Source organism: Drosophila miranda (assembly GCF_003369915.1).
Source record: "Drosophila miranda strain MSH22 chromosome Y unlocalized genomic scaffold, D.miranda_PacBio2.1 Contig_Y2_pilon, whole genome shotgun sequence".
In the NCBI taxonomy this organism is placed as follows: Eukaryota; Metazoa; Arthropoda; class Insecta; order Diptera; family Drosophilidae; genus Drosophila; species Drosophila miranda.
Window position 1 is genome coordinate 113,819 of NW_022881614.1, and position 121,896 is coordinate 235,714.

A 121,896-nucleotide genomic window follows, 5' to 3' on the forward strand; every position below is an offset into this window, starting at 1 on the left:
TTTTCAAATGCCGCATCGCCTCGCCTTGGCCCGGCCTCCTTTCAGCCACACTTGAATACACAGCTTTGCTTTCAGCTTAATTGTTTTGCAACTAAACATCAGTCGGAGGAATGCCTTTCATCCTGCTCCCCATTGTTGACTCTGCTGCTGTCCTGCTGCCTTTGCTGTCCTACTGTCCTGCTGCTGCCAAAGTCGTGTCTAAGTAGCTTTTCTATAAATGAAGGCAGGAAGCAAAGGACGAACGAGAGGTCTCATTTGAGAGGTACATAGAAGTATCTTTCTGCTGCACTCCTGCAGAAATTGTTTGCATTTGTGTCAATTGTTGTTCTTGGAGGTGGGAAGATGGTTAGATGTTTGGAGGGTCTGTTGCTATGGAACGTCAAGAATTTGGGATAAGGTCTGGTCCAGGGGTTGATGCTTCTGGGGTAATCGCTAGGACACATGTGGCAGGAGGCATCGCATCGGATTGCATGCCCCGGCAGGGGTTTGCCCCCGCAATGGGAATGGATGGGAAACAAACTGTAGACAATGCGCGCACGTCGAAAATTAGCATAGTTTTAGGCAGTCGAAGTTTTCCGATGTTTTTGCCAATTTCCGTCAACAATTTACGGGCTCCGGAAAAGCCTTAAAAACACATCGTGGTTGAAAAAGATTTTGGTGGAAACTTTAAAGGCAGTCGGGGGAGGAGGCGTATCGAGAGCGTTTAATTTATTGATATATTTCTGAATGGCAGTCGAAGAAGGGCTGGAACAAAACACATAGAAATCTGCCCACAAATGTGCGAAAAATTTATCTTTGAACTGAGTCCGAATTGAAGATAGAATCAAATCAAAATCAAATCGATTGGGGATGGCCTCTGAGTGAAATTTAAATGGCTAAACCAGCACAGCCATCCACAAAATAAACGCTCCAAGAAGCCGAAGTTGGCCTGTTCTCTTATTCGCTAAGTTGTGTTCTCCTTTGTTATACCCGATACTCAAAATGAGTATTGGGGTATATTAGATTTGTGGTAAAAGTGGATGTGTGTAATGTCCAGAAGAAATCGTTTCCGACCCCATAAAGTATATATATTCTTGATCAGCATCAATAGCCGAGTCTATTGAGCCATGTCTGTCTGTCCGTCTGTCCGTCCGTCCGTCTGTCCGTCCCTATTAGCGCCTAGTGCTCAAAGACTATAAGAGCTTGAGCAACGATGCTTTGGATCCAGTTTTCTGTCATATGTCACTGCTACAAAAATATTTCAAAACTTCGCCCCGCCCACTTCCGCCCCCACAAAGGACGAAAATCTGTGGCATCCACAATTTTAAAGATACGAGAAAACCAAAAACGCAGAATCGTAGAGAATGGCCATATCTTTTAGACTGCAGAATTTGAATAAGATCGTATTATTATTATAGCCAGCATCAAGAAAACAATTTCATTTTTTATCGCCCTGTCTCTCTCTAACACACACGTAGCATAGCCGGCTTTGCTTAGAGTAAAACATTAGCGCCTAGATCTCAGAGACTATAAAAGCTAGAGCAACCAAATTTGGTATTCACACTCCTAATATATCGGACCGAGACGAGTTTGTTTCAAAATTTTGCCACAACCCCTTCCGCCCCCGCAAAGGACGAAAATCTGGGGATATTCACAAATCTCAGAGACTATTAGCGCTAGAGTAACCAAATTTTGTATCCGCACTCCTGTTAGATCTCACTTTAAAACGTATATCTCAAAATTTCGCCCCACCCCCTTCCGCCCACACAAAGGACGAAAATCTGTTGCATCCACAATATTGCAGATTCGAGAAAACTAAAAACGCAGAATCATAGATAACGACCATATCTATCAGATTGCTGAATGTGGATCAGATCAGATAATCTTTATAGCCAAAAGGAACACATTCAATTTGCAGTTCTTTCCATACATTCGTCGAAGACGGACGTGTCGCGCATTGAAGTTTCTAAATAATCGCAAAGAGCATTCTGTGTGCTTATCTCGCACGAGAATCTATTTTTAGACACTGCGTAGCGGTGTCGGTAACACGAGAACAACAAAGAACAGTAAGCGAAGTAAGCTGTCGTACAGCGGGCAAGCTTTTGCCCTCGCCCTGCGCGCAGCCGCAAACGAAGGGCAACAAAAGCTCAACTTTTCTTAGTAGCAAGAATTCTTGATGCTAGGCAATCACAAATTTGTAACAAGCAAATTTCGTGAAGTGCCAAAAAATGGACGTAGACTCACCTGATCATTCCCAGCTTAGTGATAAGCTTTCAGCGACTGATAAGATGAGGAAAATAGCTGGTGCACCTGCAGAATTCCGTGCCAGCTTGGCTAAAGACCTATATAAGGCAATTGGAACGCCTAACTACAATAGTAGCTTGATCGCAACGACTACAAGCACTATTACCACGAGCACACTATCTTTTTCAACAGGGAAATGTCCAGCGAATTACTCAATGGCAAATACCGTAACTGGCAGCATATGTTCAGTACCGAGCACCTCGAGAGCTGAGGCGTCTACTTCAAGCTTAGCCAAAAAAGTATCCCAAGGAAAAGATTGTAGCTTTCAGATGCCGATGGTCTCTATTAGTAAAAAGCAAAAAAGAGCTGATAAAGTCTCAAAAACAATTAAAAAAACTACACACCCAGCTATTCCAAAAAATCACCCATTCAAGGGCCGCCAAAATTTTACACCTGTTACTACCCCTTCAGTAGCACTTCTAAATAATCGCTATGCAGCGCTATCTGAAGAAGCTGAATCTGTCATGGAACTGGACGAAGAAGAGCAACATGGGCTAGTAGCAAACGAAGCTAGCAATGAGCAGCAGCCGAGCATAGTGCCTAAGCCTCCAGCTATTTGCGTGCCGCAAGTGAATAAAATGGACAAACTCGAAGACGCCCTCAATTCTGTAATTCCAGCTGATGAGTATGACATTCGCACATCCAGATTTGGAGTTTCGCGTATATATGCAAAAAATTCCCAAGCTTTTCGAACAGTTATTGATATGCTGACGAAGCAAAACTGTGAATTCTGGCACCCTCAGTTGAGAGAGGATAAGCCGTACAGATTGATTATTCGAGATATCCATCCAAATGTACCAAAACAAGACAGAGTATGTTCTACGTGAACCTAAAGAAAACACCAAAAATTGCAGAGGCACTTAAGATTACTCAAATTGGAAGGCACAGAGTAACAGTAATTAAGGCAAAGCACAGTAAAGAATTGGTGCAGTGCTTTAGATGCCAAGATTTTGGCCATACGCGAAACTACTGCCTTAAAAAGCCAGTCTGTGGAAAATGCTCTGGCGACCACTATACTGGATCAAAATCGTGCGAACTAAGTCTTAGTAACAAATCCATTTGTGCAAAATGCGGCGAAGATCACCTATCTAGCTATAAAAGTTGTTCAGTCCGAATTGAACTCAGCAAGAAGCTTAAGCCGACAGCCAGACTACCAGAAGATGGAATGCCTGCCAGTAGCAAAAATAAAAATCACCCAGTCGGATCGCAAGTCATCTCAAATGCCAATGTGAGGAGTGGGTTCTCCTATGCAGACATAACAAGACCGCGTGCAGAGAAAAATATTAACGTGAACACATTACATGACAGCTCCCGGTTGTTTAATGGTGCTGAAGATCAACATTTTAGTAGCAAGTTCAAAATATTAGAAAAAGCTATAAACGACCTTAATAGTAGAATGGATCAAATGTTCAAACTAATACAGGATACGATGGAGGCAAACAAAGCCTTCCGCGACCTGGTACAGAAGCTTATTTCAAAATGAACAAGCTTCAATTAAAAATCGGAGTATGGAATGCACGAGGGCTAGTCAAGAACATTGAAGAACTTAGACTTTTCCTTAATGCTAATAAAATCGATGTAATGTTGATAACAGAGACACATATGCGCCCTGGTCGGAGAGCATTCGTACCAGGATACGAGCAATATTACGCTGATCATCCCAGCGGAACATCAAAAAGTGGCTCTGCTCTGTTCATACGATCGTCCATTGCCCATACTCAGAACGAACCTATGTCCAGGATAAACATACAAGTTGCCAGCGTGAGTGTGCCGACTAATGTTGGATGCATCAAGATCTCCTCAATATACCTGCCACCCAACCAACCTTGGAGTACAACTGATTTTGAGCAACTTTTTCTTAGCCTGGGGAACAGATTCATCGCAGGCGGTGACTTTAACGCAAAGCACCCATGGTGGGGTAACGTCAGATCATGCTGTCGAGGGAAGCGATTGCAAGAGGCCATCGTCAGTAGCACATGCGAAATCCTTGCCACTGGCGAGGCAACTTTCTTCTCATACAACACTCGCCTTACACCTTCTGCTCTCGACTTTTTCATTGTCAACGGGATTGCGCAAAACAAGCTGTCAGTCGAAACTAAATATGAACTCTCCTCGGATCACCTGCCAATTGTAGCATCAGTGCATCATTATCCTCAAATCAAAACTATGAAGCAACAAATTCTCCCTCGAGGCTCTTGCGTTGAAGTATTTCAAGCCGAACTAGATAGTAGAATCAACCTCAACACGGAAATAAAAAGTCCCGATGATATAGAAGATGCAATCTCGATATTTATGAGAAACGTAATATTGGCTGCATCTTCTGCTGCGCCTGTAAACCAATGTTCACCAAGCCAACGACGACAAGATACTCTTCCCCCAAGTGCCGTAGCTCTCCTGCGCCTGAAAAGAAGAGTAAGAAGAGAGTATGCGAGAACGGGTGATACTCGAGTTCATCAAATCTACTTGAGACTATCAAACCGTTTGCAAAAGGTACTTGCAAAAGTCAAGCAGACGAGCATTGATAACATTTTAGAAAAAGCTGGCCCCGATGCATCTTTCAACTATACCTCTGGAAGCTTACAAGCAGATTTAAAAAAGAAGTCATGCCTAAATCGCCAATTAAAAATCCAGCAGGCGGTTGGTGCTACTCCAGTCAGCAAAAGGCTGATATCTTCGCAGACAGTTTAGAGCAAAGATTTAAGCCATTTAATCTTACGTCTGCTGTTACACGAAGGGCCGTCGAGCTACAATTGGAAATGCCATTTCAAATGTCCTTGCCAGCAAGCCCAGTCACATTTCAAGAGGTGGTGCAGCAAATTAAGAAGCTGAAGGTCAAAAAATCCCCTGGTGAGGACCTGCTGGACAACAGGACTTTAAAACTTCTGCCTAAAAAAGCGCTGCTATTTATAGTGCTGCTCCTCAACAGCATTCTTAGGATAGGACACTTTCCTACCTGCTGGAAGATGGCGCTAATCTCCATGGTACCTAAGCCAGAAAAACAACACACAGAAGTCGATGGCTACAGACCAATTAGCCTGCTCTCAGCGCTAGGGAAGATGGCGGAAAGAATGATACTGAACCGCATCATGCAGCTTGAACCTGTAAAGAAAAGAATTGCAAAGTGGCAGTTTGGATTTAGACAAGGTCACGGCACGCCAGAACAACTTCATCGAGTGGTCAACTTCGCGCTTGATGCAATGGAGCAAAAAATGTATTCGGTAGCTGTGTTTATGGACATTCAACAAGCGTTTGACAGGGTGTGGCATGATGGCCTCCTCTTTAAGCTGAGAAACATATTGCCGCCGCAGCTATTCCAGCTGGTGAGTAGCTTTCTAATGGACAGAAGTTTTAGAGTTGTTGTAAATGGAGCAAAATCATCGAAGCGCCCAATCTGTGCAGGCGTCCCACAAGGCAGCGTTCTTGGACCAACGTTATATACCCTATATACAGCCGATATGCCTTCCTCAAGGGTAATAACTGGGTTGGACGAGGACGATGTGTTGATAGCAACCTACGCGGATGACACTGCAGTGCTGACCAGAAGTCCAAGCATAAATCTAGCTACGGAAGCTCTGCAACAATATGTGAGCAGCTTTGAGGTCTGGGCTCAGAAATGGAACATAGGCATCAACAGCAGCAAATGTGCTGTTACTTAATGTTAATGTTACTTTTGCTACGAGAACACTTTCTTGCGGAGGCATTAATATGCTGGGCTCCACACTTACGCACAAGAGCTCGTACAAATACCTGGGTGTTGTACTCGACAGGTCACTAAATTTCAAAACCCATACTACCATGGTTCGACAGTCTGTGATGGCGAAAGCGGGAAAGATGGCGTGGCTACTTGCACCAAGAAATAAGCTATCGCTGTACAGCAAAGTCACGATATACAAGTCCATCCTCAGCCCCATATGGAAATACGCACTTCAAGTTTACGGCATCGCGTCAAAAACCAACTTAAATAAAATTAGAGTTGCTCAGTCAAAAATTCTACGACGAATATGCAATGCTCCATGGTACATACGAAACAGCGACATCGAGAGGGACCTAAAGGTTCCCAAAGTGGGCGATGTTATACAATTACATGCAGCAAGGTACTTGCAACGACTTGGTGGTCACCCTAATGCGCTAGCCAGACGTCTAATTAACCCGCCAAGGAAAAGAAGACTCAAAAGGAGTCATCCACTGGATCTCCCTACTAGATCCCTCCTATAACATCTCATTAACTTTTTGTAAATATTCTAAATAATGTATGTACCTGCTCCATATATGTAACATTAAGTTTAAGTATGTATCTCCTGTGATCAATTGTTTTTCCCCTTAAATGTAAAACTAGATTAAGTTGCCACGAAAGGTAGCAATAAACTTGTTTACAATAAAATACAAATTTTCCACATGAAAAAAAAAAAAAAAAAAAAAATTCAATTTGCAGTGGCTACGCAGCGCCCGACGTCACGCTCAGACTGATTTTCTGTCTCTCTCGCACGCACTCTTTGTCGTGTCGTTTAATATTAGCTGCGTCTGCCGGAGGAGAGCCATACTGACTTAGTATCGGGTATAACTGTAGAGTTGCGGTCTCCGCAGCAACTCACAACGTTCCCCCTCGTTTTTTATACCCGATACTCAAAATGAGTATTGGGGTATATTAGATTTGTGGTAAAAGTGGATGTGTGTAACGTCCAAAAGGAATCGTTTCCGACCCCATAAAGTATATATATTCTTGATCAGCATCAATAGCCGAGTCGATTGAGCCCTGTCTGTCAGTCTGTCCGTCTGTCCGTCCGTCCGTCTGTCCGTCCCCTTCAGCGCCTAGTGCTCAAAGACTATAAGAGCTAGAGAAACGATGCTTTGGATCCAGACTTCTGGGATATGTCACTGCTACAAAAATATTTCAAAACTTCGCCCCGCCCACTTCCGCCCCACAAAGGACGAAAATCTGTGGCATCCACATTTTTAAAGATACGATAAAACCAAAAACGCAGAATCGTAGAAGATGACTATATGTTCTAGAATGTTAGATCTCAACCAGATCGTATAATTATTATAGCCAGAATCAAGAAAACAATTTCATTCTTTCTCGCTCTGTCTCTCTCTAACACCATGAAACCATGGTCGGTTTTGCCGATTGCAAAATATGAGTTCAAGGATCTCAGAACCTATAAGAGCCAGAGCAACCAAATTTGGTATCCACACTCCTGTGATATCGGACCTTGACCGTTTCGTGTCCAAATTTCGCCACACCCCCTTCCGCCCCCGCAAAGGACGAAAATCTGGGGCATCCACAAATCTCAGATACTATTAAGGCTAGAGTAACCAAATTTGGTATCCGCACTTCTGTTAGATCTTGCTATAAAACGTATATCTCAGAATTTCGCCCCACCCCCTTCCGCCCCCGCCAAAGGACAAAAATTTGTTGCATCCACAATATTGCACATTCGAGAAAACTAAAAACGCAGAATCATAGATAATGACCATATCTATCAGATTGCTGAATCTGGAAGAGATCAGATCATTTTTGTAGCCAAAAGCAAGAAATCAATTTGCAGTGGACAGGCAGCGGCGACGTCACGCTCAGACTGATTTTCTGTCTCTCTCGCACGCACTTTTTTTCGTGTCGTTTAATATTAGCGGCGTCTGCCGGAGGAGAGCCATACTGACTAAGTATCGGGTATAAATGTAGAGTTGCGGTCTCCGCAGCAACTCACAACGTTCCCCTCGTTTTTTATGAATTTGATAAATGTCCAGCAGGCAGCCAAAAACAAGCTCATAAATCACCGGCATGTGTGGATAAGGCAGAGACAGAGACAGTGGCAAGGAAATGGGCTGCAGAGCATCTGAAGGCTGAAGAATATGGGATATATGGGACTTGATTTGTCCCAGTATATGCTCATCTATGGCGAAGGGGACACACTAGCTAAAGTTTGCCCACTGGCCGGCCGCATGCAAAAATATGCGAGTGACAAGCCAATGTTGATGCCGATGTCTGCCTCTTTTCCCGGCTGCTTCCGGTGTTCCCATGTAAATGTTATTAAATTTGTTGGTCAGGCCCAGATATGTATGTATTTAAGGCCAGCCACAAAGTGCCACACATAGAGATGGGGCAAGTACAAAAGCCAATTGATTTCCACTGAACCGAACTGAACCTCAAACCAGAAAGCCAGCCCCCAGTCCCAAACCCACAAGCGGAGCTCTGAAGCCACAATTTTGTGAGAAGACAAAACAGTCCAAACTTAAATCCATATCCAAAATCCAAGACAATACTGTCCGTCAGGGCAAACAATTCAGGAGTCAGTCACATGAGTCCCTCTCTCCACTTAGCTTGGGGCATGTCGCACCATCCTTCCTCATCCGCTTCCTCGTCTGGCTTCCGGTTCTGCTGCCAATATTTGCATTTAATGCCCAAAAATAAACCGTAAAATGGTAGCAGAGCACAGAGGAAGAGAGGTGGAGAGAGACTGGCTGAATGGTGTTGCATACCTTTTTTTTATATTGGACGTTGACATGCAATGACTGCATCTTTCAAGAGGCGATGCAGTTACTGCACCGTCAAGTGGCCCGTGTGACACCAGCAGAAGGCTGTTACGCGCGGATCCCAGGCAAAACGCAGCCCTCCTCCCGCCCAACCGACCGAGGGGCGCTGCCGCATGACGCGCGGTGCGTAGCCGAACCAAACGCGAACATGCAAGAAAGATAGTTATTAGACTAACATTCGAGGAAAATTAGCACTAAACTTACTAAGAAACTAAGCATGCAATCAAAATACAAATACCACTACAGTTACTAATTAATAGAAAGGTGTGTAAGGATTAATAATTTAATAAGAGGAAGAGAATTAGTGTTGGATATAATATGGTAGAGGGAATTATAATCCGAGCATAAGACCCCAAACGGTTCATGCAAGGAATAATTCGATCTACAAAGTGGAAGGAACAACGGTATAAAATTTCTAGTCAGTCTAATAGGAATCGTGAAGTTTATGCGGCTCAACAGATCAGGGCTGTCTATGTCACCCCTGATCAAGTTGTGCATAAATATCACACCAAGCATTTTTCTACGGTTAACTAAGGATGGGAGGTTTACTAATAGTAGTCTACTAGAGTAAGATGGGAGTCTTACACCCGCATCCCAGTTAAGGCCCCGCAGAGCAAAGAGTAAAAAGATTTTCTGTACTGATTCTATACGGTCCTGGTGTACTTTGTACTGAGGGCACCATACACAGGAGCCGTATTCTAAGATCGGACGAACAAGCGAGGTATAGAGAGTCTTTGTTATATAGGGGTCGTCAAATTCCTTTGACCAACTCTTTATAAACCCAAGCACGGCCATGGCCCTATTTACCATGGTAGAAATGTGTTCGGAAAACTTTAACTTGGGGTCCAACATAACACCCAGTCCTTGCAATTGTTGCAGGATGCGTTCCGTTACGTTCATTCTGATGAAAATTTCATATTTATGACCAGCCAAGAGTCTCAGTGTGTATCTGTGCATGTTGCATGCTGCATGCTGCGTGGTGGGGCTGGTATTTGTGCATCGAGTGCAATAATTCAATTGTACATCTACGCAATTTACCGGCTAGAAAGAGGAAGAGGAGCAAGAAGGCCTGCTTCTGGTCAGCCGCTAATGCCCTGGAATGCAAAGCGTTTAAGCGCTCCACTGAGCAGTGAGGAGAGAAAGCGACAGAGAGCCATTTCTCCGTCTCCATCGCCATTTAGAATATTTCGCAAGCAATTTCGCTCCTCGAGGGAGCTGCGAAAGGAGTTGGGGGCGAGTCGGGGAGTCGGGCATAATTGGATTTGTTTAGCTGTCAACATTATGTGAGAAATCAAAATGAGACGGGGGCAGATGGGAGGCAGACAGTAAGGAAGGAAGTAGGGCGCGACAGACATGGAGGAATGGATGGAAGGAAGCAAGGATAGATGAATAGATGAATGGATAGATAGATATATAGATATATAGATAGATAGATAGATGGACGGACAGACAGTCCCTTCCTGCCGTCTGCTGCTGTGTTCTTTCCTGTGATATTAATTATAATTTGCCCGTTCCTTCTGCAAAGAGTCTGCTCCATGGTCTGCTCGGGGGGAGGGGGTGTGTTCAAGTTTCGGTTTATGAGTGCGGCAAAGAACACTCGAGAGCCGTAAGCCAAAATGAAAACAAAATGCAAACACAAGAGCTGCTCTGCTCATTAGTTCTGCTCTGCTCGCATCCCCATCCACCTCCCCCCAGTAGTCCCTGCAACGTTTCCCCAAAAACTGTGTTAATAAAGTATTTGCTCGCTCGAGTGCAACCAGCAAACACACTCGACGCAGGGGGGCGGAGGCAGATGCAGAGAGTTGACTTTTGCAATCAGCAGGCAAGACTGCAGCTGCTCCTGCTGCTCCTCTTCATGGATGTTGTGGATGATGCGAGGATGGAGCGCAAATATCCGAGCAGAGTGACTGGGCGCACACACTCGTGCAGGTTGAGGCACAGACAGGTTCAAGTTAAGTGCCTGACTTGGCACTGTCATAATTTACATATGCCAAACAGCAGCAGGAGCAGCTGAAGCTGAAGCGAGGGTTAACCCAGAGATGCACCGAATCCCCGGGTATCCCTGCTCATCTGTTTGTGGCTTTGCTGCCTGCCTCATGTCAAGGGTATTCGAGTGCAGAGAACACTGCAGCAGCTGCAGTAGCAGCAGATACAGGTTGGAGCTGGCGGGTGGCTCACAAAAGGTGCTTTGAGGCTTTGTTGGGTGGCTTTATTTATATGAGTGATTAGCCGGTGTCCTCTCTCCCTCTCATCTCTCTCTGTGTTCTGTTTATTTATTAGTGCAAGGTGTTGTTTGCCACTCAGTCTCTCTCTCTGTCTGTTTGTGGCAAGCAAACAACTGAATTGTGGGTAGCTGCTCCTGCTCGGGATCAGCACGTGCGCCAGCTTAGATCTGCAGATGCTGCTGCTGCTGCCAGATATTTTCCTTTATATTTGCACGGAGCCTTTAAGCCTTGAAGGCGGATCCGGCCCCACCTAAATAACCGACCGAATGCCACACACGTCGCGGCAGCCGGGTAATTGAGTTGAAAAAATGTTGACATCGTGCCCATGCCGCACGGAGAAGTAACGGTTACAATGGCAGTAGCAGTGGCAGTGGCGACATGTTGCGACAATTGCATCTGCATCCACATTCGCATCCGCATCGTCGCCTCTGTTTCCATTTTGCATATTATTACGTGGAATCCTTTCGGGCCGTGGCAATTTCAGCAGTTTTTCTGCTCCGAACATGCGCGAAAACATTTCAATCAATTGTGTTCCAATCTCCCCCGCGGAAAGGCACTTCCACCACGATGCAGTTAAAATTGTTGTGTAAAATACGGGAGGCCACGCGCTCGAAATGCAGACGAAGGCTGACAAGGAGCCGCCCCATCGCTGGCGCAGGAGGAATAGTAGGAGCTGGAGCAGGGGGAGGAGCACTTGGAGGAGATGTCTATGATGCGGTTCGGGTTGATTCGATTCCCGTATGTAAATAATTCTATATCGAGGTCTCTTTTTTCAATTTTAATGTAAGGCCCCTCTCCCTCCCACCCTCTCTCTCTCTCTCACTCTCTCTCTCTCTCTCTCTCTCTCTCTCTCTCTCTCTCTCGATGCATTTTCCTTGGTAGCAACGGGAAAACTGCATAAACCTCTTTTTTCCTTGTGTCTATTTTTTTCGGCCCCCTTTCAACCCTTCGTGCCACTCGTGAAACTTGGCAAGGTGCACGCTTTCTCACACTGTACTCTGAAGGTCGCCCGTTATACACAGCTCTGTGCCACAGCCATAGGTCTTCGAGGATGGGTTGAAAGGCGGGTGAGAGAGTGTGCAGTCATATAGCCGGTGGCGGCATGGAACAATTTTTCAGCTTAGAGCAGCGAACGAAAACCGAAGTCGTCTTTTACAAGCCAATAAAGCGAAAAAATTATATATTTTCCCATTAACGCCCCCTCCCCCGGCGTTAAAAACATATTTATGCAAATGGCTGTCTAGTTTATTCACTGCCCCCCATCCCTTTCCTCCTCCTGTTCCTTGGTTCCGGTTTCATTATTACAATTATTATTTCAACCTCATTTGCAGATTCGTCGACGGACCATGCGGACAGTGCTTTGCGGATGTTATGGACATCATCAGGTAAGTTTAAATATGGGTTAAATATTTTACTGCTTCTCATATCCCGTTCCCCCCCCCCCCCTGCCACACCTCCTTTTCCACAGAAATGGTGCGAAATTCAGTATTCAGCTTTCAGCTTTATTTTACAATTAATTTTAATTAGTTGCCGTTAAATGGCAAACAATTCGCACTAAAACTGTTATCAGACAGTTTTCAGCTTCCGGTCCGTTCCTCTTCGGCCCTCTCCACTTCATTCCTCTCCACTCCCTTCCCCTCCCCTCCCCTGCCCACCGCTCCTCTCCACTCCGGTTCGCTCTTCTGTTTTCTCTGCTTTTATGTTTTTATACCAAAGCTAATTACACGATGCGTGTCTGCTCCGCCCTTCCTCAGCACTGTCGTCCGATTTATATACATATATATGTACTTTAGTTTATTATACCCGATACTCAAAATGAGTATTGGGGTATTGTTTGAGATGCCAAGCTTTTTTGGCACCTATGTGTTTCAAAAATGAAAAGAGATTTCGGGTTAAACTTTATAATTCGTATTTAATCTTGGTGGCTTAGCGGAAGACGATTGCTTGCTATTGCCAGATAAACCTTATGCGAGATCGATATGCAACCAATGCGCAGAGGGGTTAGCATAGAACTAAACTATAGACGACGGCGTTAGATCAAAGTGATTGCCGAAGTGGCGGCAGCAGATCAAAGTAGTTGCCGAGGTGGCGGCGGCAGAGAGCCCTTTAGCGGGAGAGCGCAGCAGCTCTGCAGAACGTCAACGTTTTACAACATAGGCGGCTCTCTCTGCTCATACAATAATAATGTTAAAGTTACGGTTATTCTTCAGCGGCTGGCCAGAACATACTCCCCCCGTTGGGAGCTAGTCTCTCAACAGATTCCTTAAGGGGCAGCAAACATAGCCGAGTGACGGTCCTCCTGATGTTTCCTGAGGATGTCTTCAGGTCAGCGACGCGACACACTCCGTCCTTGCCCAAAACGACATCGACCACTCTAGCCAGTGGCCAACGCATTGGAGGAAGATTTTCGTCCTTCACCAGAACGAGGTCGTTCTTGCAGATGTTTTGCGCGGGGGTACGCCACTTCGCGCGCTCTTGCAAAAGAGTGAGATACTCTTCGCGCCAACGGCTCCAAAATATTTGCTGTAGTTGGGTGACCCGCTGCCAGCCATCCAGACGATTGTAATTCAGCTTCGTTAGGTCAGGCTCGAGGATTTGCTCATGGGGGCCGCCTAAAAGCAGATGAGCAGGAGTCAAAACGTCTAAATCATCAGGATTTTCTGAAAGCGAGAGCAAAGGGCGAGAGTTAACAATTGCAGTGATCTGACAGATCAGAGTGCGCAGCTCGTCGAAGCTAAGCACAGATGGTCCAACTGAGCGGTACAGGTGATATTTTGCGGTCTTCACGGCCGCTTCCCACAACCCGCCAAAATGCGGAGAGCGAGGTGGGATGAAACGCCAGTCGATCGAGTCAGCCAAGCAGGATTCGTGGACCTCCTTCATATGCGGTTCGCTCAGACAAAGCTTCTTTAGCTCCAGAAGCTCGTTCTTGGCCCCAACGAAGTTTGTCGCATTGTCCGACCAAATTTGACTTGGCCTTCCTCGAGTGGAAGTAAAACGCTTTAGTGCGCCTAGAAACGATGCGGTGGTCAAATCCTTTACGAGCTCCATGTGTATAGCCTTAGAAGTGAAACAGATGAATACGCTAATGTAGCACTTGATCGGAGGCCTCGTGCGGATTTCTGATCGGTAGAAAAAAGGTCCACAGTAATCTACTTCAGTGACTTCAAAAGCTCGAGATCCTTCCAAACGTTCCTTAGGTAGGTCTCCCATGATGTGTTCGACCATGCGCAGCCTAGTCCTGAAGCATCTCACATATCTGCTGACGATCCTTGACACTGCCTTAACACCCCCAATGGGCCAATATTCCAGCCGAATTTTGGATAGCAAGGCGCGAGGTCCGGCATGGAGGTTTCTTTCATGATAATATCTTATCAGCGCAAAGGTAATGGAATGTCCCTTTGGCAGAATGAGCGGGTGCTGAGCGTCAAATCCTAGCGATGAGTTGCCAAGACGACCTCCAACTCTAAGTAGTCCAGAATGATCGATGAACGGGTTGAGCGAACTAATAGAACTGGATTTCATGACTTGACCATTGCGCCGAATCTCCTTTATGTCCATCCACAAATTTGCCAGCTGAATGTGTCGAATTAGAAGATGCGTTCCTTGCCGAATATCAGAAACGGTGAGTCCTGGATGCCTAAGACGATGTATAAATTTATGCATGTAGGCGAATGTGCGCTGCATGCGAAAGAATGAATTCGCAAATTTGCATCCGGACGTGAGATCGGCATGCGGAGACGTGATTAGCAATCCTCTCTTGCGAAGCTCCAAAGTTGCTATGTTGTTAGATGGAGATACAGGCCACTTATCCTTGAAGCCTAGCAAAAAGGATGGGCCGTGAAACCATAGCTCTGACTGGATAAGATGGTTGGGAAGCGAGCCTCTCGAGAGAATATCAGCAGGATTTAAAGATGTGGGAACATAGCGCCATTCCATGGCTGCCGTCAACTCCTGAATTGATGCCACTCGATTTGCCACGAAAACTTGAAATTTAGCTGGCTCGTCCCTAATCCAAGATAATGCTGTTGACGAATCCGACCAGCAATAGAACCGACCTGTAAAGATTCCCATGTCCTTTACATTCTGCATGATTTTCGCAAGCAAATGGGCTCCACTTAATTCCAGCTTAGGAATCGATATAGTCTTTAGCGGCGCCACTCGCGACTTTGAGCACAAAACGTGGCTCGAAGACTGGGCTTCCCTGGACACGACATACACGCAAGCGCCATATGCTTCTAAGCTGGCATCACAGAATCCGTGAACTTCTGTAGCCACACTAGAACGAAGAACCAAGCGAGGAAATGAGATCCGAGAAATGCTTGCCAAGCTATTTCTCAAGTCCATCCAAGTTGAATGCAACGCTGAGGGTAGGCTCTCATCCCAATCCAAATTTTCTCTCCAAAGCTGCTGAAGGAAGATTTTGCACCGGACAATGACTGGATTTATCAATCCAAGAGGGTCGTAGAACCGCGCAATCGTAGATAAAACCGACCGCTTTGATGGCTTTGAGTTTGTGTCCAGTGCGGACAAGGCAAAAAGCAGCTGATCCGAAGCAGGATCCCACGCTTAGCCGAGAGTTTTGCCAATGTCGCTTCCATCATTAAAGTTTAGGAACTTCTCTATGTCATCTTCAGGGGTTCCCTCAAGTACTACCTGGTGACTGGAGCACCATTTCCTAAGTCTAAAATTACCACGGGACAGTAAAGCTGATGTTTGGTGCATCTTGTCCATGACCTGTGCGACCGAATTACCGCCCGAAATAAGGTCATCCACGTAAAACTCCTGCCGCAGAGCAGCTGAGCCAAGAGGGTAGGACTCACCCTCGTCGATGGCCAGCTGGTGCATTGCGCGGACCGCTAAAAATGATGCAGCCCTCGTCCCGTATGTGACGGTGTCTAATGTGTAGACTTGAACCTCGGACTCGATGGAATCTCGCCATAGGATGCACTGATACAAATTGTCGGGTGGAGACTCTCGTACGCAGCGGTACATTTTACAAATGTCCCCAGTGAGAGCGACTGGATATGTTCGAAAGCGATTCAATATGTTAAACAATGCAGGCTGAATAACAGGGCCTGTCATCATCACATCATTTAGAGAATATCCAGTTGATGTAGCTGCGGATCCGTCGAAAACGACATGGAGTTTTGTCGTCGTACTGTCCTTCTTTAGGACACAGTGATGAGGCAAGAAATATTTGCAGAGACTACGGGAATCAGGGTTGACGTGGTGCATATGATGCAAATCAATGTACTCCCTCATAAAGGCGGAATACCGCTCCTTGAGTGTAGGATTACGCTCCAGTTTTCGCTCCAAACTGATGAACCGTCGATAAGCCTGAGCATAAGATTCTCCTAAACGATCAGTATTGTTATTTAGCGGCAGACGAACTGCATACTCCCCGGATGGCAACCGTGACAGGTGGCTTACGAAATGTGCTTCACAATCGTCTTCTTCTTTGGTATTCAACCCAGCCTCCACACAATTCTCGACTTCCCAAAACATACGAAGAGTTTTATCCAACCTTGCTTCCATCTCAGCTATCGAATGTGGACAATTGTGCGTAGCCAAAAGCGCCGAGCTTGATACCTTCTGTCCACCGCCAGATACGATCCACCCAAGCCGGGTCTTCTGCAGAAGAGGCAGTCCATCGGTGAGTTTGATTTGCCCTACGCAGAGGAGATCATAAAAAACGCTCGCACCAATGAGAAGATCAACCCGTTGAGGATTGAAAAATGCAGGATCAGCGAGCTGAATGTTAGATGGAATACGCCAATCGGATACATTTACTGTCATACTTGGTTGAGAATCGGTAATCGTGGGGGCGATGAGAGCAGTAAGTGTAGTTGTGTAAGCAGAGGTGCGAGAATGCATACAAATGCTTATGGTGGATCCCTCAGTAGAAACTCTGGTATCGCCCAGCCCAGACACAAGTGCAGACGATTGAGTTCTCCTAAGCTGAAGCTGCTGGGCGAACCTGGATGTGACGAGATGCTGCTACGATCCTGAATTTAAGATGGCACGACAAGGAACTAAAACGCCAGACCGATTCTTTACGACAACCACGGCTGTAGCCAGAAGCACGACATCAGAGTGAAGACCTTGGGCAGCAAGAGAGGTAGACGAAGGTAGAGACGAGCTGCTAGCAGAATTTTGAGCAACGGAAAGAGTGTCCGGTTGAACGGCCAGATCGGGAGGAGTAATACCTGGGCAGCCTTGTGTTGTGGGCTGTATACTATCGAAGTGCAACAAACTATGATGCCTACCGCCGCATACTCGACATTTTCCACTATTGCATGCGCGGGTCCGGTGCCCCGGCTTTAGGCAATTGAAGCATAGGGACACAGCTTCTTCACTTCTTTGTGGCGCAGCAACGGTGAGAGATTTCCGAATATCTTGCACGAGTATATTCCATGGCCCGCTGAGTGGCAAAAGACGCATACAGACGGGTCGGCGGAAGAGTTGGAAGCTACAAACGTTTTCTTAACCTGCGTATAGGAATGGTTTTTTCCCACCTGATCGCTACTAGCGTGTGTCGCTGTAGCATATTCCAACCGCTCCATTTTCTGGCAGCGTTGCTGCAAGAATTCGAAGAATTCCTCTGCGGTAGGTATAGCATCCGACGATGTGTGTTCCTCCCATTTGGTTTGCGTCTTCGAATCCAACTTCTGCAGCAGCATGTTGATGACCATGAATCCTGAAATCTCCTCAGCAGTTCCCAATGTCTGCAACGCTCGCATGTGTAAATTGACTGCATCCGAAAACTCCCGAAGCCTTTTAGCAGAAGGCGAGTCTACCCTCTTTAGCCCAAGAGTCTTCTTGATGTGTGCCTGGAAAACAAGTCTTTTGTTATTAAAGCGTTTATTAAGTATATCCAGAGCCGCACGATAATTGGCACTGGAGAGCTCTAACGATCGAACCGAATCCAAAGCCGCATCAGCGAGGCAAGAGCGAAGGTGCTGGAATTTCTCGATGTCACTGAGATCCGCATCCGCTTCAATCACCGATTTGAACATTGCCATAAAATCCGAGAACTCGACGTATCCACCAGAAAATTTAGGCACCTTCAGCTCAGGAAGTCGCTGCTTGTGAGCCATGATGATGGCACTAGTCCGGAATGGCTTGGCACAGTCGTAGAATGGGCAGCGGCGTGTGACTGGCTTACTTCAACAGCAGCCAGCAACTCAGCTTTCAACGATATGAAAAGAGTATCGAAGATTTCGCGCAGCTCACTCCCAATCTCGTTTTGATCGAGAGCCTCCAACTCATTATGGGCCTTATTAAATTCCTCTCGAATTTCTGCCAACATATCAAGGCGCACCTCGACTTCCGCGGCGGTCAGCTTATCGATTTTATTCCCCGCGAAGGATTCGCCAAGCCTGTGCAATCGATCATATAATGACTGACTTTTACGCTTATACAGACTCAGTCTGGAATCAGCCACCACAATATTTCCGCCCGCTCCTGTATTCGGATCGTTGTCCATGTTAACCGTTGTGCAATTAGACACAACAACGGAGAATGAAATACCGCTTAAGCGACGATGTATAGACGCGAGAGCGAGAATGCAAGACACGAAAAGTCAAGAACCGCGGCTGCAGCTGCGCAGAGAATGAGAGATTCGACGCTTAAAGTACCGGAATTTGTCTATAAATATTCCAGCCGCACTCTCACTGAATTTGCACTTTAAGCTGTTTTTCAACGTGCACCCAAATGTATTTGTTGGTAGTTAAACTACCCAACAACAAAATATTGTATAAATAATAAGTGTTTTAACGGAACGCGATTAAGCAATGGTTTTATATCACGTCGGGGGGTCACCAATGTTTGAGATGCCAAGCTTTTTTGGCACCTATGTGTTTCAAAAATGAAAAGAGATTTCGGGTTAAACTTTATAATTCGTATTTAATCTTGGTGGCTTAGCGGAAGACGATTGCTTGCTATTGCCAGATAAACCTTATGCGAGATCGATATGCAACCAATGCGCAGAGGGGTTAGCATAGAACTAAACTATAGACGACGGCGTTAGATCAAAGTGATTGCCGAAGTGGCGGCAGCAGATCAAAGTAGTTGCCGAAGTGGCGGCGGCAGAGAGCCCCTTTAGCGGGAGAGCGCAGCAGCTCTGCAGAACGTCAACGTTTTACAACATAGGCGGCTCTCTCTGCTCATACAATAATAATGTTAAAGTTACGGTTATTCTTCAGCGGCTGGCCCGAACAGGTATTTTAGACTTGTGGTAAAAGTGGATGTGTGTAACGTCCAAAAGGAATCGTTTCCGACCCCATAAAGTATATATATTGTTGATCAGCATCAATAGCCGAGTCGATTGAGCCATGTCTGTCTGTCCGTCTGTCCGTCCGTCCGTCTGTCCGTCTGTCCGTCCCCTTCAGCGCCTAGTGCTATAAGACTATAAGAGCGAGAGCAACGATGTTTTGGATCCAGACTTCTGTGATATGTCACTGCTACAAGAATATTTTAAAACTTTGCCCCGCCCACTTCCGCCCCCACAAAGGGCGAAAATCTGTGGCATCCACAATTTCGACGATACGATAAAGCCAAAAACGCAGAATCGTAGAGGATGACTATATGTTCTAGAGTGCAAAATCTGAACAAAATGGTATAATTTTTATAGCCAGAATCAAGAAAACAATTTCATTTTCTCGCCCTGTCTCTCTCTAACAAACACGTAGCATAGCCGGCTTTGCTTAGAGTAAAACATTAGCGCCTAGATCTCAGAGACTATAAAAGCTAGAGCAACCAAATTTGGTATCCACACTCCTAATATATCGGACCGAGACGAGTTTGTTTCAAAATTTCGCCACACCCCCTTCCGCCCCCGCAAAGGATGAAAATCTGGGGATATTCACAGATCTCAGAGACTATTAAGGCTAGAGTAACCAAATTTGGTATCCGCACTCCTGTTAGATCTCACTAAAAAAGGTTTATCTCAAAATTTCGCCACACCCCCTTCCGCCCCCACAAAGGACGAAAATCTGTTGCATGCACAATATTGAGGATACGAGAAAACTAAAAACGCAGAATCATAGATAATGATCATATATATCAGATTGCTGAATATGGATCAGATCAGATCATTTTTATAGCCAAAAGGAACAAATCAATTTGCACCGGCTATGCAGCACCCGACGTCACGCTCAGACTGATTTTCTGTCTCTCTCGCACGCACTCTTTGTCGTGACGTTTAATATTAGCGGCGTCTGCCGGAGGAGAGCCATACTGACTTAGTATCAGGTATATTTGGTATCCGCACTCCTGTTAGATCTCACTAAAAAAGGTATATCTCAAAATTTCGCCACACCCCCTTCCGCCCCCACAAAGGACGAAAATCTGTTGCATGCACAATATTGAGGATACGAGAAAACTAAAAACGCAGAATCATAGATAATGATCATATATATCAGATTGCTGAATCTGGATCAGATCAGATCATTTTTATAGCCAAAAGGAACAAATCAATTTGCACCGGCTATGCAGCACCCGACGTCACGCTCAGACTGATTTTCTGTCTCTCTCGCACGCACTCTTTGTCGTGACGTTTAATATTAGCGGTGTCTGCCGGAGGAGAGCCATACTGACTTAGTATCAGGTATAACTGTAGAGGTGCGGTGTCCGCAGCAACTCACAACGTTCCCCCTCGTTTTTTTATGTTTTGCTGGTTAAACAATATTATGAGCTTGCGACAGGAGGAGGCATCACGGCAGCCCAACTAATCCCAACACGCCCAGCCATCGAAACGAGTCGAGTTGAGTCGAGTTTAGGGGCATGTTCGACGGCAGTCCCTCGCTCCGGCTTTAATGACTTTGGTTGCCACATGAAACCGGGAATTGATCTCACCTGGTGGCAGCCTCATGGATTTGGCTGTGTGTCCTTTTGTGGTCCGAAGGGTGCTGCTTCTCGACTGCCTCGCGTCTACTTGCAACTCTTAAGTGAGTCATATTTCAGAGCTTAATCAGCTGCAAGTTCTCTGTTCGCTACTTGAAATGGCTTAAGTTTTGTAGGCTTCGCTCTTTGCCGTGCCCCCGCCACATGCCACATGCCTTGCAACAACGCAGAGGAGACATGCAATGAAGAGAATTAAAAGCATACTTTTCGGCGACTTGCAACCGCATGACAATGCAATAAAAGTAAACTTGCTCCTGCCACAAGTTGCTCTGCAGCTCCGTTGTTCCGGAGTTGTCAGTGCCGGGGGGCAAGTTCCAAGTTGTGCTAGTTGCAACAAGGCAAACAATTGAGCAACTCATTGAGGAGGTAAATCAAAATGCAGTGATAAAAACCAATTGAAAACGAGTCACAAATAGGATGGAGAGAGAGAGTGAGAGTTAGGGATGGAGAAACGAAGGAGACACACGGAAAACTTGTGCCAGGGACATGTTTGTCTCTCTTGTCCCTTGTATATTGAAAAGGGGGAGGGGAGAGACATACTGACCAAGTATCGGGTATAATAGTAGAGTTGCGGTCGCAGCAGCAACTCACAACGTTCCCCCTCGTTATACCCGATACTCAAAATGAGTATTGGGGTATATTAGATTTGTGGTAAAAGTGGATGTGTGTAACGTCCAGAAGAAATCGTTTCCGACCCCATAAAGTATATATATTCTTGATCAGCATTAATAGCCGAGTCGATTGAGCCATGTCTGTCTGTCCGTCTGTCCGTCCGTCCGTCTGTCCGTCCCCTTCAGCGCCTAGTGCTCAAAGACTATAAGAGCTAGAGCAACGATGTTTTGAATCCAGACTTCTGTGATATGTCACTGCTACAAGAACACTTCAAAACTTTGCCCCGCCCACTTCAGGCCCCACAAAGGGCGAAAATCTATGGCATCCACAATTTCGAAGATAAGAAAAAACTAAAAACGCAGAATCGTGGAAGATGACTATATCTTCTAGAGTGCAAAATCTGAACCAGATCGTATAATTATTATAGCCAGAATCAAGAAAACAATTTCATTCTTTCTCGCTCTGTCTCTCTCTAACACACAGGTTTCATGGTCGGTTTTGTCAATTGCAAAATATGAGTTCAAGGATCTCAGAACCTATAAGAGCCAGAGCAACCAAATTTGGTATCCACACTCCTGTGATATCGGACCTTGACCGTTTCGTGTCCAAATTTCGCCACACCCCCTTCCGCCCCCGCAAAGGACGAAAATCTGGGGCATCCACAAATCTCAGAGACTATTAAAGCTAGAGTAACCAAATTTGGTATCCGCACTTCTGTTAGATCTCACTATAAAACGTTTATCTCAGAATTTCGCCCCACCTCCTTCCGCCCCCACAAAGAACGAAAATCTGTTGCATCCACAATATTGCACATTCGAGAAAACTTAAAACGCAGAATCATAGATAACGATCATATCTATCAGATTGCTGAATCTGGACCAGATCAGATAATTTTTATAGCCAAAAGGAACAAATCAATTTGCACTGGCTACGCAGCGCCCGACGTCACGCTCAGACTGATTTTCTGTCTCTCTCGCACGCACTCTTTGTCGTGTCGTTTAATATTAGCGGCGTCTGCCGGAGGGGAGACATACTAACTTAGTATCGGGTATAACTGTAGAGGTGCGGTGTCCGCAGCAACTCACAACGGTCCCCCTCGTTTTTTTATGTTTTGCTGGTTAAACAATATTATGAGCTTGCGACAGGAGGAGGCATCACGGCAGCCCAACTAATCCCAACACGCCCAGCCATCGAAACGAGTCGAGTTGAGTCGAGTTTAGGGGCATGTTCGACGGCAGTCCCTCGCTCCGGCTTTAATGACTTTGGTTGCCACATGAAACCGGGAATTGATCTCACCTGGTGGCAGCCTCATGGATTTGGCTGTGGGTCCTTTTGTGGTCCGAAGGGTGCTGCTTCTCGACTGCCTCGCGTCTACTTGCAACTCTTAAGTGAGTCATATTTCAGAGCTTAATCAGCTGCAAGTTCTCTGTTCGCTACTTGAAATGGCTTAAGTTTTGTCGGCTTGGCTCTTTGCCGTGCCCCCACCACATGCCACATGCCTTGCAACAACGCAGAGGAGACATGCAATGAAGAGAATTAAAAGCATACTTTTCGGCGACTTGCAACCGCATGACAATGCAATAAAAGTAAACTTGCTCCTGCCACAAGTTGCTCTGCAGCTCCGTTGTTCCGGAGTTGTCACTGCTGGGGGGCAAGTTCGAAGTTGCTTGCTAGTTGCAACAAGGCAAACAATTGAGCAACTCATTGAGGAGGTAAATCAAAATGCAGTGATAAAAACCAATTGAAAACGAGTCACAAAAAGGATGGAGAGAGAGAGAGTGAGAGTTAGGGATGGAGAAACGAAGGAGACACACGGAAAACTTGTGCCAGGGACATGTTTGTCTCTCTTGTCCCTTGTATATTGAAGAGGGGGAGGGGAGAGACATACTGACTAAGTATCGGGTATAATAGTAGAGTTGCGGTCGCAGCAGCAACTCACAACGTTCCCCCTCGTTATACCCGATACTCAAAATGAGTATTGGGGTATATTAGATTTGTGGTAAAAGTGGATGTGTGGAACGTCCAGAAGGAATCGTTTCCTACCCCATAAAGTATATATATTCTTGATCAGCATCAATAGCCGAGTCGATTGAGCCATGTCTGTCTGTCCGTCTGTCCGTCCGTCCGTCTGTCCGTCCTCTTCAGCGCCTAGTGCTCAAAGACTATAAGAGCTAGAGCAACGATGTTTTGAATCCAGACTTCTGTGATATGTCACTGCTACAAGAACACTTCAAAACTTTGCCCCGCCCACTTCAGGCCCCACAAAAAGCGAAAATCTATGGCATCCACAATTTCGAAGATAAGAAAAAACTAAAAACGCAGAATCGTGGAAGATGACTATATCTTCTAGAGTGCAAAATCTGAACCAGATCGTATAATTATTATAGCCAGAATCAAGAAAACAATTTCATTCTTTCTCGCTCTGTCTCTCTCTAACACACAGGTTTCATGGTCGGTTTTGCCAATTGCAAAATATGAGTTCAAGGATCTCAAAACCCATAAGAGCTAGAGCAACCAAATTTGGTATCCACACTCCTGTGATATCGGACCTTGACCGTTTTGTGTCAAAATTACGCCACACCCCCTTCCGCCCCCGCAAAGAACGAAAATCTGTGGTATCCACAAATCTCAGAGACTATTAAGGCTAGAGTAACCAAATTTAGTATCCGCACTTCTGTTAGATCTCACTATAAAACGTATATCTCAGAATTTCGCCCCACCCCCTTCCGCCCCCACAAAGGACGAAAATCTGCTGCATCCACAATATTGCACATTCGAGAAAACTAAAAACGCAGAATCAGATCAGATCGGATCATTTTTGTAGCCAAAAGCAAGAAATCAATTTGCACTGGCTACGCAGCGCCCGACGTCACGCTCAGACTGATTTTCTGTCTGCGGCGTCTGCCGGAGGAGAGCCCTACTGACTTAGTATCGGGTATAACTGTAGAGTTGCGGTGTCCGCAGCAACTCACAACGTTACCCCTCGTTATACCCGATACTCAAAATGAGTATTGGTGTATATTAGATTTGTGGTAAAAGTGGATGTGTGTAACGTCCAGAAGGAATCGTTTCCGACCCCATAAAGTATATATATTCTTGATCAGCATCAATAGCCGAGTCGATTGGGCCCTGTCTGTCTGTCTGTCCGTCCGTCTGTCCGTCTGTCCGTCTGTCCGTCCGTCCGTCTGTCCGTCCCCTTCAGCGCCTAGTGCTCAAAGACTATAAGAGCTAGAGCAACGATGTTTTGGATCCAGACTTCTGTGATATGTCACTGCTACAAAAATATTTCAAAACTTCGCCCCGCCCACTTCCGCCCCCACAAAGAACGAAAATCTGTGGCATCCACATTTTTAAAGATACGATAAAACCAAAATCGCAGAATCGTAGAGGATGGCTATATGTTCTAGAGTGTAAGATCTCAACCAGATCGTATAATTATTATAGCCAGAATCAAGCAAACAATTTCATTCTTTCTCGCTCCGTCTCTCTCTAACACACAGGTTTCATGGTCGGCTTTGCCAATTGCAAAATATGAGTTCAAGGATCTCAGAACCTATAAGAGCCAGAGCAACCAAATTGGTATCCACACTCCTGTGATATCGGACCTTGACCGTTTCGTGTCCAAATTTCGCCACACCCCCTTCCGCCCCCGCAAAAGACGAAAATCTGGGGCATCCACAAATCTCAGAGACTATTAAGGCTAGAGTAACCAAATTTGGTATCCGCACTTCTGTTAGATCTCACTATAAAACGTTTATCTTAGAATTTCGCCCCACCCCCTTCCGCCCCCACAAAGGACGAAAATCTGTTGCATCCACAATATTGCACATTCGAGAAAACTAAAAACGCAGAATCATAGATAATGACCATATCTATCAGACTGCTGAATCTGGATCAGATCGGATCATTTTTATACCCAAAAGGAACAAATCAATTTGCACTGGCTACGCAGCGCCCGACGTCACGCTCAGACTAATTTTCTGTCTCTCTCGCACGCACTCTTTGTCGTGTCGTTTAATATTAGCGGCGTCTGCCGGAGGAGAGCCATACTGACTAAGTATCGGGTATAACTGTAGAGTTGCGGTGTCCGCAGCAACTCACAACGTTCCCCCTCGTCTTAAATTAAGATTTGTTTTCGTTTTTCATATTAGAGTGAAGCAACGTTAGGTCTTGTCGCCTCAGAGCCTGCCCACGCCCCCCGCCCACCCTCAGCAATGCGCTGCCACATAAAGCGGGCGACACACACGGACACGGGCACTGACACACGGACTCAAACGGACACATAGAGCGAAAGATCCTTTTGCTGGTGCGGCAAGGAGTTAATTTGAATTTTATAGCAGTCAAGTTTGTGTAATTTCAGCACCCAGCACCGCTCTTCTCTATGGAGAGGCGTTGTGCAACACATGTTGCCATTGCAGCAGGAGGCGTGGCTTGATGTGGGTGGGTGTGAGCTTTATGTGCATATGTGGTTTTTTTTTGTTCCTTCCCCTTTTCAACAGTTTTCTTTTGCCCGCAGACAAGAATGAAGCACTGACTGACTGCTGCATGAACAGCACATTATACATCCTCGAAAGAGCGAAAGAACAGAGCGGACAGACAGAAAGAGAGAGAGAGGGAAAAGTTTTTCAATTTCTTGAACTGCATTCGGGCAGAGTCAAGGGTGGTGCAGAGTCGGGGCTAGGGATGGCCTCCCCAATGGCTACAAATTAATCTGGCCCAGAGACTACTCCACTTTCGTATCCGTCTCAGCCGGGTGCGAAGTGAGAAGGATGAAAATGATACGTCGGAGGATGTCGATTATCCTTTTCCTCCTCCTCCTTCATTCAGTTTATTTCCTTAGCCAGAAGGAAGGACATACCTCCCGCTCTCCTCACCTCCAGCTCCGACTCGGACTTTTCCCGCACGCATCATCAAACGAGTAGCCCCGAACGAGGCCATTCACAAATTAAAGTACCATAGAACTTCCCGACCACGACCACGCCCTGGGTGAGCAAAGCCAAACAAACAGCCAAGAGAATGTAATGGGTAACGAGTACTTGGGCGAGATGGTATTACTCGGCTATGACCGGCACGTATTGTTTCCGGCTGCTGGCTCGTCGGCAAGGGGGTGGAGTTGTTTTATTGTCATAGTCCGACGCCCTTTACTTTCTTTATTTTAAATTTAACGTGCAAGAAAAACAAGCCATACACCTCACCGGACAGAGTTCACTACAAATGACCACATAACACGGACGATTACCTAAAAGACTTGGTGTGCCGACACGCGCTACAGGGGCTTGGAAGGGGAGATCATAAGAAGGGTTTAGTTAAACATTATAATGATATTTATTGGAACTAAATTATACATACAAATACGGGGTATTTGTTCCCTCCCATAGGCTACCTGGGCCTGGTTCCCTTGAACTAGGATCAGGTAAACTTATAAACTAGTATTTGAATAAATGTGCAATCGTAAAGATTAAAATTTAAAGAGAGAATATAAATGTTGATTCTTTCGGGCTACGAAACGGTAAGGCAATTTGGTCGGAACACCCATAGACAATTTTTTCCATGCCCAAATGATTGTGATCAAACACCTAGTAAATAAACTCACTTTTACTGCGGATCCACCGTCGAAAGCGCTTTCTGATGATTGCTGCAAAACTGTGGTTAATATGATATTTTGGGTTCGGGTGTATTATTATTGTGTTTCGGTTATAAACATATGGGTTTTTGTTATTTTTTATACCCGATACTCAAAATGAGTATTGGGGTATATTAGATTTGTGGTAAAAGTGGATGTGTGTAACGTCCAAAAGGAATCGTTTCCGACCCCATAAAGTATATATATTCTTGATCAGCATCAATAGCCGAGTCGATTGAGCCATGTCTGTCTGTCCGTCTGTCCGTCCCCTTCAGCGCCTAGTGCTCAAAGACTATAAGAGCTAGAGCAACGTTGTTTTGGATCCAGACTTCTGTGATATGTCACTGCTACAAGAATATTTCAAAACTTTGCCCCGCCCACTTCCGCCCCCACAAAGGGCGAAAATCTGTGGCATCCACAATTTCGACGATACGAGAAAACTAACGAGGGGGAACGTTGTGAGTTGCTGCGGACACCGCAACTCTACAGTTATACCCGATACTAAGTCAGTATGGCTCTCCTCCGGCAGACGCCGCTAATATTAAACGACACGACAAAGAGTGCGTGCGAGAGAGACAGAAAATCAGTCTGAGCGTGACGTCGGGTGCTGCGTAGCCAGTGCAAATTGATTTGTTCCTTTTGGCTATAAAAATTATCTGATCTGATCCAGATTCAGCAATCTGATAGATATGGTCATTATCTATGATTCTGCGTTTTTAGTTTTCTCGAATGTGCAATATTGTGGATGCAACAGATTTTCGTCCTTTGTGTGGGCGGAAGGGGGTGGGGCGAAATTTTGAGATATACTTTTTATAGTGAGATCTAACAGGAGTGCGGATACCAAATTTGGTTACTCTAGCCTTAATAGTCTCTGAGATTTGTGAATATCCCCAGATTTTCATCCTTTGCGGGGGCGGAACGGGGTGTGGCGAAATTTTGAAACAAACTTGTCTCGGTCCGATATATTTGGAGCAACTCACAACGTTCCCCCTCGTCTATTTATGGATTTGTTTTAGTTTCATATTCACTCTTCCTCTTGCCCTTCTTTTCCTACTCTATGCTCCCTCACTGCTGTTCTTCAATTCTGCATTTCTTTTTATACCCGATACTCAAAATGAGTATTGGGGTATATTAGATTTGTGGTAAAAGTTGATGTGTGTAACGTCCAGAAGGAATCGTTTCCGACCACATTAAGTATATATATTCTTGATCAGCATCAATAGCCGAGTCGATTGAGCCATGTCTGTCTGTCCGTCTGTCCGTCTGTCCGTCCGTCCGTCCGTCCGTCTGTCCGTCCCCTTCAGCGCCTAGTGCTCAAAGACTATAAGATCTAGAGCAACGATGTTTTGTATCCAGACTTCTGTAATATGTCACTGCTACAAAAAGTTGATGTGTGTAACGTCCAGAAGGAATCGTTTCCGACCACATTAAGTATATATATTCTTGATCAGCATCAATAGCCGAGTCGATTGAGCCATGTCTGTCTGTCCGTCTGTCCGTCTGTCCGTCCGTCCGTCCGTCCGTCTGTCCGTCCCCTTCAGCGCCTAGTGCTCAAAGACTATAAGATCTAGAGCAACGATGTTTTGTATCCAGACTTCTGTAATATGTCACTGCTACAAAAATATTTCAAAACTTCGCCCCGACCTTTTCCGCCCCCACAAAGGACGAAAATCTGTGGCATCCACATTTTTAAAGATACGATAAAACCAAAAACGCAGAATCGTAGAGGATGACTATATGTTTTAGAATGTAAGATCTCAACCAGATCGTATAATTATTATAGCCAGAATCAAGAAAACAATTCCATTCTTTCTCGCTCTGTCTCTCTCTAACACACAGGTTTCATGGTCGGCTTTGCCAATTGCAAAATATGAGTTCAAGGATCTCAGAACCTATAAGAGCCAGAGCAACCAAATTTGGTATCCACACTCCTGTGATATCGGACCTAAAAATTTTCGTGTCCAAATTTCGCCACACCCCCTTTCGCCCCCGCAAAGGACGAAAATCTGGGGCATCCACAAATCTCAGAGACTATTAAGGCTAGAGTAACCAAATTTGGTATCCGCACTTCTGTTAGATCTCACTATAAAACGTATATCTCAGAATTTCGACCCACCTCCTTCCGCCCCCACAAAGAACGAAAATCTGTTGCATCCACAATATTGCACAGTCGAGAAAACTAAAAACGCAGAATCATAGATAACGATCATATCTATCAGATTGCTGAATCTGGACCAGATCAGATAATTTTTATAGCCAAAAGGAACAAATCACTTTGCACTGGCTACGCAGCGCCCGACGTCACGCTCAGACTGATTTTCTGTCTCTCTCGCACGCACTCTTTGTCGTGTCGTTTAATATTAGCGGCGTCTGCCGGAGGAGAGCCATACTGACTAAGTATCGGGTATAACTGTAGAGTTGCGGTGTCCGCAGCAACTCACAACGTTCCCCCTCGTTTATGTATATATATGTAAACTTAAATAGCTGTTCTGCTGCTCGGTACTATTCTGCTTACTCTTATGTTAACTTATGTTACTTCTCTCGGCTTATCGCCAGCCCCCTTCGGCTCCGTTGCTGGCGAGCGTTTTTATAGCTCGCTCGCTCTCCTATTGGGCTCTGCCTTTGCTTCTTGCGTGTTCTCTCTCTCCCCCGCTTTCACTCTCTGCCTATGCGCGCATCACCTTTGGCTCCGTTCGCCCTCTTTATTTTTTTGGGGCATTACCCTTGCAGCTCTGAGTATTGAATTCCAACAACACACTAACACCTTCCTTCACTATGTAAACTGCGGATCTTAATTGGGCCTTGTTAACTTAATTTGGCATACGGCACGTTTAGGTAGGATTTGAGCGATTTTCCTCCTTTTTCTCCGTTCGTATTTCGCCGGTTGCTGAAGTTTTCGCTATCGCGGATTATCGACCGTCCCGCTTTGTGGCCGCCGCCTCACCGACTTCGATCCGGCTGCCCGCGAAGGTCGAGCCTCTCAGAATTTTTTTCTGCGTCTCTGCTCCCTCGCTCTGTGCTGCGACGGATCACGACGAATGTGAGTATCATTGATTATGTAGCGCCATTTGGCTAATAATAATTGTTATTAGGATAGTATTTTATGAAGTCTAGTGTAAGTTAGGCTAGGGCAAAGCGGGAGCGCAATAAAAGCTCGCTCTCTCGCTCTTGGCGAATTCGCCCCGCTTTGCCACCGTAGGTAAGGTAGGCACAGAAGAAATGGTTTTAATATATAAAAAAAAGTCGAGAAAAATCCATGAAATCGAACGCACGCACTCCTGTTTTTTCGTCGTATTAAAATTGCAGTCACCCAAGTTGTTTCGGTATCGTTATTTAGAAAAACTATTCTAAAATTTCATGGCGCCCCGGGTGGACTTGCAATTTAAACGTATTAATTCAAGTGGAAGGCAAAAACGACAGTGACACAGTGGAGAAAAGATATGTACATAAATAGCCAAAATCTATTATACCTACATGTACATGCATATGTGCTGCAGCTAAATTGCCAAATTGACCGCGACGTGTGTGCAAAAAAATCAACAAACAAAACTAAAAATCACCGCGTCGGTCGTGCAATACCCTGTCTGCAGCTACATATATACAAAAGGAGATATGTATATACATATACCATCTACCAAAGAAGATCCAAGTGGAGCATCCAGTATAAGAAGAGGAGAGTACAGCACCTGGAATTTCCAATCTTCTCAAGAGGTATTTGTGCAAAAAATTGAAAGCTCGAGTGAAGACGAAAAGATTAAAAAACTCGCAATTATTGTCTTGTGCTGAAACAATTGCACCTCGCTTTCAATTCTTGGCACATACGTATGACATAGTAGAGCTCGATTGCACGCTGTAGTTAGAGTTGAGCATATATATAATTACATACATATATACATATGTACATCTAACCCTCTTGGACGCAATAACTACACATATAACTCATTTTAACTGCAATCGCTGTCACCCCTTTCCCCTTTCTCGTTTTCGTTGTGTCAAATATATGTATGTATAGTTGGGTCGTTGGCCAAGCACGCATACCAATACGCAGCTGCAGCGGTGAATTTTTTCGTCTCGCTTTCGCTCTTCACCGTTGCTTATCGTTGTTCTTTTGTTTGGCGCGCTTGATCCAAACCAAACACCAAGTGACGCGCTACCCTGTTTTCGTCGGGTATATTCGTTTGGTGTCAGTAGGATCCAACTATCAATTAAGACAAAGTCGTGCCTCGCAAATCAATTTAGCGTCGATCGTTGTCGGTGCATACGTATACACAACATCCATTCTTCAGAACTGCAGCGGTGAAATTTTTCGTTTTCGCTTGTCACCAGTGCAGTTCGTTGCTATTCTTGTGTGGTTTTCGTGTACGCGCCAGCCAAGCGACGCTCTACCCTAAATCTTTCGGGTATATTGGTTTTTCACCTCGTGTGGGTACAATTACCCATTATTTCATTGAGTGCCTCGGCATTAAATACGATTATTAGAAACGATCTTTCGCCTTCAGTTGCTTGAATTGAGAATCAATATGACCTCAAAAGCCAACAATATTGCCCTTGAAGAGCTGATGAAAAAGCGCAGTTGCCGTGTCAAAGGCATTCGTTTATTAGCGGACCGTTTAGAAGCGGGGGATATTCCGCTGGTATTGACGGAGCTCGAGTGCAGACTCTGCTGCAGACTGCTGATGCGTAGCATTGACACGGCACGCGAACTTCAAGAGAAGATTGAAGATATAGACATTGACGATGAATTTGGAGTCGAGTTGGAAGAACTCTCAATTGTCACAAAGGCAAAATTAATGTCTCTCATTTGCGCATTAAAGACAGCTGATGAGACAATACCGGCAGTACCAGCTTATGGTGGCCCAACTCGTGCTCGCCTTCCGAAGTTAGCTCTGCCGCAGTTCAGCGGCAACTTTTCGGACTTTAAAAACTTCATAGGTTTATTTGAGACTCTAGTTCACAATGACCAAAGCATTCCAATTATCGAAAAGTTCAACCATTTGCTTTCGTGTCTCTCCGGTGAAGCGTTAAGAACAGTTAGGGCTTTCCAAGTAACCGAGACCAACTACGAGAAAGCAATGGCTAGCTTAAAACGGGTCTACGATAATGATTGTCTGATCTTTAAAAATCATTGATGCCCTATTTAGTCTTCCCAAAATGACCCAGCAATCAGCATCGTCCTTAAGAAACCTTATCGATACCGCCTCATCCATATATGGGTCGTTGTTGTCGATAGGCGATGATAAAAAGATGTCGAATGCGATGATTATTCATCTCGTCTTGAGCAGAGTCGATCCGGTGACCAAAGAGAAATGGGAAGAACAGCTCGATTATGACAAACTGCCACTTTGGACGGACTGTGAAAAGTAGCTTAATCGCAGACATCAGCATCTTTCGGCCGAAAATTCGGACAAACCAAAGCAGGAGCAGAAAGCTGTGCCAAGCAAGCCCCATAATCGGAGCTCATTCGCGTGTTCCACCGCGAATACCAAAAACCAACAATGCAGCTACTGCAATGCGAAAGGCCATTTGTTGACAGATTGCAGTCCATTTGGTCGGCTGGCAGTAATGCAAAGGTTCGAATTCGCAAAAACTGCATCCTTGTGCATCAATTGTCTGCAGCCAGGCCATTCTGTAGTACGATGCAAAGCTAAGAAGTGTCGAGTGTGCTCACACCATACCTTATTGCATAGATACACAGTGGCGAATAAAAGTCTAGCGTTACCATCACCCCCAGAGAATTCTTCTCCTCCTCCCAATCAGAATCACCCTTCCACTTCGCATGCTCTCCATGCGACAGCTATGGATAGAGTTATTCTGGCTACGTCGATCGTAAGCGTCCGAACAAATAATGGTGAACATGTTTTGGCCCGAGCTCTGCTTGACTCGGGGTCTCAAACCAATTTTATAACTGAGGACTAAGCACAGCGCTTACAGATCCGTAGGGAGGAGTCGTGTATCAACTTGCTTGGTATTGGTGAATCCAATTCACAAGTCAAGAAAAAGATACACACGGTGGTGAAGTCGCGAATTACTGGTAGTGAGTTTTCGGTTGATTTCTGGATTCTAAAGTCCATTTCGGGGTATCACCCTGATCAGACACTTAACGTGAGTGACTGGAAAATCCCGAAGAACTTACCACTTGCAGACCCATATTTCTTCAAGCCACAGAAGATAGATATGTTGATAGGTGCAGAAACATTTTTCGAACTTTTATCTGTTGGTCAGATTCGACAAGATCCTGACTATCCAACTCTGCAGAAAACGCTTCTCGGCTGGATTGTGTCGGGCAGATACACTCCAAAGGTGACTGCCACCCAAGAAGCTAGGAATTGTTTGAGTTGTCGAGAAGAGTCAGTGATCCACATCGACAATACATTACAAAAGTTTTGGTCACTGGAAGAATTGCCGTCTTCTAAAAAGTCTTTATCTCCTGAACACAAGTTATGTGAAAAGCATTATAGAAGGACTACTCAGGTCGTGCCTTCAGGTCGGTTTGAAGTAAGACTGCCGTTCAAATCAGATCCCAGTATCTTAGGCAACTCCTTTGAAGTGGCTAAACGGCGGTTTTTATCGCTTGAAAAAAGATTGTCTCGTGACCCCGAGTTGAAGAAAATGTACTTGGAGTTCATGGAAGAGTACCTCTCCTTGGGTCACATGTCTACAACAGACAACACAATCCCCAAAACTCCACATTATTTCATTCCACATCAGTGTGTGTTGAGGCCCCAAAGCACGTCGACCAAGCTCCGCGTCATTTTCGATGCGTCTGGTAAAACGTCCTCTCAGGTGGCCTTGAACGACATATTGATGGTCGGTCCTACGATACAGGATGAGCTGTATTCGACATTGCTCCGATTCAGACTACACAGGTACGCCTTGACAGCCGATGTCAAGAAGATGTATCGCCAAGTCTGGGTCGCTGATGCGGATAGACAATTTCAGCTCATAGTGTGGAGAAGAGACTCGTCTGAGTCCTTGAGAATATACCAGCTCAACACCGTAACATATGTGACTGGACCAGCCCCATTTTTGGCTATTCGGTGTTTGAAGAGGTTGAGTGAGTCTGCAAAACTCTCATTCCCTAAAGCTGCTGAAGTTATTGACTCCGACTTATATGTCGATGACATGTTGAGATTGCGTAGAGGAGTTAAAGACAATTAAGTCTGATGTGGCTCAGGTTCTTCAAACCGCTGGGTTGACTAAATGGTTTTCGAACTCCCCTGAGGTCACCGCATCCGAGAGCACAATTAAACCGATAACGATCTCGGACTCAGAGTCAACTAAGGCGTTAGGAATATCGTGGCTGCCACACGAAGACGTCTTTAAGTTCCAAATTGACACGTCAGTTATGGGTCTCCGAGCGACAAAACGGAACATATTATCGGTGACATCAAAGCTGTTTGACCCCCTTGGCTTGTTAAGTCCTTTAGTAATTAAGGGAAAGATCCTACTGCAGGAGCTTTGGCTCAACAAGCTAGATTGGGATGAGTCAATTCCAATGAACTTGGAAACAGCATGGAACTTATTAAAAGAATCCTTGGGTCAGTTGGAGTAGATTACCATACCTCGATTTGTGCATACTGATCCCATGTCACCGATTCAAGTACATGCCTTTGCCGAAGCATCCATGAGAGCTTATGGAGCCTGCGTCTATATCCGTAGAAAGACTGCAGAAGGTTTCAAGGTCTCCTTGTTGACTGCAAAGTCGAAAGTAGCGCCACTCAAGACGAAAACGCTTCCAAGGCTTGAGTTATGTGCCGCTCACCTTCTGCAGACCTTTGTCACCGAATCAAATCACTGCTCAAGGTTCCAATTGATAAAAAGACATTCTGGTCAGATTCAGAAGTTACTCTTCATTGCATCAGATCCCACCCTTCGTCGTTGTCAACATTCGTTGCGAACCGAGTAGCGGAGATTCAAGAGTGGTCAAGTGAAGCTACGTGGCGGCATGTGCCAACAAAACAGAACCCAGCAGGTTTCGAGAGGTTGTGACGTAGAGGAAATCGTGCAGTCGATCTGGTTTGGTGGACCAGAGTTCTTAAAGTTTGAAGAAGAGAGCTGGCCCAGAAATCCACACTTCGAGCTTTCCGAAGAAGAGATACAGATGGAAAGTCGGAAGAAATCGGTCGGACTGACCGTCGCGGCCAAGCCAAATTACTTAGTGGATGTAATCGAGGGATACTCGTCACACCTCAAACTGCTAAGAGTGTTCGTTTTCGTGTTCCGCTTCATCCGAAAATGCAAAGACAAAAGTCTCAACTTTGGAAAAATTCCGTCATCCGTAGAATAGGACGAGGCGTTTCTAAAAATAGTCGAAATAACACAGAAAAATGAGTCTCAAGAAGATATTGAAAGGGTTCGTAAAGGCACCAAGTTAGGCCCCAGTCTTCAGCGCTTGAATCCCTTCATCCATTAAGAGGCTGGGACATGGTGCCCTTTTTCGTTGTTGCGAGTTGGAGGGCGACTAGTTAACGCTCCTATGTCATATAATGCCAAGTTTCCCTTGTTATTGACAAAACGCTCGCAGTTTGTGCAGACATACGTTCGCTATCTGCATCAAACGAATTTTCATGCCGGCCCACGAGCACTCGTGAGTATCCTTAGACAGCGCATTTGGATAGTGAATGCTCAGGCGGTCTGCAGGGCGACAGTTAGGTCGTGTATTCGTTGCTTTAAGTGCAAGCCGCTATTCCAGACCCAAATGATGGGCAACTTACCCGCAGACCGGCTCCGTGCTCTCCGCCCATTTTCAGTATGTGGCGTTGATTTTTGTGGCCCAGTCTATACGACTCTGAAAATTCGTGGAAGGCCCCCTTATAAGTCCTACATAGCGTTATTTGTCTGTTTTGCGTCCAAGGCGGTTCATTTAGAAATTGTCTCCGATTTGACGACTAATTCCTTCTTGTTGGCATTCCAAAGGTTCGTCGGTCGTCGAGGATGTCCGCAACGCGTGAACTGCGACAACGCGACAAATTTCGTCGGAGCAAGTCGCCACTTCAGCGAACTGCGGAGGAAGATAGAGGCGGAAGCGGACGCAATACGCGAATTTGCGTCAAGAAGCGGGTGCGAGTTTGCCTTCATACCGCCTCGAGCACCGCACATGGGCGGACTTTGGGAGGCCGGTGTGAAGTCTGCCAAGGGCCTACTCCTACGGGCAGTCGGAAGCGCTCTCCTCACCGCAGAGGAGCTGGAGACCGTGCTGGTCGGGATCGAAGCGGTACTCAACTCGCGCCCGCTAGGACCCCTAAGCCCAGACCCAAGCGACGGAGACGCGCTGACTCCCGGGCACCTGCTGACAGGCGGGCCGCTCATCGCACCCCCAGCACCCAGGACCCCGGACCAGGAGGGCAGGCAAATGTTCTGGCAGCGATGGTCCCGGGAGTATGTGCTGGGAATGAAAATAAGATGCAAGTGGCACCAGGAGGAGCCAAACATAAAGGAAGCCGACCTCGTAATCGTCGCCGAGGACAACCTGCCCCCTCAACAGTGGCTCCTCGGAAGGGTGGTCGGAACAACCGCCGGGCAGGACGGAAGGGTCAGAGTGGTCGACCTAAGGACGAGCAGCGGAGCCACGTTCAGGAGGCCATTCCACAAGTTGGCGCTTCTGCCTCTGGTCTGAAGCCTTCCAGGCCTTCAACGGGGCCGGTGTAGCGCCATTTGGCTAATAATAATTGTTATTAGGATAGTATTTCATGAAGTCTAGTGTAAGTTAGGCTAGGGCAAAGCGGGAGCGCAATAGAAGCTCGCTCTCTCGCTCTTGGCGAATTCGCCCCGCTTTGCCACCGTAGGTAAGGTGGGCACAGAAGAAATTGTTTTAATATATGAAAAAAGTCGAGAAAAATCCATGAAATCGAACGCACGCACTCCTGTTTTTTCGTCGTATTAACATACAAAATTGCAGTCACCCAAGTTGTTTCGGTATCGTTATTTAGAAAAACTATTCTAAAATTTCAGATTATATTGCAAATTGCTTGCTAAATGTTGACTCTGAGCGCTCATTTTCCCTCCCCTTTGTTTCAGGGCAGAAGGCGGAAACTGAAATGTCCATGAGGAATCCTGGATTTATAGACAGCCAAAACGTGAGCGTGGGCCAGGGCGTGGACAGGAGCTGGGAGCAACTGCACTCAAGCGTTCGAGCCCATCTTTCTGCCTACGGCTCGAGGCGTCTGCCTGTCATACTTACACGGTTGGCTGCATGCAACACGCCATGAATTTCGTGACGCAATCAGACACCCACCCCACACCCCTCGCTATTGCCCAGCCGCTGGCGGAAGTGCGTGGCATGACGCAGCTCAAAACTTGGCTCCAGGAACGGGAGCTAGAAATGCGAACTCTGTTGAGGCCACTGGGTGGCCATGCGTGCCTGGGTGCATGGGTGCATGGGTGGACATGGGTGGTGCAACGGCAAACTGCATTTTAAATTAAAATTAAAGGTCACTTGCTCCCATTATCGCCACCAGCAGTGTGGACAGCCACGAAGCAGCGAGGACAACGAGGACAAAACCCCAGATCGGGGGCTGTCCTTCTCAACCATGTCCTGTACGAGGCGATAAAGAATATATATTGTGCACGACTCTGGCCAGGTGCAAATATCTAAAAACAATGCCATGATTTATGCATGCATGCCGGTCGCGTATTAAGCCATCATTTCCTTGAATATTGCTCAATGAAACATGACTAATCGAATATCAGCCAGCGATTTTCAGCGATTAAATCGTATGCGACAGACGCTGCGTGTGCGTGATATTCGCTCGACTAACACTCATCACTAACAAATTTGATATGACTTGACTACTTTTTCCCCATTGGAGGAGGCTCCATCTATGTTCCTGTATGTGTCTATGTCTGTATTTTCCTGTGTCCCTATCCCTGTCATACTTTGAATGCTTAAATGACTAAATGAATGAATGCATTATGTATGCCTCCGACACATGCCTCTTTCTCTGCGAAATTAATTTTTAAGCTACGAGCATACGCATTTATTTGGAAATTGAAGGGAATGTCGTTTGTCCTCTGTCGTCTGTCGATGTCAAGGAATTGCAAATCGATCTCTCTCTGGAAGGGTCTGACTGGCTGGCTACACCCAGTGCCCGGCCCTGCTGCCGGCAAAGATTTATGAGCCAAAGCACAAAAACGTTCATTGAAAACAGATTTTCCATCTTTGGCTATCGCTCTGGCATCTCTGCTTTTCCACTTCCACCTCCACATCCACTGTGGCGTGTGGCGCCTTGCACAGCTCTGGAGCCTGGAATTGCAAATTCAATAAAGCATTATATAATATTGCCAAGTCCCACACACTCTCACACATACATGGTCCCTCAATGCGAGTGCAATAATTTACAACATTTTAATCGAATTAGACGCTGACTCGGAAGGGGCCAAGGGAGAGACGGACCTTGGCCAAGGGGCAAAATGCATTTTAAGTGCTGCAGTCGACGGCTGTGAAGAACACTTTGGCACTTGGCAGCATCGAAAGCAGAAAGACAAAAAAGAAATTATACACACCACAATGGCGGTAGAAAGGAGAGGAGGGGATCCGCGGGAACCGTTCTTGAACATGTGCCAGCGAATCTCTCTGTCCAGGGCCAAATCTCAGTGGTTGAGGGAATGGAAATGGGACATGGGATGGGAAAAGCACGTAAGTCCAGCGATTGGTTGATAATTATGGGGCAGGCATCTCTCTCTCTGACTAGAGGTGTCCTGCGGGAAATGTGTAGTCAATATTCGTGGCACTTTCCTTGCACGTGGCCGCCATAAAGTCTGCTCTTTCGCAAAATTCGTTCTGCTAAAAATTTCAAAACATTTTATTTACCATTCCAAGAGCTTACTGCGCCTTATGCAACCAGACCCAAGTGCAACGGGGCAAGGGCACAACCAGCGCCAGAGCATTGTCATAAATTCCAGGCAATAAATTTATATTTGTTTTATTTTGCCATTCTAGTTTTTATGTTTTTTTGTTTGCCCAGCCCCTAACCCTGCTGCTGTCCCTGCCCCATGCCTAGGGGCCAAACTGCAGAATGTCAGCTATTGTGGAGCCCCAGTTCTCCAGCTGCACCCAGCTCCAATCCCATTGTTCGGAGCAGAACCCAGCCGATTAGCTGCTTGCCAAACAGCACCAAATTCTTGGCCCTCAGCCGCTTATTTTGTTTGTTACTTATGTCTATGTCACTCATTTGTTTGTTAAAGCTTTGCGCGTGCTTGACCTGCTAAACGCTCTCTGCCAGCTCGCTCTTCGCTATCTCCGCTTTGCGTCTGCCTACCGACGTCGGCCGAGCGAAGCTGCGCTCAGCGATCGGAGCGGCAATGTAAAGGGCAGGCAAGCCACATTTGCAATTTGGATGTCACGCATTAAAGAACATATCGTAATTTTATTTCTGCGCCGAGTTTTATTTAATTCGAAATAATTAGTCGGCCGATTGGGGATAAAAAACATTATCTCCACACCCATCTTCATGAATCTTCCCTTCTGCATACAGCAGAATACTCCGAGCACATCCTGCGAAGCGTGCTGGAATCAAAATGTTCGTGCTTTTCTTCGGATCTGCGCTCCTCTTCCTGTGGCTAGCTGAAGCAGCTGAAGCAGGGGAAGGGGCTCTAAGGAAGTGTACATTAAGTAGAATGAGCGGGAGGTGGGGAAGAGAAGCGCAAGAGAAGCAAAGACGGACAGGCGACAGCAGTGGCTGCTGCTGCTGCCAGTCGCCTTATCACAAAATCCGCTAAGCGCCCTAGACACACACACATCGTCGTGACATGTCATGAGCCCGTAAGCAGAAGGAGGAAGCGGAAAGTGTCCCTCCCTCTCTGCCTCTCCTTCTTTTCCTGATTTTGCATAGTTTATTAAATCCCAAGGATTTGGCTGATTCCATTAGCTCTGTCGTGCTTGCTTTTATTGCATGATTATGAGAGCGAGTGCCCCGGAAAGTGTGCTGTGTGCTGTGCTGGAACGACATTTGCGTGTCTTTACTCCGGTGTGTGTGTGTCAGTGTTTTTTTTTTTTTTTTTTTTTTTTTTTTCATGGATACGCCACGGCGGGTGAGAATCTCTAAGAGACGCGACCGGCCCGTACCAGTCAACGAACTGGACTACCCCTTCGGGGCTTCCCAGCTAAACTCACCACCACGCACAGCTGCACACCTCATTCCCCGCGGGATCACCGCAAAGTATTACTTCGCGGGGATGGGTTGCCTACGTTAGGCACTCTCCTCTACGCGTCGCTCCCTTTCGCATCTTCTCAGATCGCTCTGGATGGCTATTAGGGTGTTGCTAACGCGCTGCCAGTTCTCGTCGGACTCCGTCATGAACGCCATTAGCTCCTCTGGTCGTGGGAAATACTCTGCACTTGAGCGGTACCTCGTGCAGTGGTAGATCACATGCTCCGGATCCTCGCTCTCATTCGAACACTCAGGACACTCGGGAGTATCCTCGTGTTTGAACCTATGTAGATACTTCCTGTATCCTCCGTGACCCGTCAGAAATTGGGTGAGGTGGTAGTTCATCTCTCCGCTTCTCCGCCCTATCCATGACTCAATGTCCGGGATTAGTCTATGGGTCCACCGTCCATTTGTGGCCGTGTCCTGCCATTTTTCTATCGACGCCCGCCTTTCCGACGCACGGATGGTCTCTAGCGATGCATTAGTTCGCATCCCTGCGCGCGCTTCATATACATGCGTCATCTCGAGCGCTAGTATATCCACCGGTATCATGGCCGCGAGGACCAGGGCTGCGTTTTCCGACACCGTCCTATATCCAGACACTACTCGAAGAGCGCAGAGCCGATATGGCACTGACATCTTTCTTCTTAGACTCATGTTGCCGGATAGGGTTGAAGACCACACCGGCGCAGCGTACAGTAGGATCGAGGCCACTACTCTCGCCAGGAGTATGCGACGACCTGACTTGGGTCCACCAATATTGGGGAGCATCCTTGCGAGTGCTGCCTGCATCCGGGAGGCTTTTTGACTCGCGTACTCGATGTGGGCCCGGTAGTTCAATCGGTTATCCAGCATCACGCCTAGGTACCGGATTGACTCCTGCGACTTAATAGTCGCATTACCCACGCGAAACGTCGCGTACTCCACCTTCTTCCGACTCGTGATGAGTACAGCCTCCGTTTTGTGGCCAGCCAGGTCCAATCCCGCGTTTTCCATCCAGTTGGATACGATCCGGATTGCCTCGTTGGCCGTCGCCTCGACATCTCGGAGCTCTTTGGCTACCACGACCAGGGCGAGATCGTCAGCGAAACCGACAAGCGTGCATCCCTGCGGGAGCTGGAGTCTCAGGATGTCGTCGTACATTATGTTCCACAGTAGAGGTCCTAAGACTGATCCCTGTGGAACTCCGGCTGTCACCCTGTAGAGCTTTGGTCCCTCCTCCGTCTCGTACCTCAGTACCCTACCCGACAGGTAGCTGGCTATTATCCGAAGCAGGTAGGTGGGAACTCCAATTCTCCCGAGCGCCTCGTTTATCCGAGACCAGTTCGCTGAGTTAAACGCGTTACGGATATCCAGGGTCACCACCGCGCAGTACTCCTTTGTGCCAAATCTCCATCTTATTCCCTCGATCGCTCTGGATGCAATGTCGGTGACTGCCTTGATGGCGTCGACCGTTGATTTGGCCTTCCGGAATCCGTACTGGGACTCCGATAAGGCCTCCTTCTCCTGGATCACAACTTGCAGTCGGTTGTAGACGATTCTCTCCAGGGTTTTGCTGACCGTATCCAGCAAACATATTGGGCGGTATCCTGATGGTTCCTCCGGGGACTTATTTCCTTTGGGTAGAAGTATTAGCCGCTGCACTTTCCACTGCTCTTGAAACACTCCTTCCCGTAGGCATTTGTTGAACGTGTCAACAAATACTTCTGGTCTGGTGGTTGCTCCAAGCTTCAATGCCTTGTTTGGGATACCGTCCGGTCCTGGTGCCTTTTTATCCCCAATTCTCCTGGTAGCCGCTATCACCTCCTCAACAGAAATCTGTTGCCACAGCTCGGAGTCTTGGCTCGAGACGCTCTCCTCCCTATACGGGTGCTGTGGGAATAGGGCCTCCACGATGCTACGAAGCAGGATCGGGCAGGTCACTTCCGGTGTTGACTGGCTCCTTATCCTCTTGGTGACGACCTTATATGCCGTCCCACAAGGGTTGACGTCCGCCTCCTCGCATATCTGCCTGAAGCAGGCTGACTTGCTCTCCTTTATGGCACGTTTAAGGGCTCTTTTCGCTGATCGGAGTTCCTCTCCCCTGGTTTCGAACTCAGGCCGACCTCGTGCACTCTGGTAGCACCGTCTTGCTCGTAGGCAGGCTTTACTTAGCTGGTTAACCTCCGCATTCCACCAGTAGCAGGGCGCTCCTCTTTTGCAAGGCTTCCTTCTTGGCATTGCCACATCACATACCTCCTCCATGAGCTTCGCCAGTTTCTGAGCCAGGCCCTCTGCCGTTTCTCGCGCAGGGCTCCAGCTGGCGTTGCGCAGATATTCCGTGAAGGTTTCCACATCCAGGTGGTCGCCCTTCCATTTAGGTCCGGTAATTTTGGCTAGCTGTCTTTTCGTTGCTGCTCCGCATTCGAAGTGGATCGCCTGGTGGTCGCTGAACGTAAACTCCTCGCTTACTCTCCACGTAGAACCCCTATGGAGGGAGACGCTCATGAAGGTTAGGTCGATAATGGACCCTCGACCCGCCTTGAAGTAGGTTAGCTTCCTGCCATCGTTTGCGAGTATTACGTCCAAGGACGCAAATTCCTCGAGCAGACACGTGCCTCTGGCGTTGGTTTCCTTACTGCCCCACTCTACGGACCACGCATTAAAGTCTCCCGCTATTATTACGGGGGCTCTTCCGCGCGCGTCTTCCGCTATATGCGCTAGCATACTTTGGAAGCGCGCTAGGTCCCAGCTCGGCGGGGCATAGCAGCTATAGAAGGTTACCTCTCTAAGCCTCGCTCTAACAAATCCTTCGTTGGCTGCGCATATCTCCTGGGGGTGGATTTGTACGGCCCAGATGGCCGCCTTGCCGCAACTGCTGCTGGTCCAACCGCTTCCTGGTATCGCCCTGAATGGCTCGCAGATGAGCACGACTTCGGTCTTCCTCTCCCTGACTGCTTTTCTCAGGAGAGACTGAGCAGCTTCGCAATGGTTTAAGTTCAGCTGAGTACACCTCATGCTGATCTTTTAGTCAGGGCGTTCCTAAACTGGGGGCATCTACCGCTGCCGGCCACGTGCTTCCAGTCTGCGCTCGTTCCCTTGCAATCGCTGCTGCTGCCCACCTTATTTGGTTCGCTGAAGAGTGCCACCTCAGAGCCAAGCTCGGGCACCGTCTGCATCAGGAGATCCTGTGCGGCCCTGCAGTGATTCAGGTTGAGTTGAATCAACTGCATGTCGTCCTGGTTTTTGCCGACCCCGCTTCGTGTGGCTTGGCAGTTTTTAGTGCCTGCCTGGTGCGTGACCTCCTTCTTTCCAGCTGCTGAGCAGATGAAGCACGCCGGATCTTTTTTGCATTCGGCAACTTTGTGCCCTTTCTCACCGCATTTGATGCAGCAGCCACTCCTGTCCATCGGTAGCACCTTGGGAGTCCATCTCTTTCCCGGATCCTACATATGGTCCAGCCGATCCTCACCTTGCCGCCTTTCAGGACCGCTTGGCCCAGGGAGAAGGGCAAGCTGACCACCGCCAGCTGGGACTCCGCGTATCCACGGCGCAGACTGCGGACTCTTACTCGACCCTCGTCAATGTTAAATTGGCGAGTTAGAGCGGCACAGATCTCCTGCTCCGTCGCGAGGGAGTCGATGTATCTCCAATATGACCACCTTCGAGTCTTCCGTCATTGCGCGCACAGACGCTCCATCGCCGAGGACACGTGCGATGCTGGCTTTCATGCCCTCAGCACTCTCCACGCTGTCTTTTGCCACCTCCAGCAGAAGGTTGCCGTTTATGGTGCGGCGTAAATTGGAGACGCAGCTTCCCAGGTCGGAAAGCTGGTTGTCGTGTCGTCTGGTGACCATTGCCAGAACCTCGCTGTACGACTTCCCGGAGGCCTGAACTATGGCCGCGTCTGGGCGAGCGCGGCGTGCTGCTCTCGGCCTCTTGGCCACCACGCTCCTTTCGCTGTCCGGGATTCCGGGGCTCTTGTGCTGCCTCCTGGCGCTGGTCGTCGCCACGTCTCCGTGTGGCCGCAACGGGGCCCTTTTAAGGGTCCTCTTGGTTGCGATAGCTCCTTTTCGCTGCCTTGGGCGCGTAGGTGGGGTTCCCGGCTCCACCATTGGACCTTCGGCCACGGATGGCTGGCTAAGTCTACGCCACGGTTCGGTTTGCGCTGCGGCATCTTTCCTCCAGACGGTCGTTGTCTGCTGCTCCTTGTTTGCGTTCCGCGTGCTCTGTGAGCATTTCGGGCACAGGCCTTGGGCGTCGGAGCCTTCCTGCAGCGCGCTTCTACCCGCTGCAGCCTCTTGGCTCGATTCGATGATGTTCGAGTGCAGCTCCTTCATGCGCACGAACAGTGCTCTGGTGGCCATGTTGATGTGGCGCGTATTTTTGTCCAACATCCTGGTCTGAACCCCTATTTGCATGTGCCTGTGTGTGTGTGTGCACTTTACAGCTATTTAAAATTTAAATAATAGCAGAATATAGCGAGAAAAAAGAACAACCGCACGAAATAATAATAGATCATGTGAAATATATATTTTCAAAGCAAAAGAACGCACATACTGTATGTGGAAGAGGTATTGTGTTGGGTTGCCATTTGCGCCAATGCTTTAGTCCTGGCGCCGCGTGTTGATTTAATAGTCGTGGTCACAAGCATTATGGCATGCTCATGATTGCCCCCAAAAAATACTTGACGCATACTGCTCCCCAGCGATATGTGTGTGTGTGTGTGCATGGTGTATCGCACATTGTTCCGGCTTGGCTTTTTATGTAAATTTTCCTATATGCAATTTTTCCATTATTTATTGTGCATTTAAACAGATTACGCATACGCAACGTGGCTGTGGCAGTTCCAGTGGCAGCAAAAGGATGGGGAGGGGCATTGGGTTCGGAGCAAAGATTAACAAATCTAATGGGAAAAGGAGCAGCAGCAGCGACAGAAGTAACAGCTTGTACGGACTGCAAATTGAAAAAGCGACAAGCAATGACAATGATGGTTACGACAACGACCATGACCAGGAGTAGAAGAGGGGCATTGGGTTCGGAGCAAAGATTAACAAATCTAATGGGAAAAGGAGCAGCAGCAGCGACAGAAGTAACAGCTTGTACGGACTGCAAATTGAAAAAGCGACAAGCAATGACAATGATGGTTACGACAACGACCATGACCAGGAGTAGAAGAAGGTGCAGGACCCCCAACTGGAGGCCATCCAAGGGACAAGTAATCCTTGTTGGCAAGAAGCTAGGATCTAGTATTAAAATGGAAATTCAGCTCCCTCATATGCTCCAAAAATCTCGCTTAATTGCTGTTGTTGCTGTTATTGTTGTTGTTAGTGCCGAGTACAGGCACGGCACGGGCACTGGTGGGTTCTGCAAAGAAATTTCATGCATTCTAATTTATGCAAAGTGGGAGAAATAGCAGAAGCCGCACGGCAAAGCACAGCAGGCGAAGAGGAAAGGCTGCCTGGCCACATAGCGCCTTCAGTTTTGTTTCGTTCTGCACTTGTGCACTGCACATAAGCGCACAATGCCAAAAGCGAACAACACAAAACACAATACAACAAATACAAAAAAGAGTGGCAAAGAAAACGGTCAAAAACTTGAATAAAATTCAATACGAGAAGCCCTCCGAAATGGCTATCCCCGAAGTCAGCTGCACTGAGCTGAACTGAAACGAACCGAACCGAGCTGTTCAGGACCGCTGTTCCAAGCCAAACGGAGATGGTAGATGGGAGAAGGAACAGTCGGACGGAAGCGACAGGGCGCAGTCAGGCAAGCAGCCAGCGAGCCACTTGGCGTAAACGTAATACGTATATGGACAGCAGAAACGGCAACACGAACAACAATCGCAATGCCTTTGGCAGGGGCAAGAAGCTTGGGCAACGTGCCAGGGATCCAGAGCCGAGATGGCCCGATGCGGCACAGGGAGAAGGGTAAACGGTATTAATGGGCAGCACAAGCACAAGCACACAGGATCAACCTTCTTTTTGGCAGCAGTTGGCAAGCGTAACAGAAATTGCTGCAATGCGACTTTTTGGCTTGTGATGTCCTTTATGTATTGTATTGTATGTTGCACGTGCACCGCACCGCACCATACCACACCATTTCTGTGTCAGTCGGTGTGTGTTCGAGTGTGTGTGGCAGACAGTCCAGCAACATACAAATCACTCGAATGTTTAGGGATATTCGATTTTCGACTCGCAACTGACAGTAATCGAATACTAATGGAAAACTGTTGCTCATAAATATGCCAGACCAGCAAATCGTTGAGGGGAAAACCATCGGCAGGAGGCAGCAGATCGAGCGGAAGGAGCAGCAGAACCGATGCCAAGAACAGCTGAAGCGGTAAAAACTACAAGAGCCATTTGACTTATGAGTGCCAGCCGCCCCAGAACCCCCTCTTGGGTCAGGGGTCAACCTTCTTCCTTGGAAGGTGGCCCGTGCCAATTGCCAGAAGCATCAGCGTCGACGGCTCTTCAGCGTCATCAACACATCGTGTACGTGACTTTGCCGACAAAAATTAATAATTTCATTAGTGGCCCAGTCCCCCGTTGCAGGAGAGTGTGAAGGATGGTTGTAGGAGAAGATGACGTAGTGTCAGCGAGCGGAGGCGAAAGCCAGGGAAAAAAGGAAAGCGACAGCCCCATCAGAAGTGGGAGATAGAAAATAGAAAACAGCTGAGGGGGCAACAAAAAAAATTCTGCCACTTATCAAACAGACGCCCTCATGCACAGCCCGCCCACACACTTCCTGTCTGCCCCGATGCTATATCTGTATATCTGTCGGTCGTACGGGTCTGTCTGTCTGCCTGTCCATCCGTCCGTGCGGTTTTGTATCTCTGTGTGCGTGGGTGTGAGTGTCAAACTAACGAACCGCGCTGTCCTCTCACGCCCGGTCCCCGCCCACTGCAGTCATTTACAATACGTCTAAAAAGGCGCTGCGTGCTGTACGTGCATCAAGTGTGCTTCAAATGCACTTCATTGCCTCAGAGACACATATACACACACATACTGCTTGGAGTTCTCACACTCATACACATGCACGCCCGTATAGAGTGCTTAGGCTTTGTGTTATACAAAGTAAATGAAATCGTGTAAGAGCCAAGAGGAAAGTGGAAAAGAAAAACACAGAACACAGGGAGCCCAAGGAGTACGAGGAACACGGAGACCACGGAGGACACGGGGCACACTGGGGCAGATATCAAAAGACGTTGGCTCAGTTTGCCGCCACCTTTTAGCACTCGCAGATACTCAGAAAACACAACCCCATACAAACTTTTTTACTGACTCATGTGCTCTCTTACACAGAGATACACTCGCGCACAATCAATTACCTTAAATAGTTTATAAAATAAGCTAAAGTTGCAGGATCTCGAGGCAAAGGATTCTGAGACAGACAATCTCTAATGAAAACTTTTAATCTTGACGCACTACCCTCCGTCTCTCGCCCGGTCTCTCCTGATTCCGGTCCCGCCCCGAGACCGACCTTCTCCTAGGTTTATTTGTCCAAGATTTGTGAGCAAACATACACATAGATATCATGGACTTTTTCCTCCCAGCTTGTTCTTTCTTATTATTTCGATTTATCTCCTCTGAATGCCTTCGCCCTTCGCTTTGCAAACGGTGCACTGCAGTCATTTTACTTGTGTGCCCCCCTTGGGCAATTTTAAAGCCCCTCCACACTCCCAGGTTCAGTCCCAGTCGCAATCTTAGCCCAAGTAGTCCCTATCTCTAGCCCAACTCTGGAGCGAATGTGAGTAAGTACGCTTGAAATTTTGAGGGCAGCCAAGCGAATCTGTCAAACAGAAAATACGAGTAAATAATAAAATCAAGTTGGCAGGCTGGTAATGTGCTTGAAATTGATTTTTTGTAGCAGCAGAGGACAACAAGCGAAGACAGACTCAGGACCAGGGACAGAGACAGGACCAACAATTGGCTACGAAGAGCAAGTCTACGGCAGGATGTCTCTCGGTAAATATTTGGTCAAAAAATTGCCGTGCTGGTGTTGAGTTCGGTGTTGTTTGTAGATGGAGTCGGGCAAGGATTTAAGGCAGTTGCAGAGGACACTAAGAATAAGGGCTTAAATTTTCGCTCACAGTGAGCCAGGCGGTAGCAATGGAAAGTGGATTTTATTTCGGCTCTGACGCTGGCGCTGGAACTGGCGCTGTCAACAGAAATGCTCGCTGGAACGCAATGAAATTCCTAAATCAATAAAAGTTTCGATGGCATAATACCAAAGCGGAAGAGGTCCTTCGCCCAACTTCCTGTATGTGGCGGCGACAGCAGTCGTTGCTAACTCGGCTGCCGAATATATGCCGACGCCAATTATCCGCCCTGTTATTGCATTCCCGTTGCACTGGCTGTGCATTGGATGCAATGGGGATGGGAGCAAGGACATTTTTTATTGACTTAGTTTCGAGTGGCAGCGCCGAAAAGTTTTACAACTCTTGCAGGCAGCCATTTCTCTGCGCCACGTCTCTATTATGGGGCTGCCTACTTGGGGCGTTGTCTAGCGATAGTTTTTTCGGCTCTACGATTACAAATGAGATTTATACGGCCATTTCCGTGCCATTAGAGGAAGTGCAGTGCGCTGTGCCTAGTCAAGTGTGCGGTCGTAAAAATGCTTGCCAGACTGCGACTGCAACTCGTTCTCTCATATTTTCATCTGCCCCTCAGCGCATTAACCAACAGTTTTTCATTTACTTCTCTTGTTCGCAGGCTGACTTGTCAGCAGAAGCACGCCTAATGCACTTTTGAATGGATCCGGATCCTCCCCGGCCAGGAGGAGGTCTATTGGATGTCCAATGCAGCGGCGCCAGCCGTTGATAAATTATCATGTGAGCAAGAAAAGGATGTAGATGGCACCTGCAGCAAATGATTCTGCATAGCCCTCTTGCTCCCTTCCTGCCGGCAGTCCAGCAGTCCCACCAGCGGCGACTTTTAATCTATTTTAAATGTGCAACGGTAATGGTACGGTGCGACCGGACGATGGTTCACAACGACCGTGTCTCTTAAACTGGTCGGTGGGACTTTCGTCCGTTTGTAACGCCATTTGTCAGCGATTTATCATCATCGTCGCGCCCCAGTGCTCGTATTGGATTATTTATGATACCACCATATCGGATGTGGTCGCCGCATCTGCTATTTATAATGTCGCCTACCGATAGTGGAACTAATTGATTCACAATTTCACAATTGCACTTATTCACAATTAACAAAATAAATGATTATACCCGATACTCAAAATGAGTATTGGGGTATATTAGATTTGTGGTAAAAGTGGATGTGTGTAACGTCCAGAAGGAATCGTTTCCGACCCCATAAAGTATATATATTCTTGATCATCATCAATAGCCGAGTCGATTGAGCCCTGTCTGTCTGTCCGTCTGTCCGTTTGGCTTTCGGGAGGGACACGGCACAGTGAAGCAAGTCCACAGATTGGCAGGACACATCCTACAGGTGATGATCTAGAATACTGCAATGCAGTCTTCATTGATATGCAGCAAGCCTTCGATAGAGTTTGGCATATCGGCCTACTGAGCAAAATTAAAAAACTGTTCCCAGCACCATACTACGGTGTCCTACGATCATACTTTGGCAGCTCGGTGCAAAAGATGGAATTTAAAAGTCAACCCACTGAAGACCACCAATCCATGCTTCACCCTGAAAGCGCTCATAGACCACACCCCACCCATAAAGTTTGAAGGCGTAACTTTGGACCAACCAGAGCAAGCAAAGTATCTCGGTATCAACCTTGATAAGCGTCTTACTTTTGGTCCACACTTGAAAGCTACGGCTCGTAAATGTGGGCAAAGAATGCAGCAATTGCGGTGGCTGATTAACAGAAGAAGCACCATGTCACTGAGAGCCAAAAGAGCAGTTTATGTTCACTGTGTAGCCCCGATCTGGCTCTACGGTGTGCAGATTTGGGGTATAGCTGCCAATTCGAACTATAAACGGATACAGGTCTTGCAGAATCGCGCCATGAGGCAAATAACGAACTGCCCTTGGTACGTGCGCGGCTCCACCCTACATCGGGATTTGAATCTGCATACAGTAGAGGAGCAGATTGGAAGGCACACCAGCAGATACAGTGACAGGCTAATTAGACACCATAGTATGCTCGCCAGACGATTACTACCTGCCAGGCCTTTGAGGCGGTTGAAGAGATTGGGTTTTGCCAAAACTATTGGCCAACTCTAAGTTTCCCTCCCAATATTATAATATTATATTTTTTGTAAGTCCTCTCGCATTTAGCATTAGGTTTGGCTACCCCAATATTATTTTCCAGTGATGTTAAGATACGTTTTATGCCAAGTACGGATTCAACGCTTAATAAAAAAAAAAAAAAAAAAGGTATAAAAACAGAATTTTTATGATTTTGACTATTTAAAGTCGTGCAATTGGGAGATGTGTTACATATATTTATAGTTATTTATCTGTATATTTTTATAAATAATTGATAATATCTTTTCATTGAGAATGGTGTAACAAACAAATCAGATCTGAAACGGTCGCTTCGGCTACGTTCTGGATTCGGTTTTCCGTCTAGAATAACAGAAGAATAACAATATGGTCTAGCGTAAGGACTCAACATGGAAAATCACTCGTGTCATAAATTTCAATAACATTAACATGCAGCTAAAAATAGATAATTGTATAAATAATTTGACTATTGACTAGGCATAAATTTGTCGTATTTGCTTTTCGATCTGCTTTTTGCTATCTGCTTCTGCTCTTCTGGTTTCGTCTTTTTCTAATTGGCTAATAATTGTATATTTGGATATAGTGCAGCAGCTTGAATAAATAAAATCTTGAATTGCACGAATTGCACTGGGCGTTCTACCTACTTAGCACTAGCGGATAAGGTAATATTTAGAAATTCATGAGACGGCGGCGAGATTCCTTCCATCGTTGGTGAGGCCGTAGGAGAGGACATCGCTCCGGTTCCGTTCAAGGTAGTCGCTGGCGAAGCTCCGAGCTGGCTGGTACTAGCATATCCTAGCATCGGAATGGACAGCTTGCTGCCACTGGCCGTGGTCGTTGGAGAGAACTGTTTTGGTGGCACAAAGGACACGGCGGCCTTGGTTGTCGTGAATATCAGGCCGGCGCTGGTATGCGGAATGGCCACGCTAGGCGGTGAGAGCGGTGATGGGGGGAAGAAGTCGAGCGGATACTGAAGAGGAATTCAAATTTGTATTCTTCGGTGTATATATGTATGTAGATATGGGACCGTATCTGTACTGTAGATTTCACTCACCAGAGGCTGCGACGGCGAGTGCGCTGCCGGTTGGCTGTAGTAGGTGGTGGGCGAGACGGGCGGGCTCGGGTAGGGCCAGTAGACGAGCGGTGGCGGATAGAAGGTGGACGCTTGATGGTGATGGTGGTGGGCGTGGTGGTTTCGGGGCGTGGCCAGGAGCGGCGTGTGAGACGGCGGCGGTGCTGCCCCGTAGGCCTGGAAGGGTGGTCCGAAGTGGGCACCCAGTACAGTGGCACCTGTATGGAGACGGGAGACTCGGGGATTACTCTGAGAAACTTAAGTTCGGTTGGAAGGGAAATCTCTCTTAGGCATAATGGGGCATACTATTTTGAGGAGGGGGAGGGGGCGTAAGTGCTGTGAGTATGGCTTGGTTGAAAGGAAGAAGGACTAGACATATACAATATATATGCGTGGATTCAGATTCGTCTACATTTATAGATAATACGATAGTATTCATCAGAATTATTTGTTGCAGTTATTTTTGTTTTTATTGTTGTTCTTGTCTCACTGTTGCACTTGTTGCAGTAGCAGTAGCTGTTGTTGTTTCTGCTTTTGGGTTAGTGTGTGATCTTATCTTAGTACAAGTAATTAAATTTTGTGATTAGTAGAGGTAAAATTGTATTCAAAACACTCACCGTTTAGACGTTGCAAATGGTAGGAGACATACAAATATAGTATTGTTATTGGTATTGTATTCTTACCACCTCTTATCACCCCAGAGCCCATGAAACATTTGCGCACATACGAATAAGTTTGGACATTTGCCGATTTTTTTTTTGATTTGAATTTTGAGTTTTTTGTTTTGATTTGTTTTGTTTAATCCACCAACCTTTAGAGATACAATTTGATTATGCACCCGAAGAGCTGAAGAAGGCCAGCCTGCCAGCGGACAGAGTTACATACAAGATGCGTCTATGACTAGTACGATCGTGATGGAGATTCCATTTAGGAATACGTAAACGAGAATATTACCAAAACAGAAACAGAAACGGAAACAGAGCCCCAAACAGCAGCATCTATTGCAGCTTCCATCTCCGCTCCATCCAACTCCAACCGCTCCGAGGCGAGGCGGAGCAGCCCCGCTGAAAACGCGATCGAGTGTAAAGCTAAGCCCAGTTACATGTACATATATGAAGGAGGAGTGAGGTCGGGTGGCGTTGGATATAGTGGGAGAGAGTACGGGTACAGGGTACAGGGAATGAGGGTTACACTTAAACAAAATTATCGCGCAGAAATCGATTGATAAATGGGTTAGTAGGTTTTTCTGTTTGTGTGGATTAGTAGGTGGGGTCGATCCTCTACACTTAATCGGAGAACGAGAGAGAGGGGGCGGGTGAGAGAAAGTGTATATTACAGAGAGAGAGAGAAAGAAAGAGAAAAAGACAGGGAGAGAGAGAGCGTTGATAGTTTTTAGGCGGTATGTTGTATTTTATTGATGTAAAATAAAAATTTAAAAAATTAATCAAAGATAGATCACTAACAGCTAATGATAAAAAGATGGAATATCAAAATCGTAAAATGTGTTTCACAATAAAAACGTTGGTTGTTGGTTGCATACGAACTAGTTAAGTAAATAATTGGTTTTTTTTAAGATGTTTAAGATCTTTAAAGTGGCCGCTGGAGGAGGGTCTGTTAGCCTCATACCCATTCGGAAGCCACTCGATTGCCACAAACTCGCACTCGCAAAGAATCTACTCGTACTAAAGGCTAAAGGTTAAATTAGGCTAAGGATTAAAATCTATGCGAATCTTTCCCGTGGCTTTCATTCGTTATGCCCCTCTTAGCATTACGAAACTGAATGTTAGACGCAGCAGGAGAAGGATCAGAATCAGAAGCAGATAGATAGGAGGGAGTGAAAAGGAGTGATAGGGTTCAGGTTCAGGTGGAAGCAGACTTCCATCGTTCTATCTTCTGCGCTCTGCGTTCTTCGATCGACGTATTCGCATGTTTTTGTATGTAAGTATGTGGATGTAAGCCCGAGACACCAATTACCGTTATCACGTACATAGAGAGTAGGACACACTAGACACTAAAGCGCCCGAACGTACGATAAGCAGGTTTTATGCCTAGGACTACATACGAGTCTGTAGATGTAGATGTATATATAGACGTACATCCCTCCAAGGACTAACAACTAAATTAGTGAGGACGAGGGAAAACACACAGAAAAGGAGAGTGACAGTAATAGGAAGAGTGATAGATAGAATTATTAGAGTTCCCGTTTGCGACTAACACCAGTTACGCCCACTTAAGAGCTACACCATACTCTCAGATCTACATCTAGATTATGCTAAATATATATATATATTGTACAATGTGTGCACACACACACGATATCAAATTCAAACAACGAGATTATTCAAGTATTGAACGCATATCAGTGGATGGATTGGATTGGATTAGGGTTTGATTTGATCTAGGGTTAGCTTTTCGCATCGCATCCGCTTCAGATCACTTCAGTTCAGAACAGAGCTCAGGAAAGACACAGGAAATGATTTCAGACTGATTAAAATTAATGCCAACCAATTTTACAAGTGGTACGATCATATATCTAGGCGTTTATCGATTATGGATATTCCACATATTGTCTTACAGAATTTCGTTAAAATTTGAGCGCATGAGCCAACACCTGACGCCATTCGTAGGGGAAGTGCGAGTGTGGAGTGGTGTTTGAACCGGAAGAGACATTAAAAGTAGATTGCACTGTATGGGCGTGGGCGAGTCCCAGGCCATGCCGTACTTCCTCCACGAATGACGTTAGCCTCTGTTGATTGCCTTCGAATCGTGGGGGGGGGGGGGGAGGGGGGTTTGACAGGACTGGGAACAATGTGCTATACAGCTATGCGTCCCAGATCCCTCCCTGTCACACACGCACACGCGCACACACACACACACTCCAAGCATCCGAATGTGGAAGAAAGGTGAGCAAATCATTCTGGGATCCTCCGTTAACGTGTGTTCATATGCGTTTGAGTGAGAGGCAGTGCGACTGTATGTGCGTGTGCGCGTGTGTACGATATTATATATATGTATATGCTTAGACCATAGACAGGAATGCTTATACTCCATACAAGAAGAGTACTCATTTACTTAAGGCTACTCTCATTCCATTATCTTCCGGTAACGAAATCGATTCACTATAAAATAAAGCTCTAAAATATGTCTGGTATACATGTGTGTGTCCCTGTGGGTTGCCATGATGGAACATGATATACGTGGATCGTGGATAGATGTGTGGTTTATATGTCTATGTATATGTTTATATAGCACTCCGACGCCACTCACAATGGATTGCAAACGGAATGGAGTGAAGCGGAATGTGCACGAAGTGCTGGAGATGTCGCGAAATCGACTTGTATGCGGAGGCTTTCCTCAAATTCCCGGATTATAGTACGAGTAGCAGCTACTAGGCGTGCGAGTGAGCGCCCGCTTGGCCGCACTGGCTGCAGCCGCTGCTCCAGCCGCCTCCTGCTGAAAGGCGTTCTCGTACGACCGCTTCATCGACTGTGGCTGCACCTGAGCCTGTGCCTGGGCTTGAACCTGTGCGAGGGCCGAGGTAGACGCACTGCCAGCCGCTCCAGCTTGCATGTAGCCAAGGGGAAAGTGCGGCATGTAAGGCCGCTGCATGAACACGAACTGGGGCTGGCCTGACTGCAGCATTGCATTGGCATAGAGCTGCTGCTGCTGCTGCTGGTGCTGCTTCAGGTAGAGGGGGTGCGACTGGAGCATGGCGTTGGCGTAAAGCTGCTGCTGCTGCTCGGCGGCCAGGGCTGCGGCGGCCTGCTGGCGCACCAAAAGGCTCTGCTGGGCTATGAACTGCGCCTGCTGCTGTGCGAGCAGGGCGGGACTGGCGGCCGCCTGGGAGGAGGGCGGCGGCAGCGAGAAGTTGAGGGGGTATCCGGGTGGGGCCTGGCCCGACAGGGAGCTTAGGGCCACAGCTGCGTTCTGCAGCGAAGAGTGTGCGGCGGCGGCCGATGGCTGGGAGGCCATGAAGGAGGCCAGTCCGCCAGCGGACGCAGCAGCGGCTGAGGAGGAGCTAAGGGGCGCCAGGAGGGCTGGGGACGTGGGCAAGCCATGGTGAGCGGAGACGTAGCCCTGGGCGTGCGAATGCGAGTGTGCGTGCGGGTGTGTGTGTGAGCCGGAGATGGCCGACTGGGCGCCGGTTGAAATCGGCGGCGACTGAGCTAACATACCCGTGGATAACAGCGAGGGCTGCTTGTGGGCGTGGCCGTGGTGGGCCGGTGCCTGGGCGACGGGCGAGGCCAGTCCGCCGTTGAGGACCGTGTTCATGTCGTCGCCGGAGCACTGGAACACCTCGATGTAGCGGAACTTCTTTCCGAAGACCATGAACTGGTTGTGCTTGCGCTGGGCGCAGAGTCGCGCGGAGTCCTCCGAGTCCATCTGAATGAAGGCCTCGCCGCTGGGCTGGCCCTAGAATGACAGATGCTTGAGCAAAAGTCTCCAAAGTATAGCTGAAGGTAGATCCTCGACTCACCTGCGTATTAATCACCATATGCACGCCCTGGTAAATGATGTGCTTGGCAAAGTCATCCAGGAAGTGGAGAATGTGCTCCACCATGGCCTCGTAGGGCAGTCCGCGCAGTCTGATGCAGTTCTTTGTCGTTCCCGAAGTGATAAGGTGCTGTGGGGGATGGGGATGTGGGCACAGGTTAGCTGGGACTGGAACTGGTACGCGGCCATTGCCATGGGTGACGACACCCACCTGGGGCAGCAGGGGCAGCTGCATAGTGGGCAGCTGGGCGATTAGCGGCGGCTGGCTGTGGCTGCTTGTCTCAAAGGTCTTGGGGTCCATGGAGCGGTTTAGGACCTGCTGCACCTCGGCGGTGGTCGAGCGAAAGAGCTCGATGTATCGCTGCCCAATGGACTCACGGTGTCGCCCCAGGGCTTTCGGGGCATCCCCCTCGTTGGCGAACAGCACGAAGGCGTCTCCAGTGGCCCTCCCATCCGGCTTCTTCACGAAAAGAACGCCCTCGTTCGCATCCAGCACGTGGCAGGGCGCCTCGCCCGTGGTAAAGAAGTCGAGCTGTGGATCAAACGAGACGAAAAGATTAATTTCGTCCCTCTGGAAGGAAACTCTGATAGGACTTACCACTTGCTTGGCCGTGCAGTCGTAGGGCAGTCCCCGCATTCGAATGATCACCTGGGCCCCCTTGGATAGAAAGGCCTGCGCCTCATTGGAGGTGCCTCCGGCAATGGCGAGAAAGTCCTCGCCCGAGGCGCGGTACACCTCGATGTACCTGGCCCCGATGTGATGCTTATGCCGCTTCAGCGCCATGTCTCGGTGCTCCTGGGAGACGAAGCGTATTAGAGCCTCGCCGTTACGCCTGCCCAGTGGGGACAAACAAAGAGCGACACCGCCCCTATAGAATGGAGGGAGAAGAGAGGAGGGAAAGAAAGCCAGATTAGAGACGATCGCTTGTAATCTACAGTGACCCGCTGAACCCGCGTCTATCGGGGGCAGGCTTATCAATGGGTTGGCTTGGCCGTTCCGCTACTCACTTGGCTACGTTGAGACCACGGAAGAACTTGGCAATGTCCTGGTCGCTGCTCTGCCAGGGCAGTCCGCGGGCGCGCACTATGCAGTTGCCGTCGACCTCGTCGTCGATTGAGCTGCAATTGGATGACATTCGAATTATAACTGGAATTGGTATTGCAGTGGAAAGAGAGGACTACGTTATGCAACATGGGGAGGGGGGTGGCGTTGTCGTCTCTTTTTGTCGCTTCTTTTTGATCGCGAAACGTGACTTGGTCGACGTTTTAAAGTGCAACGAGAGTTCTCGACGATTACCAAGCCAAGGCGTACTACATACGAGTATACAAATTTTTTGCTGACTCCTAATACACACACACACCAAGAACACACACAGAGAATGTCATCCAGAAAAGGGGCCAAGCAAACAGAAACGAGGGGGAACGTTGTGAGTTGCTGCGGAGACCGCAACTCTACAGTTATACCCGATACTAAGTCAGTATGGCTCTCCTCCGGCAGACGCAGCTAATATTAAACGACACGACAAAGAGTGCGTGTGAGAGAGACAGAAAATCAGTCTGAGCGTGACGTCGGGCGCTGCGTAGCCACTGAAAATTGATTTGTTCCTTTTGGCTATAAAGATTATCTGATCTGATCCACATTCAGCAATCTGATAGATATGGTCGTTATCTATGATTCTGCGTTTTTAGTTTTCTCGAATCTGCAATATTGTGGATGCAACAGATTTTCGTCCTTTGTGTGGGCGGCAGGGGGTTGGGCGAAATTTTGAGATATACGTTTTATAGTGAGATCTAACAGGAGTGCGGATACAAAATTTGGTTACTCTAGCGCTAATAGTCTCTGAGATTTGTGAATATCCCCAGATTTTCGTCCTTTGCGGGGGCGGAAGGGGTTGTGACAAACTCGTCTCGGTCCGATATGTTAGGAGTGTGGATACCAAATTTGGTTGCTCTAGCTTTTATAGTCTCTGAGATCTAGGCGCTAATGTTTTACTCTAAGCAAAGCCACCTATGCTACGTGTGTGTTGAGAGAGACAGAGCGAGAAAAAATGAAATTGTTTTCTTGATTCTGGCTATAATAATTATACGATCTGGTTCAGATTTTGCACTCTAAAAGATATAGTTATCCTCTACGATTCTGCGCTTTCAGTTTTCTCGTATCTCTGAATTTGTGGATGCCACAGATTTTCGCCCTTTGTGGGGGCGGAAGTGGGCGGGGCAAAGTTTTGAAATATTTTTGTAGCAGTGACATATCACAGAAATCTGGATCCAAAACATCGTTGCTCTAGATCTTATAGTCTTTGAGCACTAGGCGCTGAAGGGGACGGACAGACGGACGGACGGACAGACGGACAGACGGACAGACGGACAGACAGACAGACAGACAGGGCTCAATCGACTCGGCTATTGATGCTGATCAAGAATATATATACTTTATGGGGTCGGAAACGACCGTCTCGTCTCGGTCCGATATATTAGGAGTGTGGATACCAAATTTGGTTGCTCTAGCTTTTATAGTCTCTGAGATCTAGGCGCTAATGTTTTACTCTAAGCAAAGCCGGCTATGCTACGTGTGTGTTAGAGAGAGACAGGGCGATAAAAAATGAAATTGTTTTCTTGATGCTGGCTATAATAATAATACGATCTTATTCAAATTCTGCAGTCTAAAAGATATGGTCATTCTCTACGATTCTGCGTTTTTGGTTTTCTCGTATTTTTAAAATTGTGGATGCCACAGATTTTCGTCCTTAGTGGGGGCGGAAGTGGGCGAGGCGAAGTTTTGAAATATTTTTGTAGCAGTGACATATGACAGAAAACTGGATCCAAAGCATCGTTGCTCTAGCTCTTATAGTCTTTGAGCACTAGGCGCTAATAGGGACGGACATACGGACAGACGGACGGACGGACAGACGGACAGACAGACAGACAGACATGGCTCAATAGACTCGGCTATTGATGCTGATCAAGAATATATATACTTTATGGGGTCGGAAACGATTTCTTCTGGACATCACACACATCCACTTTTACCACAAATCTAATATACCCCAATACTCATTTTGAGTATCGGGTATAAAAAAAATATGTGAAATGAAACGCAATCCGAAAGCGAAACAGAAAACAAATAAAATATGAATAATGGTGGCAGACAGACGACGAATAACCAAATCAGTTGGCTGACAGGAGTTCCAACTAATTGCCACTCCAAAGGAGTTGGAGTTGAAGGGGGAGTGGTGGTGGATTCTAGTGCAGAGTACCTTTCCACGAATTGAATATTTTTATGAGTGTATAGTTCAAAACAGACCCGGGTCCGGCAGAGGGCAAGGCGTTTCCTTCTACGCTGTTAGAATTTTCCAAGGCAATAGCGATAACAAGAGCCGTGCATTCATTCCATGCGAAACACACACAAAAGCCGACACTGGTTCACAGTTACGGCGCGATCCGATCCGTTCTGACCCGATGATCGCCTTACAGCTGGCTGGCAGTATGTACTCCACCGATTTTCTCCAAGACGCCCGAGCTCTTATCGCTCTCCAATCCAAACGGTAACTGACGAGGCAGCAACCAAAAAGACGAAGGCGACAACGACAACCACAACGACGACCACGTTCCAGCGCAGCTTCGTGCCGCCTTCCAGTGTTTGGGGTCTCTTTGAGTCGATTTTTATAGGTTCTGTTCTCGGCTTTTTGCTTTGAGTGAGTATTTTTTGGGCACTCGATGAGCTCGACAAGAATTGAATCAGCTACTCGCTTTTTGCAGTTGTTTAGTAACTAGAGGGGAGCTACTCACCAAATTCCAGGTTCCAGGTTCAGGGTGACCAGCTCGTTTGAGGCAAATTTGTGACCTGAAAAGCAAAGGAGCGTATACTTAGAGCACTCAAAACCGATAAACCGATGTGAATCGAGTACACACCTGCCAGGAGGAGGGTCTGGATCACAGTGACCATGTCGCGAGATTCGCGTATGTGGAAGCCGTTGTCCTCCACCGACGTCGTGTTGAGCTCTGTTCCAGGGGGGAAATGGATCGTGTAATTAGTAAGAGGAAGATGAAATCGACTGCCACTCACCATTCAGCATCTCTCCGATGGACTGAGGCACGGGCAGTGTGGGCGATTGCAGCATCTTCTTTATGTCCTTGACGGGGACCAGGGCCCGCGACAGATCTCCGGACTTGAAGCGCAGGAACTCTTTGCGCAGGTCGCTGAACCGATTGTAGTAGTCAGGCAGCTCCACATCCTTGGCGCAGGCCTCGCGGTGCAGGCACTGCCTCAGGGGCAGCTGACCATCCGTGATCATCTGGATGTCTGTGTCGTGCAGCGACAGAGACCGAAGGTAGTTATCGAACTGCAAGCGGGAGGGAGAGTCAACGAGTCAGTAAAATTTCCAATCAGGCGAGGGAGAGAGATCGAGGTGCAAAGGTTCAGTGGCCCCTTCATTCCAACCGCTTCTCGCCGAAAGGTGTCTCGGGTCACAGTTGGTGCCACATTTCTAGGCTGCGACTACACTCCAATGCCATTTGCCTAAACCCGTTTAGTCGACTCTGCCACCGCCATAGTTGCTGGCAATTATTGGCAATTAAACGAGCAGCAGCCAGCAACCAGCAGCAGACACCAGCGGCATTCAGCCATGTCATCGTGAGTAAAAATAACACGGCTTAATGTCGCATTACAATCCGGGGCAGGCCCCAAGAAATCGCCAGCCAGATCACAGCAATCCAATCACAAAATCCACTGATAGCATCCACCTTGGATTAGAGGGATTCGCATCTGCATCCGCAGCTGACTGCTGACTTTCGCATCCCCTCCATCTTGGCCCTTGGCTTTTTCTTGGCCCCATCGATTCAGCCAATTAGTATTTCAAGCTCGCGTTTCCTGCTCTTTTCTCTGCCATTCTCTCAGACACTTGCGTCACAAGACGCTCACGGATGCACTCCCAAGTGAGAAATGCGATGGCCAATGGGATTGATTCTAGTCTCCACCTATGCAAGCCTTTGCATAAAGTGGATTAATGGATGAAAAGGAATCCCATGAATCTACATAGATCAGAGTTCATTTAAAACCCCTTCAAGAGGCATAGAAGATGTAATCGGAGGAAATGCAAATAGTAGAATCCGCAATGAATCAGCTCTGGCCAACATTTCGCAATACTGCGCCTCTCGCTGTCATTGTCGCCTTCGCTGTCGCTGTCCGTATCGAGATCTTTTATCTGTGTCGTCGAATAATTACATATGTAAATATGTATGTGGCGTCTACAGAACGATATTTCCCGGCTCTGCCAGCTGGCAGATTTCTCTGGATGGAGGCTTACCCCAGTAGGTGTTCCTCCGACTTATTAGTGGGTCAGATAAACAGACTCGCGGGGGTGGGGTGACTGTGACCTATCCGAATCCCCAAAGGTTAGGTGGAATCAAAGAATAAATGCAATCCCCCATGACGCAGCAATAAATGCGTTCCGTACACTTATCGTGTCTCTCTCTGAAATCGTATTCTGAATCCGAATTCTAGTCCGAATCGGTTCTTATCAGATACAGTGGTACCTCAGGTACCACGCAACACCATTAATGTCATTCATCTTTGCCTGTTGGCAGACCGTAACTCGATGCCTGCCCCATTAATACTTTGGAGTGGGTTCAGAGTTCTGGCAGCGACTCACTTTGAGGGTGGGTTCCATAAATAGCTCTCATCTCTCCACCCCTTCCTTCACTTTCTCTTTCCCCCGCACTCCTCTAGATCTGCAGCGGCTCGGTGTGTGGTGTAGGCCTAATCTTATCGGATTTGGGAGCCGGTTCCACCTGATAACAACAAATCCAAACAGAACCCAAACAACGTGCTCTACCTTTCCACTCTCTCCACCTAGAGAATACGTACCTCCTCGATGGCTTCGTTGAGCGGTTTTCCCGCTGCCTGGGCCTCGGCTATCGGCAGAATCAGCTCGCTGCTGTTCTCGAGAACGCCATTCGCTGAGCTGCTTCCATTCCCCGTTCCGCTGCCGATGCTGCTCGAGGCGCTGCTATTCGCATTGACATTGCCATTGATGGCTCCGATGTCAATGCCCGCCAGGGGCGGGGAGCAGGCCGTGTTGCTGCTGGTGACGTTCGAGGTGTCCGAGGAGGTCGAGGTGGTGCGGTCTTTGATGAAGTAGCCATCGGGCCGGACGAGTATTTGTTTGGTGCCGATGATCTGTAGAGGGGAGATTTGGATGGCAGCATTAGTGGGAATTACTTTGAGTTGCTACCTAATCAAAGTAATGTCTGTGTAAGCATGACTGCTGTTCCCCCTACGCTTATCAAGTGGGGCACGGGCACGGGCACGGGTACGGACCCGGCAACGGCACTCTGCTCTTGGCCACAACAACGGTTCCTATCTCTAACATCCGATAGTGGAGTACACCTGCGAATCACTAGCAAAGCTTCTGGATTTTTCTTAGCCTCCAAATGAGTACCTTCGTGTCTCCCCTACCCCTGGGGGCAACAAGATTGGAACTTGCGTCAGCGGATATGCAAAGGAGACGATACGAATCGGAATCGGAGCCAGCTGTATCCCCTGCAGGTAGTTTGGCCCTATGCTAATGGATCGCTGGGCCCTGGTCAGACTGGGTGGTGGGGGTTGCTGAGGCAAAAGGAGACCTAAAATTTTACTTTTCTTTGTTTTCCGATTTGAGTGCCAGCGATTTGCATAGCCATTGAATGCCTGAACAATACGGAGGATCGGCACAGAGATAATTAAATATTTATGAGTGTCGGTCATGTTAAATTCATCGAAGAGCCCTGGCACTACACCACACATTGGGTTTTGAGTTTGAGGTTAAGCCCGCCGCTAATTATGCCGATTCGAATTTTCGAATGGATGTCCCCGATTGCGATGGATGGGAAGTCGTTGCATTTAGCCACACTTGATAATTAGTTCGACGTAATCTGTGGCCATGAATGAAATTTCAGTTAAATTTAAGCTGAATTCTCGCCCGAGCCAAGAGCTCCAATTTTTAGAGAAGTGGAGCCAGAGAGCAGAGATTCTCAGAGAATCCCCGCACTTTCCCCACTCTGGCGACTGTTTGCAGTTTGTTATCGAATGTTAATTAACTTTAATTGTTGCCATACCAGTCACAACTAGCCTGCAATTAACATGCCAATTACTGCGCCTGTGTGCTGTACATGTTCCACGTATCAAATCAAGTAAATTGCTACTCAACAAGAAATCTATAACTGAGAAATCCAATAGACATGGAAACGGTTCACCATCGCCTGAGATCGCTCTCAGAGCGAGTCTCCATTTTGAAAAGCGAGACACTCTAATCTTCGTCGTTCTACTTCGGACTGTTCAGATACGTATATTAATATCATCCGAGTATACCCTTCCATACCAGTCCAAGCCTGCTTCATTAGGCATTACAATTGATGTCGGAATCGGAAAGCATATTGCCCATTATCATTATTATATAATCCAATAATAATTTGCCTGTGATTTCTATGTCTGGCCAAGTCCAACCGCCCTCACGATTCCCGTCACGATGACGATGACGAAGGCGTTGCGGATGGCTGACCTGTCCCGCCCGCGAAGCACTGGCCAAATGAAGCACTTTATTACGTTATCAGTCCGAAATTGCTTCCCATATATGTAGATAGGACGGGACATCGCTTCGGGTCCAGGCGGATTCCACCAGACGCGCATTGCCGTTCATCCATTATGTGGCTTACCAAATTACCATAAATTTGGCGCTGACTTTATTTGGTATTCAAATTTTCGTAGAATATATTCCAGAAAATTATATTTTATTCAGATGTCTCCTCTGGTCTGGTCTGGTCTGGTCTAGGGGCCCCTCAATAAAGCGTAAAGGGGGTATCTACGGGGAGGAATAGGATTTCGGAGAAATTCAAGCGAAGCTTGACCCCCATGAAATACTAATAATTCCACTAATAACATCTTTTCGAATGGCTTCCGCGGCGGGGACTCACCGAACAGATTAGCAGGCAATGCCACTGCCGCAGATGCTGTCTCTGACTCTGCCCCTGCCGCCATTAAATGCCACTTAAGCGGTATAGAAGTTGGAGGAGAGGCTGCATTTGCTGAAAGGTTGCGTGCTCCGTTTGGCCACTCATAGAATCGAGACAATGTCAACTTCGTGTGCAGGCAAACAATAGGTAAATGCCCGTAAATATCTTCAAGAGCTATCCCTCTTCCAACTACCACTCCCACTCCTCCCCTAACCCAAATGGCGGAAAATGGCAACGATTTCCATCATGGGCTAGAGACAACAACCTTATATCGGCTGGTACTTATATCTAGTGCCCAAACACGCAGCCTCCTCTGGCAATTGACTGGCCGCCACGTAACTCTGTCCAGCTCCATCCAACCTTCGAGACAACGACATCCAGCGACATCCAAGTTTGTGTGCAGTCAAGACTGTCGTCGAGTATTGGGCAAATAGAATTGCGATTTGAAAACATCATTGAAACCAGGGGCAGGGGAGGAGACTCCCGCAGGGGAAAGCAGATGATACTAATAGGGTGATTATATTGGATTGGTTTGGATCAGATTGGATTGGAACGGATGGGAGATACACTGACGACACTGGGACTCTCGAGACATCTCCATCTCAATCTCAGTCCAAAATCAAACCATTACATCATTTTCATTTTTTAGATTGTGTACTTTCTTGGAAAACTTAGCTTTGGAGCCAAAGCAAACAGTTTTTAATGGCTGTTTCTCTCGAGTTGAGTCAAGTCGGACTGTCTCGGGCGATAGTTTGTTGAGGGACTTCGTAATGCCGTGCGAGGGTCTACGAGAAGGTTGCATCGCCATCGCCCTCCCTCGGATTTTTAGAGCTTTTTTCCAAACAATTAGTGTCAAACGCTTGGAAAACTTAAAATATGCAAATATCCATCTATGTCTACAATATAATGTTTCCCTCCGTTTGGGATGGACTTACAAAAACATAATCAAACACTTCTACTTTAGGAGATCCTTTTTGGAGGATCCCAAATTGATAGAGATTGCTCGATTCTTTACTCTCTTTGAATATAGTTGCACTTATTTGAATTTAAATCTCTGGTGATTAATGTTCTAAGGGGTATTCCCGGCTTCGGATTTCTCTGTTGCGTTTTCTTCGCCTTGGTTTTTGGTGGCGAATCAAAGGCAAGAGAGTTTTGTTTTCGTTGCTTTTGTAACATAATCAACGAGGGACACACCATACCAAACCACTCCATACCACGCCACACAGTTGAAACTGCAGTATGCTCATGAGTGGGTGTGTGTGAGTGCGTCGTTGTGTAAGTGGGGGACCGTTATCGCACAGCATTCATTAATTAAGGCCTCGACGAAAGCCCGAGCTAGCGATCGAGCAAGAGACCGAGTCGAGCGAATGATGAGCCGTCAAACAAAATGGTGAACAGTGGGCGGCGCCAGATAGATCAGAGAGGGGCGGTGCCGGTATCCCCTTACGAATGCTCAATAACTCACCTGACCCGTGGCGACCTCCAGCAGAACGAAGACGAGCAGTATGATCTCCTTCTCGTCAGATCCAAGTCCGGGTCCATTCTGGCCACAGGTGGCGATGTACAGGGAGACAACGTGCTCGGGCACCTGCATCTTATGTTTCTCTCTCGCTGGAGCTGAAGTTGGTGCTGGAGCTGTTGATGCTTAATGATGGTTTAATTATCTTTGAGGAGATCGATCTGGCTATTGATGCTGCTGCTGCTGCGGCTGCTGATGATAATAATGATTTGGCCACATTCCAGCGTTCAGTGCTTTGGTGTTTGGGGTTCCGGGCGGTTCCGTGCTTCTAGCGGACTTCAAGCACTATCTTACTGTGCTGGCTTAGCGGGACTGCATCTCACGGCTGCCTCTCGGCCATTAGCTGTGCCTGCGAATGGAACAGAAGAACGAGAGTTGGCATGGTTGCACAAGGCACTTGGACTTTAAGCGTATACCCGCCCGGCCGCTGGCCATATAAAAACACTAATTACGAGTGCGTTCAAGAAATGTCAAACAAAGCGAATTGGCTCGTACTTAAAAATTTCCAAACCAACAAATCGAAAATAAACGAAACAAAAAACGGGAAAAAAACAAATAAAAAAACAAAGTACGGAAAACAAAAAAAAAAATCAAAAAACGAAAGTCAAAGTCCGACGACTATTCGTGAAACTTGCCAAGGCTTGACACTTTGACACCTTGAATATGCAATTCAATCAGCTGTCCAGGTTTTCAGTTTGTTTTGCCAGTAGTTTTCTGGTTTCCTTGTTCCCCTGAATGGAGCTTCCAGCATGGAATGGAGCAAGTTCAGCGTGCAGCTTTGCCGCCGTTCACTTGCATTTGTAGTACCTTCTAAGACTGGTGCTACTGCTACCATTGCATTGACGTCAAAAGGGTCAAATTGAAATTAAAGTATTAACCCGCATGGCGATTTGCAATTTAATTTCGCTCCACGACAAAGGGGAAATACGGCGAAAACGACAACGCCAACGACGAAAAATTACAGTGCAATGTTATGAGAATTTTTAATGTGAAAATTTTTACTTTTAATGAGAACAGAAAAACACTCCAGAGCCCAAGCAACAGACCAGCTGACTGTCTTTCCGACTCTCTGTCCTACTCACAGGCTGACTGGCTCGCTGACTTACTGGCAAAGTTAATCAAGATGGCGCTCATGGGTTAATCGTGGTGCGCAAGCGCTGTCGCTGCTCACTGCTATCTGCTCTGTCCTCAGTTTCTGTGTGGAGCGGAGCGCACTTTATGAGATTACTCTTTGTTGCAATTAAATTTTAAAATAATGCATATGTACGTGCAAAAGGCCAAGCATTCGTAATTAAGCCAGAAGCTAAAGCACTTCCCGCGGGTCGAGTTGGGTCCGATCCGATTCGAGTCGAGTGGGATCTGCGAGTACTACGAGTACTATATGAACATACATATATGGCATATCGCTCGGCTCGGCTTGCTTTAATGTCCCACACTTGCCTAATATCTCAAACTGCTTAAGCAGATTTATTATCTCTCCCTCTCTCTCCCTTTTTGCCCTGTTTCCACCTGGTCGATAGCTCACTGGAGGGGTAGGATGGGGAGGCAGCTTAGTTGACTCTTTTCACTCTCGGCTTCCTTCATCCCAGCCTTGGTGGCTTTAGAGTGACCATCTTTTAATGAGCGATTGCGGTTGTGTGCTTGTGCAATCTTGTGCAATTTATGACGTGTGCTTTTTACTGTTTTACTGTATGCTTTTTGCATCGCCGCCCTCCCCGTATACGCCCTGTGCCCATTTTTGCCGCTACTATCACACGATGAGTGGATTCCCACGTTTGGCGAGCCCCAGATACGCCCTAAAGAACTCTTTGGGGGGTGCCCACCATGGGATAGAGTCACTAGCTATAACTTTAAACTTTAAGCTTCAGACAGCCAAAAGCCCCCGTGTGCGATCCCTAGGGTCAGGTTCACGGCAACCGTCTGCCTGTTGACCCCCGAATCAATGTCGCAATGGAAAATTTGTTCTAAAGTAGTTTATTTCCTGTTCTGGACTGTTTCTTTCGAGTACTTAAGCCGAAAACCCTAGAAAACTTCTTGATCTACTAATCGGACCACCACTTTTATCATAAGTCGAGGAATGGCAAGGGGAACAGTACTGTTATATATGAAAGTTCTTACTTTCGTTGTGCACTTGAGAAACCGGGAATACCCTCCCTCCCTGAACGTACGCTTTTCATAAATGAATAACGGTTCACGCGTTTGGGCCCAATTAAGATGGACCGCACGAATGGGTCAGATGACAATGGAACAGGGCTGGAGCATAAAAAGAAGAAACTTAAAATAACCGACTATAACGCAAAATCAAACTAAACGGAGACGAAGCCCAAGTGGAAGCCAAAGCCGAAGCCGAAGACCGGACCACGACTGGTGGCCGTTACGCTTTTAAAAGACAATACAATAAAGCTGGTGATTAAATATAAATTAGTGACAGGCGCAGCAGCAAAAGCAACAAGAGCAACAAAAAGCCAATGCAATTAATGAATTGTTGCCTGCAGATTGGTAAACCAGAAAGCAAGTAGCGAGTTTTTTTTTTTGCTTGTCTCTTTTCAACACGTTGTATACATATTGGACTTGTGGCTTTTTTACAATTTTTGGTGTTTATTGCACTTTCTTTTCTCGCCTACACGCTCACACCAGTGTGTGTAGTTGTGTTGATGTTTGTATGGTATCTTGTATTGTTAGCACCCAATGCCTGCACTGCCTTGGCGTCTAGTTGCTTTGATTAGAAACTAGTACACTTGCTTAGACCGCGATCTTAATACCAACATACGGACGAAGGGGAGTCAGAGCGGGTATGGATCGGAGCGTTAGCGCCGACGTCGGCGTATACAAGCAAACGAAAAACAAGTCACTTTTTGCCTCCACTGCTGCTGCTGCTGCTTCTTCTTCTCCTGTTACTACTACTTTTAGCTGTTGTCTTTTTTCTAGTTTTTGGCCGGAGCGAGAGAGGTGTGTGAGTAAGTGTGTATCTGCGTGTATGTGTGTCCAGCTCTTCGACTCAAGCGACCGTCGCGTCCGTTTTGATCCAAGCTGGGAGACAGCACAGAATATTCAGATATATTTTGGTATAATTCGTTTTAAAACCATAGGATAGCTAAGAATCTTAATTTTCCTGCGATGTGAAATAAACGAGCGACGATGGAGCGCGCGCAACGAACCGAACCTGCCTCGACGAACATTCGAACGGTAATTCGCGCTCTTTTCCTAACAAGAATATATATATGGTACATATATATACAGCTGCGGCGAAAAAAATAGCGCCATGAAGTAAATCATGCCCATCCGATTATGTTTGTTTCTCTATTTCTAATGATTTAACATATGAGTCAGGGGTATTATTCTACATTAGGTAGTGGTCTCACATAAGATCAAGACCCTTTTCCACCAAAAAATAGATGTTGGCATTCATCGGACCACAGGATGTTTCTCCATTTATACTTGGGCCAACTTTAGTGCTATTTTGCATACTCAATTTTTTCCCCCATTCCTTCCCGTCAAAAGTGGACTTTTCCTCGGACACCCATTTTACGTTCTTGTAAGCAAGATCTAGCTTTCTTAGTATTTGGCGATTTCTTACGATTCCTTTTTAGCTCTGTGGCCAAATTAAATGGGTCCTCTTTGCTATCACGAACCAGTAGTTTTACCGGAAATGGGAATATCGCGGCCTTTGTCCGCGTGTCTCTTGTTGGAAGCATATTTTAAAGAATTGCGAATTTAATTCACAAAAGCGTTTTCAGTGCTATTTTTGTTGGTGTTCCATAAAGACTGTTGTGACTAGCAGTGCTATTTTTTCGCCGCTACTGTATATACGTGGCCACCACTACATCCGAGAGAGAAAAACCCACCGAGAGAGGACAAAAACTGATCCCCCCACAGGTAGGTGCGAAGGTAAATGAGCTGCGCTCAACGTGTGTGATTCGAGTGTTTGTGCGCAAGAGCGCAACCTACTGGAGAGAGCGCGCTCCGCGGGAGCTTGCGCCTTTGGCTCAGGTGTATGGAGGTGGTGGTGGAATGCCAAGCCAGATTCCAGCACGCACACGCAGTCCATGTAAAACCCGAATGCTCTCTTGAGTCTGTTTGCCAATAGGCATATGTACATATGAATGTACATACATATGTACCTTCAAGTTGGTTGGTGGCCCGTAAACAAACTCCGCAGAGACGAGAGAGTTGACAAAGCTCGAATGGAACTGCATTTCGAATAGAGCTTTGCCAAAGCACACCGTTATTTTGGCTTGGCCCAAGCTTTGCGCTGTGATTGCAACGACGCCTCTGCCCGACCCCCCTCCTCGCTTGTAGTTTTCCCACGCTACGCAAGACAGTTACGCTCAATGAGCGTGACACGCTCGCTCTCTTTCTCTGTCATTCTCTCTCAAAAAGTTACCTGTTCCGCCTGCTCCGCTCCACCAATACCAACACAACAAGCGCACCCGCACGCATACACCTGTACTTTTTACGTTGTGTTTGTGCACCGCCGCTCTTCCTCTTCGCTTGCTCAACTACCAACAAAACTGCCTACGTACATACCTGTTTGTTTTTCGGGGGCAGTGCTAGAGGCTCGAACATTATATAGATTCACTTTTGGCCATCGGTTGGCTATTTTATATATTCGAATATTAATCCACTACTTAATTATAAGACTCTTTAGATCGTTGGCGGAGCTGCTGTAGCGCCACAAGCAACAAGCGACGACGGCGACCTAATGGCTAACACTTGAGGAATCCAAACGCGTTTTGGTCTAAACGGTAGGCAGAGAGCGACTGTAGATATATAGAGAGACAGAGAGAGGGAGTGCATTTCTGTGTGCGTGGGTCGCTTACCTGTGCGTTAGAGCTAGCCGCGTGACACGGTTGAAAGCTACGATAAGTATCGGCTTATTCCTGAAAGAACGGACATTCCGTATGTCAGGCTGAAAAGTTGTAGCATATTGGGTATTAGAAACCTTCAAGGAAGGCTGAGCAGGTGATGGTTCGTCTCCCGTCCGGGCACGTGCTTGTTCCGGCTTCCGTCTCATCGGCAAGATATGGGGGGTTTTTATTTCCCAGGACGGACGGGACACAGCTCTACTCCAACAATAATACAGATACAGTAACGTTCATTAAAATTTCACGTGCAGCGAAGTATCGGACACAAATACGAACATGAGCAAATACACCTAACCACGAACACGGACACATACACACATACGCATCGTGACACGGTGTTGTTGTGACCACTTATGCCCACCCTACCATGATCACCGCTCCCGTTTCATCCGGTGATCCCATAAAGAAGGCTTTTACAGCCTTCTATACAACCACATTACCCTCCTTTGCCCAGCATGGCCCCCGCATATAGAACTCTAGCACCAATTCATGTTAAATACTATATTTCATATTGAACAATCGAGCGCGCATCGCAACTAGTAACTAATTAAATGATTAACTCTTAATCATACCATTTCGATAGAAATATAACTTACAAATTAAAAGAAGGCAGTGTAACTTTTTATATTGGGTAAATAGATAAATAATTAAATATGCAAACGAAAGGCTATTCAGGGAATGTAAAACTGTGCGCAGCGATCGGTAGGGCAGGTCAGTTATTTAATTGCATTAATTGCAAACAAACGCAAGCAGAAAGCAGAAAAGAGAGTCAGAGCGACCAGCCTCGCCTCTTCGCTTTTGCGCCTGGTTCGTAAGAGAACTTCTTATGCGCGGCGTATGGTTGCGCTTGTGGTAGCCAGCGCGGCATAAGGGAGAGCGCACAGCCTCTCTTAGGCGAAGAAGCTCTTGACTACGTGAGGTTTTTTTCCTGGTTATGCAATAACTCGTTCTTACGTCGTTCCTTTGATTGGTTTCAATAAACCCGTTGAAACAGCGATGAAAGCGCTTCCATGGACTGCGGCAACGTTCCTAAAACGAAAACTGGAGAAATAATTTTACAAAAAAAAACTCACGTTCTCCTCTGCGGTTCAACTGTTGTTCACTTTCGCCCTGTCACACATTACACTTGCGCTTTCGTCCGAAAGAATTTACAACAAAAAAAATGAAAGAAATTTACTAAGCTAATTAAACTAATGACACTATAAAATAAACTAGGAATCAGCGGTTACACTGTTAAACAGTTGAGCGACAGTCGTTGCCGCCGGCTTTACATCTGGCACTCCTCGGCCCTTCGTAACTTCGGAACATAAATCAGGTCTAGGTCCAGATCTATAGTTCGGGTCGAAAGTGGTTGACCGTTTACAACACTTTCATAACTTCTGCAGAATTGGACGGCCTACAATATATTCCGGCTCCGCGAAACATAAACAGCCCGCGCCCGCAAGCGACTGATGAGAAGATCTTTTACCCCTCGCGCGAGCGGGCGGAGACCTTAATATCGGGGAAATTGTTGTTGCGAGCTTTCGTATTGGGGTTCAGACAGGAACCAAAAGATTGCCCGAATTTTAAGCTGGTACTAGCCGCCAATCTGGAAAATGAAATTCCTATAATAAACGAGGGGGAACGTTGTGAGTTGCTGCGGACACCGCAACTCTACAGTTATACCCGATACTTAGTCAGTATGGCTCTCCTCCGGCAGACGCCGCTAATATTAAACGACACGACAAAGAGTGCGTGCGAGAGAGACAGAAAATCAGTCTGAGCGTGACGTCGGGCGCTGCGTAGCTAGTGCAAATTGATTTGTTCCTTTTGGGTATAAAAATGATCCGATCTGATCCAGATTCAGCAGTCTGATAGATATGGTCATTATCTATGATTCTGCGTTTTTAGTTTTCTCGAATCTGCAATATTGTGGATGCAACAGATTTTCGTCCTTTGTGGGGCGGAAGAGGGTGGGGCGAAATTCTGAGATATATGTTTTATAGTGAGACCTAACAGAAGTGCGGATACCAAATTTGGTTACTCTAGCCTTAATAGTCTCTGAGATTTGTGGATGCCCCAGATTTTCGTCCTTTGCGGTGGCGGAAGGGGGTGTGGCGAAATTTGGACACGAAACGGTCAAGGTCCGATATCACAGGAGTGTGGATTCCAAATTTGGTTGCTCTGGCTCTTATAGGTTCTGAGATCCTTGAACTCATATTTTGCAATTGGCAAAGCCGACCATGAAACCTGTGTGTTAGAGAGAGACAGAGCGAGAAAGAATGAAATTGTTTTCTTGATTCTGGCTATAATAATTATACGATCTGGTTGAGATTTTACACTCTAGAACATATAGTCATCCTCTACGATTCTGCGTTTTTGGTTTTATCGTATCTTTAAAAATGTGGATGCCACAGATTTTCGTTCTTTGTGGGGGCGGAAGTGGGCAGGGCGAAGTTTTGAAATATTTTTGTAGCAGTGACATATCACAGAAGTCTGGATCCAAAACATCGTTGCTCTAGCTCTTATAGTCTTTGAGCACTAGGCGCTGAAGGGGACGGACAGACGGACCGACGGACAGACGGACAGACAGACAGACAGACATGGCTCAATCGACTCGGCTATTGATGCTGATCAAGAATATATATACTTTATGGCGCGGAAGTGGGCAGGGCGAAGTTTTGAAATATTTTTGTAGCAGTGACATATCACAGAAGTCTGGATCCAAAACATCGTTGCTCTAGCTCTTATAGTCTTTGAGCACTAGGCGGTGAAGGGGACGGACAGAAGGACCGACGGACAGACGGACGGACAGACGGACGGACAGACGGACGGACAGACGGACAGACGGACAGACAGACATGGCTCAATCGACTCGGCTATTGATGCTGATCAAGAATATATATACTTTATGGCGCGGAAGTGGGCAGGGCGAAGTTTTGAAATATTTTTGTAGCAGTGACATATCACAGAAGTCTGGATCCAAAACATCGTTGCTCTAGCTCTTATAGTCTTTGAGCACTAGGCGGTGAAGGGGACGGACAGACGGACCGACGGACAGACGGACAGACGGACGGACGGACAGACGGACAGACAGACATGGCTCAATCGACTCGGCTATTGATGCTGATCAAGAATATATATACTTTATGGGGTCGGAAACGATTCCTTCTGGACATTACACACATCCACTTTTACCACAAATCTAATATACCCCAATACTCATTTTGAGTATCGGGTATAAAAAGGCACTACCCTACGCCACGAGTGTAGGTGGTGTATATTAGCGAGGCTGAGAAACATACCAGTTGAAATTGGCATTTAACACACTTTTAATTTATTTTTCTTGGTAGGATTATATTCCAATAACCGCACAATATTTTTTCTTAGCTGCATTCAGCTGTCAAGATTTTTCATCGGTTTTTTTTTCCTCTTCGTTTTTTCTTGATACGTGGACTGGCCAAACATAGCACGTCTGCTTCGCCAACAGTTTTTCTTTCAAGAGACTGAGGCTAGATCTGAACAGTCTGAGACCCCCAGTACAGCGTTAAAATCGACAGTCCTCCATTTTCGAGTGTACGCCGTAATTATTTTACAAGGTTCAACCCAAAAACAAAAAAAAAACCTCTCCTTCGTTTACCTTTTGACTTTAATTGCGGCGGCATTTGAGTAACATACAACGGAGAACAATATCCCTTTTTGGTACTTCTCTAACTGTTCCCTTTTGTGCATCCCAGTATTTATACCTATTTATATACGTTACTATTTCGAAACCACTTCAAATCCCCCCTACCAAAATCAAACTCAAATCAAGGACAAAAGGGTGATTCCCGCTTAGAGCGATTTATTTGTTCCTTTTTATGGTGCTACTGTTTGATATCTTTGGCATGGAATTTGCCGATCAGACGTCCTTGCAGATCCTCTAGCTCGTAATAGGCTTGACCCAACCGTCGCCTTACCCGGGACTTCACAAAAACAGGAGCCAACTTGGCATTAAATCCTTTCACGAAATTACTTTGCTGGAAATTTCGACGGTAAACCTCCTGCCCCACTCTGAATGATACCTCCTTACTTCGAAAGTTATACGTCTTTTCATTTCGTTCATGCTGCGCTTTCATTGCCTCCTTTGCCGTGCCACGCATCAGATCAAATGAGTCGTCCCTAAGAAAATTTTGTATGCCTCCGTGTGCAGATAGTGCGTGCTCGTGGGCCATTTTTAGGATGGAATCGATGAGCCGTCCTTGCAGATCCTCTAGCTCGTAATAGGCTTGACCCAACCGTCGCCTTACCCGGGACTTCACAAAAACAGGAGCCAACTTGGCATTAAATCCTTTCACGAAATTACTTTGCTGGAAATTTCGACGGTAAACCTCCTGCCCCACTCTGAATGATACCTCCTTACTTCGAAAGTTATACGTCTTTTCATTTCGTTCATGCTGCGCTTTCATTGCCTCCTTTGCCGTGCCACGCATCAGATCAAATGAGTCGTCCCTAAGAAAATTTTGTATGCCTCCGTGTGCAGATAGTGCGTGCTCGTGGGCCATTTTTAGGATGGAATCGATGAGCCCCCTGGGAATCCAAATTTTCCAACAGAGTTTATCTGCTACCCTTTCACCTGTTGCGTGCTCGGTGCGACGATATATATGCCTGCCTACCACCCTTACATCTGGCATCTGAGCTTGATTACTCGCTACTTTATCCCCAAGGGCAACGTAATCCCCAGAGCTTGTTTCTCTAACCTTAGATTTTTGACAAATTCTTCCCGACGTACTTTCGCTCGTGCCTTCCGTTTAGACACCCTATCCTTTTGATCTTCCTGTATTATTTTCTTATTAACTATGGTTAAATTATTATTTACTATTGGAATTGGGAATTGCGTTGCAGCTTCTATCGGCGCTACTCGGTGTTCGTCGCTTTGGACGCTGATGGTCTGCGTGCACTTTTCAAGGGTGCTCGCACTTGGGTGTTTTTTGTTGCTTGGCATTTTTGGCACGACGGCTTGTAAGTGTCAGGCTGGCCACACCCATAGCAAAAAACTACTCGCTCTGCTATGCAATCCTGGTAGCTATGACCATTACCACGGCAGTTCCAACAGACTAAGTTGAACGCGGCTATCTCCTCACCACTTTCGTCTGACTCCTCTTGCACTGGGCTTTCTACCGCGTGAACTAACCGTCTTGGTGCTGGACGTGGTCTTGCCGCCGGATTTTTACCAACAGTTTGCATGAACAGTTCCCGAGTCTTCACCAAGTGTCTTAACTGTGCAATGCTAAAGATCTTTTCATATAGGAGTTCATGCTGTATCTCCGGCAGTAAATTGGATCGGAGTGACTCCATCAGGGAACATTCTGACAAGGGCGTTGCCAGGGTATCTGCCAATCGGACAATCGCTTCGTAGAACTCATCAAATGATTCGTTCATCAAATGCATGAACAGTTCCCGAGTCTTCACCAAGTGTCTTAACTGTGCAATGCTAAAGATCTTTTCATATAGGAGTTCATGCTGTATCTCCGGCAATAAATTGGATCGGAGTGACTCCATCAGGGAACATTCTGACAAGGGCGTTGCCAGTGTATCTGCCAATCGGACAATCGCTTCGTAGAACTCATCAAATGATTCGTTCTCCTTCTGCTTCCTTCGGTCTATTGCAGCTCGAATGTTGACGTCTGTCCTCTCATCCTTGAATCGTACTAACAGTGAAGATTTGAGGTCGGCCCAAACGACCGTCTATTATCGGAAAAGTGTAGAAAAGATACGATTATTTCCAGATGAGGATAATTCCGAACGGTTGGAGTAACCTTCGTGCTTCACGGTTAAGCTCTGTTAATACATCCATTAGCCTGTTAATTAGAAAATTCGGTATATCGTGTAGACGTGTAGTCAGCTTTTGGAATGGAGATTTCAATTCGACTGAGTAGGGATTGGTCTACCAAGAAATGACGGCGTGAACTGTATAGATTTCTGAAGAAAATATTTTAGTAGAATAAAGATTTTAGTGCCGTGTATCTGAGCTGTGGAATTTGCGATTGCAATTCAGGATTTTGTATTGATCGACCCAACCAGACGCACGACCACTTTCAACTTTATAGGAACATGACTTGTTCGGTACTTGGAATGGCGGGTCTTAGAGAAACTTTGAGTTCCCGACGAGTATCAAGCATAGTCTAATAGGAACCTTTAATATCCATTTAATTCAATAATCATAGAGGCAGAAGAGAGGAGTTACACATCGATGTAGAATTGGCATTTGTGGAAAAGACAGAAAATATTTTGCTGATTGGAAAAAAAAAATTAAGAAGAAATATGGCCAGTAAAGATAATAGCTTTGAAACTGCATTAAATCAGCATGGCTATTGTCGCATTTGCCACGATAAACTTGAGAAAGATCAATTGTTTGCCACGACACCGTGTCAACATCAATTTCACCATTCCTGTTTGACCGATTGGCTTAAGAGTTCACCGAGTTGTCCAACCTGTCGCGGACTCTGCACTAAAGAAATGTTAGTTCGGGGAAATGTTGATTTGGCGACGGAATTAAATAACGCGGACCTTGCAGAGGTAGGAGATTCGAATACTGAAGGAATTCCCCTCGATGCGCCAGGGCCAAGTGGAAGTAGATTTCGAGGTAGAGGCAGAGGCGCTATTCCCAAGCCAAATATAGTAACGAGATCTAAGCAAAGGGAGGGAAATCCTACCCCTACAGACCCAACTAGCCAATCGCTGAATTCATCTAACGCCATGGATAAAAGTGAAATTGTTAATTTGGTAAGGTCAATGATGGGCACCCAACAAAAGACGTTTTTGGAGAAGCTAACCGCCCATATAGAGACAGCATTGAGCCATCAGCTGAGTTCGTTTCAATTGAGATCGGGACTTGCGGAGCAGGCTTCGAATTATCAGCATGTACCAGCAGACGTTAGGGCCATGCCAACATCGTTCCACGCATTGCCGAAGGTAGGGAGGGTATAGAGGAACTAGTGATCTCCTACACCTAGGATCACTAAATTAAATACGCGACTACCGGATTCCTTCTTGCCATCTATGCCGACCGGGGATTGATTACATTTGTTTTTTTTTGTTTTGATCAAAGTAGATTCTGTGTAAGTGCACTTAAATTTTTATAATATGGCGAGAACAAGGAAGTATAGGGATAGGAAAGACCCCGACCCCATCCGGCGAGCTGAGCCCAGAGCGCAGTATAGTGCACTAACCCCGATTCCCTTTCCTGCTGAGGCTGCATTGCCAACAAGATTTAGCCAGCCCGTAGCCGTAACATTATACGTCCTAACACTTTTATGGTAGCGCCAATACCAGTCACTGGCACTACCCTCAAAGAGATTGCTCACGTATCTCGAAAGCAACTCGAAATTCCCGTCCAATGTTTGGATTGTGAGCGCTTCTACCCGATAAATGAAATCGTCGACGGAAATTCCAGCCCGCCCAGAAAACCTAAGCTTCCAATTGACTAAAATTTGACTAACCCGCTCTGGTCGAATATCCACACTCATGGGGGAGCTCCTGCTGGCTGTTTCGAAAACCTGATCGGGAAAGTGTGTCGGCCGTTGTGCCGATCCTTCTCCAGCTTGGTTATTACTCGAAGGAACATCCGCTGTATTTGCCAGTTGGCCCATGAGAGAGCTAACAATACTTTGAAAACCATTAGCGATCGCATTGCTCAGCATCTCGGTTTGTGTCAACGAGGCTTCAGCCATGGCTTCGGCTATCATTCGCTGAAGCTCGTTACTAGGCGAAGGGGCTACCACCACTTCCGGACCAGCTTCCCTAGTTTGCGGCTGATTGGCCGAAGCAGACGTCGGAGCTCCCTGTGGAGCCCCCACATGGGCTTTACTCCTCGTATCAGGCATTATTGGTACCAATGAAGTTCCAACGGCGTCCCCAGCTGTTCCGTCTAATACATTCAACGTCGATGACTGAAAAGATGTTTTGCAGACAGGACAAAACCTTCTTATATCCCACTCGTGTGCCAAAACAGGCCCTATGGAAAGTGTGACCACAAGACGTGGTAAGGAGCTGAGCCAAATATTCCACCTGAGCCTGGCAGATCAAACAAACTCTTTCTTGTCTGCTCTTCGTCTGCTAAATTCTCGCAACTGCCAAATACGGGCATTGTTTCATACGAGTTCCGACGATCCCCGTTTCAGCCTTACTGTTTCCTAACGAACGCCTAATAACCCTAGGTGAACAACCAAAACAGTAAATACCAAAACTAACTATAGTTATTTTAAAATAATAAATCTATAGATATAATACTAAAATAATTAAATAGATAAATAAATTTTTAGAAATTAATAAAAAAAATAAAGTTTGAAACAAAAAAACTGCTAGGACCATGCTGAAGTCTATCCCCTTTGACTATATAACTATAACTTTGACTATAAGGTACATATATCTATTTGTGTCTATGTGTATGATGTTTCCCATGTACTACATTTACTCAACTACATGCATAAACAAATTGATAATAACCCACAACTCGTAGCTATAGGCGGTCCGGGTATTGCGCGGTGGGTAAAACTATTGTTTTTATACCACGTATCCATCCAACGATACCAGATTCCCAGCCCAATGAGTATGAGTCCTATTCGCAACTCCTTCCTGGCAAATTGAGGCCTTTCACCCACCGTTCCTGATCGGATAATCCAGACCGGAAAAAAAAACGAGGAGCATTCCTCCAACATTGGCCAGAAAGAACAGGAAGGAAGGAAAGACACACAAACAAAAGAAAGAAAGACGAAAAAGAATAGTAATGAGCTCGATGCATCGGGATGCATCATAGGAGCCCGCTTGATCACTTACAACGGTGGCAATAGTTTAATAACCCACTGCGCTGCTCCATCCTAAAGTGACAAAGCCAAAACAAACTAGAAACACATATGTCCCGATACTGGTTGGGAATGTAAGGTCACAACTACATTCCACAATTTTTCACAATCATTTGGGCCTTGCCGGTGTGTTGTCAGTTGCGACAACTCGGGCCCCACGTTGGGCGCCATATAATAAACTAACTGTAGCATATTGGGTATTAGAAACCTTCAAGGAAGGCTGAGCAGGTTCGTCTCCCGTCCGGGCACGTGCTTGTTCCGGCTTCCGTCTCATCGGCAAGAAATGGGGGGGTTTTTATTTCCCAGGACGGACGGGACACAGCTCTACTCAAACAATAATACAGATACAGTAACGTTCATTAAAATTTCACGTGTAGCGAAGTATCGGACACAAATACGAACATGAGCAAATACACCTAACCACGAACACGGACACATACACACATACGCATCGTGACACGGTGTTGTTGTGACACCTTATGCCCACCCTACCATGATCACCGCTCCCGTTTCATCCGGTGATCCCATAAATAAGGCTTTTACAGGCTTTTATACAACCACATTACCCTCCTTTGCCCAGCATGGCCCCCGCATATAGAACTCTAGCACCAATTCATGTTAAATACTATATTTCATATTGAACAATCGAGCGCGCATCGCAACTAGTAACTAATTAAATGATTAACTCTTAATCATACCATTTCGATAGAAATATAACTTACAAATTTAAAGAAGGCAGTGTAACTTTTTATTTAAGGTAAATAGATAAATAATTAAATATGCAAACGAAAGGCTATTCAGGGAATGTAAAACTGTGCGCTGCGACCGGTAGGGCAGGTCAGTTATTTAATTGCATTAATTGCAAACAAACGCAAGCAGAAAGCAGAAAAGAGAGTCAGAGCGACCAGCCTCGCCTCTTCCCTTTTGCGCCTGGTTCGTAAGAGAACTGTTTCTTATGGTTGCGCTTGTGGTAGCCAGCGCGGCATAAGGGAGAGCGCACAGCCTCTCTTAGGCGAAGAAGCTCTTGACTACGTGAGGTTTTTTTCCTGGTTATGCAATAACTCGTTCTTTTTTTTTCGGATCACTTACGTCGTTCCTTTGATTGGTTTCAATAAACCCGTTGAAACAGCGATGAAAGCGCTTCCATGGACTGCGGCAACGTTCCTAAAACGAAAACTGGAGAAATAATTTTACAAAAAAAAACTCACGTTCTCCTCTGCGGTTCAACTGTTGTTCACTTTCGCCCTGTCACACATTACACTTGCGCTTTCATCCAAAAGAATTTACAACAAAAAAAATTAAAGAAATTTACTAAGCTAATTAAACTAATGACACTATAAAATAAACTAGGAATCAGCGGTTACACTGTTAAACGGTTGAGCGACAGTCGTTGCCGCCGGCTTCACATCTGGCACTCCTCGGCCCTTCGTAAGAGGAACATAAATCAGGTCTAGGTCCAGATCTATAGTTCGGGTCGAAAGTGCTTGACCGTTTACATCACTTTCATAACTTCTGCAGAATTGGACGGCCTACAATATATTCCGGCTCCGCGAAACATAAACAGCCCGCGCCCGCAAGCGACTGATGAGAAGATCTTTTACCCCTCCCGCTTTGTGCTGTTCGGCCTAAGCGTTGGGAATTTTGGGTACGGAGCGGTAGTTGGGCGAGGAGCATAAGTCCCTCGTCGCGAGCGGAGACCCTAATATCGGGGAAATTGTTGTTGCGAGCTTTCGTATTGGGGTTCAGACAGGAACCAAAAGATTGCCCGAATTTTAAGCTGGTACTAGCCGCCAATCTGGAAAATGAAATTCGTATAATAAACGAGGGGGAACGATGTGAGTTGCTGCGGACACCTCAACTCTACAGTTATACCTGATACTAAGTCAGTATGGCTCTCTCCGGCAGACGCCGCTAATATTGAACGACACGACAAAGAGTGCGTGCGAGAGAGACAGAAAATCAGTCTGAGCGTGACGTCGGGGGCTGCGTAGCCACTGCAAATTGATTTGTTCCTTTTGGCTATAAAAATTATCTGATCTGATCCAGATTCAGCAATCTAATAGATATGGTCATTATCTATGATTCTGCGTTTTTAGTTTTCTCGAATGTGCAATATTGTGGATGCAACAGATTTTCGTCCTTTGTGGGGGCGGAAGGGGGTAGGGCGAAATTCTGAGATATACGTTTTATAGTGAGACCTAACAGAAGTGCGGATACCAAATTTGGTTACTCTAGCCTTAATAGTCCCTGAGATTTGTGGATGCCCCAGATTTTCGTCCTTTGCGGGGGCGGAAGGGGGTGTGGCGAAATTTGGACACGAAACGGTCAAGGTCCGATATCACAGGAGTGTGGATTCCAAATTTGGTTGCTCTGGCTCTTATAGGTTCTGAGATCCTTGAACTCATATTTTGCAATTGACAAAACCGACCATGAAACCTGTGTGTTAGTGAGAGACAGAGCGAGAAAGAATGAAATTGTTTTCTTGATTCTGGCTATAATAATTATACGATCTGGTTGAGATTTTACACTCTAGAACATATAATCATCCTCTACAACTCTGCGTTTTTGGTTTTATCGTATCTTTAAAAATGTGGATGCCACAGATTATCGTCCTTTGTGGGGGCGGAAGTGGGCGGGGCGAAGTTTTGAAATATTTTTGTAGCAGTGACATATCACAGAAGTCTGGATCCGAAACATCGTTGCTCTAGCTCTTATAGTCTTTGGGCACTAGGCGCTGAAGGGGACGGACAGACGGACGGACGGACGGACGGACGGACAGACAGACAGGGCTCAATCGACTCGGCTATTGATGCTGATCAAGAATATATATACTTTATGGGGTCGGCAACGATTCCTTCTGGACGTTACACACATCCACTTTTACCACAAATCTAATATACCCCAATACTCATTTTGAGTATCGGGTATAAAAAGGCACTACCCTACGCCACGAGTGTAGGTGGTGTATATTAGCGAGGCTGAGCAAAATACCAGTTGAAATTGGCATTTAACTCACTTTTAATTTATTTTTCTTGGTAGGATTATATACCAATAACCGCACAATATTTGAGGCTAGATCTGAACAGTCTGAGACCCCCAGTACAGCGTTAAAATCGACAGTCCTCCATTTTCGAATGGACGCCGTAATTATTTTACAAGGTTCAACACAAAAACAAAAAAAACCTGTCCTTCTTTTACCTTTTGACTTTAATTGCGGCGGCATTTGAGTAACATACAACGGAGAACAATATCCCTTTTTGGTACTTTTCTAACTATTCCCTTTTGTGCATCCCAGTATTTATACCTATTTATATACGTTACTATTTCGAAAACACTTCAAAGTTGTGCCGCTGCGTGACAAGCTTTTATTGCATAAGCTTTAAGAATATTGCACAAAATAAATATTTTTATAAAATGGCATACTGATAGGGGTACGGGTAGGAACGGATTCCCCTGGATGATTGGTTCTCTTCACAGAATTATCTCGTTTTTGAAACTGCGACTCAGCTCCTTGTGCGGCAGTACAATACTGTTGAGCAGTATCTTCTCGGCGGGCACCTGTACAAAGCAGCCTGCAATGAGCAATTAGATGGGGTCAGAAGGTCTCAGGCTACATTTCGATGCACTCGCCCACTTACCCAGTATCGTTATGGAGGGATTCAGTTTCAGAACAGCGGCGGATTCTCCATCTTTGCGAAGGGCTTGTTGGGGTCCGGGCCGCCTGGCGTCCCCTCACCGCGGGCCCAGGCGCCGATGGTGGATCCCCGCCCCACAGTCGAGTGAAGGATGAGCGTGTGTTCCTGGATCTGGGCCTGCTCCAGCACGATGGACTCCTTGATGCGCACCCCAGGGCCGATGGTGACACCAGGCCCAATGGCCACGTTTGGGCCCAGCTGAATGCAATAAAGAGAGATGGATGAAGCCGGAGATTCAAAAATTGAGATTAACTGCTACCCACCACTGCGCTGTGGTGGACCGTGGCACTGGGATGCACGTATACATCCGGCAGGACAGTGCAGATCAGGTTGCCGTCGCCCTCGCCGCGCTTCGAGCCCACGTTCGCCAGCCGTTCCGGATGTGTGCGCTTATAGAGGCCCAGGTAGTGACGATTGGCGTAGATGGCCGAGCCGGCGGTCTTCAGCTGGGACCACCAGTTGGGCACGGTCATGGCAAAGAGCTGGTTAGTACCCGCCAGAGGAGTGAGCACCTCCTGCTCCCACTTGATGTGGCCCTGATCACGGCCATTTCCGTTGCCGTTCCCATTGCTGAAGCCCGCGCAGCCGTACTCCTGTCCGTGGGCATGGAAGATCTGCGCCAGCTGGGTGAAAATGTCCATAGAGCAGACGTAAACGCCGCAGTTGATGAAGGTGGACACATACGAGCTGGGCTTCTCCACATAGTGCGAGACGGCTCCACTGGCGCGATCGAAAACGAGGCAGCCATAGTGCAGGGACTGCTGGCGAGTCGCCTCCGTGCTCATGATGGTGACCAGGGCGCTAGAGGGACGCCGGGTGTGAAAGTCGTACAGTTCCTGCAGCGGAAAGTCGGCGCACACGTCGCCATTCAGCACGAAGAAGGCCCGCGGATCTCCGGCCCGTATCTGATCGCGAAAGTGGTACATGCCGCCCGCCGTGCCCAGCGATGTGAGCTCCTGCAGGTACCTGCGAAATGGACAAGGCACTCCATCAATCCTCGATCTGCACTAGCCACGCCACGACTATCGCTCACCTGATGTTGATGTTGCTGCTGCTATACAGGGCCTGCATATCGCCCACAAAGGCCTCCATCTGCGTCTGGGGGTAGTATCCGATGATGAGGATCTCCTTGAGTTCCGGCAGCTGGACGCAAGCCTCAATGTGATGGGCTATGAGGGGTCGACCGGCCAGCGGGAACAGCGGCTTAGGCGTGTCGAGGGAGAGTGGCCGGAAACGAGTACCCTTCTGGGGTCCGCCGATTAGGATAACCGCCTTGAGCATGGTGTTCGTGGAATGCGCAGCTTGTGACTAATACTATGTCTACTTGTGTTTACGTTGCAGCAGAAAACAATTCTCTTCTCGGTCAGCTGATTGTACGTAGTACGCTGAAAACCCGCTAGGTGGTGTGGAGACAGTGGAGTGTACTATTTTGTGATATATGTATGTACATATATGTATATATATATTATTTATTTGAAAACAAAAAACACTTTAACACTTGTCTTTAATACAAAACAAAGCTGAAATGTAGGGGATTAGATTGAATTGGATTGGTGGCTTTAATTGCAATACTCCTATGGCTGCAAACAATGCCAAAGTGCTGTTTAACGCACTAGATCCTCGGGGTTGAACATGCCACGGGCACGCCTCAAAATCGAATCCTTGCTGGCGTCGTAAGGGTGGTCCTTCGATGGAATCTCCAGGACGGCTGGCACTGGCGAAGTGTGGGCATCGATGACATGGCGAATGAGCTCGGCGCAGTTCTGGTTAATAAAGATGATGTCGATGTCGTCGCGCTTCAGGAACCTCTTGCAGCAGTCCTCCAACTCGCTTACGGGAGTGTTCTTGTCCACGACCATGAAATTGGGGTGGCGATTTTTGTTTATCTCGCCCACGCCACCCAGTAGGAATCCCACGCAAGTGTCCTCATCGCCGATGACAGAGATCAGCTTTCCTTTGATTGCAGAGTGTAGAGCCATGTTGATTGTTAGCTAACTTTAGTTCGGAGGAGTTGCAAGTTGAAGAAAAACTTTTATTTTCTGTTCGGTCAGCTGGTTGGTCTCTATCACATGACCCTTCTTCTTCTTTTCCTTCGAGTTTCTACATCACAACTACACAGAGATGAAATTATCACGGAGCCACCTGACGAGGTAATATCACGAAACGATATATTTGATCCGTCTATCGATACTAACTAATAGCATCGACTACGATTGTGCTATCGAGGAACTGCCACCACCAGCGATCAGCTTTCACGACTTAACTTATATTTTTGTCACTTCCTTTTCATCAGCGAGCGAGACCGGTCGTGTTTTTTCTTAACAGTCTGAAAAGTGACTTTTTCCAAGCAACAAAGGCTTAATTAAAAGAGATTGTAAAAATTTGATCATTGTTTATTTCATACAAATCTTCATCAATATATAAATTTTTCCTCTTTTCATTTCCCAAAGGAGAGGTACATAAGTCTTTGGCAATCTGGTTAAACCAGCAAGTATGGCGGAAGCCGGTCACTCGGTGTCTGCCAAATTGAAACCCCCTGATCAGGTGGCAAAAAGCAGCAAAATTCAAACCCAAAAAACAATAGCAAAAAACTTCAGTGCTTTGTGTTCAAGTGTGAAAGAGGACATATTCGACAGCTTGACTAACGAAAAGTACCCAGCAAAAAAGATGCGCAAGGAACAAAAAAGCGACAACACCAATACAGACATAAATAACAAAATGCTGATAGACGCTGACAGTAACAAAATGGTGGAGGCTTCTGACGGTGTGACCGTTCACAATTCTCACACAAATGCCATAAATGGTTTTACTAGAAATACTGAAATGACTAAAACACTGAATAAAAATACTAATCCGATTATAAACCCATCAAATGTAGGTATCGAAAGAGAAACAGTGCTGTATAGTGAGTGTCACATCGGTGATGCGGCTGTACTAGTATCGACTAAGAACAGTACCATCTTCGAAAACAAAAACACCAAAAATGGCTTATTCTTTTTTGAAAAAATAAGACACCTTAAAATCAAAGGAATTAAAGAAATTGTAGCTCTTGCGCCTACACTATACAAGATTTATTTTAAGGTTTTTTGCGAAGCAAATGATTTAGTTTTAAATGAGGAGTTAAAAAAAATGAATTAAGTGGTATTTATACCAAAAGACTATGTGGAATCCTATGGAGTAATTAAAGGGGTGCCCCTCGGTTTTTCTGAGAATGAAATTATGGATAATATTACTTCTAACATAAAAATTAAGTCAATTGAAAGATTAGCAAGAAGGCAGAAAATTACAACCGATGACAACAACGAAACATTCAAGCTCATACCATTAGAAACAGTCAAAATTGGTTTTGAGGGTTCAGACATCCCAGAAAAGGTATCTCTTTTTGGGATATGTGGGATGAAAGTAAGCATATATGTTCCCAGAGTAAGGCAATGTTATAATTGTGGCAGACTTGGTCACACTTCGACCAGATGCAAATCAGCTAGGAGGTGCTATAAATGCGGAGTCGAGGAGTGCAATGGGTCGTGCACTGGTTTCAAGTGTATCCTTTGCAATGGGAAAAATCACTCAGCTAGGGACAGACTGATGTGCCCAGTATGGGAAAAGGAGATGGACATTAACAAAATAATGACAATCAAAAAATCGCGCGTAAGGAAGTGCTTAGCACTTACTCATCAAAACTTTTCGCAGTTAGATAATTATGAAAAAAAATATCCAAAACTAGACATAAATGAGGAAAATTTTCAAAACAAAAACGTTAAAGCAAATGAAGTTTTAAAAAAACACAGTTATGCGAGCAGGTTAGTGCAGAGACCTTTGGTTCCTGCACAAAAACCCCACTATCACTTAGAATCATAGCTCGCAAACGACGGTCAACACTTTTTCCCTTTGCTGTCTCGTCACTGACAAAACCGAAAAAGACCACGAAGACACGGTCTCTCACTGAGCAGAACACTTTTTGTCTCTTCGCTTGTGTTATGTGTTTCGGGTTTTCGGGTGAGCCCGACACACGATCGTGTCTCACAATAACAACTTAGAAAGACACTTTGGTCAAGCGCTCACAGCAAAAGTGTCTTTAGATGACCGAGACGAGTTTGTTTCAAAATTTCGCCACACCCCCTTCCGCCCCCACCAAGGACGAAAATCTGGGGATGTTCAAAAATCTCAGAGACTATTAAGGCTAGAGTAACCAAATTTGGTATCCGCACTTCTGTTAGATCTCACTATAAAACGTATATCTCAGAATTTCGCCCCACCCCCTTCCGCCCCCACAAAAGACGAAAATCTGTTGCATCCACAATATTGCACATTCGAGAAAACTAAAAACGCAGAATCATAGATAATGACCATATCTATCAGATTGCTGAATCTGGATCAGATCGGATCATTTTTGTAGCCAAAAGCAAGAAATCAATTTTCAGTGGCTACGCAGCGCCTGACGTCACGCTCAGACTGATTTTCTGTCTCTCTCGCACGCACTCTTTGTCGTGTGGTTCAATATTAGCGGCGTCTGCCGCAGGAGAGCCATACTGACTTAGTATCGGGTATAGCTGTAGAGTTGCGGTGTCCGCAGCAACTCACAACGTTCCACCTCGTTTTGTCTTATTCTTGCTATTTTTATACCCGATACTCAAAATGAGTATTGGGGTATATTAGATTTAAGGTAAAAGTGGATGTGTGTAACGTCCAGAAGGAATCGTTTCCCCATAAAGTATATATATTCTTGATCAGCATCAATAGCCGAGTCGATTGAGCCCTGTCTGTCTGTCCGTCCGTCCGTCTGTCCGTCCCCTTCAGCGCCTAGTGCTCAAAGACTATAAGAGCTAGAGCAACGATGTCTTGGATCCAGACTTCTGTGATATGTCACTGCTACAAAAATATTTCAAAACTTCGCCCCGCCCACTTCCGCCCCCACAAAGGACGAAAGTCTGTGGCATCCACAATTTTAAAGATATGAGAAAACCAAAAACGTGGAATTGTAGAGAATGACCATATCTTTAAGACTGCGGAATCTGAATTGGATCGTATTATTATTATAGCCAGCATCAAGAAAACAATTTCATTTTTTCACGCCCTGTCTCTCTCTAACACACACGTATCATAGCCGGCTTTGCTTAGAGTAAAACATTAGCGCCTAGATCTCAGAGACTACAAAAGCTAGAGCAACCAAATTTGGTATCCAAAACTCCTAATATAACGGACCGAGACGAGTTTGTTTCAAAATTTCGCCACACCCCCTTCCGCCAAGGACGAAAATCTGGGGATATTCAAAAATCTCAGAGACTATTAAGGCTAGAGTAACCAAATTTGGTATCCGCACTCCTGTTAGATCTTACTATAAAACGTGTATCTCAAAATTTCGCCCCACCCCCTTCCGCCCACACAAAGGACGAAAATCTGTTGCATCTACAATATTGCACATTCGAGAAAACTAAAAACGCAGAATCCTAGATAATGACCATATCTATCAGATTGCTGAATCTGGATCAGATCAGATCATTTTTATAGCCAATAGGAGCAAATCAATTTGCAGTGGCTACGCAGCGCCCGACGTCACGCTCAGACTGATTTTCTGTCTCTCTCGCACGCACTCTTTGTCGTGTCGTTTAATATTAGCGGCGTCTGCCGGAGGAGAGCCATACTGACTTAGTATCGGGTATAACCGTAGAGTTGCGGTGTCCGCAGCAACTCACAACGTTCCCCCTCGTTTTTTTTTTTTAATATTTACAAACCCCGCTGCCACTTTAGAAAATGAATACCATCCAATGCTGTCGACCAGGCTTGGAATGCTACAATGGCGTCCAATGACATCTATTTGTAGCCTCTCTTCTCGTCGAACTTCGACTTCGAACCCGCTCTCCTTTCGACGAGGAAGTCTGACCTGGCTCTGACCCACTCTCTGATCCCAGGCCCTCTTTGCCGACTGTTAAAGAGAATTTCTCTTGCCTCTCGTCAGATGGTGACTAATTTTCGGCGGACCCCCAAAAACCCTAGGCCTCCTCACAGCAGCTACAAGCCTCACCGTACAACTCCCCCCTGCCAAGATCAGACTTGGGGTGCAGAAGGCTCACAAGGATGAACCGCTTGTCGCTGTTATTGGCGGATATCTTTCCCGTGGTATTTCCCAATGATTCGGCCCTGCAGATCTTCCAACTCATAAAGCGAATTTCCGAGCTTTCTCCGAACTCTAGCCTTCACGAAAGCGTGGTCAAGCTTAGCGTTGTATCCAGCTTGGAAGTTGATTTGCTTAAAATTCCTTCTATAAACTTCCTGCCCAACCTGGTATACTACCTCTCTTGATCTTAGATTATACTGCTTTTCATTACGAGCATTTTGCTTATCCATTACTTCACGTGCTATCTTCCTGACCAACTCCAAGGAATCCTCTTTTGTGAAAGCTACCGCCCTGTCTTACAACATCTCCAGCGATCTCAGCAAAGAGTAAGTGCCACCAGAAGTGATCATCTGCTGACCAAACACCATGTAATATGGCGTAGCGCCTACTCCCGAGTGGATGGACGATCTCAGCGCGCAACAAATGCTGCTTAAATTCTCGTCCCAATCTTTTTGATCCGGACGCACATACGCTCTGATGGCGGCAATCACTGAGCGATTGACTCTCTCGGAGGCATTTGCCTGTGGCGCGTGTACCGCTGTCAAGGTATGTGAGATACGGTGGCTTTTTAAAAGGCTTTGGAATTTTTCAGCCCTGAATTGGGATCCATTGTCGGACACTATGGTTTCGGGCACCCCGAAGGTATGAAAGAGATCCTCCCGCAAGTATTTGATAACTACATCAGCTGTCAGCTTCTTAACGGCTTTGAGGAAAACAAATTTAGAATAATGGTCTAACACGATAAAAATAGCGACGTGACCACTTCGAGACCTAGGATATGGACCAAGAAAATCAATGTAAAGTCGCTGAAAGAATCTTTGTGATTCGGCCGGCTTTCCCATGGGTGGCCGCAAAGTAAAGTTCGGCGCTTTTGTGGTCTTACATTCACTGCAATTGTTCACATAAGCTTTGACGTCGTTAACCAATCCTGGCCAAAAGTAGTACCTACGGACGCGCTCCAAGGTCTTATGAATACCCCCATGCGAGGCTAACGGATCATCATGTGACTGTTTTAAGATCTCGCTTATCAAATCCAATAATTTCCAGGCAAACGAGTCATGAAGTAAGTCGCCATTCGCATGCTCAGCTCTTCGGTAAACTAAGTTGTCGACCACTTTTACGTCTGGCAATCGTTCCTGGCTGCTCTCTACACGCTCCACCAATTCACGATACCCTGCCGCTCTGAAGTGAGGAGATTCTAGATCCACCAGAAGCCCATTACTCTTGTCTATCGCTGCGATCTCATCCTGGTGAACCCTTGACAATGCATCTGGGACTATGTTCTGGGTTCCCTTTCGGTGCTCGATGCTAAATCGGAAACCTTGCAATTTTAGTTCCCAGCGAGCTACCCTCGAGTGCAGATCATTTTGCGACATCAACCACTTCAGTGATGCATGATCCGTTATCACGGTGAATTGATGACCTTCGACATAAGCTCTGAACTTTTTATGCACACTAAGGCCGCCAGGCACTCTAGCTCGGTCACTGTATAATTGCGCTGGGCTTTATTCAGCTTTTTAGACACGAAAGCTATCGGCATTTCATCCCCTTCCTCCGTCTTCTGGACTAGTACACCCCCTACTCCCGTATTGCTCGCATCGCAATGTATATAGAAGGGCTTTCCAAAGTCAGGAGTTCTTAAAACTGGAGCCTTGCACAGCGTTTCTTTCAATTTCTCAAAGGCCTCTATTCCACCCTGGGACATGACGAATTTTTTTTTTTTGTTTTAGCAAGTCTGTTAAAGGGGCGGATAGCGAAGCAAAATCATGTATAAATTTCCTATACCACCCGGCCATTCCAAGGAAGCTCCTCAGGGCTCGGAGAGTTCTTGGGAGCGGAAACTTAGTAATAGCGGAAATCTTTTCCGGGTCTGTTTTAATACCGCCTTCGCCAATTACGTGACCTAGATATTTTACGGATTTCCTACAGAATCTGCTCTTCTCTATATTTATGGTCAGCCCTGCGTGACGGATGTGTTCTGCCACCGAACGCAGTACCTCAAGATGCGAGGGAAATGTGTCTGAAATGACAAGCAGGTCATCTAAGTAGACAAACACTTGATTTCGAAGAGCTGCGGGTATTACCTTATCCATGAGTCTGGACATGGTTTGTGAGGCGTTGCATAAACCAAAAGGCATGACCTTGTATTGGTACAACGGCCTCCCTGGTATGGTGAATGCAGTCTTGTCTCTCGACGCCACCTCCAACGGTATTTGCCAAAATGCATCTTTCAAGTCCAGGCTAGTTACATATTCTGCCTTGGGCAATCTACTCAAGATGCCATCAATTTGGGGCAACGGGTACGCATCTTTTTCTGTCACCGCGTTTACTTTTCGACTGTCTAGACAAAGACGAGCTTTCCCAGGCTTTTGGACCAGAACCACCGGAGAAGACCAAGCGCTTCGCGACTCCTCAATCACCCCTAATCTCAGCATCCTATCAACTACCCCGTACAGCAATTTCTCAGCCGGTGAGACTGAGAAATGTCTCTGCTTTACGGGCTTCGCATTCCCCACATCGATGGTATGACAAAGCATATCTGTCCTTCCCAGACCCGACACAGCGAAAGATGGAAATAGGGAAATCACCTGGTTTAACGCTGCCTCCTGAGCAGAAGTAAGTGTATGAACATCTGAACTCTCGCAAGTTTCGGAGATCTTCCATTCGGACGGTAATAATTTGAAAAGGGACCAAAAATCAATACCTAAATATAAATCTTGACTTAAATTAGGAATTATGAATAGCTCTATCGTTTTCGACTCCCCGCGGTACTCTATCTTAGTTGTTATCTTGCCTACTATTTGATGATTCTTTCCATCTGCCGTAAAAGCATTGGACGACACCACTTTAAATGGTTTCTTACTGCATACTACCTCCTTTGCCAATTGACCACCCACGCAACTCATTCCGGCGCCAGTATCTAGCAATCCTACTACGGTTCTATCCAGTAACTTGACCTCGGCATACGGCCTCTTATCTCCTCCTTTTTCCTTATTTCATTAATACATTTGAGAGATTTAAAATGGGCCTTAATTCTACGTGCATTTCTAGTTAATCTCCTTGACTTAACAATTTCCACTGGAGGTGCTAACTTCTTACCCTCTATCAAATTTATATGCCATCCCACTATCGGTGGCTCCGCCTCCCAAAAATCCCGAGAAGGCTCTTCTTGCGTTTTGCCACTTGCTACATCTAGTTTTGTTTCGCCGACCCCCTCTGCGGAACACTGGTCAGCCGACGAGACTCTGCCGTGTTCTCCTTGGTGTTTTTTTGACACTTTTTGCAAGATGGCTTATACGTGTTCGGCGCTCCGCAGCCAAAGCAGAATATTTTCCGTTTAGCAACGCAGTAGTGGTAACGGTGTCCTTCTTTTCGACAATTCCAACACACCAAGGATAAAGCTGCTATCTCCTCCCCAAACTCCGATTCCGAGAATTCTTCCGCATCCTCTCCCAAGGCTTCGTCCACTAGCTCCGAGATTTGCTTTCGAAATGGAGCAGGTTTTTGATAGCCATAAGTCCGACGCACCTCTTCCATAAAACATTCTCGCCTCCGACATATATCCCGTAGTGCTTCTATTGAGTCTATTTTCTGATTCAGGATCTCATGCTGTATTTCCGGCCGCAAATTTCGACGAACGATCTCGACCAGAGTTTTATGAGAAAGAGGCTGCTCTAACCTGTCAGTGAGCTTTTGGATTGCGTCAAAAAATACCTCGAAAGTCTCTTTTTCTCTTTGTTTCCTATCGCGAATCATCTGTCTGATGTCTACGTCCGTCCGGGACGTAGATCCATCCAGATCCATCCACCGCACTGAGCCAACTGTCTTGTGATACCTCCAATAAAAATCAGATGCTTTCCCTTCAAACAGAGTGTTTGCATTGCTGCACAACAGCATAAAGTTCCCTTCCAACGTTTGATGGGTAAGGGCCTCTACTCGGTATATAAATGAATCCACGCTTAAGGAGTCTGAGGCTCCCGAAAAGCGAAGCTTCCAATTATTCATTATATGACCCACCTTGTCAGGTCTCTGAGCTAAGTCAGATACTGCTGATCTAGAGAGCGAAGCCCGGAGTGGAGGGGTGTAAACTGCGCCCTGGTTCCCCTCGGGAATTTCTAGCAATTGGTCCAAAGAAGCGTTCCTATTCAGGCTCCCTACTGACGGCTGCGGAATTTTTCGCATTAGAAGCTAACCGAGCTTCGACAGTGGTACTTATCATTTGAGACATCTTCTCCGTCAGGTTGATAAGTAATTCATTCTGCATACCCCTAATAGCCGCCGTGATCTCCCTAGACACTTGATTTGAGCTAAGCGCTTGATTTGAAGTAGACGCTTGACCCTCCGACCCCGCTTGGGATTGCTTACTGCCTCCCGCGAGAACTGACTTTGTCTGCTGTCTAGTCTTGCCAGGCACCAGAGGAGGCTGACCAACCGTTGGGGCAATACAAACCGCATTGCAAACTGGACAGGTTGTTTGGGTCTTAAGGTGTGTTCGCATGCATGTTTTATGGAATTCATGCTGACAAGGAGTTCTATAAACATCTTCGGGGGCCATTGTGACTTTGCACAGCCTGCAACAGATTGCTGAGGCGCTTGCCTCTTCATCATCAGACCGATCCAAGCCCATCTCTCTTTTTATAGGTGTTTACTAAAAAAACTATCTGCTTAACTCTGAAATGATATGTATGTATGTTTTCTTATATATATGTAATGAAGAAAATTTAAAATAGAAATAAAATTTGAATATTAATTAAAAAAATTCTCAACTCAACAGTTTAAAACAAAAAAAAAATAAAACAAAACGAGGGGGAACGTTGTGAGTTGCTGCGGACACCGCAACTCTACAGTTATACCCGATACTTAGTCAGTATGGCTCTCCTCCGGCAGACGCCGCTAATATTGAACGACACGACAAAGAGTGCGTGCGAGAGAGACAGAAAATCAGTCTGAGCGTGACGTCGGGCGCTGCGTAGCCAGTGCAAATTGATTTGTTGCTTTTGGCTATAAAAATGATCTGATCTGATCCAGATTCAGCAATCTGATAGATATGATCATTATCTATGATTCTGCGTTTTTAGTTTTCTCGTATCCTCAATATTGTGGATGCAACAGATTTTCGTCCTTTGCGGGGGCGGAAGGGGGTGGGGCGAAATTTTGAGATATACGTTTTAAAGTGAGATCTAACAGGAGTGCGGATACCAATAGCCTTAATAGTCTCTGAGATTTGTGAATATCCCCAGATTTTCATCCTTTGCGGGGGCGGAAGGGGGTGTGGCGAAATTTTGAAACAAACTCGTCTCGGTCCGATACATTAGGAGTGTGGATACCAAATTTGGTTGCTCTAGCTTTTATAGTCTCTGAGATCTAGGCGCTAATGTTTTACTCTAAGCAAAGCCGGCTATGCTACGTGTGTGTTAGAGAGAGACAGGGCGAGAAAAAATGAAATTGTTTTCTTGATGCTGGCTATAATAATAAAACGATCCAATTCAGATTCCGCAGTCTTAAAGATATGGTCATTCTCTACAATTCTACGTTTTTAGTTTTTTCGTATCGTCGAAATTGTGGATGCCACAGACTTTCGTCCTTTGTGGGGCGGAAGTGGGCGGGGCGAAGTTTTGAAATATTTTTGTAGCAGTGACATATCACAGAAGTCTGGATCCAAAACATCGTTGCTCTAGCTCTTATAGTCTTTGAGCACTAGGCGCTGAATAAATCCTAATGGTTTGATCTCCCAGCTAGCCTGGCTCCCTGCAGAGCCTCTCTTAATTGTCCGAATTAATTCACCAAGTACAGCTAAAGAGGAAAATACTTTTTGGCAAGTTAGAACACCTAAGCCGTGGGCAGTGGTAATTCTACGTTCTGCGCACCTGCGTCCAACAGCGCTTATAGAAGCAGTGATCCAAACTGCCAAACAAAGATAAGACAATGCAAACTGAGGCACTTAATAAAATGAGCCGTGGACAGGAGTGCACTTAAGCTAAATGCATCACCAGTGAATCCATGACGGTTCAGTTATCAAGCACAACACCTAAAACGAAAGACAATGACTGCACTGGTGAACGGACAACGACAAGAATTCCTCAGCTGTTCATGAGGAGTGATGTTCGCCCACCCTACCTTGGTCTTGTTGTGCCCGATAACACATGATTTGCTACAAGACCCCTTATATCATGGGGGACCTACAGGGGCTTGCTGCAGGAGATCAAACACTATTGCTTCTACTCAAACATTATAAACATTTATTAATTGCTTATGACTAAAATTCTTGATCCCTTGTAATTAAGTTTATTCATTAGTTTCTCCCTTCCCCGAGTATTGGCTACGACTTAATTATACCCGATACTCAAAATGAGTATTGGGGTATTTTAGATTTGTGGTAAAAGTGGATGTGTGTAAAGTCCAGAAGGAATCGTTTCCGACCCCATAAAGTATACATATTCTTGATCAGCATCAATAGCCGAGTCGATTGGGCCCTGTCTGTCTGTCTGTCTGTCCGTCTGTCCGTCTGTCCGTCCGTCCGTCTGTCCGTCCCCTTCAGCGCCTAGTGCTCAAAGACTATAAGAGCTAGAGCAACGATGTTTTGGATCCAGACTTCTGTGATATGTCACTGCTACAAAAATATTTCAAAACTTCGCCCCGCCCACTTCCGCCCCCACAAAGGACGAAAGTCTGTGGCATCCACAATTTCGACGATACGAAAAAACTAAAAACGTAGAATTGTAGAGAATGACCATATCTTTAAGACTGCGGAATCTGAATTGGATCGTTTTATTATTATAGCCAGCATCAAGAAAACAATTTCATTTTTTCTCGCCCTGTCTCTCTCTAACACACACGTAGCATAGCCGGCTTTGCTTAGAGTAAAACATTAGCGCCTAGATCTCAGAGACTATAAAAGCTAGAGCAACCAAATTTGGTATCCACACTCCTAATGTATCGGACCGAGACGAGTTTGTTTCAAAATTTCGCCACACCCCCTTCCGCCCCCGCAAAGGATGAAAATCTGGGGATATTCACAAATCTCAGAGACTATTAAGGCTATTGGTATCCGCACTCCTGTTAGATCTCACTTTAAAACGTATATCTCAAAATTTCGCCCCACCCCCTTCCGCCCCCACAAAGGACGAAAATCTGTTGCATCCACAATATTGAGGATACGAGAAAACTAAAAACGCAGAATCATAGATAATGATCATATCTATCAGATTGCTGAATCTGGATCAGATCAGATCATTTTGATAGCCAAAAGGAACAAATCAATTTGCACTGGCTACGCAGCGCCCGACGTCACGCTCAGACTGATTTTCTGTCTCTCTCGCACGCACTCTTTGTCGTGTCGTTCAATTTTAGCGGCGTCTGCCGGAGGAGAGCCATACTGACTAAGTATCGGGTATAACTGTAGAGTTGCGGTGTCCGCAGCAACTCACAAGGCCCCACCCTTTTCCGCCCCCACAAAAGACGAAAATCTGTTGCATCCACAATATTGCACATTCGAGAAAACTAAAAACGCAGAATCATAGATAATGACCATATCTATCAGATTGCTGAATCTGGATCAGATCAGATAATTTTTATAGGCAAAAGGAACAAATCAATTTGCACTGGCTACGCAGCCCCGACGTCACGCTAAGACTGATTTTCTGTCTCTCTCGCACGCACTCCTTGTCGTGTCGTTTAATATTAGCGGCGTCTGCCGGAGGAGAGCCATACTGACTTAGTATCGGGTATAACTGTAGAGTTGCGGTCTCCGCAGCAACTCACAACGTTCCCCCTCGTTTTTATATACCGACCTGTCAAACTCGCCAAACTACATCACCAGTATCTGATCAATGTGGCTACAGTGCTACAATCAAAATTCCGATCATCCTTGATATGATTTAAAAACAAAACGAGTGTTTTTTTATACCCGATACTCAAAATGAGTATTGGAGTATATTAGATTTGTGGTAAAAGTGGATGTGTGTAACGTCCAGAAGGAATCGTTTCCGACCCCATAAAGTATATATATTCTTGATTAGCATCAATAGCCGAGTCGATTGAGCCCGTCTGTCTGTCCGTCCGTCCGTCCGTCCCCTTCAGCGCCTAGTGCTCAAAGACTATAAGAGCTAGGGCAACGATGTTTTGGATCCAGACTCCTGTGATATGTCACTGCTAAAAAAATATTTCAAAACTTCGCCCCGCCCACTTCCGCTCCCACAAAGGACGAAAATCTGTGGCATCCACATATTTAAAGATATGAGAAAACCAAAAACGCAGAATCGGTGAGGATGACCATATCTTCTACAGTGCAAAATCTGAACCAGATCGTATAATGATTATAGCCAGAATCAAGAAAACAATTTCATTCTTTCTCGCTCTGTCTCTCTCTAACACACAGGTTTCATGGTCGGTTTTGTCAATTGCAAAATATGAGTTCAAGGATCTCAGAACCCATAAGAGCCAGAGCAACCAAATTTGGTATCCACACTCCTGTGATATCGGACCTTGACCGTTTCGTGTCCAAATTTCGCCACACCCCCTTCCGCCCCCGCAAAGGACGAAAATCTGGGGCATCCACAAATCGCAGAGATTATTAAGGCTAGAGTAACCAAATTTGGTATCCGCACGTCTGTTAGATCTCACTATAAAACGTTTATCCAAGAATTTCGCCCCACCCCCTTCCGCCCCCACAAAAGACGAAAATCTGTTGCATCCACAATATTGCACATTCGAGAAAACTAAAACGCAGAATCATAGATAATGACCATATCTATCAGATTGCTGAATCTGGATCAGATCGGATCATTTGTGTAGCCAAAAGCAAGAAATCAATTTTCAGTGGCTACGCAGCGCCCGACGTCACGCTCAGACTGATTTTCTGTCTCTCTCGCACGCACTCTTTGTCGTGTGGTTCAATATTAGCGGCGTCTGCCGCAGGAGAGCCATACTGACTTAGTATCGGGTATAACTGTAGAGTTGCGGTGTCCGCAGCAACTCACAACGTTCCACCTCGTTTTATTTTTATACCCGATACTCAAAATGAGTATTGGGGTATATTAAATTTGTGGTAAAAGTGGATGTGTGTAACGTCCAGAAGGAATCGTTTCCGACCCCATAAAGTATATATATTCTTGATCAGCATCAATAGCCGAGTCGATTGAGCCCTGTCTGTCTGTCCGTCTGTCCGTCCGTCCGTCCGTCCGTCCGTCCGTCCGTCCGTCCGTCCCCTTCAGCGCCTAGTGCTCAAAGACTATAAGAGCTAGAGCAACGATGTTTTGGATCCAGACTTCTGTGATATGTCACTGCTACAAAAATATTTCGAAACTTCGCCCCGCCCACTTCCGCCCCACAAAGGACGAAAATCTGTGGCATCCACATTTTTAAAGAAACTATAAAGCCAAAAACGCAGAATCGTAGAGGATGACTATATGTTTTAGAGTGTAAAATCTCAACCAGATCGTATAATTATTATAGCCAGAATCAAGAAAACAATTTCATTCTTTCTCGCTCTGTCTCTCTCTAACACACAGGTTTCAGGGTCGGCTTTGCCAATTGCAAAATATGAGTTCAAGGATCTCAGAACCTATAAGAGCCAGAGCAACCAAATTTGGTATCCACACTCCTGTGATATCGGACCTTGACCGTTTCGTGTCCAAATTTCGCCACACCCCCTTCCGCCCCCGCAAAGGACGAAAATCTGGGGCATCCACAAATCTCAGAGACTATTAAGGCTAGAGTAACCAAATTTGGTATCCGTACTTCTGTTAGATCTCACTATAAAACGTATATCTCAGAATTTCGCCCCACCCCCTTCCAAAAAATATTACTTCTTTTAATTTCTGGGAAAGGGTTCGATTATTGTATCGTGTATTTTTCACGCACGACTATTAACGGAAATGTCGATCCAAAACCTAAACACTCGCGATCCCCTTGCGGATGCCTCAAAGGGCAACGACGACGATGTCCAGGATGGACTCATCCACATCCGCATCCAGCAGCGCACTGGTCGCAAAACTTTGACCACTGTCCAGGGTCTGTCGCAGGAGTACGACCTCAAGAAAATCGTGCGGAGCTGCAAGAAGGAGTTTGCCTGCAACGGCACTATCCTCGAGCACCAGGAGTACGGGGAGGTGATACAGCTCCAAGGCGATCAACGGGAGAACATTTGCCAGTGGCTGACTAAGATCGGATTGGCCAAGGTCAATCAACTGAAGTTCCATGGATTTTAAGGGCGGAGCGGATGGGATGGGATAATTACAAGTTTTAGTCTCCAACAGTTCAACAATCAGTCTGCCATCTAAATGAGATTCTACAATCAAGGACTCTACAAAAGTACACCAATCTACAATCTACACCTTCAATCAATCTACAATAGAAGAGAAGAGGCTGTGTTAGGCAGAAACAGAAAAACGGCAGGAGGAATAGATCACATCACATACGAGATGCTGAGTGCTCTTAACACTAGTATAAAGACAGAACTTGTACATTTTTACAACCGTCGAGTGGCTATGTGCGATTTTCCAGTCGAATGGAGATCTATCAGAATGGTACCAATACCGAAAAAAAAACATGGATCTGACTGACTTAAAACATTTTCGACCCATATCCCTCATTTCGGTTCTAGCCAAGACAGTAAATGGCATGGTGAAAGCCAGGCTGGAAAAGCATATACAAGAAAACAAGATTATACCCTACAGATCTTATGCATACCAAAACGAGGGGAACGTTGTGAGTTGCTGCGGAGACCGCAACTCTACAGTTATACCCGATACTAAGTCAGTATAGCTCTCCTCCGGCAGACGCCGCTAATATTAAACGACACGACAAGGAGTGCGTGCGAGAGAGACAAAAAATCAGTCTTAGCGTGACGTCGGTGGCTGCGTAGCCAGTGCAAATTGATTTGTTCCTTTTGCCTATAAAAATTATCTGATCTGATCCAGATTCAGCAATCTGATAGATATGGTCATTATCTATGATTCTGCGTTTTTAGTTTTCTCGAATGTGCAATATTGTGGATGCAACAGATTTTCGTCCTTTGTGGGGGCGGAAAAGGGTGGGGCGAAATTCTGAGATATACGTTTTATAGTGAGATCTAACAGAAGTGCGGATACCAATTTGGTTACTCTAGCCTTAATAGTCTCTGAGATTTGTGGATGCCCCAGATTTTCGTCCTTTGCGGGGGCGGAAGGGGGTGTGGCGAAATTTGGACACGAAACGGTAAAGGTCCGATATCACAGGAGTGTGGATACCAAATTTGGTTGCTCTGGCTCTTATATGTTCTGAGATCCTTGAACTCATATTTTGCAATTGGCAAAGCCGACCATGAAACCTGTGTGTTAGAGAGAGACAGAGCGAGAAAGAATGAAATTGTTTTCTTGATTCTGGCTATAATAATTATACGATCTGGTTCAGATTTTACACTCTAGAACATATAGTCATCCTCTACGATTCTGCGTTTTTGGTTTTATCGTATCTTTAAAAATGTGGATGCCACAGATTTTCGTCCTTTGTGGGGGCGGAAGTGGGCGGGGCGAAGTTTTGAAATATTTTTGTAGCAGTGACATATCACAGAAGTCTGGATCCAAAACATCGTTGCTCTAGATCTTATAGTCTTTGAGCACTAGGCGCTGAAGGGGACGGACGGACGGACGGACGGACGGACGGACGGACGGACAGACGGACAGACAGACAGGGCTCAATCGACTCGGCTATTGATGCTGATCAAACGATTCCTTCTGGACGTTACAGATGGGGGTGCCACCTGACACAAGCAAACACGAAATTTTTGTCCTCGCTGGTGTAATGCCACCTGTTTTCAGGGCGAAATGGCTTACAGCCAAAGAACTGCTTAAAATTAAAAGGTTCAATCCAACAATGTTTGACGAGCTAATACGCTCAAAAGCGGATACGAGTTACACACGTACTTTAAGAGAATTTAATTCCATCTTTGTAAACACTCAAGACTGCGATAGTGTTAACACATGTAACAAAATCCATGTATTAGATACATTTTTAACTAATGGTAAAGAAGAATACTCGAATGAAGAAATAAAAACTATATTTTATGAGATTCCGAACAAGTACAGAAAGGACGACTGGAACATTCTATCAACAGATGCCTCAGTTACAGAAAGTACATGTGGCATAGGAATAGTAGAATGGACTAGTGGAAATATCCACAAGTACAAAATAGAAAACAGATTATCCTCAGTAGGTGCCGAACTCGTAGGCCTTAAAAAGGCCTGCGAACTATGTCTTAAAAATAATTACAACGAGGGGGAACATTGTGAGTTGCTGCGGACACCGCAACTCTACAGTTATACCCGATACTTAGTCAGTATGGCTCTCCTCCGGCAGACGCAGCTAATATTAAACAACACGACAAAGAGTGCGTGCGAGAAAGACAGAAAATCAGTCTGAGCGTGACGTCGGGCGCTGCGTTGCCAGTGCAAATTGATTTGTTCCTTTTGGGTATAAAAATGATCCGATCTGATCCAGATTCAGCAGTCTGATAGATATAATCATTATCTATGATTCTGCGTTTTTAGTTTTCTCGAATCTGCAATATTTTGGATGCAACAGATTTTCGTCCTTTGTGGGGGCGGAAGGGGGTGGGGCGAAATTCTGAGATATACGTTTTATAGTGAGATCTAACAGAAGTGCGGATACCAAATTTGGTTACTCTAGCCTTAATTGTCTCTGAGATTTGTGGATGCCCCAGATTTTCGTCCTTTGCGGGGGCGAAAGGGGGTGTGGCGAAATTTGGACACGAAACGGTCAAGGTCCGATATCACAGGAGTGTGGATACCAAATTGGGTTGCTCTGGCTCTTATAGGTTCTGAGATCCTTGAACTCATATTTTGCAATTGGCAAAACCGACCATGAAACCTGTGTGTTAGAGAGAGACAGAGCGAGAAAGAATGAAATTGTTTTCTTGATTCTGGCTATAATAATTATACGATCTGGTTCAGATTTTGCACTCTAGAAGATATAGTCATCTTCTACGATTCCAAATTTTTAGTTTTATACTATCTTTAAAAATGTAGATGCCACAGATTTTCGTCCTTTGTGGGGGCGGAAGTGGGCGGGGCGAAGTTTTGAAATATTTTTGTAGCAGTGACATATCACAGAAGTCTGGATCCAAAATATCGTTGCTCTAGCTCTTATAGTCTTTGAGCACTTTGAGGGTCGGAAACGATTCCTTCTGGACGTTACACACATCCACTTTTACCACAAATCTAATATACCCCAATACTCATTTTGAGTATCGGGTATAACAAAAAAATTGTATTTTTGTGGGGGAGATTTTCCCGTTTACGGCTGTTTTAAAGACCGGCGGCGCCCTTTGCAGCAGCTGTGGCCCACTACTCGCCCGCAAACCACCCCGGAGGTGCTCTAAATGAAGTGTTCATCAACAAGTAAGTGGCACAAGAGCAAATCGGGCAAAGAATTTCGAACCATTAATACGACCACAGAGCAGACCATCGCTGAAACTGGCCTGAAAACTGGGAATCACACTGGCTAACGGCAACACCAACGTTCGGTGGAGCCGGCGCTGCTCCGGCCAATCACGCAGATGTCGACAACGACGTGCCCTGCATCTCCCCCAGCTAGGACAGACTGCCCGAATGTGCCGCTGCCGGTGTCCAGCAAGAATATCCGTGCCCAGGTGAAGCTCTCTCTCCTATTTAGCTGTGTTCTAACACGTTTCCTCTTTAAGCTCCCTGGGCGAACTCGCAGAAGCCTCGCAACATTGCCGTGCATGCCATGAAAGCGAGGCGTCTGCTCATCTCGACAAATGTTGGCAGCCATCAGGCCATCATTCGGGCGCGAGTCGATGGCAATGAGCGTATGGAGCTGGAAGAAGTCACGGCGCTGGACCTGGATCAACAGTCCGAAGAAGTTGTAAACATCAATGGAAAGAACAAGTAAGCAACCATATTGGACACCTCTGGACACGTGTTATCTCCTGTTCCCTCTCTAAAAAAAAACCCCTTGCTTCCATGCATATCGCGCAGGTGAACAACATTGCCGCCTAGGAGGATTTATGCACTGGCTGGGCGACAAGACCGGACTGGAGAGGATCAACGGAGAGCGTCGTTCCGTGGAGCTGCATCGTCTGTCGCAGTTTACCGACATCCGGGCCGTGTGAACACTGGATGCGAAAGTCGCACAAATTGTTTCCACAACTGCATAGCCAGCGGGGTGTGACACACAGTACTCACGACGTTTGCTCGTGCCCCCAGGACAAGGAGAACTACGGCGTGTATCCGGCCAGATAATTTTAAGTAGCGGGAGTAGTGACATAAACAACGACTGTATATCCGCCTTCTGGCGCTGTGACGAAAGGACTGCAGGGCGGATCACTTCAGCTGACAGTCGGCCGAGGGCAGCGACAAGGCTCTAATCAGCGATGGTACCACCTGGACAATGTCCACGATGAGGCCGACTGCTGCAAGCGGCCAGGAGAACTTCATACTGACATGACAGTTTATTAATTCAGTTATAGTATTTATGTGGCAGTCCAATCGAATGTAGAAAGTATTCTAACTAATGCATAAATTATCGTAAATGTCGTAAGACTCAGTTCCCATCTGAATACTTAAGGAAAAGGCTAGAGGGTTAGGCGAGGGGGATCCACTGGCGAAGATATTCGGTGATCTTCCATTGCATCTCCTGCAGGTAATCCGTGAGATATAGATGGTGCAGGAGCGGGGACTTTTGCTACATCCTCTGGATGACACACCCCTTGAAGGAGTTCAGTCTCACATCGATTTCACCATCTTCCAGCTAAAGAAGAAGAACAATGGGAATGGGACTTCCGAAGGCGAGACCTCTCACTGATTTTACTCACCGCGTTGAAGGCATAGATATCCTGGTAGCAGGATGGAGATATGCAGTGCCTTATGCAGTTGATCTTGGGCACGCCCACGTTGAGATTGACACACTGGGTATGCTGCTCGCAGGCCACCTCCTGTTCGTGGTAGGTTATTTCCTGTTTGTCAAAGACGTGAACGATTCAGCCCGGAGAAAAATCAATAGCCTCGTGGACGCACATTCTTACTCGTCTCCTTGTAGGCGTACTCTGGAAATTGGAACGTGGCAGTCTTCGGGAACATCTTGCCACTCAATCCGGGCATCTCCTTGTAACCGTGTGTACATTTCAGTAAAATTACAGAGAGAACAAAACAGATATTCACAGCACGTTTCATTTTCCCGTTACTTGTTTGGTTGAATTAATGGTGACGACACAGAACAGCCCAATCAGGGATGAATTCGGTATGGAAAAACGATAAGAAATCATCCCGTTTGTGTTTTTGGTGCTGTTAGTACTAAGATTCGAAAATTGGAACGCCGATTAATACTAACCAATGCTATTTTACCGAAACGAGCGAAATATAGAAATATTTACATATATGTTTTGTCGAATTTTTTAAACCTTTACCTGATTATTTGTTATCGATCTATCTATCATCCCTAATGCTAGTGACGCTATCGATATCAATATTCAAGAAGAAGCAGCACGCGCCGTATAGTTTTGTCAATAATTTTGCATTGCATTTCATCTTATAAACGTTGGAAGTGGGGCGGAAGAAGATTGCAATGGCAACGGGAACAGCAACGACGACTACTGCGGTCGAGCAGCTGGTAGCCCAGACCCTGCAGGCGGCCACAACCCCCAGCCACGAGATTGTGCAAAAGGCCGAAGCCCAACTTAGCGAATGGGAGCAGCAGCCGGGGTTCTTTCCCACGATAGCCAGGCTGAGCGTGAAGCTGCCCGGAAGCGCGCAAGGCAGCGCGGTTGACGCGGAGGTGGCGCTGAAAGTCCGCTGGATGGCAGCCGTTTACCTTAAGAACGGCATCGAGCGCTTCTGGAGGCCTAATTCGCGGCAGGAGCTGCCGGCCGAGCAGAAGCAGCAGATACGAGACGTCCTGCTGCAGCACTACGACGCGGAAGAAGTGCCCCAGGTGGCACTGCAGGTGGCCGTGCTGTTTGGGCGCCTTGCTCGCACCGACTACCCACGCTTCTGGCCCGATCTGCTGCCCACGCTGATGAAGCAGCTGCAGGCGTGCAGCAGCGAGACGGACGCTGCACTGCAACAGAGAATTCTCTTAGTCCTACACTACGTCATTAAAGCCCTGGCCTCGCGACGCCTCATGGCCGAGCAGCGGGCCTTCGAGGAGCTGGGCAGCCAGATCTTTAGCTACTTGGCGTGGGACATCTGGGCCACTCTGACCGGCCGCTTCCTGCAGCAGGTAAAGAGCGGCGAGGAGGCTCAGGCCCTCAGCGCACTGCAGCGGGCCTATATTGTGATGCGATCCCTCAGGAAATTGATTGTCTACGGATGCTCCAAGCCGTACAAGTCCACTGACCACATGAATTTCGTTGAGCAGCTGTTTCAGCGCCTGCGCCAGTGCCTGGAGCTGCGCTACGAGCTGCGCATGGGACCAGGCCCGGCCAGAGCCTCGCAACTGATAAGCGAGCTGGAGCGCTTTATCCTGAAGATGATGAAGGCGCTGAACGAACTGGTGGAGCGGCACTCCATATCCTTTGCCCGATTTGTGTCTGTGGCCCTGGAGTTTAGTTTCCACTATGTGTTCCACGAGGGCACCGCCCTCATCTTTGACGCCGGCGACCGCATCAACTTTACCAACTTTGCCATTCAGGCTCTGAACATGCTTAAGGGCATCATGTTGAGCGGCAACGACAGCATCTGTGCCCCCGCGGCCACGGAGCTGGCGACAGGAACCGGAGCTGGGTCTAGCCTGGAGGACGAACTGCTCGCCACGGCTGCCCAGAGCAACGCCAAGTTCTTCACCGTGGAGCGGGTGACGTACATCTGCGAGAAGATCGTGACCCACTACTTCCTGCTCACCCAGCAGGAGCTGGAGGAGTGGCAGCAGGACCTCGAGGATTACGACCAAGACGACGGCGGCGGCGACGCCTGGAAATACGCCCTACGACCTAGCGTGGAAACGCTCTATTTCACATGTTTCACCCAGCACTCGACGGTAATGATAGGCGAGGTCCTGAAGTTCGTCCGCCGGGCACAGCAGCTGCAGCTCTCGCCGGATTCCGACCTCAAAGCCATCCTACTAAAGGACGCCATCTACAATGCGGTGGGTCAGGCGGCGTTTCATTTCTTTAACCAGCTGGACTTTGGCTCCTGGTTGACCTCCCAGCTGCTGGCGGAGCTGCGCATCGAAGCCCCCAACTTTCGAATTCTCAGACGCCGCATCATCTGGATGGTGGGACACTGGGTGGGCGTACAGCTACCGCGGGAGCTGCGTCCGCTAGCCTACGAGGCGTGCCTTCACCTGCTGCGTCCCCAGGAGGACATGCCCACACGACTGGCCGCCGCCCGGACCCTGAACCTGCTGTTAGACGATTTTGAGTTCATGCCGGAGGCCTTCCACCCGTACTTCTCGCCGTTGTTCGAGGCTCTTTTCTTGCTGCTGCACGAGGCCGGCGAGTGCGACACCAAGATCGTTGTCCTGGGCACCATGACACTGCTGGTGGAAAAGATGAGCGAGTACATCGAACCGCAGGCCCTGCAATTCATCGCCTACCTTCCCCTGCTGTGGCGTGAGAGCGAGAAGTACGACATATTGCGCTGCGCCATCATCGGCACCTTGGAGCAGCTGGTTCGCACCATCCGAGATGTGCCCGAGCCCATGAAACCCTTCCTCTACAGCGTCATCAGGCTGAGCACTGACCTCCAGGTGAGTAACTCTTTGGGAAGGGAATTAGTATATAGTAGTGGTAGAGGGAATTATCAGTGTACTTTGTTCTAAACTTCGACGAACCAGCAAGATATAAACCCCAGTACGATAATGGCCTTATCTAACATGGTATAAATGTGTTCAGGAACACCAAGATCATCAACCAGGGTAATTCGCTTAAGAGAACCCCTCAAAAGACGTAAGGAAACAAAAAAGGGGGTAACAAATTTGCACACACTATGACTGAAAATTATTGAGATTGCAAGAGAAAGTGAAATGAATTGCTGTATGCTCGACACAGAGCATCATCAGCATACATGAGTGCTTGAGAGTTTGTTAATAATATATGTACCTCTGCTTATAATATACCTCTTTACTGCAATTCTTTACGTCAGACTAATGTGATTCATTCCATCATGCAGCAACACTCTCACGTCTACCTCATCGAGGATGGAATCAACCTGTGGCTGGCTGTGATTGGAAATTCGACTGTCCTGACCCCCGAACTGCTGGCACTGTGCGACCACCTACTGCCCATCATCGAGATGTCGTCGGAGAACCTTCGGACTGTGCTCCAGCTCATCCACGCGTACATCCTGCTGGACGCCCAGGCCTACCTGAGTAGGTACGGCGAGGCGTTCGTGGACTATTGTAGACGTTCCTTCGAGGACATCCGCGTTGAGGGCATCATCGCCATGCTGCGGATCTTCGAGACCTGCCTCAAGACGGACGCGTCGATGGGATTGCGATTGGTGCGCCCCGCCCTGCCCTTCGTCTTCCAGCAGGTGTGCCTCAAGCAGGAGTACCCCATGACCATGGGCTGGTACCTAACCATTGTGGCTAGGACGCTGCTCATCGACCAAGCCGTATTCATGTCGGTGGTGCAGCAACTGCCCCACACGGACGCTCTGGCCCGCATCCTGGACGTGTGGATCGAGATGTTTCCCATGGTGCCGGACACTCACGCCGAGAAGAGAAAGCTCTTCTGCCTGGCCTTCGCCTCGATTTTCGGAAACAACGACCTGCTGCTAGCCCGCCTGCCACACATCCTCCAGCTGGTGGACGAGACGCTCGGCGAGGTCATGGATAATCAATTCGCGGTAGCTGAGGATGGCGCCGACAGGACCACGCCTCGTTAATACGACTCCCTGGTCATCCACGACGAGCACGAACTGGACGAGTTGCAGCAGCAGCTATGTACGGAAGACTTCCATTCGAAGGGCTACCCGCCAAGACGTACCACGACGACCGCCACCGGCAGCTGGTGCTCAAGGACCCCGTCTACAAGATACCCCTCACCGAATACCTCAAGTGGCAGCTGCAGGCGCTCCAGTCGCAGCTGGGCTCCACCCGCTACGAGCAGCTGCTCCGAAGCGTCGTCCCGGAGGTGCTCGAACGAATCACCATGTACATAGAGCAGACGGTGCCCAAGGCCTGCGTGGTGTGCGCTGGCGGAGGAGGTGGTGACGGCTCAGGAGCAGAGGCTCCCAATGAGGCTGAGCCGGTAGAGTCCGGCTGATGCTCTACGCAACTCGAGCATTGCTGTGCTTCGAAAGCTTTTTACGCTAAGTTATTAATGTATTTTGTATTGACTTATATATTTTTAATTGTTAGCCATGTCAATGCGTCTAGTCCAGGTCTAGTCTACGGCAGGGCGTCGCTCCAGCTTGCCACGCAGGAGGGTGCGGATAGTCTCGTCCCTCTGCACGAGCCTGTGACGCAGCTTGTCCAGCTCCTCTACGTTGCGGGCGTGCAGGCCGCGCATTTGTGACTCCTTGTGCTTGACGAGCACCTCAAGGCGTCGCACTGCGTCGTAGGTTTCCCTCATCTCCGTCTGGCCCGCCTCCAGCTTCTGGGCCTACTGCTGGGCCATGCGAAGACGGGCTTTCAGTCGGTCCCGAGAGTGTTTGGCCTTCTCCGTGCTGCGGGCGAGGGCGGCGGCCCGCATGGAGCTCGCCTTCAGCTGATCCTGCAGAGAGGAACGCTCTCTGACGTGGTCCTGCTTCAGTTCCTCCAGCAGAGTCTTACACTGATGCATTGCCTCCACCTCGACTGGACCTGCTGCTGCATTGGGTGCGCTTGTGGCATTGGGGACAGCGGTGCTCCTAAGGGCTGCAAGCTCCGATTTGGTGCGGGCGTAGGCCGCCTGCAGATGGTCCATGTCCAGAAGGAGCGTCTGCATCCGCTGCTCGTAGCAGTGCATCACCTCCACCAGCTTCTCCTTGGCCAGGTCGGTCTTGCGTGTTTGCGCCTCGGCCTTTGAGCGGCAAACGCCCAGCTGCGCCTGGAGGCAGACACGCTCTTCCCGCCATCCCCCAGGTCGCGGCGCAGTTGCTCCTGGGACTGCAACTGTAGGGGACATCAGCAGAGAGCAGTGGTCAGTGATCAGGTGAGTGTCCTATGGATATGGGAAGTGTTCGAACTCTGTGTTGTACTGCAACAGGAGAGCGTCCTTGTCGCGGATGGATTCGTCGTAGGCCTGCAGTAGCGGGCCCAATGTGTGCGTGGGCAGGGGCTGACAGCCGGTGGAGCCTGAGGAGCAGGCTGCCGCTGCCGAGCTCGTCGATTCTTTCTCCCCGTTCCTCCGCTGATCCTGGTAGTTCTCGATCTGCACATTTAAACGGAAGACGAGAGTGTTTTACATGTCCACGTCGTTCGCCAGCGTTCTGTTCTGCCCATTGCGGTCGCAATTGGTCACCTGCTGCTCTGCCACCGCCAGACGGCTCTCCAGCTGGGAGCTGTCGGTGCGCAGCCGCTCGTTCTCGTTGGCGAACTGTTCGTTGTACTTATGCAGGGTGGAAAGGCGCTGCACCAGCTGCTCCAGCTGCTGGTCCTTGGCCTGCAACTGTGTGGGATATGGGGATGAGCGCGTGGCTGGGTTGGGTTTGGTTTGGTTTGGGGTGCTGCTTACCAGTCCGTTGAGCATGCGATCGCTCCGATCCTTTCTCCCGGCGGGTGTCGTCTGCTGGCGTTGCTCCACCTCCACGCTCCTCGAGCGGTGACTGAAGTTTCCGGACAGCGTCTGCAACGGTTTCCGATTCCTCTTTGGCTGGTCCAGTCCTCCTGGTCGGTCTGGTCCAGATCCGTGATCATTACACTCCGCCAACTCATTTCAGTAATTTTCTTATTCAAATTCTGACCTTTCCTGCCCGGGCTTCTAGCCTGCTGTGGAGATGAAGTAAACAAATCCCAAACCCAGCCAACCAACCTCCGCCGACACATCTGTCGTGTGTCCTGGCGCTCGTTGCCATGACGTTCTACCCTGTGTTTGACCCTGTTTCGCGGGTATAGTCACCCCTCTGCTGCGACGAGAGCGTACTGAGCAAGAGAGGGCTAGAACGAGGGGGAACGTTGCAAAGTGCAAATTGATTTGTACCTTTTGGTTATAAAAATGATTCGATCTGATCCAGATTCGGAAATCTGGCAGATATGGTCATTCTCTATGATTGTGAGTTCTTAATTTTCTCGTATCTTCAAAATTGTGGATGCCACAGATTTTTGTCCTTTGTTGGGCTCTAATAGGGACGGACAGAGGGACGGACGAAAAGACGGACAGACAGACATGGCTCTCTCGACTCAGCTATTGATGCTAATCAAGAATATATGGGTCGAAAACGCTTTCTTCTGGAAGTTACACACATCCACTTTCACCAAAAATGTAATATACCCTATATTCATTTTGAGTAGCGGGCATAAAAAGTTAGATTTTAAGCTAGACACATTTATTATATCTCGTTTTAAAACGCAGTACAAATGGACTTTTTCAGAAAAATGAATAAAGTGAATTCTGGGCCACTATATCGGTACTATTGCGAACTTCTCCTTCCGATTTCTGGGCATCTAGATCCTCACTGGTTGGACGTTCTCCTTCCAAATTCTTTCTGGATAGTGGATTAGTTTTTTGACCTTCTTCCAATTTCTGGCTAGATAGTAGATTATTGGTGAGAGCAGGATTGTTGAACAGCTTTATGACGCGCGCGATCCACTCTGCATGACTGACCACACCCGTGTAGACAGAAGGGCCGACACCGTTCCGGGTGGTGTAGCTGGCAATCCCGAACTGGACGTAGCGCTCCAGGCCCTGATACTTTACCACTCTACCCAAGGGCCCGCCGGAGTCACCGTTGCAGAGGTTGCCAGTGCGGTGTCCGGCACAGAACTTATTCGTTGCCAGCGATAGTCTGAATTGGTCAATGCACACGTTCCGACGGTACCGGTCCAAGGTGATTGTCTGAAGAACGGCGCTGGTGCTACCACTTCTGGTTTTGCCCCAGCCAGTGGCAGTGAACCAGGAAAGTGTCTCCACCGTAGGGGTCACCCTCGGATCCATGATCAGACAGATTGGTCGAATGTGCACTGCAAAAAAGATCGCAGCGTCAATTCTGGATCTTTGCTTGTGGAGGTGCTTGTTTACTTTTGAACTGGACCTTTCGCGCCAGTCGCAGCAGTCCTATATCGTTCGGATGCACATTTCTGTTGTAAAAACGATTTTTGATGGCCATATCAATGTCATACTCTTCAGAGGGAGGAAGGCAGCCCGCTTCTGCTTCCGAGCAGTCAGTACTTGTCCTTCTGTTGTAGTCTCCCAGGCGAACTTTTCTGTTTAAACGAAATCCTATATGTACTCCTATATCTAGCTATGGCTACTTACAGCGATTCTCTATCACGAATGCAATGCGCAGCAGTCAGCACGAACTCTGTAAAGGAACCCAAGTGTTATTCTAGCGCAAAAAGTGCCAAGCTTCCAAATACGAACGATTGTGAATGAGCGTCCCGGAACACACAAAGTCCGGAGACGTATGCAAATATGTCATCCAGGGACTCGAAGTTTTTCGGCTTCAGCAAACTTTCCGATCCTGCGCGAACACCGCAGTTCTGCTCCAGAAATTGTGCAGATCCCGACTGGCAAACGATCAAGCAAGCGAATATTGATATAATCGCTACTAGGTTCTTCATTGCGACTGAGCGAATCGGGGAACACTGATGTCTAGCCAGGAGGGGCGCTCATATTAATACTAATCAGAACAGACACCTAGTTATTACTGAATTCCCAGAAAACTCTGGTTTCCTACAAAAAATGTTATGTCTTTTCTTGAGCATAAGGTCAGATTTTGATCTTACAAAATGAGCACCAAATTCTCTCGACAATAAAAGCTAAAGATAATAATAGAGAAGTTGCTATTTGATTCCAATTAAATAAATCCAATAATTCAAATTTTAGTGTCCAATTAACCAGAATTTGGTAACCAAAAAGATCGAGCAGGGGCAGATTGTGTTCTTTTCCCAAAAAAAGAGAAATTTCAGCCAAGTGCAATTTTAATGATTATGGTTCTCATAAAGCTCCTATTACGATACGGATCAAGGCCTTTAACAGTTCCACGAAATCCCTTTCCTTTGATCCCTACTGCCCCACGCCATTGTTAAAATTTATGCCACAAACCATTGGAATCTCAGTTTAAAAAAAATCGATGCCTATAGCTGTGATTAGGTTTTTAAAACTGAAAAGTCTATTACATATGTAACATATATAGTTTTTTTTGTTTTGTTTCATTTTGAATCAGATCTTGATCTCGTCTTCTCGCACGACGCGCTGGATCCAATCTGCATGGTATAAAACATCTGTGTAGATACCCGGACCATCGCAATTCGCGCTGCCATAACTGACAATTCCGACCTGAACGTAGCTGTTCTGGGTTCCATTCAAAAATGTTATCAATGGGCCGCCAGAGTTCCCGTTGCATGTGTCGCCTTGCCGGTGTCCTGCACAGATCTGGCTCTGTAGCATTGTGTGCCGAAATTTGTGATTGCATTTGCTACGGTCGAGTCGGAACACCGCAGTCTGGCTGTAGAAATTGTCCAGATCCCGAATGACCAAGGATCAGGCAAGCGAGCACAGCAACAGCAGCTAATCTCATTTCAAGGCAATGAACTGGGACACACTGATGTCTACTAAGTCGTGTTGGGCACTTATATACACCAAGGGGAACCTATGCCGCTAATCAGTCTTTTTGATTTTCAATTAATTTGTATTATTTATTTATTATTATTTACTTTTAATTTTTAGTTCCTTAGAACTGATACCACGGATTGTGTATGTGTTGTCACTTGTACATATACGAATAAGTGGTATACCCTATCTGAAAGTATAGAAGCGGATCCAGGAATTAGATACGGGTCAACGATTGTGAGTTCTATATAAATTCGATAATTTATTCTGCAATTCTAGTTCTTCTGTTAATAAGTTTCACATTTTGCTTAGTTACGTTAGATCATATTTTTCTCAAAATAAAAACAAAATAAACGAGGGGGAACGTTGTGAGTTGCTGCGGACACCGCAACTCTACAGTTATACCCGATACTAAGTCAGTATGGCTCTCCTCCGGCAGACGCCGCTAATATTGAACGACACGACAAAGAGTGCGTGCGAGAGAGACAGAAAATAAGTCTGAGCGTGACGTCGGGCGCTGCGTAGCCACTGCAAATTGATTTGTTCCTATTGGCTATAAAAATTATCTGATCTGATCCAGATTCAGCAATCTAATAGATATGGTCATTATCTATGATTCTGCGTTTTTAGTTTTCTCGAATGTGCAATATTGTGGATGCAACAGATTTTCGTCCTTTGTGTGGGCGGAAAGGGGTGGGGCGAAATTTTGAGATACACGTTTTATAGTAAGATCTAACAGGAGTGCGGATACCAAATTTGGTTACTCTAGCATTAATAGTCTCTGAGATTTTTGAATATCCCCAGATTTTCGTCCTTTGCGGGGGCGGAAGGGGGTGTGGCGAAATTTTGAAACAAACTCGTCTCGGTCCGATATATTAGGAGTGTGGATACCAAATTTGGTTGCTCTAGCCTTTGTAGTCTCTGAGATCTAGGCGCTAATGTTTTACTCTAAGCAAAGCCGCCTATGCTACGTGTGTGTTAGAGAGAGACAGGGCGAGAAAAAATGAAATTGTTTTCTTGATGCTGGCTATAATAATAATACGATCCAATTCAGATTCCGCAGTCTTAAAGATATGGTCATTCTCTACAATTCTACGTTTTTCTAATTTTTGTTTTTCTCATATCTTTAAAATTGTGGATGCCACAGATTTTCGTCCTTTGTGGGAGCGGAAGTGGGCGGGGCGAAGTTTTGAAATATTTTTGTAGCAGTGGCATATCACAGAAGTCTGGATCCAAAACATCGTTGCTCTAGCTCTTATAGTCTTTGAGCACTAGGCGCTGAAGGGGACGGACAGACGGACGGACTGACAGACGGACAGACGGACAGACAGACAGACAGGGCCCAATCGACTCGGCTATTGATGCTGATCAAGAATATATATTCTTTATGGGGTCGGAAACGATTCCTTCTGGACGTTACACACATCCACTTTTACCACAAATCTAATATACCCCAATACTCATTTTGAGTATCGGGTATAAAAAGGAAGTAAAGTAATTGAAAGGTTTCTTTACTTGATATGTCATTGTTAGGTCATCCCACAGTTTGAATATCACTACTTTTGACAGGGTCAGGGTTCTTAACCTAATGATCACCTTGTTGGGGTGATTGCTGAACTCGATATTCTTTACAAGAGTGCTTTTTAAAATATATGCTTTACCAGTGCACTGGTAGGGCCAATTGATGCCGTGCACGTACAAGTGGTTGTTCCGATTGCCGACACGGTTGAAATATTTTCCGCAGATGTATTAGCCGTAGGGCTTGTGGCCCATGTGAAAGATAACACGTCAGTCTCACCTGAGTGAGTCTCCGTCCCGTCGAGATGCATCCACTCTGCTCCACGCTCTGCCTGAGGTTCTGGTTCGTGGTGATTGACTCGACCAATTCCTGTTCGGAGACCTTATCGGCGAATGAGCCCCAGTCTACGAAAGCCACCTTCTTCGTTTTCATTGTAAAATTCAATCAAATAATTCTTTATTTTTATTTTTTTGTTTGTTTGCATTCGAGGCAGTACATTTTGACAATGGGAAGCTCTGTCAGTTAGGGATACTGAAATATTTTCAGTCGCATCACTGACAATGCATTATATAGATGTGGCAGTTCATACAAACGAACTTTCTGGATTTGATCCCCAGGGTCTTCGGCTCTGGAGTTCGGCTAGTTAGTATGATTATATGATTTTGCGATTGGTTCTGTTTTCTCTTTTCTTTGGACGTTGACATGCAATGACTGCATCTTTCAAGAGGCGATGCAGTTACTGCACCGTCAAGTGGCCCGTGTGACTCCAGCAGAAGGCTGTTACGCGCGGATCCCAGGCAAAACGCAGCACTCCTCCCGCCCAACCGACCGAGGGGCGCTGCCGCATGACGCGCGGTGCGTAGCCGAACCAAACGCGAACATGCAAGAAAGATAGCTATTAGACTATCATTCGAGGAAAATTAGTACTAAACTTACTAAGAAACTAAGCATGCAATCAAAATACAAATACCACTACAGTTACTAATTAATAGAAAGATGTGTAAGGATTAATAATTTAATAAGAGGAAGAGAATTAGTGGTGGATATAATATGGTAGAGGGAAATATAATCCGAGCATAAGACCCTAAACGGTTCATGCAAGGAATAATTCGATCTACAAAGTGGAAGGAACAACGGTATAAAATTTCTAGTCAGTCTAATAGCATAAATATCACACCAAGCATTTTTCTACGGTTAACTAAGGATGGGAGGTTTAATAATAGTAGTCTACTAGAGTAAGATGGGAGTCTTACACCTGCATCCCAGTTAAGGCCCCGCAGAGCAAGGAGTAAAAAATTTTTCTGTACTGATTCTATACGGTCCTGGTGTACTTTGTACTGAGGGCACCATACACAGGAGCCGTATTCTAAGATCGGACGAACAAGCGAGGTATAGAGAGTCTTTGTTATATAGGGGTCGTCAAATTCCTTTGACCACCTCTTTATAAACCCAAGCACGCCCATGGCCTTATTTACCATGGTAGAAATGTGTTCGGAAAACTTTAACTTGGGGTCTAACATAACACCCAGATCATCCACCAGGGTAATTCTCTCAAGAGAACCACCAAATAGGGTGTAGGGAGCCAACAAAGGGCTAGAACGATGAAATGTCATAACTTTGCATTTCGAGGCATTAAGGTGTAACAAGTGTGCACAACACCATGACTGAAAGTTATTGAGATCGGATTGCAAGCGAGAATGAAATGAAATGTCCTTGTACTGGACTCAGAGTTTAACATCATCCGCATACATAAGTACTCGAGAGTATGTTAATACTAAAGGTAAGTCATTAATAAAGAGTGTGAAGTGTAAGGGGCCTAGATGGCTGCCTTGTGGTACTCCCGAAGAAACCTTTACTGGTAAAGAGAGGGAGTTTTTGAAGAGGACTCTTTGAGACCTAGAACAAAGATAGCTAGAAATCCATCTCAGGAGGTTGGGCGGAAACCCTAAAAGGTCAAGTTTATGCGCTAAAAGGGAATGGTTTACAGAGTCGAATGCTTTACTAAAGTCGGTGTAAATAACATCCGTCTGTAAGTTACATTGAAAGCCTTTAATAATGAAAGAGGTAAACTCTAACAAGTTCGTGGTGGTTGATCGCCGCCTTATAAATCCATGCTGAGTTGGAGATATACGTCACTTGCAGAGATGTTGCAAGTGCGGAGTTAAAACCTTCTCAAACATTTTAGGAATAGCGGATAACTTTGCTATACCTCTATAATTTTTTGCATCAGACTTGCTACCTTTTTTATGGAGAGGAATTATAAACGATTCCTTCCAGATCGGGGGGAAGCAAGAAGAATCAATGGACAGGTTGAATAGTTTAAGCAAAGGTCCACACAGAGCCTCGGCGCAGTACCTGAGTACACAACCTGGAACCCCGTCTGGACCAGGTGAAAACACCGGCTTAACTAGTCGAAGATCATGAAGTAGGGAACATTCATTTAACAAGGGACTGAAAATGCCGTTCGACCTCGGTAAACCGTATGGGTACGGATGACCAGAGTAGCTTTCCTCAGAATAGGTGGTTTGGAAGAATTGGGCAAAAAGATCGGCAATTGCCTGATCATTATTTGCCGACGTATTACAAAATGAAAGCGAGGATGGGTGTGCGGACGTTCTACGCTTACTGTTTACGAAGCTGTAAAACTGTTTAGGGTCCTGAGAAAAACGTATCCTGCATGGAGATAGGTAGTTCTTATAGCATTGAGCATTAAGAACTGAAAAGTTTGACCGAGCTAATACATAGCGAGAGTGAGAAGTAGGAGAACCCACTTCTTGAATTTGAATTTGCATTTTGAATATTAGGTTATAGAACTGCTGGCATTGGTGGACTATTTCATTTTCGGCTTCTGGGCTTACATACCCTTTACTTTTTGAACCATGTAAAAGGGAAGAACAGACCACATATCAAATACCAATTCTTTATCTGCATGGAATCAGAACGATCAGGATGGTTTTTCTTTTTCCAGAAACCATTTTAAACATTTCAGTTTAATGATCTGTGCAGTGCTTAATCGGATTATAGCATCTGCAAGTGTACATACATATGTACATATGTGTATTTGTCCCAAAGCCCAAAGAATTTATTCATTCGCCAATTGTCCGAACATGAAGCTGGTGGCGATGCATCCCTGAAGCTAAGCCAAGGATCACGTTTTAATTGGCTTTGTTATAGGATGGTAATGGTAAAGAAAAAGAAATAAATCTGCCAAGTGTACATAAAAGCGAGGGTACACAAATTGTTATTTATATAATATTTTTAAATTCAAATTTGGCCGTAACTGGCTAGTACTGGAAACCGCCAAATCACTGCCTGTCGAAAGGCTCACTGCTACAGAACGCGCAGCTGCAGGAAGTCTAAAGGTGTGTGTGACGTAGACAGGGTAGCTTTCTATTAGTCGCTTGTCAGGCAGCGATAGGTGGCGTCAAACCTATCGAATTTTAAATAAAATAATACTTTGCATACTAAATTTTTCTGATTTATTTTTCAAAAATCAACAATTATGTTTAACTGTTTAACTTTATTAAGTGCTGTACAGATTAAATTAATTCAATATACGATAATATGAGGTCAGATTTTCAAGTGTGTCTACTTAGACACAAACTAAATAAATAACGAGGGGGAACGTTGTGAGTTGCTGCGGACACCGCAACTCTACAGTTATACCCGATACTAAGTCAGTATGGCTCTCCTCCGGCAGACGCCGCTAATATTAAACGACACGACAAAGAGTGCGTGCGAGAGAGACAGAAAATCAGTCTGAGCGTGACGTCGTTCAAATTGATTTGTTCCTTTTGGCTATAAAAATGATCTGATATGATCCAGATTCAGCAATCTGATAGATATGGTCATTATCTATGATTCTGCGTTTTTAGTTTTCTCGAATCTGCAATATTGTGGATGCAAAAGATTTTCGTCCATTGTGGGGCGGAAGGGGGTGGGGCGAAATTTTGAGATATACGTTTTATAGTGACATCTTAAAGGTGTGTTAGAGAGAGACAGAGCGAGAAAGAATGAAATTGTTTTCTTGATTCGTATAATATTTATACGATCTGGTTCAGATTTTGCACTCTAGAAGATATAGTCATCTTCTACGATTCTGCGTTTTTAGGTTTCTCGTATCGTCGAAATTGTGGATGCCACAGATTTTCGCCTTTTCTGGGGGCGGAAGTAGGCGGGGCAAAGTTTTGAAATATTCTTTTAGGGGTCAAAAGTTTAAGTCAGCAGTTTTGATGAAGATTGCCAGCTCTCTGAGATGTAGCGGCTCTTTTTATACCCGATACTCAAAATGAGTATTGGGGTATATTAGATTTGTGGTAAAAGTGGATGTGTGTAACGTCCAGAAGGAATCGTTTCCGACCCCATAAAGAATATATATTCTTGATCAGCATCAATAGCCGAGTCGATTGGGCCCTGTCTGTCTGTCTGTCCGTCTGTCCGTCTGTCAGTCCGTCCGTCTGTCCGTCCCCTTCAGCGCCTAGTGCTCAAAGACTATAAGAGCTAGAGCAACGATGTTTTGGATCCAGACTTCTGTGATATGTCACTGCTACAAAAATATTTCAAAACTTCGCCCTGCCCACTTCCGCCCCCACAAAGGACGAAAATCTGTGGCATCCACAATTTTAAAGATATGAGAAAACCAAAAACGTAGAGTTGTAGAGAATGACCATATCTTTAAGACTGCGGAATCTGAATTGGATCGTATTATTATTATAGCCAGCATCAAGAAAACAATTTCATTTTTTCTCGCCCTGTCTCTCTCTAACACCCACGTAGCATAGGCGGCTTTGCTTAGAGTAAAACATTAGCGCCTAGATCTCAGAGACTACAAAAGCTAGAGCAACCAAATTTGGTATCCACACTCCTAATATATCGGACCGAGACGAGTTTGTTTCAAAATTTCGCCACACCCCCTTCCGCCCCCGCAAAGGACGAAAATCTGGGGATATTCAAAAATCTCAGAGACTATTAATGCTAGAGTAACCAAATTTGGTATCCGCACTCCTGTTAGATCTTACTATAAAACGTGTATCTCAAAATTTCGCCTTACCCCTTTCCGCCCACACAATGGACGAAAATCTGTGGCATCCACAATTTCGACGATACGAGAAACCTAAAAACGCAGAATCGTAGAAGATGACTATATCTTCTAGAGTGCAAAATCTGAACCAGATCGTATAAATATTATACGAATCAAGAAAACAATTTCATTCTTTCTCGCTCTGTCTCTCTCTAACACACCTTTAAGATGTCACTATAAAACGTATATCTCAAAATTTCGCCCCACCCCCTTCCGCCCCCACAATGGACGAAAATCTTTTGCATCCACAATATTGCAGATTCGAGAAAACTAAAAACGCAGAATCATAGATAATGACCATATCTATCAGATTGCTGAATCTGGATCAGATCAGATCATTTTTATAGCCAAAAGGAGCAAATCAATTTGAACGACGTCACGCTCAGACTGATTTTCTGTCTCTCTCGCACGCACTCTTTGTCGTGTCGTTTAATATTAGCGGCGTCTGCCGGAGGAGAGCCATACTGACTTAGTATCGGGTATAACTGTAGAGTTGCGGTGTCCGCAGCAACTCACAACGTTCCCCCTCGTTATTTATTTAGTTTGTGTCTAAGTAGACACACTTGAAAATCTGACCTCATATTATCGTATATTGAATTAATTTAATCTGTACAGCACTTAATAAAGTTAAACATAATTGTTGATTTTTGAAAAATAAATCAGAAAAATTTAGTATGCAAAGTATTATTTTATTTAAAATTCGATAGGTTTGACGCCACCTATCGCTGCCTGACAAGCGACTAATAGAAAGCTACCCTGTCTACGTCACACACACCAGTGAATTGGCGGTTTCCAGTACTATATTATTAAATAACAATTTGTGTACCCTCGCTTTTATGTACACTTGGCAGATTTATTTCTTTTTCTTTACCATTACCATCCTATAACAAAGCCAATTAAAATAATAATAATAATTTAATCTGTACAGCACTTAATAAAGTTAAACATAATTGTTGATTTTTGAAAAATAAATCAGAAAAATTTAGTATGCAAAGTATTATTTTATTTAAAATTCGATAGGTTTGACGCCACCTATCGCTGCCTGACAAGCGACTAATAGAAAGCTACCCTGTCTACGTCACACACACCAGTGAATTGGCGGTTTCCAGTACTATATTATTAAATAACAATTTGTGTACCCTCGCTTTTATGTACACTTGGCAGATTTATTTCTTTTTCTTTACCATTACCATCCTATAACAAAGCCAATTAAAACGTGATCCTTGGCTTAGCTTCAGGGATGCATCGCCACCAGCTTCATGTTCGGACAATTGGCGAATGAATAAATTCTTTGGGCTTTGGGACAAATACACATATGTACATATGTATGTACACTTGCAGATGCTATAATCCGATTAAGCACTGCACAGATCATTAAACTGAAATGTTTAAAATGGTTTCTGGAAAAAGAAAAACCATCCTGATCGTTCTGATTCCATGCAGATAAAGAATTGGTATTTGATATGTGGTCTGTTCTTCCCTTTTACATGGTTCAAAAAGTAAAGGGTATGTAAGCCCAGAAGCCGAAAATGAAATAGTCCACCAATGCCAGCAGTTCTATAACCTAATATTCAAAATGCAAATTCAAATTCAAGAAGTGGGTTCTCCTACTTCTCACTCTCGCTATGTATTAGCTCGGTCAAACTTTTCAGTTCTTAATGCTCAATCCTATAAGAACTACCTATCTCCATGCAGGATACGTTTTTCTCAGGACCCTAAACAGTTTTACAGCTTCGTAAACAGTAAGCGTAGAACGTCCGCACACCCATCCTCGCTATCATTTTGTAATACGTCGGCAAATAATGATCAGGCAATTGCCGATCTTTTTGCCCAATTCTTCCAAACCACCTATTCTGAGGAAAGCTACTCTGGTCATCCGTACCCATACGGTTTACCGAGGTCGAACGGCATTTTCAGTCCCTTGTTAAATGAATGTTCCCTACTTCATGATCTTCGACTAGTTAAGCCGGTGTTTTCACCTGGTCCAGACGGGGTTCCAGGTTGTGTACTCAGGTACTGCGCCGAGGCTCTGTGTGGACCTTTGCTTAAACTATTCAACCTGTCCATTGATTCTTCTTGCTTCCCCCGATCTGGAAGGAATCGTTTATAATTCCTCTCCATAAAAAAGGTAGCAAGTCTGATGCAAAAAATTATAGAGGTATAGCAAAGTTATCCGCTATTCCTAAAATGTTTGAGAAGGTTTTAACTCCGCACTTGCAACATCTCTGCAAGTGACGTATATCTCCAACTCAGCATGGATTTATAAGGCGGCGATCAACCACCACGAACTTGTTAGAGTTTACCTCTTTCATTATTAAAGGCTTTCAATGTAACTTACAGACGGATGTTATTTACACCGACTTTAGTAAAGCATTCGACTCTGTAAACCATTCCCTTTTAGCGCATAAGCTTGACCTTTTAGGGTTTCCGCCCAACCTCCTGAGATGGATTTCTAGCTATCTTTGTTCTAGGTCTCAAAGAGTCCTCTTCAAAAACTCCCTCTCTTTACCAGTAAAGGTTTCTTCGGGAGTACCACAAGGCAGCCATCTAGGCCCCTTACTCTTCAC

The 121,896-nt window shown here is 46.3% G+C and overlaps 5 protein-coding genes, 1 long non-coding RNA gene and 3 pseudogenes across 9 annotated transcripts; 3 read left to right on the forward strand and 6 right to left on the reverse strand.

The window, feature by feature from the left end:
* Positions 1-51,019: 51,019 nt before the first annotated feature.
* LOC117185712 (RNA-binding protein fusilli-like) lies at positions 51,020-70,308 on the reverse strand. Of its 4 annotated transcripts, XM_033397509.1 has the most exons (13): positions 70,111-70,283; positions 65,530-65,932; positions 61,942-62,253; positions 60,142-60,418; positions 59,988-60,077; positions 59,865-59,919; positions 57,084-57,194; positions 56,674-56,944; positions 56,287-56,607; positions 56,059-56,205; positions 55,757-55,994; positions 51,564-51,799; positions 51,020-51,479 (listed from the first exon to the last, which is right to left on the reverse strand). In XM_033397509.1, exons 2-13 carry the CDS (start codon positions 65,656-65,658, stop codon positions 51,150-51,152), a joined length of 2,517 nt encoding a protein of 838 aa, XP_033253400.1. In that variant the 5' UTR covers positions 65,659-65,932; positions 70,111-70,283; the 3' UTR covers positions 51,020-51,149. The 4 variants fall into 4 exon arrangements, with proteins under 4 accessions (XP_033253400.1, XP_033253399.1, XP_033253397.1 ...); XM_033397508.1 differs by having other exon boundaries at positions 56,059-56,607; positions 70,111-70,288; XM_033397506.1 differs by lacking the exons at positions 51,020-51,479; positions 51,564-51,799 and having other exon boundaries at positions 54,059-55,994; positions 56,059-56,607; positions 70,111-70,308.
* A 12,303-nt stretch (positions 70,309-82,611) lies between these two features.
* LOC117193358 lies at positions 82,612-84,368 on the reverse strand (annotated as a pseudogene).
* An 84-nt stretch (positions 84,369-84,452) lies between these two features.
* On the reverse strand, positions 84,453-85,051 carry LOC117193359 (V-type proton ATPase subunit F 1-like). The gene has a single exon (XM_033398074.1). The coding sequence runs from the start codon at positions 84,942-84,944 to the stop codon at positions 84,570-84,572; it is 375 nt and encodes a 124-aa protein (XP_033253965.1). The 5' UTR covers positions 84,945-85,051; the 3' UTR covers positions 84,453-84,569.
* A 13,846-nt stretch (positions 85,052-98,897) lies between these two features.
* LOC117193375 (eukaryotic translation initiation factor eIF1-like) lies at positions 98,898-99,583 on the forward strand. The gene has a single exon (XM_033398100.1). It carries the CDS (start codon positions 98,956-98,958, stop codon positions 99,286-99,288), a length of 333 nt encoding a protein of 110 aa, XP_033253991.1. The 5' UTR covers positions 98,898-98,955; the 3' UTR covers positions 99,289-99,583.
* Positions 99,584-102,328: 2,745 nt separating this feature from the next.
* On the forward strand, positions 102,329-103,639 carry LOC117193166. The gene is made up of 4 exons (XR_004474524.1): positions 102,329-102,477; positions 102,535-102,728; positions 102,780-102,987; positions 103,078-103,639. It is a non-coding gene; the product is annotated as an uncharacterized LOC117193166 (long non-coding RNA).
* On the reverse strand, positions 103,558-104,341 carry LOC117193165. The gene is made up of 3 exons (XM_033397894.1): positions 104,116-104,341; positions 103,914-104,054; positions 103,558-103,849 (listed from the first exon to the last, which is right to left on the reverse strand). Exons 1-3 carry the CDS (start codon positions 104,269-104,271, stop codon positions 103,784-103,786), a joined length of 363 nt encoding a protein of 120 aa, XP_033253785.1. The 5' UTR covers positions 104,272-104,341; the 3' UTR covers positions 103,558-103,783.
* A 226-nt stretch (positions 104,342-104,567) lies between these two features.
* On the forward strand, positions 104,568-108,396 carry LOC117193163 (annotated as a pseudogene).
* Positions 108,397-108,415: 19 nt separating this feature from the next.
* LOC117193164 lies at positions 108,416-109,894 on the reverse strand (annotated as a pseudogene).
* Positions 109,895-110,500: 606 nt separating this feature from the next.
* On the reverse strand, positions 110,501-111,418 carry LOC117193555 (serine protease grass-like). The gene is made up of 2 exons (XM_033398302.1): positions 111,198-111,418; positions 110,501-111,139 (listed from the first exon to the last, which is right to left on the reverse strand). The coding sequence occupies exons 1-2, from the start codon at positions 111,283-111,285 to the stop codon at positions 110,547-110,549; spliced, it is 681 nt and encodes a 226-aa protein (XP_033254193.1). The 5' UTR covers positions 111,286-111,418; the 3' UTR covers positions 110,501-110,546.
* Positions 111,419-121,896: the final 10,478 nt, after the last annotated feature.

What these genes read in the sequence shown, in the direction of transcription:
- LOC117193555 (XM_033398302.1), bottom strand. Translation starts at nt 111,285, where the DNA reads ATGGCCATCAAAAATCGTTTTTACAACAGAAATGTGCATCCGAACGAT. An exon ending in GCGAAAGGTCCAGTTCAAAA is followed by an intron (nt 111,140 to 111,197) that starts GTAAACAAGCAC and finishes TCTTTTTTGCAG; the next exon opens with TGCACATTCGACCAATCTGT.
- LOC117193375 (XM_033398100.1), top strand. Translation starts at nt 98,956, where the DNA reads ATGTCGATCCAAAACCTAAACACTCGCGATCCCCTTGCGGATGCCTCA.
- LOC117185712 (XM_033397506.1), bottom strand. Translation starts at nt 65,658, where the DNA reads ATGCAGGTGCCCGAGCACGTTGTCTCCCTGTACATCGCCACCTGTGGC. An exon ending in TGGAGGTCGCCACGGGTCAG is followed by an intron (nt 62,254 to 65,529) that starts GTGAGTTATTGA and finishes TCCCCTCTACAG; the next exon opens with ATCATCGGCACCAAACAAAT. An exon ending in ACTGCACGGCCAAGCAAGTG is followed by an intron (nt 56,608 to 56,673) that starts GTAAGTCCTATC and finishes TTTGATCCACAG; the next exon opens with CTCGACTTCTTTACCACGGG.
- LOC117193165 (XM_033397894.1), bottom strand. Translation starts at nt 104,271, where the DNA reads ATGAAACGTGCTGTGAATATCTGTTTTGTTCTCTCTGTAATTTTACTG. An exon ending in ACAAGGAGACGAGTAAGAAT is followed by an intron (nt 104,055 to 104,115) that starts GTGCGTCCACGA and finishes TTTGACAAACAG; the next exon opens with GAAATAACCTACCACGAACA. An exon ending in ATATCTATGCCTTCAACGCG is followed by an intron (nt 103,850 to 103,913) that starts GTGAGTAAAATC and finishes CTTCTTCTTTAG; the next exon opens with CTGGAAGATGGTGAAATCGA.
- LOC117193359 (XM_033398074.1), bottom strand. Translation starts at nt 84,944, where the DNA reads ATGGCTCTACACTCTGCAATCAAAGGAAAGCTGATCTCTGTCATCGGC.